The sequence below is a fragment of the Sturnus vulgaris genome, chromosome 14 (assembly GCF_052056855.1).
Source record: "Sturnus vulgaris isolate bStuVul1 chromosome 14, bStuVul1.hap1, whole genome shotgun sequence".
In the NCBI taxonomy this organism is placed as follows: Eukaryota; Metazoa; Chordata; class Aves; order Passeriformes; family Sturnidae; genus Sturnus; species Sturnus vulgaris.
The window spans coordinates 1,215,845-1,335,787 of NC_142256.1; the positions used below are offsets into that span (position 1 = coordinate 1,215,845).

Sequence of the window (119,943 nt, forward strand, 5' to 3'; positions counted from 1 at the left end):
GATCTGAAGGAAATGAGTGGGATTGGGCTTGTCTTTCCACACAGAGCAGGTGAAGCCCTGGGCTGAGCAGAGCTGGCTGGGGATGGCAGGGAAGGGGCTGGGCTGCTGCACTTGGAGCAGCTTCCACATTTGGCTGGGAGCATCTCTCTGTGCCTGTTGACATGCTAAAATAAATAGAGATGCCTTTTGATGTTGCTTTTGAATTGCTACTCTCTCTTCTTTCTTGTCCCCAGGGTATTTTATTGGACTTCATAATAAAGCTGGAGGGGGAGCAGAAGGGGGAAAGTTCTTTGAGTTTATTGTAAATGAGCAGAGTTTTATCATCCCTCTGCTTGCATTTTAGATTTACCCTGTAATCTTATTTACCAGCTGAATACCAAGTGCTGGAGTAATCAGTAGGTGATCAATAACCAAGAGGCTCCTTGAGCTGCAACCATTTAAAATCAATCTGTTCCCTTGCATGCAGGTATGGAAACTGTTTTTAGGGAGGAAAGGTGCTGCTGGGAGAGCCCAGCATGGTCCACTTTGTGCAGATTGAACCAAGGGTCTGACAAGCCCCAGTCCTCCCCGTATGAGCCACCAGCTTGGCCACGAACTGAATCCTCAGCACAAGCCATAGTTTGGGCCTGGGATGCAGTGAAACCTTCCCCAGTGGACATCCTCTTCAAGGCAGGCCTTGAAATAGGGCAGGGGGACCACAGCCAGCACGTCTCCTCCTATTCAGCCCAGTGTAAACAGAAGCTCCCAAAACACAGAGATGTGCTTCTGGGGAGGCAGGAGCAGTCATTAGATCCACAAGAAGTTTGGGCTGGTGTGCTGGGGTGCACATCAGCCCCTGTCTGCTGCTAATTAACACGACTGCCCTCCCTGGGATCACTAATCTTACTATTTCTTCTGCCCTCTCTTTTGCATTCAGCTTTGTCTTTGATTTACCTGAAGATGCTGGCAACCCTAGTGCACTTTTAATTAAAAATAAAGAAATATATCTGAGTTTTAAAAACCACTGCAGGGAGGACACAGAGAGGGCTTGCCATCTCTTTGTTACTCTATAGTCCAGACCTGGCAAAAATCAAGTGGCTAAATTCAGATGTTACCTCTTGTGTGCCCACCCTGAGCAAAGGGGCTGGGACATGGATACTTGCCCAAGCTGCCTGGCCACTGCCTCCCTCTTCCAGCTCCCACACTGGCTGGGAAAGTGCCTGCTGAGTCCCAGCCTGTTGCTGCCTCACTCTCCTCTTGCTGCCTCCTCCTTACTCAGCAGCAGCATCTCCCCCAGCCCATCCATCACCCCGGATTAGCCATTAGTACAGTCACCCATTCGCGGCCCGAAGCTCCGATGGATTGTGTTAGCATTCCAGCCACCACAATGAATGGCCTGACATCGACACCCTTTTGGATCACAGGGAGAAGCCAATCAATTATTTCACTCCCCTGCCTGCTGCCAGCACCCAGGCTGGAGCATGCTCTGATCCCTTAATGGCATTTTGAAACACCGTCAAGAGAATGGTGCATTTCATTTCACTCTGTGCATGGCCAGTGCCAGAATGGAGTTGTCATAAACCCCTCGGTGGGACAGGCTGTCCCCTGATGCTGCCTGGCTGTCCCTGCAACCCTCCTGCATCCTCCCAGGGATGCACAACCCAACTCCCCCACAGCCACCTCCTGCCATGGGAAGCACTGCAGGTAGTCCAGCCTCCCAGGCAGGCAGAGGAAAAGGGAGGAATTGTGTGCAAAGAGGAAAATACAGCCTTAATTGGAGTGCCCTGTCTCTCAATTCACCTAAAGCCATCAAGTTCCCAGCAGTAGCATGGCTCTTGCTCACTTCCCTTCTCTCATGTACAAATATAGCACAATTAGATGAGGTCTCTTTGCCCTCTCGTTGACATCTCGTCCTGTGTGGAGCAGGGTCAGGCAGCCAGCATGGCATGTGATGCTGGGCACAGCATCCCCTGAGCACACAGCTGCAGCCCCAAACACTGCTCCCTGAGCACAGCATCCCCTGTGCACACAGCTGCAGCCCCAAACACTGCTCCCTCCTGGGAAACAGGCAGACAGGGCTTCAGTCACCCCCAGCTCCAAGGAGACCCAACAAGGCTGGGCTTGGCAGAGGGGAAAGTGTCCTGGCTGCTGGATGTGGGTCACTCTGGACCAAAAGGATCCCATAGTACCATATCTTGTTTAAAGTTCTGTGTCCTCCAGTCTCCCCTGGCAGGTGTCCCAAAGCCACGATCAGTGGGGTGGGATGGGTGGGAAGGATGATTTCCCTCCCCCCTGGCCCAGTTTCTGCAGTGCTGCTGAGAGCTCAGCTCTTGCTGCTGGAGCCAGTGCTCGCTGAAGGAACTTTTTGCAGCAGTTTCTGTTCCTGGGGCTGTGTGTAAGGGGAAACAACAGGCTGGGGAATGCTGAGGCTGCTCCCAGTTCCCTTCAGCTTGCATTAAACCCAAGTTATTTCAGGACAAACAATCCCATCTCCTAATTTATGGCACTCATGTTCAGAAGTCTCAAGCCCACTGGGATCCAGAGCAGACACTTTGTCCCCTCACTGAGCTCTCATCCGCCGTGAAAGAGAAGCAGAGCTCATCTCACACAGTCAGGGGACTCTCAGCTGCTCTTTCCTCTGTGTGGTGGCTGTGTGAGCTTTAATGACTTTGTACACACTTAGAAGAATTTTTTGCTCTGTAACGATGATCAAAGTGAAGGAATTGGCAAAACTGAGCTCAACATCAAGGCAAGCAGTATGGGGCCTGATGTCCTCCTGGATAGCACACCCCAACCCAGCTGTAGCAGCAGGCTGGAGAGAGCATTCCAATCCTCCTGTGAGCAGCAGGATTGCAGGCTTTTCTCTGTGCAGGTGTGGAGAAGCAGCCTGAAAGGAAGATATCAGCTAAATATAAACTCTGATTTAAAAGATAAGTGATGCTAAGTGATTTCATTGTTTGGGAGCAAGGACCTCCAAACCATTCACTGGAAAGACTCAACCAGCCTCAACAGAGCCAGTAATTAAAGGTAACTCTAGCCCAAAGCAGTCACAGCACAAATAAAGCAAGGAATGAAGATTGCACTCCTGTGGTGAGCTGACCTTGGTTGGATGCCAGCTACCCACCAAGCTGCAGGAGAGGGAATGGGATGGGATGGGAGGAGAAAATAAGATTAAAAAACACACTCATGGGTCAAGATGAAGGCAGTTTAACAAGGCAAAGCACCAGCTGAACAACACAGCAGCCTCCAAAAGATCTGTGTGCCCATGGAGGTCATCCTCTGGCCATCTCAGCACCCATGGCAGGGCACTGCCCAGCTGCCACCAGCCTGCCTATTGGCACCCCATGGGGAGGGTGGTGATCCCCAGCCCCTTGACAGAGAGGGAGAACCATAATCTTAATCATGCTCAGCCTTATCAGGTCCTGGAGTGGGCTGCAGTATTTAAACGAGGTGAACAAAGAGATTTAAGAGGCAGCAGGAAGCCTCTTGAAGAAGAGGAAAGGAATCATCTACGGCAATGGAGGAAAGGAAAGGAAAGGAAAGGAAAGGAAAGGAAAGGAAAGGAAAGGAAAGGAAAGGAAAGGAAAAGGAAAGGAAAGGAAAGGAAAGGAAAGGAAAGGAAAGGAAAGGAAAGGAAAGGAAAGGAAAGGAAAGGAAAGGAAAGGAAAGGAAAGGAAAGGAAAGGAAAGGAAAGGAAAGGAAAGGAAAGGAAAGGAAAGGAAAGGAAAGGAAAGGAAAGGAAAGGAAAGGAAAGGAAAGGAAAGGAAAGGAAAGGAAAGGTCTGGCTCTGTAAGCCAGTTGGGCACTCACAGCTCAGGGGATGCTGTACATGTGCTCCATGTGCCAGGGTCCCAAGGCCTGACACAAGCAGAGCACATCCACCTGAGCTCCTTTCAAAGTTGATTTGCCACCCCATCCACTGGTCAGGAGTCCACACAGGTCCTGGGGCACTTTAGTGAGGAGGGCTGTCCCTTGAAACTCCTCAGAACATCCAATGCCATTTATTTGAGAGGCAGCTCTGCCATAGGAACACCTCCTGGGTTGCAGCAGGTACAAATCCCCAAGCATGTGGGACATCAGGACTCCCAAAACTGAGCTCTCCAGACCTCTGCCAGCCCTTTTCTGCAGAAGGTAGCAGCATTGGGCCAGGGAAACAGGCTGTAGCACCTTCCTGTGGAGGCATGCTGAGAGAATTGGGATTATTCAGCCTGAAGAACCTCTTCAACCCAGAGAATACCCTTCCAGTATCTAAAGGAGCTCCAAGAGAGCTGGAGAGGGACTTTAACAAGGAAAGGGGGAATGGCTTTAAACTGACAGAGGGCAGGTTCAGATTAGACATAAGAAAGAAATGGTTTACAATGACGGGGAGGCCCTGGCACAGGATGCCCAGAGGAGCTGTGGCTGCTCCATCCCTGGAAATGTTCAAGGACAGGGTGGATGGGGCTTGGAGCAACCTGGGATAGTGGAAGCTGTCCCTGCCCATGGCAGGGGGGTGGAATGAGGTGGTCTTTGAGATCCCTTCCAACCCAAACCATTCTATGATTTAATGCACTAGCCTCAAGCTTCCTTGAGCCTGTGGGGCTTTGGAACCCAATTCCTGTGCTCTCAGCCATGGTTTGCCTCCTCTCCCTTCTCTGCACTAAAGCTGTACCCTGACATCAGCAAAACTAAGTACCTGTCCAGGAGAGGAAAGCAAGATTGATTTGACTCCAAATGCTGCCAAATGTATAAAGCCAACACACTGGGAAACATAAGGCAGCAATTTCATCCTAGTTGCCTTCAGCAACAATGACATTAGGTGTTATTTGATACAAGAGAAGAGCCAATATTTCCAGACTGAAGGGCAATTATTTAAACCTGTGTATTTAGAGGATTTGGAAGCTGTTCAGAACAGGACCACTGGAAACAGCTTCCGACCCGGATTGTGTGGGCCCAACACTCTTCTTGATGGTTTTACCCTAGTGCAGACTTTGCATTTAAAGAAACTTGGGGCAAAGTTTCCAAAAAGCAATGTTATCCTGATTCTTCTCCACCATCCATAACCATCATCTGATCAGCACTAAAAGTCAAATGCCAAAAGTTTTTGCCAGCCCTGTATTTCCAGTTAGGAGCACAGGAAGAACCCTGCTCACCTCGCTGAGCACAAGCTTTGGAGCCCCAGCCTAATAATGTAAATGTCAGTGGCTGAACCTGCAGCCAGCTTTGTCTCTGGCACAGAAATGCATTTCCGGGGCTGTGAAATATTAAATGAGGTGTTAGAGTCAGAAGAACAAAATTACAAATCCAGAGGCTTCTTTCCAATGCCCACCCCGGGCTTGGCTCTGGCTGCCTGTGACGTAAACAGGGATGGATTTATGACAAACCCACCCCAGCAGGGACACCAGAGCTGGCAGGGGACAGGGGGTGGCTCCTGCACATCCACACCCATCAGCCCCCAGCAGGGCTGCTGCTGCACTGGCCCTGCCTGATGCCAGGGCCCTGGTGATGCTCAGAGCCCCCCTGGCTCCCTCCTGCTTCACACAGGAGGCTGTCAGCATCCAGAGCTCCCCACAGAGCCTGGGGCACAGCAGGGTAATGGATGAAGGCTTCTCAGTGCTAGGCTACTGCTTTCCCCACAAATCCACTCCATTTTGGCACAGGATTAGCCAGGAAGCCTCAGCAGGAGGCTGCCACGGGTGCTCATGAAAAGCCCCAGTCAGTGCCTTAGTGCCTCTGCTGGCACTGAAGCAACTTTGCAAACTGAGCTTCAAAACCTGAGATCTGCCAGAAGTGAAATAAAGAGACATCCCAGAGAGCAGGCAGGGAAACAGGGCAGGTACAGAAATGCTGAGATACTGCAGGCATGGAAATCCTGTTTAGCTGGAAAATGTAGAGTGCTGATGGGGTGCCCTCTCTCAAACTGGGATCATGCTGCAGGCTGGAGATGCAGAAAGGCACACATGGGTATGGAGAGAAAAGGCCTGACAGAGCCCTGGGTGTATTCCTGGAGAATGTAGGAATTAACACAGCAAAGAACCTGGGAAATTCAAACCACCAGTGCCACACAATGGGCTGAATGCATGCTGAGCAGCAAACAGAGCTCTGCAGCTACACCAGGGAGATGTGGCACCCAGGGCATTGGGAGCAGCCCTGAGGATCACTCAGCCTCTGAGGTTTTTTAGGAGCTATTTTCACAATTCTCTGCAGTTATTCTGTAGGATGTTTAGCCACCACTCTCCCCCAGAGAGACTCATCCTTTTCTCTTGCAAAATCTCTCCATTTTTTTGAGGGTGAATTCAGTCATGAATCACACATCCATCAAGAGGGCAGGATTCCTTGTACATCCATGCCAAATATTCCAGCCTCAAATAGCTCACCAAGAGGGTCTGACGGAAGCAGTGCTCACCAAAGATGGATGAGATTTGGTACCCTGTAAAGAAAAACACGTCTCCTTCAGAAGAGGAGGGATGTTTGCAAAGTGTGACTGAGAAATGACAGCCACAGCAGGTCCTGCCACCTTCAAACTCCACCACATCAGCCAGGATCAAAGTATCTCTCTTCTGTTAATGAGGCACATGGCAGATAAAGTCCCTGTTTGCAAAATGTATTTAAAGCACCACTGTGTGTACCACCTAATCCCCTTACATCTGTGATTAACCATGATCCATTGATTCTTCTGGCTGCTGGGGCAGAGCATTTTACCTGAAGCTGCCACAAAATTGCTATTTCCCACCCTGATTCTGACCTCTGCTTCCACTCCTGTGCCCCACTGGGTCAATAAAATCAATGCAATAAAACCATGCAGCACAGGGGAGTGTGAGGGAGAGGTGTGGTGGTGCAAAGAGACAAAAGGATGGATTCCGTGGCGTCACCAGTCACCAGGGATCGAGGAAATACTGTCCCAGCAACTTGAACCTCACAGGGATCCATCAAGTTTCCCATTAAGAAAAGGTCCATCTGATGCACAGCCCCAAAAACCCCACAACACCTCAGATGTCCCCACCTCAGAGATCCTTGCCTTGCACGCTGCTGTCTCTTGGAAGGGTGGTACCTGCAGCTGCAAATCTCAGGAACTGCTGCTCCAGAGCTTCAAGGGCAGCAGCTTTAAGGCAGGTGGAGGATTTCCAAAGCACAACACACACCTCAAGTACAAAGCCAGGGCTGTCTGTGGCAGTCAGAGCTCTGGGCTGCTGCTGAACAGAGGCATTACAGCCTGAGCTCTGCTCACAGGAGAAGAGCCTGTGGGTGAAAAGCTCCTTCTGAGATAGGCAGGGCCATTTCCAGTGCACCTGTCCCAACTCTAAACTAATACTGCAGGACTTAACATCAACCAGGGCAGCTCATATGGCTGCAGGGAGGGAAAGATTCGAGTACCCTTTTGAATAAGAGTGTACACCAGGAGTCAAGAGCTCTCGATGATGTTAAGAGTGAGGAAAACCCAATGATGGGTTGGATTAGATGATCTCCAGAGGTCCCTTCCTACCCTAACAATTCTGTGATTTGGCGATAGCGGCAGGATATTGGGATAGGGATCAGAAATAAATTCTAAGTAGTTTTTCGGTTTGCCTGGGTGAATTTACCACAAGAACTGGAGAACTTTACACTGCAGCCCCATCTCAGCCCCTCTGTGACTGTGAGCAGCCCTTAACAACTGTATCACTGACTATATATTGTCCCTATTACAGGCTCATGTTGTGTAACTGCTCCTTTTGATTTCTGCTAAGCATCTTTTAGGACTGATTCCTTCACTTATAAAACCCTTATAAATATTTTTGTCGCAAACTCTTTGCACAAAATTATTTCTGCATAAATAGTCCCTATTCTCTGTTTATAAATATTGTGCTTTACTGGAGAAAAGAATGTCCCTGCAGCTTTGACCCCTCTTCTTGGACTTGAGAACATTTCTGAACAGTGCCAGACTTTCCTCAGCCTAACTAGGTCTGAGTGAGTAAAACCAGTCCTTCCCTGTGTGCCCAGGTGCTGCATTGCGATGCTAGCCCAGAGAGAAAGCAAGCAGCTTAGACTGTACTGACAAAAGTCCTAATGGAATAATTAAGCTCAAATAATTCAATTAAAACTGCAATTGAATAATTGCATTTGGAGCATGGCTGTAATTGAGCAATATTTGTATTGTCCCAGCCATGAGGATAGGCACAGTCGCCTTTCAGCAGGCAGAAGGAGACAGATGGTGCTAATAAAGGGCAGAAAATGGATGTGAGGTCACCAGATTAAGTGTGCTTCCTTTTTTTGGCCAGAGAAGGAAGTCAAACTACTGTGATCCCGTTGCCTTTAAAAGCCTAAGTAACAGAAATAGAAGAGACTGCAGGATTGCAGGAGTCTGCTTTATCATTAATTACTTTTTATTGAAAGCTCCCAGCCCGCTTGGCATTGCATCAGCAAGAGGGCAGCTGTGTCCCTGCCCACAGAGCCCCTTATCTTAATCGAGTTCAGACAGCAGCAGCAAGTGCTGAGCTGAGACCTGGGGAGGAATGTCTGCTTCCATTGGCAACCTGAGAGCGCCAGGCCAGGAGGCAGCAGGCGAGATCTCAGTAAGATAAAGCAGAGACAGGAAAATAAACCGGCGATTTTGGGCTGCCTCGCTTGTGTCTGCATCCTGAGATTCCACAGAACAGAGCAGGGACGGGGCTCTGGGTCAGTGGAAGGGGTAAGGTAAATTACCACCCATGGCATCCCACCTGCACTGCAGCCCAGTTCTGAGGAATGACCAAAGTGGCTGCTCCACCATCCACTGACTCTTCTTTCCCTAAAAAGCAGAAGCAGCAATGCAGCAAGTGAAAAAGTCACTGCCTCCATTTACCTGCGAGTCCAGAGGCTTCAGGTGCTGCATGTGGATCTTTCCTTTGAGGCTCAGGCTGATGATCAGCCTTGGCATTTGGGCTTTCAAGGATTCGTCTCAGCCAAACACCAGCTGTAGCCCAAAGCTTGCCAATATTTGGAGATGGGGGGTGTCTTTCCTGGGAATTCAGCTTTATCTTGTAGCCTGAGGTGCTGGGAATGGAAAAGTTAACAGTTTGGTTAACCCCTTCCAGACTGAGAAGTCACTCAAGCATGATGTCTATCTCCTCCAGATACTCTGAGCTGGGCTCTTGGCAGCTCTGTTAGAGTACCACAAATCTGCCTCTCTTGTCCTTCCCCAGAGCAATTGCAGGGTTTTTTTGGTCTTGTTTTTCTTTTTATTTCCAACTCCCAGAACTTTCTAAGCAATTTAAACTTGTTTGGCAGATTTTATTTTTTTTAAGAAAGAGGCAGCTGATGCTAGTATGCTGTTTGCAGCTCCTCTCCCCTCCCACTCTCAGCAACATCTGAGCTTGGTGGTTAATTACTAAGAGACCTCTCCGCCTCTGTCAGTGTTAGCTGGAATGATGGGTTTACACCATGCATGTCAACAAGCATCAAGATGGAAAATAAACCTACTAATGCTCCCACTGTTGGGGAAACGAATGTGCTGATCCAGGCATCTCAATCCATGTAGGTGACAGGCACATTCTGCTCTGCAGCAGAGCTCTGATCACTGAGGGCCATGATGGATCCTCCTGTGTGCACTGCAGGACAGATCCATAGAAAACAGGCTTTGGTAACTCAGCTCCTTGCTCTCATTTGAGAGAGGTTGTTCACACATGCACAATTGCCTCTGCTTAACTTTTCCCAGGCAGGAAAAGCACAGGATCATCTCCATGTGGGAGAGGGCTGATAACAGCCCCAGTTTCTCTCCTCAGGAGGGCACTTGGCCATGGTCATCTCCATTCCCTCACTACCCCTTGGATTTGCAGCAAGAGGAAACAGGAGCAGGTCTGTTCCTTTGGGCACAGAGTCCTGCTGCAGACCTTGCTGTGGCACAGTAAGGCACAGAACTGAGCTGTGGCTCCTTTTCCTTGAAGGCACACGGCAAGGCGAGGGGACAAACACGTCCTTGTGACGGGAGAGCCGCATGATGGTGACGAGTCTGCTCTGACTCACAGCCCAGGAGATGCTGTGAGATTCCACCACGGCCTGCTCTGTCCACCTGCTCCGAGCACTGAGGCGGAGCTTTACCATTCTAGTCCATATTTGCTCTAGGGCCTCATTTTCCACCACGAGAGCAATCCCAAATCAAGGGGGAGAGTTGACCTTGCTCACTATAGCAGCTCGTCTTATGGTTAAGATCTTGCACACAAACTCATTCCCAGCTCTTTCAGTGTTTCTTCAGATGGGTTCAGGCTCTGTGTGCTTTGGTTTTATCAGGTGTTTGGCATCAGCCCCATCTCCAGTTCAGTCCCCTCCAGTGAGCACCAAAACATTCTGCTTCCAGGTAACAAATTCCATGGAAAAAATGCCACACTACCCAGGTGGTGTCTTTCCCACTTTGGTAGGGCATTTAAGAAATTTTCTCTTTCTTTTCTGATCCATATCAACTTTCTCCAGTTTCTGTCCTGTACCCTGTTCTATTACATATCTTTGTACCTAGAAATACTCTATAACAAACATGTATAGAAGCAATATTTAAGCTTATCCATGATTCTTCTGAGAACAATTTCAACAGAAAGGAATTTAGCTTGACAAATGCTGCCTAAGACCTGCCCTGATCATCCTTATGCTGTACTGCACAGCTTTCATTAACTTATGAATGAATTGCTGTTGTGTCTCATTGCTTCCTTCAGATGTTATTATGCCAGCTCCCAAGGACATAAGCAATTCTCTTGATTTAAGAAAGTAGGCTGAGATGCTGCTTGACTGTGGTTTGGGGAGGGGCAACAACATTGGAAAACACATTTTATTGAAGAAAACAAAAATATTAGTTCCAAATAGAAGCAGTGGTCCAATTTAAATAAACTCACTGAGCATAAACTTGGGAGCTTGTGATGCAAGAGAACAGAAATGGGGTTTTCTATTACTTCAGCCATTCTCTTAATTCAGCATCTGTATCACAGCAAGCAGTTAATCAACTTCAGCTCTCTTACCCAAGCACTGGTTCAAGACAACCTTGTAGAATCTTTCCAGATGGTGAAACCTTTCTCTTCATCTGAGGAATGCCCTACCCCTGGTTTGAAGCTAGCACCTAGCTCCAGAATAAGAACAATTCTAATGCCCTCATCCATCTATTTACCTACTGATCTTAGAGCAAAAGATTGTGCTATTTATTTTTGTTTATTTTTATGGGTGGGATTTTTTTTTCGTGTTTGTTTGTTTATTTTTTTTATAAATATGGGCTGCTCTAACTAGAGTAAAAGATGGAGGCAAGCATGCATATGCATGTAGGCCTAAAACTAGATGTGACATCCCCTGTTCCAGGTCAGGGCACAGCAATCTGTCACCCAGGCACTGCACACACTAACTCTGCTTACCCAGAAATAGATGCTGCAAGGACAACACAGAGGCTCAGGCTGTTGGGAGCTTTTGAGAGGGTTCATGAACTCCCAACACCAATTCCCCTTTCATCCACTATTGATAAAAGTAATTGCAATGGGCCACTTAGTCTGACCCCCAGAGTGAGACAAGGTTCCCAGCCCAATAAATCTCCATGAGCCAAGCACTCAGGCCCTCCTGGAAACCTCATAGCTATTCCAGGCACAGTCCCCTTCCCACAGCTTCTTTTGGCACAGGATTTTCAGTACTGGTCACATTCTAACAAAGGTATCTCAGCAGCCCTAAGCTCACGGTGTCTGTCTGCTCTGAACTTCCTTTTCAACACAGTGGTTTTAAAGAAGCTTTGATAATGTATTTCTTCTCCCACTTGTGCTTCTGCCCAGTTCACAGCACTGCCTCACTTCCTCACTTTCAGCATCTCCACACCCACCATTTAGTTTGCCTTAAACACAGCACTTGCTGCTCCCCACCATTTAACTCATCCTGGATGGAGTCCTCTGGGTTCCTTGGAATCAGCTCAGGTGAGAAAAGGTATAGCAGACTGTCCCAGGTGAAGTCGATCCCTCATCCTTCCTCTATACACCTGCCAGCTTGCCACAGTGTCCCCCAAGAGCAGCTTTGGGGATGTAACTGCAGGAATCTGGGTCAGGAGATCCCATCACCAGGGTTCCCAGTCACAGAAATCACCAGGGGTGATAAACTCTCCTTACCTGGGTCCCTGTGAAGGGTGGAACCCACCCAGAGCTCACAGTATCATTTAACTCAAGTATTGGTGCTTACGTTTGTACAGTTCCTAATCTGCCACTGTTGGGCAAATCTCTACCTTGCCTACATCACCTGATGAGTTAAAATCAGCTGTGTCCATCTCCATTCCTATCCTGTTCGTTTTTACACAGCTTTCCAACATGATGAGGCTTTTCCAGAAGAGGTGTGTGGCTCTTTTTCTCTCTGCTCAGCAGCTGCAGGAGACAGTCTGCCAAATAGAATCAGAGAATTGTTTCAGTAAATACAACATAGCACTCTTGGCAGTGTTTGCTGGGTTGTGATACCATCAAGTTAAAATGGCATGGTTAAAAAAAATATTGATCAGCATCAGAAGTGAATTTCCAGGCAGCTGGGATCCACAAAGGAAACACCCAATTAAAGAGAGATGGTCTCTAAGAACTGTAGGTGGACAGTATCTGCTATCATTCTGGCAACTTCCTATGATCTTCTCTTCAGAAAAGAGTGTGTGGAGGCTGAGAAAAAAGATGAAAGGGAGGCCTTGAGATGAGAAAGCTCCAAATGATCAAAGATTCCTATGGACTGAGAGAAGTACTCCAGAACCAAAGGCATTCCTGTGCTGCCTGTGTCACCGTTGTCCTGAAGTGGATTTCAAAAACATCTTTAAGCATTTATCTGGGATGTGGGGACACACATCAGGAAGCAGAGAGAAACTTTTCAGGCCTTGGGGAAGGCTAAAATTCTGAATGATTCTGACTTTTTCTGATGGTTCATTTCCTCAAACCAGATTCCACTGGGGACGTGTGGTACTGGCTACGTTTGAAGCAAGGGCTCAAGAGGCCTCTCAGTTTTGTCAACATTCCTCACACAGCCTGCAGCATCTGCTGCTTTTGTGCCATGGTCCTTCACTATAAGTGCCTTAGCACACTCCAGGTTCTGCCCATGGTGCTCGTGCTTGTGTCCCCTTCCCACCCACACAGCCCAGACACACACCAAGGAAGGACAAAGCTCTTCACCCAGCACTGATCTGAGTGAGGGGAAATGAATCACACACTTCACCCACATCAGACATATCCAACAAGGGTCACTTACATCACCTGCAACCTGCCAAGAGGCTCTGGTGAGAAATGTCCTAATGTGAGAATAATCAGGGGAGATAAAGCGCTTGGGAAAGGACAGAAGAAATCAGAGTCCACTGAAAAGAGCACAGAACAAACAATCGTGAGGGAAAGGGAAAAACAGGGATGCTGTTCACCATCCTCTGATGAATTCATCACAATCTGAAAGTGAATTCTGCCTGAAGGAGAAAACAGAATGAAGAGAGACACAAACAGAGCAAATAGAGACACCAAGAGACAAATCATCTCCTGTTTGTGAAGATCATAGAAGAAAAATAAACAGCTCCCAAGCATATTCCTCCTCTGGAGACAGGACCACAGGCAGACAACAATAACTGTCTGTGGTAGCAGTTCCTGAAGGGGATCCCAGAGAACAAGGAGGAATCCAGGCTGCAGGTGCTGCAGAGCAGAGGGTAAAATTCTACACCAGCACCAGCAGGTGGAAAAGGAGCTGCTCCAGCGTGAGGGAGACAGATCTGTCTGTACACGTAGATGCAGCTTAGTCATTTTAGATAAACTTTGTCTGGAGGGAAGGATATACTGATAAAGCAGTGTTTCACACAGGGCAAGAAGTACACAAAGTTTGGATACAAACTTGAAAATGAACAGCAGAAAAATGAAGTAGTCTTTTAAGACAAATAGAAGGGGTTTATGATATCAACAGCAGACCTGGAGGAAGATGAGAATGAGACCCTGCAGGTTTAAGGGAAAAATCTAAATTTAAGTTCTTGCACTGTCTCGGGTGTTTCTATGGAGCAACTCACCTGGGTTTTCTCTTCCTCAAGCTACAGAATGAGGCAAGTATCTTGGACCCAGGGCAGTAAGTAGACAAAGGGGATTATGAAGAGAGGTGAAATTCAGCGAGTGAGCTGGGCTCTGTACTTGTACATATATTTTAGTACACCACTATAGTTCTGAGAGAAGGCAGGAACAAGTCAAAATGGGGATGGTGGCTCTGCAGCCACAACTGGAGGACAGAATGTGTGAACAAGGTGAGATGAGAACCTGCAGTTTATCAGGATACTACTGCAAACAAGCCTCTATCTCAGTTCCAGATCTACAGTACCCTCAACTGCAATACATTTAATCAAGCTGCTTCTTATGGGATCCAAATAAAGCTTGATGATGCTTGATGGCTGGGTTGTTTAACTGGGCTCATAATTTTGATTAATTAAGATGCTTGCAGGTGCTGGAGTGGCACTTCAGCAACAGTGTTAATGTTCAGAGGCAAAGGGGGTTCCCCTCCTGGAGGATTTCTGCCAGTGCTACTTCAGCAAAGCAAAGCTGCCCTCAAGCCTATGAAAAAAAGTCAATTCTTGTAGCTGGCAGTAGCCTCCAGATTCCTGGGAATCGACCAGCTTCCTCTTGGGAGGATATACGGGAAAAATCCAAACCCCAAACCTCGAACTTTTGCCTAGGGCAGCCTCTGTGTCCTTGATAGGAGGAAAGTGAGAATGTAAGAGGCTCTCCAGGTGATGATGGTGCTTTCAGGCAGTGGATCCGACCAGCCCAGCAAACCGCCCACCCCCAGAGCAGTGTCCCTACTTTAGTGAAAAGGGCAGTAGAGCTTATCCTGAGTAGAACACACAAAGTCTGGTTGCTTATGAGTTTGTCCCCTGTGTTCCTCTGTCCTCATCTGTGATTTCAGCCTCCCTCTGCCAGGATATCACTCTTTTCCTACCCAGTGTCACCAGCCTGCCAGCTCCCCCTCATGGATGTCCTACAGGAGCCTGGAGGTGGATGCACAGGGTGAGTGGCCAGCAGGTACAAGAAATCACATTACAACCTCCCCCTTAAGCACTACAAATTTGTATTTCCCTTTTCTATTCAGCAGCTGGCTTTCTTACAGAACGTACTTACCTCAGATTTTTGTCTCCTGAATGCTGATAAAGTGCCCTCAGGTTAAAAAATATTTGGAGATAAATTACAATATGGATACCAGTTTGGCATATGCTCATTTCCATAAGAAACTAAAACATGGGAGAGAGGCACAGTGAGCCAGACTTATCACTGTTTTCAGTATCAAACACTGACATTAACAGAACTTGATGATTTAAGGCTTAGTAAATGACTAGTGCCAACTGTAAAAACAGTATAACCTTGTGGATAGAGCACTGGAGTATGGCTCAGAAGAGTTGTACCCTGCCATGAAGCTACTGAATTAATTTGGACAAATGTTATCTTCACATGCATATAAATACTGGTCAATCTTCCACTTTTCCTGTAATGTGTATAAGAAATGCAAAATTAAGCAGCATATTATCTAGGGACCACAAAGACAACCTTTTTCCAAGAAACAGCTTGTTTGGCAAGCACAGGAGGGGAAAAACTGAGTCAGGAGGAATGATGTCAGCCTTTTCTCATACATTTACATTGTCCTGCTCAACCACAGCTTTGGAATAAGAGACATTCAGATCTAATTTATGGAAACTTAAGCAGACCAGTTGGAGTAGCCCCTGAGTGTTATCAGCATATTTCATAGCTTGTGATGAATCATAACTGAAGTATCTGCTTTCCAGTGCATTAAGGCTAAAGCAGAAGTTGATTAGGATTATTCTGACCCAAGCAATGGTTCACTTTTCAGGGAAGTGGTTGAAATGCCCAGACATCAGCCTAATTTATCCTGGAGTTATAACAGTTTATTAAAAACATACTGTGACTACACCTTTAAACTCACTGTCAGTGTCTGTAATCCATCATGGAGTCTCCATCTTCTCATTACAGCTTGCCACAAATTTAGCTGCATGGGTACTGTCTGCAGCCTAGCTGGTCAATTATTTCCCTCTAGTTACACCCCAGAAGAATGCAGAACTCAAGCCATTTTGCTCTGAAAGTACTCACAGGCTTTTGGTTAAATGTACCATAAACATGCCAGGGCCTGCTTGTCCTCTCCACTTTGATCACTGAGGAAGTACCTTTGCTTCCTGCAGGACTAACAATGTTAAATGAATATATTTGCCCAGTAGCTACTGAGAAAACACCTTGGTTACCCATCTCTGTATCTTCAGATTGGACCTGAAGGCCAAAGAACAGATTTTGCAGTCCTTTGAGAGAAGCTTTGTTATGCAAAATTCCTCTTATCTCGACTTTTACGAAGTCTCTCAGAGCATAATATAGAGAAGGCAGACTCAGAGATAACTGGAACTGTTCCTTAGAACATATTACTTTATTAATCAAGAAAGATCAGAAAAATAGGTGGAGGGACAGCAGATGAATAGACAACACTGAGCCATAAATGGTCAAAAAAGTGTTCAAAAGAGCTGAGACATTCAGCAATCCAACTACAGCTGATTAACTTGTTCTGCCAGTGTAAAGGAGCCTCAGATGTGGATACGGATCCATGAAGAATTTTGATCTTCTCACCAAGAAATAGGCAAGAGAATATTCTGAACTGGCCCTAGTCCCAGCACTGGAGACCAAGCAAGGACAGTAGCACTTGCAAGTCTTGAAATGGTACCAAAGCACCAGACTCATTGTCCAGAGCCTCACCGTGCTACTTCTCAGCCATGACCACACAAAAGGCTTTCTCTGGCTCACAGAACTGAAATCTCCCACTTTCTGGTTCACAGGGTCTGGATCAGACTGAAGGAAGCAGAAAGTTAACCAGAGCAGTGTAAGAGCCAGACAGCATCAGCTGTTAGAACCTGTGGGTGCTGTGTTCCTCCTGACTCATTTCTCCAGAGACATTCCCCTGGACTGTTCAGGGGAAACAATCTACTATTTCACAAAAGTTTGGGTTTCCAAAAGACTTCAAACTAGAACATTTACTTTTGCAAACTTTCTCTATCTCTCTATCCATCAGAAAAGTTTATGAAATCAAACTTCCTTGATACTCTCAAGGTGACTTCCAAGATCTCCTCTTCAGAGAGAAAACGAGCTCTGCCCTCCTTGCTGTTCACAGGGTAGGGGAGGTGCAGCAGCAGCTTTCTGTAAAAGAGGACACAGTGAATGTCAATGTCTCAGATCAGGTGAGCAGTTGAGATGTCATTGCAAGTTACTCCTGCAATTCCTCAGTATGCCAGGGAATGTTATTCCAATAGCTATCCTTATTGGGATGGGTTGTGGAGTTCCTGCAATATCTTATGCACAGTAAGACTGGCCCTGAAATATTTCCATCATTTAAAAACAGCTTGGCTTAGAAGCAGCCCCAGGACCATAGAGTTGGAAGCAGTTGCTTTGAGTCCTCCTACCCATCCATGGGAGAACAAAGTTTTTCAGTATGTAGAACTTGACATCTTGATTGTTTCTTACTGAGAAGACTTGCACTTATATTTGTGAAAGCAGCACTGGTTCAGGCTGTACCCAGGCAACCATCAGATTTATGGTGAACTTTTTATTTGCTAGGCTTGTGACTAGAGACAGCTGGGTGCTGAGAAGATAATGGCAGATCTGAGTCACCAAAAATACAGAATTGCAAAAGGGAAAGGATGCAGAAGTTTTCCTACATCTGCAGCATTGCATTAAGTTACTTCTTTTACTGCCCATAGGTTCAGCAAGTCTTTAGCTGACCAATTATTCCTCCCAATTTTCCGGTTTCAAAACTAACATTTCCGAACCTTCTTCCACTCCTGTTGCATTCTTGGGTTAAAACCAAGCACAGGGTAACTGACTGCCTGGTTTTGGCAGAGAAAAGAGGCTTTTCTCTAGTTAGTCTACTGGGGACTTATTTAGGCCTTAATCCATGGCCTGCACCTCAAATTTATCTGCGGAAAGCTATTCATATACAGATCTTCCCACATCCCATTCAGTGCACCAAATCAGCCCAGAGAGGATTAAGGTTTCTCATAAAAGCAGTCTTTGTGAAGAAGGACTTTGAGCAAAACAGACATGGGAATTATCTGGAAATCTCAGGCAGGGGAATAGCACACTGAGAGATGAAGGAAGACTGAGAAATCCAAGAGTGTATCAGTCAATTTATTATCTTTGTGAGCTTGAAATAGCCCTATCAAAAAAATAAAAGGAAATATCTTTAGGAAGCCTTGTAACATTTCCATCTCTGCATCTGTTTTTGGATATGTCCATAATTAGACTTTCAGCTACTGAAAATTTATCTGAACTTTTAAAACCATCTTTGGTCATAGATATTTGTACAAATTAGTGCTCAGAAACACTAGACTAAGTCTTTCAAGACCTTGGGCAGCTTTGCCAGATGTTTTGAGCCCTTGAAGCCTTGTTGTTTAAGGAGCCAAAATCTGTCCTAAAGCTTTTTACAGGACAGTATCACAGATTCAAAACCAGCAGATTGTATACCTATGGATAGAGTATGGGTGGTTTTTTCTGTATTTATTTCTCATGAGCAATTAATAGCACAATCTTTAGCTTTGTTTTCCACACAGACTGAAGTTAAAAGCTTGGCTAGACCCCATTTCAAACAGGATATTAACTGTACTGCTATCAATTGTGCTACACTTACTTTTTGGGAGTTCGAAGGTCAAGAACCTTGTCCTGGATGTCTAACGTGATGTCTGAGTACTTTGTCTCTGGCAGCTTGATTTTAATCTGAAATGATGGGCAGAGGTAAAGCTGTGATTACATATGTTGCCCTAAAAGCCATAAAAGAGCTTATTTTCATGAATATTTCAATGCTAGTATGAAAGAGCAACGTTTTGAGTAGGTAATTTGTATCAGAGAAAATACAACAGTGATAATGACTGCTTTCAATAGCTTAGTGATATGTATTGATATCTTATTCTCTTCCAGATCCTGAGCTGCTAATGTGCTTGACAGGTGTTTGACATCCAGCAAAAGCCTCAGGCTTTGTGCATTGCAGGGACAGTTTGCTTCTGCTAGAAAGATAACACAGCAGTTCTACCTGTCCTGGAGCTCAGAAACCAAGAAGGCCTTTGATTATATAATGACAAGGCAGGATCTGATAGCTGGAACTTTAAAGGCTGTCAGCATTGTAGCATTCTGCTAGCCCACACACCTTGTAAAAAATGCAGGAAGATGAAAAAAATCTCCTTCCCAGCCCCTCTCCTCTCTAAATATGAAACTTCATTTTAGAGCTACATTTTATTCCCTTTAAGTTTATATGGGACATATGCTTTTGCAAAGATTCCCTTAAGCACACTTGGTGCTTGAGGAGATACACAAGTTCCTCAGGCTAGCAAATGTAAATGTCATCTACAAATGCTTGGAGAACCACGAGAAAATGCTACAGGAGGTCAAAGGCAGCAGTAGAGCTTGGTGTTTACATTATGTCCCTCAGAAAAATGGGGAGATGGAAAAGGGAAGGAGCACAGAGAAGGGGTCAGAGCTCAAGGCTCAGCTCAGCTCACCACTATATCTTCACAGCAGGCAGTGGAGGGATCTTTCCCTGTCATCCCAAAGAAGACATCCTCTGTTCCCACGTGCTGCTTGAATGAAATCTCATACCTGCCAAAGAGAAGTCATTGCCCAATAACACTGGAGCAGGGGCAGGAGACCAAAGGAGACTCTGGTTCTCAGAGGACTGTAAATCCTCCTCACGCTGTCTCTCCTCCTTTGCAGTCTCCCTTCAAGGCTCCAATCCATCTGCACTGGGTTTCTGTTCAGAGCCATGACCGAGATAGCTGGAACACAGATCACTGACTCCACTTTCCAAAGCACTCACCAGGCTGCCTCTGCTTCCCTAACCAGCCTTTGCAGGATCAGGAAATGCTTCCTAAGTGGATACGATGCTTATCAACCAGTCAAACACCACAAACTCTTGGGGAATGGATTGGAAAAGGGGGATGTCACAATTACATGTGTTCTATTCCATCCTTTAGCATATTCTTGCAACCTAAGCATAACACTCTAAAGACAGATTGTAGTTGTTTTGCATTCAGCCAACATTTATTTTCTTCTCCTTCACATCTACAAAATGTAGAATCACGTATTCCCTTGCTCTTGGTAATTAATGAATGAGGAAAGGAAAACTGAATTTGTATTTGTAACATATGCTAGTCCTACTAAGTTCAGCAAAATTACTGGAGTGGATCACTTGTCTAAGCTGTTAGAAAATCTTTCACATCTCCAGTGTGCATCTGCATATGTAATAATTCCTAAGTCAATGACAAATGTGTCTAATAGCTCTGGATGCACCTCTGTAGCCATCTGTTTTCCTTTTAGGAAATTTTCTTCGCTTCATTTGATGAACTATTAAAAAGACTTATACTGTCTCTTCATCTGTGCAACACAGGTCACAAATGCTTGAGGCTGGAAAAGCACTGCAGAGGGGAAGGGTCAGAAAAAAGCTTCTTTGTGCCCACAATACAAAGAGAGAGTGTTCTGCCTGACAGGTGACCATTTCAAGGACAACTGTGAGTGAGGGTGAATTCCAAATCATTTTCAGAAAGGCTGAGTCCCTGTTCAGGTGGGTCTCAGGTCCTGTGTTTAACTGGAAAATTGGACACCTCATGTCCTGACTTACATGCAGGAAAAAGTGAAGATTCTGGTGTACAATGTGCAGCTTCATGGGCTACAGTCCATATGCTCCAGCATTTAGCACTTCATGACACGGCATTGAAAAGATGATTAAAAATGCAAAAGCTGCTTTATGGACTGACCCTCTTGGCTTTCTGACCTCTACAAACTACAACTTACGTGCCAGATTTCAAGAATATTTTTGCTACTGTTTTTCTATTGGCAAGGGAAAAAGCTCTGATTTTAAGTTGTGCTTTGACAGACTAAGATTGAATGACAGCATTTAAGAGCTCAAAATTGCCTGCACACAGCTTTTCTTCCTGCAGTACTATTTGTCTCTAAAGAGCTTAAATCTTTGAAATGCAAATATACATTGGAGTACTTTATGAATTTATGAGTATGGAAAAATGGATGCATCTCAGTTGCAGTAGGAAAAAGCAGGTATTTCACCAAATAGCATATTTTAAAGTTAATAAATCGTTTTTCTGACCTACTTCCACTCCTAATCCCACTTTATACAAGTAACTGACACTGCACATAAACTTATGATGGGAAAAACCAATACAAAGTTTGTGTTCTGAGATCAGAAGATTTCAAGAGAGGGGTTAAAACCATTCCTCACATGCTGCTTTAGATGCAACACTGATATCTTTCCTTTCTTCTTGCATGACACAAGCTTTTCAGCTGGCTGTACGTGCTGTTTAACTCTCATCTCCATTAATCCTATGTAAAGCCCACACAGGCAGTTTCAGCTCTCTTACTCTGGCTTTTCTCTAGCCTCCCAGGTATCATCAAATTCAGATCCTTCTGGGACCTCCTCTGTATTCCAAATCGTTTTCTTGTTTTCAGATTTCACTTGAAAAGCACCTGTAAGTGAGGAGAAAAATCACACTGACACATGTTGAAATGTTTTTGTTCCTTAAGGCTTGCTAAAAGCTTAGAATATTTTTCAAGAATGAAAAAAAAAAGGAAAAAAAAAAAAGAAAAGCCATTTCTAAAGCCTAGAAAAGGATTTCTAGGCTTTAGAAAAATCTTTGCATTAAAAGCATTCTAGGTAATGATTACAGTCTTCTTCATCTCGCTATCTTATGAATGAGGATTTGCAGAGGGAGGATGTTTTTCTTTCACTTAAATCTCCTTTACCCAACCTCTATTTCCTGGAAATCCTCCTTTCTGGCATATAATATCTAGTACTTCAAATAGGTAAAGCGTTGAAGGATGAAATACTAATCTTCCACAAGCCCCCTGACATGAGATTTTCAGTGAGCAGAGTCATTCAGAAGAGGACCACCTCCTCACAAAGAAATTCAGTTCTTCCCATTAATTACTGGGCACAGTCCAGACAAGGTGCTTAAGATCCATGAAAGTTTATGGGCAGAATAGTATGATTTACATCTGTCCTGCATGGAAAAATATTATTTTAGTAAAGTGGTAATTGTGAAACTTGATGTTTTGTAGAGTCGAATCTCTGGTTATTGTTGGAATCCCAAGCAAAAATAATCTGTTGTATTTGTCACAGTTCCTTTCCTGCAAAATTCACCCTGGCCCTTGTTGGCCTTTCTTAGGGCTCTTAACTAAACTGCTCAAAAAAACTTAAAGTTACCTTTGCCAAGTCTTTACCAAAACTGTCTTCCTGTCTTCCCTGAGTACTTATATGGAGCTTTTGCTGCTCAGTTATGATCCCTGCAGCCCCTGACCAGGCTGTGCTCTGAACTGTTATCATCTCCACTGGAGGCTGCCCTGGCATTACCCTTTCTGCTTCTCTTTGCATGTTTTAGAGTTAAGCTTTCAGGAGAGGAATAATTTTACAGTGTAATTGTAAGAAATGTCATGCTATGTCCATCTCAAACGTCAGTGACCACTCTTTTATTGCAGTGGTGTCTTCCTACAGCTGTTACAGTCTGCTGACATGAGACTGAATGCCAAAACACACAAATACTCCTCCTTACTGGTGGTCTCTTTCTTTACTGGTCCAACACTCCCAGGAGTCATGGCACCAACAGAACAGCTTAGCTGCAAAGAAAGGCAAGAGGATCTCAAATCAATTTTTATAGAGCCAAGCTCGGTTACGACCATAAATGTCAGTAAATACAACACATTATCTAAGGTCAAGCAAATCCCTGATAGAATTGAGAAAACATTATCCCACAGTTTCCTGACTGAAGCACTGAACATTCTCTTTTCTTCATTCTCACACAGCAGAAAGTGACCTTGCACACTGGGTTTAAGCAGAAAGCCCAGAATACAGACAGATGTGCTTCATGAGTTTTGGTTTCCATGGCATTTTGGCAAAATTTCCATGCTTTGCCTGCCATGAAAATATTACAGGAAACTAAGGGTGCCACATGAAAGCCCCATCACAGCATTTGGATTCCTTTTTACAGCAGAGATCATGAGGCAACAACATTTTCCTCTAATTATGAATCAATTTAGTGCTAATGGGCCAATGTGAGGCATTTCTCTATGTATGAAGATTCCTTGGTTCAATAAAAGTGCCTCATATGCACAGAGCATTAAATTAAATCAAAATAAAAGTTTCAATTTACCCAGATTGACTCAGACTTAATTGACATCCCTCGTGGCAATTTTCCATTTCTGTCTCTGAAGTGTCATTTATTTTATTAATAAGATGTAAACAAATTATTTTTAAAATCAGGATGTTTACTGCAGAGATGTACAGCAATAATGCAGAGTTTAAAAGGCAGGCATTAAACAGCTGGAGGATAGTTAGGAGTTAGATAGATAGGATTGTGAAGGACCACATCTGTAACCCACTGAAAGAGAACTTCAAGGGATATGCACCTCTTTTATCCCAAATATTACTTGCATTGCCACTACTGGGGCTGGTCAGCTCTTTGTTGAGGAGTGATTTGGAGGAACACTCAGGCATTTGCCTTTTTTGTTATCTGTTTTTTTGTGTGTGTTGTTTTTTTCTTCTTTTTTTTTTTTTTTTTTTTTGTTTTGTTTTGTTTTGTTTTGTTTTTGGTGTGTGTTTTTTTTTGTTTTGTTTTGTTTTATTGTTGTTGGTTTTTTTTTCCTTATCCATGTCATAATATGATCTGTTCAAAGTCCTGAGAGACTTGGCAAAGTTCTGAGCCTTCACAGAGGCCTTCTATATTGTTGGCACCTGTGGGGCTCCTGGGACTATTTCTTCCCAGAACACAGGCAGGCCTAGATAAAAGCAGGTGTTGCATGTTGCAGAAAAAACACATGTTCTCCATACTCTGTGATTTTCATCTGCTCCTGAGAGAAACTGATATAGAAGAATACATTTGGATATTTCTCTTGTTATTCATTCAGATTATGCACCTTAGAATGATTGATCACCTTTCTCTATTTTTTGAACACCAAAATACTTCAGTGATCAATTATCTCTACAGTTTTTCAATGCCTGACATGTACAATTAACACACTCAGTTGTCTCTGGATGTTTTGGTCCTTACTCCAAAGTTAAGCAGCAAATTTTTCCCCTCATATCTGGTTGTAACTGCCTTCATCTCCAGCAGAGCTCAGGGAAAAGCAGGGGGAGGTCTGAAGCATCTAAAGCTCTTTCAACTCCCTATTCTTATTTCCTTCAGGCTGAAAAACTAAACCTCCCTCATATATTGTGCTCACAGTGTCTCCTTGTTTTCCTGGGGCATCTTGCTCATTCTCTCCCTCAAGAGCTTGTTACTCTGAAAGTATTCTCGAACCATTTCAGACAGTCCAAAACCTTCTAAGGTTTTCATTCTGTTTTTTACTCACTCTGGAGAAAAAGAGATTTGCTTCTCCTTGATTAACAAGATAAGGCTATGGTACAATCTGTAAAAGAAGCTGAAACTCTCAAGAAAGGCTCACCACATCATCATAATCATCATCATCCTCTTCTGGAGCATCACGCAGCAGTTTGGCAAGGCTCTGCAGAGAAGAGCCTGAGAACACGCTGTCCATGTCCATACCCACTCCTCACCTATGCATAAAAAACAAGTGACAGATGAAGCAGGAACCAAATGTGCTTGGAACAGTCTGCAAAGCACAATTTTCCTGCTGTGTGTTTGGGAAGGAAAAGTTTAGCCAAGTTCCTGTATGTGTGATGACAAAATATGTAAAATGAAACATAAAATCAAAGAATATGCTGAGTTGGACGGGACCCATCAGGATCGGAAAGCGCAGCTCCTGGCCGTGTGCAGGACAGCTCGAGTCTCACCATGTGCCTGGGAACGTTGTCCAAATGTTCTTTACACTCTGTCAGGCTGTGACCACTTCCCTGGAGATCCTGTTCCAGTGCCCGACCACCCTCTCGGGGAAGAGCCATTGCAGATATCCAACCTAAACGTCCCCTGAGAGAGCTCGGGCTGCTCCCTCGGGTCCTGCCATCCCGAGGGAATAACATCCAATCTTTTCCCTCTGTGCCCAGACTGCGGACCTTCTGCTCGGCTGCCTTTTGTTGAAAGGACAGCTCGAGCCTTACAAGCGCCTCGGGCAGAGCCGTGTCACGGTAACCTGGCAGAACTCTTCCAAGGTTCCCTGCCCACCCGCCAGCCTTCAGACCGGGCCAGCTCCAGACGCAGGTGAGGGCGAAGGGAACCGCAGTGACAAATCCTCGTCACCGCGTCCCCGCTGTCGGGCTGCTCCAACGCCGCAACCCGGCCCGGTATACCTTATCCCGCACCCCCGGCCCGGTGTCCCCTGTCCGGCACCCCCGGCCCGGTGTCTCCTGTCCCGCACCCCCGGACCGGTGTCCCCTGTCCCGCAGCCCCGGACCGGTGCCTCTTGTCCCGCAAGCCGGCCCGGTGTTCCGGTCTCGCACCGCTGTCCCGCACCTCGGCCCGTATCCCCTGTCCCGCTCCCCAGGACCGGTGTCCACGGTTCCGCATTCCTGTCCCGCACCCCTAGGCGGTGTCTCCTGTCCCGCAACCCGGCCCGGTGTCGGCCGTCCCGTACCCTGGTCCCACACTCCTGTCCCAAACCCGGGCCCGGTGTCCCCTATCCCGAACCCCTGTCCCGAACCCCGGCCCGGTGCCCCCGGTCCCGCACCCCGGCCCCGCAGCCGCGTCCTCCGTCCCCACAGCAACGCGAACACGCCCCGCCCCTCACGCCCCAGAGCCAATCGAAGCCGCGGAGCCGCGAGTGGCGGCCACGCTGACCAATGGGTGCCGAGGGCGGGAAGGCGCGCGGCGAGGCGGGGCGCGGTGACGCCATCGCGCCGCGCGCGGTCGCCGAGCCGCCGCCGCGCCTGCCGGAGCTCGGCCCGCGCCGCCGCCGCGCCATGAACCAGTTCAGCTTCGGGGCGGCCGCGCCCGGCGGCGCCTTCAACCTGGGCGCGCCCCGAGCCGCCGCCGCCACCACCGCGGCCACCAGCAGCTTCTCCTTCTCCGCGCCCGCGCCCGCCGCCGCCTCCAGCGGCTTCAGCTTCGGCAGCGCGGCGCCGGCGGCGGGCGGCAGCCAGCCCGCCGGGCTCTTCTCCTTCAGCAAGCCGGGCACGGCCGCACAGCCCTCCGGCTTCAGCTTCGGCTCGGCCAGCGCGGCCCCCGCGGCCCCGGCGGCCGCCGCCTTCCCGCTGGGGTGAGACCCGGGGCCGGCCGGGGGCGCGGGCAGCGGGAGAGAGCGAGGAGGGAGCGGGGGAGGCTCCTCTGGGTGCTGGGCGAGGGCTCGGGGGGATTCTGCAGCGAGCGAGCCTCCCTCTTGTCCTGGGGCTTCCCAGCGCCCTGCAGTGATCGCCTCGTTGGGCAAGTGCTCAGCGAGCCCTGGCACCTGTCCCGGCTGATGTTTTCATGGGGGAGCTCTTACACGTGCTGGGAAGGAGATGTTCCACGTTTCCGTCTCGAAATGGGGTGGAGACGCGTGTACAAGGAAATCCTAAAGCTCTGCTACCAGATATAAAACGTCTTGTTTTCTCTGACCCGAATCTGGAGTGCTATGAATGTTTTCTCGGCACTTTGAGAGTGATTTGTCGTTATGGAAAGGCTGCGAGTTCTGGAGTGGTTCTGCAGAACTGCTGCTGTCAAAATTTGCCAGATGGGAGCTGTGGGAAGGGAGCTCAAATGGGGACGAGCAGAAAAAAACCCAGCCTTGTGTAGAGGGAGTGAAAATGGTGAGCTGAGAGAAGGAGCAGCTTGATATATACTGCCATAAAATGTCCTGTGGTGGCCGAGTGGGTGGAGGTAATGAAGGGGGAGTCTGTAGAAAGAGCCCTAATGGGGGATGGCAGGTGACAGCAGCTGGATAGAGTCTGTCGTCAGAATTGGGACACGAGCCTGGCCAGGTGTGCATCTCTTTGAAAGGAGATTTCTGCTGTCAGCAGAAGGAAGGAGTGGTCATTGAGAAAGCCAACAGTGTACTTGAGCGGATGTGTGTCTCAAGCAGGTTGGCTTCTTTTCTTCTCTAGGGCAAACACCCCAAAAGTGAGCTTTGGAGCCAGCACTGCCACTTCAACTCCTGGAATCACGGGAGGCTTTTCTTTTGGTGCCCCTGCCGCAACCAGCACACCCTCGAGTCAGGCAGCAGCCCCGTCTGGCTTTACCTTTGGCTCTGCTGGCACCAGCACCACCAGCACGGCTCCGTCTGGGACGACAGGAGGCTTCACCTTCTCCAGTGGCACCACGACTCAGGCGGGAACAGCCGGCTTCGGCATCGGCACCGCGGCTCCGCAGGCGACGTCCGCAGGGCTGACCTTTGGCACGGCCCCTGCGGCTGCTGCCACCACCAGCACGGCCACCCTGGGAGCTGCCACCCCGGCAGCAGCGCCCTTCAGCCTTGGGGGACAGCCCACAGGTGGGGGCACAGGCTTGGGGGGGCAGCTGGAGGCTGGGAGCCTTTGGCATGGGAATATCAGAGGGTGGAGTGCAGCTCTGCAGCCTCTGGCCTCTGCTGGGGCAGAATGGAGCCAGGGGCTGGAGCCAGGGGTGTTTCTGATATTTCTGTCCAGGGTGTGCAGTGGTGAGGAGCAATTGCTCTTTAGCCTGTAGGAAGAAAGTCCATCTTTTCCTTTTGTTCCTGGTTCCAGGTCTAACCTTTGCGGCACTGCCTTCAACAGCAGCCACCAGTACAACCACGGCCACGCTGACCACGAGTACCAGCCAGGCACCCACCCTGTCCTTTGGAACCAAGCTTGGAGGTAGGAAGCTGTTCTAGAAAACAGTTCATCAAGGCTTTGTGAAATCTGCTGTCCTCCTGGCAATATTTGTGTATTGGAGGTAGACAAATATTTTATACTGGGGTGTGGGAATGGGCCAGAAGCGTTTGTTCCTGTCAGTTTGCTCTGGCAGTGGTGATCTATGACAGCTCCTAGAGCCACTGGACAGCGTGTCCTGTGTTTCTGATTGTGTCTCACATGATAGATTCTGTTCTGTGCTTGTTTGGGGAGCACAGTGGAAGGGAGGCACAATCTTAAAGGGCACATTGTGAAAGAGAGGGAGTGGAGGGAGAATAAGAGGAGAAGGAGGTTAAAAGGCTGACATCCCAAGACCCAGGTGTGGCTGGGCAGTTTGTGTCACCCTCCCACCAGGGTTGTTGTGCAGTGGGTGGGAGCTCAGCGTGCTCTGCTTGTACACATGGAGCTGTTTGTCTCTGCAGTCGCATCCACAGCTGCCACCACAGCCTCCACCACCAGCACCACCTCAGTGCTGGGCTCCACGGGGCCCTCTTTGTTTGCGTCTGTGGCCACTTCTTCAGCCTCCACCTCCACCACCACCACCACCACGGGCCTCTCACGTGAGTCTCTCAGGTCTCAAACCTCTCAGGCAGGTTTGCCCTTGGGGCAGTAAAGGAGCAGCCTGGCTGCTGCTGCTCCCTGTGGGTGCTGGAGCTGCTGCTCCTGCAGTGGGTGCAGGCTGGGCTCGGCTTCTCCAAGGGGCCCTGCATGTCATGGCTTAGGCAACCGGATAATGGTGTCTTCTCTTTACAGTTGGTGCCACTTCCACTGGTTCCACCGGGACAGCCCCTCTGGGGACACTTGGCTTTGGATTGAAAGTTCCTGGAACAACAGCTGCCACAACAAGCACAGCCACTGGTAGGAGTGAGATGCTGCAAGTCACTGAAGAGAAGGGAGCCTGAATTCAGTGCTCTGTAGAAGTGTAAAGGGCCATGTGAGAGTAGAGGCACAGCAGCTACGATTTGGAAAGCGCTGGAGTAACTGAAAACAGCAGAGTTTGTCTTTCTGTGATCCTTGTCCATCTCTTTGTGAAAACATGGAAGTTCTCTCATCTGCTGTAAAGGTGCAGGGGTGGAACTGGGTGTGCTGGTAGTTATTAGGTCTAATAGTAAAACATGAGGTTGTTGACAAGAGTGTGGACTAGGGATGTTTTCATTCTCTCCATGACAGATGTGGGATTTGCTGTTGCTCCCTTCAGAGGGTTCTGCTGCAGCTCCTAAAGCCATGTGCAGTGCACACTGGACCTGTTCTCTGTTTGTGAGCTACCAGGTGTGTCCTCTTCTGTTGCTTGACTTGAATCTCCTCCTGCAGGGACTACTTCTGCTTCTGGCTTTGCTTTGAATCTGAAGCCATTGACTACAACTGGTGCCATTGGAGCTGTCACCTCCACAGCTGCCATAACCACAACCACCACAACCAGGTGGGTGTTTTGTGACCATTGACCATTTCCTGCCTGGGGCAGGAGCAGCTGCAGTGCTCATGCTGGGATCTGGAGGAGGAAGGGGAAATGAGTGAGTGTTGTGCTGTTTCTCTTTCCTCACCTTGTGTCCTGTGCTGCCCCTCACTCCCTCTCAGTGCCCCCCCAGTGATGACTTATGCCCAGCTGGAGAGTTTGATAAACAAGTGGAGCCTGGAACTGGAAGACCAAGAGAAGCACTTCCTCCATCAAGCTACACAAGTTAATGCCTGGGATCGGATGCTGATAGAGAATGGAGAGAAGGTGAGCTGACCTCCAGTGGAACCTCCTTCTGCCTGCTCAGGTCCTTAAAGGCCTCAGTGATACAAGCCATCGAGTAGGACTTCCCACCTGTAAAAGAAAGAGATGGGAGCTCCACCTGGGTGCTTTTCACAGACTCTCTGTTTGTGAGCTTGGAAATGTGTTCTGTGACTTTGCTTTGTGATACCTTGTTTTCTTAGGGGGGATCATTCCAAGCTGAACCTCCCTTATTCCGTCTCTGGTCTCTAAATCTTTGTCACCACCTCTTGTTTCCAATGCAACTTGCATGGTGCTACTTTCTCCCTCCCTCCTCTCTTCTTTGGAGAGCTATTTCTTGGTTTTCAAGGTGTAATGAAATGTCTTCTGTTTCCAGATTACTTCATTACACAGAGAAGTAGAGAAGGTGAAGGTTGATCAGAAGAGGTAGGAGGCTGTGAACACTTGGAAAGATTTTGTTTCTTTTCTGCCTTTTCCTGCCTGGTTGTGTGACAGCTGTGCAATGTCTGCCCCATGAAAGGGAAGCAGTTGGCCTTTTCTCTTTGCAGACTGGATCAGGAACTGGACTTCATTCTGTCCCAGCAGAAGGAGCTGGAGGACTTGCTGACCCCTCTGGAGGAGTCTGTAAAGGAGCAGAGCGGGACCATCTACCTGCAGCACGCAGATGAGGAACGGGAGAGGACGTGAGGCACAAATCTGCTGGGGATGGGGGATGAGCACTGTGCTGTGCTCACAGCAGTCAGCAGGAGATAGACTGGCATGTGTGACAGGATTGAACAATGAGTGGCTGCTGTCACATATTTAATCCTCTTTTATGCGTGGCAGTTTAAATTTTACTCATAGTCCTCCACACCGTTGCTTGTCTGTCTCCATGTGTAGATCAAGGGAGACAGGGGTTGGCCCTTCATGTGGCTGATTGAGCCTCTCTGGGTGCTGTTCCCAGGTCTCTGTCAGCCTTTGCTCCAGATGTGGAAGCTCATTCTGATTGCCCATAGTTGGTGTGACTGCGAGCAGGTCTTCAAAGTTGTCCTCAAACATTCTGATCTTGGTTCCCGTGTGCTTTGCAGCTACAAACTGGCTGAAAACATCGATGCTCAGCTGAAGCGCATGGCACAAGATCTGAAGGACATCATTGATCACTTGAACACATCAGGAGGCCCAGCAGACACGAGTGACCCGGTAAATGCACGCTTTTATTTTATATTGCCAAAAAGGCAAAGAATATTGAAGTAGTTCTCAAGTCTTCATTTGTCCCCATGTGGATACTGTATTCATACTTTTTCTTTATACTATTTTTATATCCTCATAAAACAAAATCTGATTATCCAGCTCTTTCTAATGTCTATTTAATTGATTCTGATGCTCCCTGTGACTTTACTGAGAAGCTTTTTTTTCAAGTAAAAATTTCCCTTCAGTACTGCTGACTAACTTTTCCCACATTCATTTTCAATTTGGCCTCTTCAAGCCTAAGATGATAATTGTTCTGGTGGTTCCTAGGTCTAAATTAAAACAAGCCAAAGCCAGAGACATGCCATCTAAACTGTGCAGTTCTCTTGCTGTTAAGAAGGAAAGTAGCAGTGCAAGGAGAAATTTGCCTTTGACTCCTCTTGGTGTTCATGCAGTCTCACAACTAAATTGCACCTTCTCTCTCTGCTCAGCTTCAGCAGATCTGTAAAATTCTGAATGCACATATGGATTCCCTACAGTGGATTGACCAGAACTCAGGTGAGATTTATCTTGCAGACTTTTGGGAATGTGAACAGAAAGCAGGAGCTTGTGTGTGAGTGTTTGTTCATCTCTGAATTCCTGAAGATGCCTGAGCAATCTTCCTCCTCACCTTCAGTGGCACTGTCCCTTCTGGGCTTGAATTCTCCTGCTGTGCCTGATTAGAGGTTTCTGTTGAGCACTTACTCCTGGCAACTGCTGTTTTACCAGAAAAGCCCCGCTTGAAATAGATCAGTGCAAAGCAAATAACTTGAAAACCTTATTCTTTGTTCTGTCAAACTAATGTTAAATAGCTCAACTTCTAAATGAGTGTGGGGTTTGCCTGTAGTGCAGGAAAATTGGTGAGGGGAAGTGTGTTTGTTGAATTTTACCATTCTCACTCTGAAAACAGAAAACCCAGTTAAGTAACATGGAGCAGATCTGCAGGTGAGATAACTCTGGAGGAATAATGTGGGAATTTGACAGCCTCAATAGCTTGAGATCCAGTGCAGGGCATGAGGTGCACTCAGGAGTGAACACATGGTAATGGAGTGACTGTTTCTGGTTTGGGATTCACGTTTAACTCCGGCCATACTAAAATAAGACAAAAAAAAGAGGAACTTTTCTCTCGAGGAGTGTCTCCTGGTGAGAGATTATGGAATTCTGTGCCGTTTGGATGTTAACTGGTAGCAGCCACACGGGGGCACGGCAGAATAAAGCAGCTCTCAGCAGCCCCAGAGTGCACTGCCTGGCTACAGGCTACAGTGCTGTGAAATGCTCACACCTGGTGTAACTTCTTGTGTGAAAGCAGGCCTGCTGTTCTCTATGCCCACATAGAATTATTGGCTTAGGTCAGGGTCTAATTAGGGGTTTTCTTTCAGAACACTTATGCTAAGCTCCACATTCCAAACATGCCTTTTTCAGGAAAACTGGTACACCTCCTGTGCCACCTGAATTCTTTACAAAATGTGTGGAAAATAGCTATCTGTTTCCTTTAAATATTCCTAGAAAGGAAACCCATTTTTTCTTCTGCCATTCAATAATGAAGTTGTCTTATTGGCAGTGCTTTGGGTTGAGTTTTCCTCCTGCTTTGTCCACTGTCAAATCTGAGTGACTGTCAACAAGAAAATATTTTTCTTTTTGCAGGCAAAACTGTGCAAGGGTGTGTTCTGGAGTTACTGTGACACTAATGCCTGTTTCTCCCGCAGCTGTTCTGCAGAGAAAGGTGGAAGAGGTGACAAAGGTTTGTGAGAGTCGCCGCAAGGAGCAGGAGCGCAGCTTTCGGATCACCTTTGATTGAAACACTCCCACGGTCAAAGGATGAACATAAAACCTCCACAGAAAACAGAGGTGTGTGGGAGCTGAGGACTGAAACTCTTCTTTTCTTACAATAAAATGTGTTGTTTGTTCAAAGCCAGTCTTTGTGGTGTTGGACTGGATTTCACCTGCTCCCATCAAAAGCTGGATGAAGTTTGTGCAGGAAGTGTGTGCTCTTTGTGCTTTAGCTGTGCCTGCAGACTGGTGAGATAACAGAAATGCTGCTTTGGAGGGCTCTGCATGGTTTTGTATGGTTTTGGAAGGAGACTGCAAGGGTGGCTTCTGTGAGAAGCTGCCAGAAGCTTCCACCCTGTCCAGTAGAGCCAGTCCCTGGTGGCTCCAAAAGACAGACAAGTTGCTGGCCAGGGCTGGGCCAGTTAGATATGGTGGTAATGCCTCTATGAAACAGATTCAAGAAGAAAAAAACCAAATTTGTGGCTCAGTTGTAATTATGGTCAGAGAGGAGGGGAGTGAAAACATGTGAGAGGAACAACTCTGCCGACACCAAGGTCAGTGGAGAAGGAGGGAAGAGGTGTTCCAGGCACTGGTGCTGCAATTCCTCTGCAGCCTGTGGTGAGGACCATAGTGAAGAAGCTGTGCCCCTGCAGCCCATGGGGATGCAGAGATGCACCTGCAGCCCATGGAGGAGCCCCATGCCAGAGAGGAGGCTGTGAGCCAGTGGTGGAGATACCCTGCTCTCAGGCTGCAGCAGCCTGTCCTTGAAGGACTCTGTGGCAGAGTGACCCATACTGCAGCAGTTTGAGAGGGGCTGTTGCTTGAGAGATGGCCTCACATCAGGCAAGTTCACAAATGTCAGGAAAATTAATCCACAAACACCAGAGGTTTATGTCTCAAAAGGAGGCAGAGGAGTCCTTTTACTCTATTTGAATAAAGGGAGAGGCCATGGGGCATTCCCCTGGGATCTCTAAAATTTTTGGAGGATGCAGCCTCCTTTTATCCTATTTTCCCAGCTGCATTTCCTTCTCTCTTTTCCCATTGGCTGAGGTACCTGAGAGGCAGAGACTTCCTGGAACGCCTGATACCTAAGATTCCTCTCTAATGTATAACCTTCCCTTTTAATTTTTAATTCTTATAGAATTAATGGTTTTCCCCATTGGTTCTTTCATCTTTCAATATCCAGTTTCATTTATCAGCAAACCTGCAGCTTGTTTGTAAAGGCAACTATCTTTTTTTTTTTCATTCATCAATCAGTGGCATTCTTCCCATTGTTTCTTTCATCTCTCAGTGCTAGTCTTACCTACCAGCAGACCCACAGCTTGTAAGGACAAATCCGTCATTCCTCTCACAGAGAACTGTCTCCCGTGGGAAGGACCCCACGGTGCAGCAGGGAACGACTCCTCTCCCTGAGCATCGGGAAAAACACGGGTGATGAACTGACCAGACCATGAGCCCCATCCCCGTCCCCCTGCGCTGGCATGGGTGGGGGGGGGAAGATGTTTCTACAGGTTGATTTTACTTCCCATTATCCTGCTCTGCTTTAGTTAGTAATTAATTTATATTACTATATATAATTAAATTAAATTTATTAATTGTAATAGTTACATATATATTTATTTATTAAATTAATAATTATACCTTAATTTATACCTCTAAGTTGAGTCTGTTTTACCCGTGACGGCATTTGATGAGAGATCTCTTCCGGTCCTTATCTCAACCCACGAACCCCGCATTAAATTTTCTCTCGTCTGTTTATCTACAGAGGGGAGCGAGTGTCTTTGGGGGGATGCCGGGCATCCACTCCGGGCCAGCCCTCGCCAAGGCTCCGCCGAGCGCAGCCCGTCCGGGCTCCGCCGCTTCCCCCGGTACGCGCTGCTCCTTCCGGGGCGGGCCCGGGGCTTGGAGCGGCGGGGCCATGCGCCGGTGAGCGGGGGATCCGCGGGGCCCCGGGGTGCCCAGACTGCCCTCAGGGGCCCGGGCCCTCCGTCGGGCCCGGTGCCATCCTCGGCCCCCTTTGCGGAGCAGCCGGGAGCGCGGCCTCTCTCCGGGTCCGGGCACGGCCCGGCTCTGGCTCCGGGCACCGCCCCGGCCTGACTGCGGGCACGGCTCGGCTCAGGGCACAGCCCGGCTCTGGCTCCGAGCACGGCCCCGCTCCGGCTCCGGGCACGGCCCGACTCAAGGCACGACCGGCCTGGCTCTGGGCTTGGTGAATTTGGGGTCTGTCTGCTCCGGAGCAGTGACCCCAGAAAGGGAAGAGCGCTGTTGAAATTCATAGTTTCTCCTCAACGTCACGGTTTCATTTCTTTCTTCCCTGGCTCATTTGAAACTGCAAGTGTCTGTCTAGATGCTGATGCAACACGATTCCCATTAATAGAAATGATAGCATATGATTTTAAAATAAACACCTCCCCACCAATACAAAAATACTGAAAGATTCCTCAGGGTACTTTAATGTTCTCAAAGTAGTCCCAAATGTTTGCTTTTCTAGAAATATTAAAGGGAGTTTTGGTCACGTAGTTTTGGTTTCTTGTTCTTTGAATCCTCTAAACACAGTCCAAGATGTGGAGGAGCTATGTTTTGAGCAGTGTTTCCTCTGTTGCCTTACTGACCATTCCTGTGCTGTGGTTGTGTGCCCCAGGGTGAACAGCAGCCTGTCCAGTGATGAGCTTCTCCTGGAAGACTTGGAGACAGAAGGAGAGAGGCAGCTGAAAAGCCTCCTTCACCACCAGCTTGACACTACTGTCTCCATCGAGCAGTAAGTCCTGATCTGGCCCAGGAGTGGTTTGAGAGAAACCAGTGCCTTCCTCTCCTCATCAGTGCTGAGCTGTTTGTGCTGTTGTGTTGTTTTGGCTCACAGGTGCAAGTCAAAGCGGAGATGCTTTGCCCCTGCAGCTTTTTACAAACCTTTTGGGGAAGAGGCTGCAGGGGCTTTGACCCTGTCACAGTTCCAGGCCCTGCAGGAGAGTGACAAAGAAACCTCCTCTCTCCGGGAGCTGGGGCTCTCCGACTCAGAGATTCTGCTCTGGAAGAACCGGGCTTCAGCAAGGAAGGTGAGCATGCTGTGCTCTCATGTGAGTGTGGTCAGGTTCCTCTAATCCTCTGGCATGCTGGTAGAAAATTCCAGTTCTTGGTAAGTCATTGGTAAATAATGGCTGCTCCTTGTATCCCTTGCCATTAGTCTAATCCTACATTTGTAGCACAAGTCCTACATTTCTTCTGGCCTGTTTTCTTTGGTGGAATGGTCAGTGTTAAAATACATGGTGGAGACAGGAGTGGGTCCTTTGGTACACAGCAGGACATGAGTATATTCCTGCCTCTGCCTTGATCTTAAATAATTTCATCTGCTTACACCTGTGTATGAAGGATTTAAATGCTAGAAGAGAAGGAGAAAATACTTCAAAGCACTTCTTTCGAGTATCCTTATATATTCCTGGATCCCATTGCTGATTTGGGATGGCTGTTTGTAGGAAGTGTTCTCCTTAGGGGCCTGCAGGTGCTTCAGGGGCTCTGGGACAGCCGTGTGAAAATAGTGCAGAGCTGTCAGAGTGTGGTGGCAGTGCCTTGGCTCCTCCCTGGGTACTCTTCCAGCAGGTTTTTCCCCTTCCCCTACCGTCAACCTTTTTTTTTTTCCACGTTTCAGAGACAAGAGACTTTTGTTATCCTGTGTCAGGTACACTGGAGTGTCCTGCTCTTAATTTGCCAAACTAGAAAATGCAAAACAGGACTTGGGCTGATCCTTGGCTTCCCTCTGTCTCCTCTTCCTGAGCTGTAGCTGTGTGCAGGAGAGAGTTGTCTGTGGTAATCAGGGGTTTGCCTCTTTTCAGCTGAACTCATTACGTGCTTTGGTGTTTAAATGCAAATCCAGCCCTGGTGTGGCCTGCTTAAAGCTTGGTGTAGAGAGGGATGATGTTAATTTAAGAATGAAAATCAATGTCATCAGTTCCAGCTGTTATATTTAGTATGAAATTAATTCTGGGATGTTCAGGAAAAATGATTTGTATGGAAAACACTACTCTGACAGAAAAAAGTGGTGACATCAGGCTATGTCTTCTACAGGTTCTGAGAGAAGATGATTTAGGGAGAAAGCCCATATCAGGTAGTGATGTGCAACTTCAGAAATGGAGGCCCTGAGTGAAAGATTCCACCATGAGTGATGAATAATGTCAGCTGAGACAGAGAGAACTTCAGATTGCCTGGGGAGCTCTTGGCAAAGTCCTGAGTGCAGATTTATGTTATTTTCAGCTGCTAAGTGGCAGCTTTTTTGAAAACAAAGTACAACAAATGATTTCCGGGAATTGCTTTTCCATATAAACAGCCTTTTGTGCCTCAGGGAAGCTGTGAAATGGTGAATGGAAGAAGCTGTGCAGATATGGGGCAGAGGTACCATGGGAAACTTTGTTAGGTTGTGCTCAGTGCAGGGAGAAAGCCTGATGTCTTGCCTGAGGCAGAAGGATCTGCCACATTAATTCTCAAACTGAATTTGAGAACAGAAAATCCACCCACAGCCCCATAAAAGTGTGTTCTCTGTATTCTGATCGATGTGGATGGGGGAACAGAAATGCCCTTTCAGCAGCTGAGGTGTGTCTCTGTCCTTTGACAGCATGAGGTGGGCCGTACAGTGAGGTTTGTTTACCCAGAGATGCTCCCTTTTTATAGGTGAGCTGTGAGGGTGGTTTCAGGGTTTGCTGGGGTTTACTCCTCAGCATAAACATCCCCTCGGGTGCCAAGCAGCAGCTGGGGGTCCACTTTTCAGCAAATAAGGTTCTCAGGGTCACAGACTAAGAGCTTGGTGGAAGCTGGAGCTCGGGGATGCTGTAGTGTGGGGAAAAAATCGCCAGAGGATGGTTGTGCAGTCACTGAAGGTGGCTGTGGGAAATGGCTGTAGATGCCAGAGGCAGCAGGGACAGAGTGAGAGGGAAGCAGCACAGACAAGTCACGAGAAAGGAGCTGTTTCTCCACTTCCCTCAAGAGCTGAGCTTGCTGCATGGTTGTATGTGTCCTGCCCTTGCAGTAACAGGAACCTCTTGGTGCCCTGGGGGATGGTTCCTCATTGCACCCACTGCAGGGCTGGGCTGTGACATTTGACTCGCTCTGAGGAGGACGTCTGTGCCATTGCTGAGCCGTGCTGTGCCATTGTTGAGTCAAGGTGTGCCATTGCTGAGCCAAGCCGTGCCATTGCTAAGCCATACCCGTGCCATTGCTAAGCCATACCCGTGCCATTGCTAAGCCATACCCGTGCCATTGCTAAGCCATACCCGTGCCATTGCTAAGCCATACCCGTGCCATTGCTGAGCTGTGCTGTGCCATTGCTGAGCCGTGCTGTGCCATTGCTGAGCCGTGCTGTGCCATTGCTGAGCCGAGCTGTGCCATTGCCAAGCCAAACTCGTGCCATTGCTGAGCTGAGCTGTGCCATTTCTGAGCCCAGCTGTGCCATTGCTGAGCCGTGCTGTGCCATTGCTGAGCCGAGCCGTGCCATTGCCGAGCCAAACTCGTGCCATTGCTGAGCCAAGCTGTGCCATTGCTGAGCTAAGTCGTGCTGTTTTGTTTTGCAGGGCTCTGGGCTGGGGGCAGCCCCCGAGGCCACGCAGGAGCGGCTCGATGCCATCCAGGAGAAGCTGGAGGAGCGCCGGCGCATCCTGGCGCTGCCGCAGAGGTTTGCCGGCAGCAAGCAGCTGAGCCGGCGGGAGATGGAGATCGAGAACGCCCTTTTCCAGGGAACAGACAGACACTCCTTCCTCCGGGCCCTCTACCACGAAGGTCCGTGGGCTCTGGGCTTGTAATAGCAGTGGGCGTTTTGTACTGCTTTGGGCTTGGTTTGGGCTGTTTGGGCTTGGTTGTTTATTCAATTTTATTAGAAAGTACAGAGCGTTCAACAGCATTTTAGTTACTTGCTAGAAGCGAGGAAAATGGAGGAAGATTCAGCTGCTACAAGGTCTTTTAAACAGTCTAATAGAGAATTAACACATTATTTATATTTTTAACTGGATAACTAAATTTCTATGACCTTTAATGTGACACTGACTCGCTAATCAGAAACTACTACTTGAAACCTATGAAGGAGAAGGAAGATGAACACTGAAAAAGACACCACCTACAATCTTTTATATTGTTCCATACCTATTACTATGCTGTAAAAACCTTAAATTTAAAACTTTTTACTATGTGAAAGCACACACTTTTAACTACACACCTTTAAACTTTATTATTCATATTTAGAAGCTTTCTCCAAGGCTTTAGGTCAAAAACAGTGTTCTCCAGAGGGTCAGTGCCAGAAAGCACCGAAAACTCAAAAACCCCAGGTTTCTGGCATCCAACAAGGGCTCTTCTTGGCTCCAGCACACCGAGCCAGGCTGTGTGGGAGCCCGACACATTTCTGTCTGGCCTTCTGTCCCTGAAGATGTGGTTCTGCTTTGGTACTGTGTGGGAGGAGATATTTTCCTCTCTTACAGGAGCAGACAAACAGTTGGTTCTATGAAGGGTTTAATATAGAGGTTTTAAAGTTCATTTCTGGAGAGCGTGGATCTCCTTGATGTGTTGCATGTAGTGCAGAGCAGCTCGGGGTGTGGGAGAAGAGCCTGGGTGATGCTTTAGTAGTCTCTGAGTTACACAAAGTGTCTGTGTAGGACCGGAGATTGTTCCTTCTCTGAGGTAACTGCAGGGGGTGAAGGAAGCAAAGGCACAGAGCAGGTAAGAGGAGGAATGACTTGTTAAAGCCTCATCCCTGAAGTGGAGTTGGATCCAGTTGAAGGCTGGGCGATGCTGCTGTCACGTTTGTCCTCATTTCTATTAAAGAGAATTAAAAGAGATCATTGATCAGCCTGTGTCAGGGACCTTCTTTAAAACCAGGAGCTTAATCTGGTGTCCTTGAAAGCAAAATGTTTCTACTCCATGTAGTGATAGAGGAAGGCAGCGTGGCCCATCCTGGCCATACATGCAAGAGGAGGAAGGTGTGTTGAAGGAGTCACTAGAAAGTGCTGAAATGTGGCTGCACATAAGCAAGTGAGGGCATCTCTGAAGGAAAGAGCTCTGATGTAACATAGGTAGAGCTGCTATACTCAGCAGATTCATCCTGAGCTGGGGTACCAGCATTTGCTGGGTCTGCTCCTGTTCTAAACAACCTGCAGAGCCTAGGCACAGAGGCTGGGGTGAAACAGTTTCTCCTTTCTGTGTCTCTTCTTGCAGTCTGTGTGTTTTCCAGGTTATTGGTGATAGTTACCACATATTTCTGTTATGAATTAGATGACACTCAGAAGAGGGGAACAGATGAAAAGGACCCCATGGTTCATCTGGAGAGTGTTTACCAAGAGCTGCTGAGCAAGAAGTGCCCTGAAAAAGTCCAGTCTGCTACAAGTGACCCCTGCTTGTCCCCGACCCCACAGGGGGCTGTGACTGAGGAATCCTCACTTCCAGACCAGGAGGAGCAAGCAGAACAGGCAGCAAGTCCCAGTGTTTCTGCAACAAAGCCCCACCAGTCCCCTCCAAGGCCTGTGGTTATCAAAGAGCCAGTTGAGTTTGTCCCAGAAGAGGAGATCCTCAAGAACCGCCTCTCAGAGGAAGAACTCCGGAAAATACCCAGGTTCTCATCCTATCATCCAGGGGAGCCCAGCAAGGTAAGCTGAGATGAACCAGGATTTATCCTTGCTCAGCAGGATGCCCTGCAGCCCTGTCAGTAGGCAAAGGCTCCTCTTTGCTGTCGCCTTTAGGTTGCTTGGCTGATCCTCTGGGCCAAGGGGGACAGCAGCCTCCACTCTGGGGGGAAAAGGAACCTTGGGCTCTGAAGTCACCAGCCTGGCAAAGAGACGTACTTGTGAGCACAGCCTTCCTTGGCTCCAGCAGGTCACCTGTCAAGATGGGCTCTTCTGTTCAGGCCTGGCTGGGGCCTGCTGTCACCTTATTCAAAACTGTGCCTGGTAGCTGGAGATTGTTGTGTTTATAAATAAACTGAACTGTTTTATAATAAACTGAAACTGTCAGTGCTTGATGCAGGCAAGCAGGGTGATGCCTTGACTTCAGAGCTGCCTTTCTCTGTACACCCACCTATCCTCTAAATGCCATCATTAGCATGTGGGTGTGAGGGTTGAGCTAATTCACACCTTGAGCTGTACAGACTCAGGAAGGGTATCTTCGCATGACAAAGGCTCGCTGACCCTCTGTGTCTGTTACAGGTGCTATATTTGAAGAACCTGGGCCCCCGAGTGACAATGAAGGACCTGGTGTCCTTGTTTGCTCGGTTCCAGAACGAGGACAGCCCACTGATCCAGTTCCGCCTCCTGAGCGGCCGGATGAGGGATCAGGCCTTCATCACCTTCCCTGGTGAGTTGCTGCCTCGTGCCTCTCAGTTCTTCCCTAGCTCTCAAAGGAGTCACATCCTCCTGCAGGGCACTGCACTGCTGCCAAGCCTGCTTTCCAAGGAGAAGCAGAGGAATTCACTCCCTTCTCTTCCTTTTGTGCCATGGTCCTTTCCTGGGGTGGGAAGAGCATGTACCAGGGTAGAAGTGATGCGGGCTGTCACGTGCAGTGTTCATTCAGCTTGTCACGGGAGCTGGAGGGTCCCCTCACTGCACTAGAGCAGGCTGAGTGGCCATCAGATGGGAACACCTATAGGGACACGTGCTGGGTGCCCTGTGCCCACTGTGCCCTCTCGTTGCAGACACAGAGTCGGCCCAGAGCGCCCTGCAGCTGCTGAATGGGTACAAGCTGCAGGGGAAGCCCCTGGTGATCGCCTTCGGGAAAAGCAAGAAGCATTTGCCGGGGGCTGACTCCGCCATCCCCAGCTCCTCTGCTGCAGAGACCCCTCCTGCCACGTGAGGGATGAAGAACCAGCAGCCTTGTGGATTTCAGGGAGCTTGGGAAAGCTGTGGTTGAACGTGGGACAGTGAAGGAGTGTTGGGAGTCAACGTGCAGGTTCAGTGATCTCAGAGTGGGGGATGGAGAGCTGGGGACTGGGCTCTTCTTGAGATGGGCACTGCCTGTACACCGTTGGGGCAAGGAGGGAGAGAAGAGGCCAGATAAATAAACGCACTTATTGTGGTATTTCCTTAGTGTGTGCTTATTGATGTTTATAGTCCACATGTCTTCTAAAGCCAAGTGTGCTGCACTCTGCTGCTGTAGGACTGTGTCCACATTTCAGTCCTGGGAGCCTTCCACCTCTGCTGGATCCCCTGGAGACAGAGAGTGCCCTGAGCCCTCTAAAGCAGCATTTGTGTATCTCACCAGTCTGCAGGCAGAGCTAAAGCACAGAGACCACACTTCCCCCACAGACTTCGGGCAGTTTCTCAGCTTCTCCTGTCCAACACAACAAAAAGTGTTTTTGGAACAAACAACATATTTTATTCTAAGAAAAGAAACAAAGCCAGGTCATCATTTCAGACCTCAAACACTTGTGTTTTCTGTGGAGATTTTATGTTCATCTTTTCAATCAAAGGTGATCCGAAAGCTGCGCTCCTGCTCCTTGCGGCGACTCTCACAAACCTTTGTCACCTCTTCCACCTTTCTCTGCAGAACAGCTGCGGGAGAAACAGGCATTAGTGTCACAGTACCCCAGACCACAACCTTGCACAGTTTTGCTTGCAGGAGAAAGAAAAACAGAGAAGGGCTTTTTTGGTAAAACACCAGCAGTTGCTAGCTGTAACTTCTCATCAGAGGCCTCTAATCAGGCAGAAAAGGAGAATTCAAGCCCAGAAGGGACAGTGCCACTGAAGGTGAGGGGGAAGATTGCTCAGGCATCTTCAGGAATTCAGAGATGAACAAACACTCACACACAAGCTCCTGCTTTCTGTTCACATTCCCAAAAGTCTGCAAGATAAATCTCACCTGAGTTCTGGTCAATCCACTGTAGGGAATCCATATGTGCATTCAGAATTTTACAGATCTGCTGAAGCTGAGCAGAGAGAGAAGGTGCAATTTAGTTGTGAGACTGCATGAACACCAAGAGGAGTCAAAGGCAAATTTCTCCTTGCACAGCTTCCCTAAGGCAGCAGCCACTTTGCCAGGGAAGTGTGTGCAGCAATGCTGCTACTTTGCTTCTTAGCAGTAAGAGAACTGCACAGTTTAGATGGTATGTCTGTGGCTTTGGCTTATTTTAATTTAGACCTAGGAACCAGCAGAACATTGGTCAGCTTAGGCTTGATGTGGCAAAATTCAAAATGGATGTGGAAAAACTCAGACTGCAATATTAAAAGGAAATTTTTACTGAAAAAGAGTTTCTGAGTACAGTCATAAAGAGTGTCAAGATCAATTAAATAATAAGAAATAAAAATAAAAGCTTGCATTTACCGGGTCACTCGTGTCTGCTGGGCCTCTTGATGTGTTCAGGTGCTCAGTGATGTCCTTCAGATCTTGTGCCATGCGCTTCAGCTGAGCATCGATGTTTTCAGCCAGTTTGTAGCTGCAAAGCACACGGGAACCAAGATCAGAATGTTTGAGGACAACTTTGAAGACCTGCTCGCAGTCACACCAACTATGGGCAATCAGAATGAGCTTCCACATCTGCAGCTAAGGCGGGCAGAGTCCTGGGAACAGCACCCAGAGAGGCTCAATCAGCCACATGAAGGGCCAACCCCTGTCCCCCTTGATCTACAGACAAGCAAGAGAGTGGAGGACTTCCTGGAAGGCTCTGTGGGAAGTGAAGGAAGCAGCGAACCTGGATTCAAGATTCCTCACCTCTTGAGCCACACAAACACTGCCTTTAATTGCCCAGCAATGATGCATCACTAAAGGCTAACAAGTATTCTCGTGCCACACAGTTCACTCTGCTCTCACCACTTCTGTCAGTGAAGAAAAATTTTTGGAGATTATGCCAAAATTAGTAACCTCTTCCTAGACAGCTGATTACACTAACATCCAAAGAGCTTTTCATGCTGAATCAAGGGCTTCCACTCACTGTTCTAGTTTCTAATGAGTAAAATTTAAACTGCCACGCATAAAAGAGGATTAAATATGTGACAGCAGCCACTCATTGTTCAATCCTGTCACACATGCCAGTCTATCTCCTGCTGACTGCTGTGAGCACAGCACAGTGCTCATCCCCCATCCCCAGCAGATTTGTGCCTCACGTCCTCTCCCGTTCCTCATCTGCGTGCTGCAGGTAGATGGTCCCGCTCTGCTCCTTTACAGACTCCTCCAGAGGGGTCAGCAAGTCCTCCAGCTCCTTCTGCTGGGACAGAATGAAGTCCAGTTCCTGATCCAGTCTGCAAAGAGAAAAGGCCAACTGCTTCCCTTTCATGGGGCAGACATTGCACAGCTGTCACACAACCAGGCAGGAAAAGGCAGAAAAGAAACAAAATCTTTCCAAGTGTTCACAGCCTCCTACCTCTTCTGATCAACCTTCACCTTCTCTACTTCTCTGTGTAATGAAGTAATCTGGAAACAGAAGACATTTCATTACACCTTGAAAACCAAGAAATAGCTCTCCAAAGAAGAGAGGAGGGAGGGAGAAAGTAGCACCATGCAAGTTGCATTGGAAACAAGAGGTGGTGACAAAGATTTAGAGACCAGAGACGGAATAAGGGAGGTTCAGCTTGGAATGATCCCCCCTAAGAAAACAAGGTATCACAAAGCAAAGTCACAGAACACATTTCCAAGCTCACAAACAGAGAGTCTGTGAAAAGCACCCAGGTGGAGCTCCCATCTCTTTCTTTTACAGGTGGGAAGTCCTACTCGATGGCTTGTATCACTGAGGCCTTTAAGGACCTGAGCAGGCAGAAGGAGGTTCCACTGGAGGTCAGCTCACCTTCTCTCCATTCTCTATCAGCATCCGATCCCAGGCATTAACTTGTGTAGCTTGATGGAGGAAGTGCTTCTCTTGGTCTTCCAGTTCCAGGCTCCACTTGTTTATCAAACTCTCCAGCTGGGCATAAGTCATCACTGGGGGGGCACTGAGAGGGAGTGAGGGGCAGCACAGGACACAAGGTGAGGAAAGAGAAACAGCACAACACTCACTCATTTCCCCTTCCTCCTCCAGATCCCAGCATGAGCACTGCAGCTGCTCCTGCCCCAGGCAGGAAATGGTCAATGGTCACAAAACACCCACCTGGTTGTGGTGGTTGTGGTTATGGCAGCTGTGGAGGTGACAGCTCCAATGGCACCAGTTGTAGTCAATGGCTTCAGATTCAAAGCAAAGCCAGAAGCAGAAGTAGTCCCTGCAGGAGGAGATTCAAGTCAAGCAACAGAAGAGGACACACCTGGTAGCTCACAAACAGAGAACAGGTCCAGTGTGCACTGCACATGGCTTTAGGAGCTGCAGCAGAACCCTCTGAAGGGAGCAACAGCAAATCCCACATCTGTCATGGAGAGAATGAAAACATCCCTAGTCCACACTCTTGTCAACAACCTCATGTTTTACTATTAGACCTAATAACTACCAGCACACCCAGTTCCACCCCTGCACCTTTACAGCAGATGAGAGAACTTCCATGTTTTCACAAAGAGATGGACAAGGATCACAGAAAGACAAACTCTGCTGTTTTCAGTTACTCCAGCGCTTTCCAAATCGTAGCTGCTGTGCCTCTACTCTCACATGGCCCTTTACACTTCTACAGAGCACTGAATTCAGGCTCCCTTCTCTTCAGTGACTTGCAGCATCTCACTCCTACCAGTGGCTGTGCTTGTTGTGGCAGCTGTTGTTCCAGGAACTTTCAATCCAAAGCCAAGTGTCCCCAGAGGGGCTGTCCCGGTGGAACCAGTGGAAGTGGCACCAACTGTAAAGAGAAGACACCATTATCCGGTTGCCTAAGCCATGACATGCAGGGCCCCTTGGAGAAGCCGAGCCCAGCCTGCACCCACTGCAGGAGCAGCAGCTCCAGCACCCACAGGGAGCAGCAGCAGCCAGGCTGCTCCTTTACTGCCCCAAGGGCAAACCTGCCTGAGAGGTTTGAGACCTGAGAGACTCACGTGAGAGGCCCGTGGTGGTGGTGGTGGTGGAGGTGGAGGCTGAAGAAGTGGCCACAGACGCAAACAAAGAGGGCCCCGTGGAGCCCAGCACTGAGGTGGTGCTGGTGGTGGAGGCTGTGGTGGCAGCTGTGGATGCGACTGCAGAGACAAACAGCTCCATGTGTACAAGCAGAGCACGCTGAGCTCCCACCCACTGCACAACAACCCTGGTGGGAGGGTGACACAAACTGCCCAGCCACACCTGGGTCTTGGGATGTCAGCCTTTTAACCTCCTTCTCCTCTTATTCTCCCTCCACTCCCTCTCTTTCACAATGTGCCCTTTAAGATTGTGCCTCCCTTCCACTGTGCTCCCCAAACAAGCACAGAACAGAATCTATCATGTGAGACACAATCAGAAACACAGGACACGCTGTCCAGTGGCTCTAGGAGCTGTCATAGATCACCACTGCCAGAGCAAACTGACAGGAACAAACGCTTCTGGCCCATTCCCACACCCCAGTATAAAATATTTGTCTACCTCCAATACACAAATATTGCCAGGAGGACAGCAGATTTCACAAAGCCTTGATGAACTGTTTTCTAGAACAGCTTCCTACCTCCAAGCTTGGTTCCAAAGGACAGGGTGGGTGCCTGGCTGGTACTCGTGGTCAGCGTGGCCGTGGTTGTACTGGTGGCTGCTGTTGAAGGCAGTGCTGCAAAGGTTAGACCTGGAACCAGGAACAAAAGGAAAAGATGGACTTTCTTCCTACAGGCTAAAGAGCAATTGCTCCTCACCACTGCACACCCTGGACAGAAATATCAGAAACACCCCTGGCTCCAGCCCCTGGCTCCATTCTGCCCCAGCAGAGGCCAGAGGCTGCAGAGCTGCACTCCACCCTCTGATATTCCCATGCCAAAGGCTCCCAGCCTCCAGCTGCCCCCCCAAGCCTGTGCCCCCACCTGTGGGCTGTCCCCCAAGGCTGAAGGGCGCTGCTGCCGGGGTGGCAGCTCCCAGGGTGGCCGTGCTGGTGGTGGCAGCAGCCGCAGGGGCCGTGCCAAAGGTCAGCCCTGCGGACGTCGCCTGCGGAGCCGCGGTGCCGATGCCGAAGCCGGCTGTTCCCGCCTGAGTCGTGGTGCCACTGGAGAAGGTGAAGCCTCCTGTCGTCCCAGACGGAGCCGTGCTGGTGGTGCTGGTGCCAGCAGAGCCAAAGGTAAAGCCAGACGGGGCTGCTGCCTGACTCGAGGGTGTGCTGGTTGCGGCAGGGGCACCAAAAGAAAAGCCTCCCGTGATTCCAGGAGTTGAAGTGGCAGTGCTGGCTCCAAAGCTCACTTTTGGGGTGTTTGCCCTAGAGAAGAAAAGAAGCCAACCTGCTTGAGACACACATCCGCTCAAGTACACTGTTGGCTTTCTCAATGACCACTCCTTCCTTCTGCTGACAGCAGAAATCTCCTTTCAAAGAGATGCACACCTGGCCAGGCTCGTGTCCCAATTCTGACGACAGACTCTATCCAGCTGCTGTCACCTGCCATCCCCCATTAGGGCTCTTTCTACAGACTCCCCCTTCATTACCTCCACCCACTCGGCCACCACAGGACATTTTATGGCAGTATATATCAAGCTGCTCCTTCTCTCAGCTCACCATTTTCACTCCCTCTACACAAGGCTGGGTTTTTTTCTGCTCGTCCCCATTTGAGCTCCCTTCCCACAGCTCCCATCTGGCAAATTTTGACAGCAGCAGTTCTGCAGAACCACTCCAGAACTCGCAGCCTTTCCATAACGACAAATCACTCTCAAAGTGCCGAGAAAACATTCATAGCACTCCAGATTCGGGTCAGAGAAAACAAGACGTTTTATATCTGGTAGCAGAGCTTTAGGATTTCCTTGTACACGCGTCTCCACCCCATTTCGAGACGGAAACGTGGAACATCTCCTTCCCAGCACGTGTAAGAGCTCCCCCATGAAAACATCAGCCGGGACAGGTGCCAGGGCTCGCTGAGCACTTGCCCAACGAGGCGATCACTGCAGGGCGCTGGGAAGCCCCAGGACAAGAGGGAGGCTCGCTCGCTGCAGAATCCCCCCGAGCCCTCGCCCAGCACCCAGAGGAGCCTCCCCCGCTCCCTCCTCGCTCTCTCCCGCTGCCCGCGCCCCCGGCCGGCCCCGGGTCTCACCCCAGCGGGAAGGCGGCGGCCGCCGGGGCCGCGGGGGCCGCGCTGGCCGAGCCGAAGCTGAAGCCGGAGGGCTGTGCGGCCGTGCCCGGCTTGCTGAAGGAGAAGAGCCCGGCGGGCTGGCTGCCGCCCGCCGCCGGCGCCGCGCTGCCGAAGCTGAAGCCGCTGGAGGCGGCGGCGGGCGCGGGCGCGGAGAAGGAGAAGCTGCTGGTGGCCGCGGTGGTGGCGGCGGCGGCTCGGGGCGCGCCCAGGTTGAAGGCGCCGCCGGGCGCGGCCGCCCCGAAGCTGAACTGGTTCATGGCGCGGCGGCGGCGCGGGCCGAGCTCCGGCAGGCGCGGCGGCGGCTCGGCGACCGCGCGCGGCGCGATGGCGTCACCGCGCCCCGCCTCGCCGCGCGCCTTCCCGCCCTCGGCACCCATTGGTCAGCGTGGCCGCCACTCGCGGCTCCGCGGCTTCGATTGGCTCTGGGGCGTGAGGGGCGGGGCGTGTTCGCGTTGCTGTGGGGACGGAGGACGCGGCTGCGGGGCCGGGGTGCGGGACCGGGGGCACCGGGCCGGGGTTCGGGACAGGGGTTCGGGATAGGGGACACCGGGCCCGGGTTTGGGACAGGAGTGTGGGACCAGGGTACGGGACGGCCGACACCGGGCCGGGTTGCGGGACAGGAGACACCGCCTAGGGGTGCGGGACAGGAATGCGGAACCGTGGACACCGGTCCTGGGGAGCGGGACAGGGGATACGGGCCGAGGTGCGGGACAGCGGTGCGAGACCGGAACACCGGGCCGGCTTGCGGGACAAGAGGCACCGGTCCGGGGCTGCGGGACAGGGGACACCGGTCCGGGGGTGCGGGACAGGAGACACCGGGCCGGGGGTGCCGGACAGGGGACACCGGGCCGGGGGTGCAGGGTGAAGTAGCACCGGGCCAGGGGTGCCCCAGCGGCCACTTAGCCGAGGGTGCAGGATAAGGGATACGTCCTTGTCAATACAGGTCTCATTCAAACTGGCGATATTAAAATAGGAACTTTTTTTCCAGTGCCTACTTTCTTTGATCACTGCCTGACCTCTTTTTTCCTGTTTAATATAACAGCCTTTCATTCTAGAGGAATATGTCCATTTAAATTAGATCATTTCTGGAGAATTGTGTGGGTTTTAGTTAAATATGCTGATTGACTTACATTCCAATGGGAAAACTACTAATAGAAAAATAAATTTGTTGTCGAGAATTCCTGACTTGTTGCAGAACAAGAAGCTCTACTGCCTTACCAAAAATTTCAGCTCAAATGTTAAGTGGAAAGAACTGCTAAAGTTTGGCAGTTATCTGGATGTTACTGAAGAAAAATTCTTTTCTCTGATCAACAAATTCCTGGGTGCAACCAGTTCATATGGCTCGATGGCTGTTAACTGTTGAAATTCAGCATTCCATAAAGACAGATAAGATAGCCTTTATCAGTAAGTAGAAAGGAAATCAGCTGGCTCTGGAGGCCAAGAAGTAAGTTTTTATAACCTAGAAACTAGATAATAAAGGCACTTTTCAATAGAGAAGGAAGCAACGTCAAAATTGGCAGCATTATCTGAGGATGGAGACCTAAGAATGTGTTGGACAGTTCAGTGAAAACACCTGTGCAGTACTTGTGGCTGCCAGAAAAATGATAGTTACATTTCTGCTTTAAACCCCTACATGCTGGATTTTTACTTTGTGCTTCAGGACACCAAGAGAAATGTACAGTGGTGCCTAGACAGAGCTTCTCCTAACACTGCTTCCATGTAACTGCTGACTGTGCTGGTGCCTTCCCTTGGAATCAGCTGTTCCTGGTGGTCTGTGCTGCACACGAGGGTTACACTGCATTTCTCTGTGTACTTGTCTGGGTTTTCTCCACCTTCTCAAGTGCTCTTGGGTCAAAGATACCAGGTTCTGCAAGTAGAACCAGTGCTGAGGACTATGCTCAATTGAGGTTGGAGGTATCAACAAGGTCAAGTTGACCTGCATTCCATATCAAATAATTCCCGTGGAGATAAAAAAGACAGGTTATTGTCATAGGGACTAATTTCTGAGGGGAACAGAAGACTCAGTGTATGGACATTGGACTCAAGGACAGGATACACAGGAAAATTAGGGAGATACTATTCACCATTGCAGGGAGAAAATTAATGTGGCCAGAGCTTGATTAAAATTCAAGCTTGCCAGCACTGTAAAGGACAGCAGAAAGGATTTGTTAAAACATGTTAACAGCAAAAGGTGAATCAGAGATAACATCGATCCGCACTTGACGAGGTCAGACACCTCACAGATAGGGACATGGACAAAGCAGAGATGTTTAATGCCTTCTTCACCTCTGTCATTAACATCAGTGTTGGGCCCTGGGACCCCCGGAGCTCTGTGTTGGACTGTAATAAACTCGCAGCCAAAACTGAACTTGTTTGAGTTTTGCTGCTCCAGGTGGATGCACATAAATCTATAGGGTGCGATGGGGCTCATCCCAGGGTACTGGAAATGCTGGCCCTGTCATCTCAGGATCTCTCTCCATTATTTTTTAAGCCTTGGGGCCTGGAGGAGTCCCCGCAGACTGGAAGACGGCCAAAGTCCTTGTTTTCAAGACAGGCAAGAAGGAAGACCCTGGTAATTACAGCCCTGTCAGTCTCACTTCAATGCCTGGCAAAAGAGAGTTATTTTTCTGGGCATTATTGAAAAACACTTGAGAGACAACACAATCTTTTGGCTTCCAGCAAGGAGCAGATTTCTGGCTGAGAAAATTTCTCTGGATAAGTCTTTCATTCTTTTTAAGTTTCGAGATAGGGGGAGGAGGGATAGAGTTGAGTTTGTTTATATATGTATGTATGTGTGTTTGTGTTTCCAACAGCTCTGTTTCATGCTCCAGGAGCCCTTGGTGCCCGTGTCCCGGCAGAAGGAGGTGACCTGCTCCCACACGGTGGCACTGCTGGCCTGGCTGTGTCCCATACATGTCCCCACTGCCTGCCCAGGGAATGGTCCCGAGCTCAGCCCAGTGGACCTTGGCATCTCACAGAATCGGGGCCCTCTGCAGCTGGTTGGTGAATCAGACCGATCTAGGTTACCTTCTGCTCCTCCTTGTGGGATTTTGGGAAAGGGGAAAGGCCCTGGGTTACACCAGCACTGAAAACACCGAGTGGTGAGAATAGTCCTGCTCATCCCTCGCTGCTCAGGCAGTCATGGGGCCAAGCACCTCCTGTTGCTCCTGTTTTCCCTGCCTCAGCTTCCCCCCAGATCCCTCTTGTTTCTCCTCACTGCTGCCATGCTGAACCACCTTTTCCAAACATAAACTCTGCAGCACTTTCGAGTTCAATCAACACCTTTGCCCTCAAAGCCTGTTCATCTCTCCCAACACCCCTATAACTCCTCCACACTCTTTTTTCCTCCTATGCTTTTCTTTGTGCCCACATTCCTTTCCTCTTTGCCCAGTGCTGAATTTGAGAACACGGACTTGCAGGTGGAGTGGCCTTTCCTTTCCTGAATCAGTCTTTGGATTGTTCCATGTTATGAATGACGTTCTATTTGTCCAATTTACCAAACAACTGCTTTGTAACAATTATTTTCTATTGATTTGAGTACAATTTTGCTAACATAGCTACAATTTAGTTAGCACGAATCACATTTATCACATTCCATAAATGGGTCAGGTATCCAGGACTCTGTCAGGTTCAAGGCCTGGTTGTGTTTGTGGACAAACAGCTGTGGTCTTGCAGGCTCTTCTGTGGCTATGCTGGACTCTCCTTGTGGCTAACACCCTGCCTGGCTCAGGCTAGAGCACCGTGGTGCTGGGCTTGAGGATTTGAGCCCTGTGAGGCACTCAGGCATCCATCGGCCTGATCAGCCCACGCATCTGCTAAACTGGGTCCCTGCCTGTGAGCGTGACTGTCTGTTTGTTAAATAATGTAGCGACACGAGGTTCCTTGAACTCAATTTATCTTCCCGTGTAGCCATGGGAACAGCCGGCTGGGTGGTGACGCTGGGCTTGCTGTCACATCTGCTGCAAGGCTCTGGGTCAGCCTGGCTGAGCCCCGCTCCTTCCATTGCTGCTGTCCTGCCCAGCAGCTTCGCTTGTTTAGGCTTGTTTTCTTAGACTACTCTTTAGCCAGCAGCATGACTGTATCTTAAACCTGGGAAATGGCAAGGATGATGGGGAGTTTGGAGGAAGATAAGGGGTTTGGGAGCAGCCAGATGTGACAAAGGGGAGCGGTTGCACCCAAAAGAGGCTCCAAGTCCTTGTGCTGCCTGCAGTATATTGTTCATGGGAAGAAAATAAGGACAAGTGCAAGTAGTTCAGTATCATTCAAGCCTGTGCTTATTTCCAGTGCAGAAGCGTCTTGAATCAAACCTGATTTCCTCCTTTATACCATAAAATGACTGGCCCCTAGGAGCTGAGGAGAAGTCACCCTTACAGTCACACATTTGCTCCTGAAGTACATTGTCTCTCCCAGGTCGTGGGTATGGAGGAGAGGGTGTGTGAGTGGTCAGCACAGCATCACTCCTTTGACTCAAACACTTCATTTTACCTGGAAAAGCATGAGACCATGTGACAGAAACCAGTGCTTAGGTGATATCACCAAACGTGTGCCATGTGTGTTGCCTGAGAGTCAGAGTTGAGCAATACTGGGATGTGGATGTGGACAAAGTGCCCCATCCTGCATGGTGAGGATTGTGCCACGTCATTTTCCCCAGGACTGCACTTATACCTTACCACAGAAGGGACTTTCTCTGTTGCTATTGGAGGCAGAAAGAACAAGTCTATACAGCTGTGGGGTTTTTTTGTAGTCTGTAGGACTTATGTCTGTCTCTAGCATTCCTGATCTCCTGCTTGGTTGAATCCTGTTTCATCTCCAGCTCATCATTTAAGATTTCAGAGCTGTTTCTGTGACCTCTCTTGACATTTTCAGATTGTGCTGTTTACTGTGTTTTCAGGTCAGTGCTGCAGGTGGGAGCACGAGATCGAAGGTAGCTCCCTTATCTCCCTCCATTCATGGTTTGAAAGTAGCATTTCTTACCATCATTCATGGTTGGTGTTTTGCTTCTGACGTCTCTCCAGCTGGTCCTCAAACCACAGGCCTACACCCCAATCATATTCAATTTTCAATAGAGCTGTTGAGGATATTGAATCTGTACCAGGATATTGCAATGAGCCAAAGTTTTGCTTTAGCAGTGTTTGGGATGCTTGCACCAGTTTTTAGGGTTGCATGAAATACATTTTCTGAAGTACAAAATAACCAATGATCTTGGGAGCATCCATGCTTCTGACCATTCTGGGAAGTTTTATCCCAAAATCAAGTCATCCCTTGAAGCATCTACCCTGGGAGGGTGAAAAGACAGACCTTTATTTTCTTCTCCAAAGCTGCTTCTAAAGCAGGAAATGTCCACACCTCCTTCAGACTTGATCTCAATGTTCTTCGCTGCACATATGTGTAATCTTAGCTGCTGCTGCTCCTCCTCTTTGCATCTTTTTTTATTCCTTCCCATTTAAGTAGCTCTATGATCTGAACTTTATCCCTAACATACTTAACCTTATTTTTCAGAAGATTATTCACAGACATCCCTAGAGTTTTTCTTGGCATGTGTCAAGCCCTTGGGCTAAAACCTGTCTCCTGGTTTCTTCCTGCCACCCAGGGAAAGGAGAACAATTTTGAGTGATTGTCATGGTTTAACCCCAGCCAGCAACTCAGCCCCACGCAGCCACTCACTCCCTCCCTACCAGTGGGATGGGGGAGAGAACTGGAAAAGTAAAAGTGAGAAAACCCGTGGGTTGAGATAAAAACAGTTTAATAGCTAAAGCAAAAGTCATGTATGCAAGCAAAGCAAAACAAGGAATTCATCCACTGCCTCCCGTGGCAGGCAAGTGTTCCAGGAAGGCAGGGCTCCATGACATGTAACAATGGCTTGGGAAGACAAACTCAGAATGTCTTCCCTTCCTCCTTCTCCCCCAGCTTTATGTGCTGAGGGTGATGCCACATGGTCTGGGATATCCCTGGGGTCAGTTGGGATCAGCTGTCCTGGCTGTGCCCCACAAGCTCCTCTCAGGTGAGGGTGAGGAGCAGGAAAGGCCCTGGCTGTGTGTAATCCCTGCTCAGTGATAACTCAGACATCCCTGTGTGTTCAATGCTGTTTCCAGCACAAAACTAAACCCAGCCCCACAGCAGCTGCTGTGAAGGAAATTAAGTCTGCCCAGCCAAGCCCAGCACGATGAGGTACAGAAAACAGACACTCAGGCGTTAGTGAGAGGAATGGGCTTTGCTGAATGAGGAGGTGGTGAGCAAAGGCCAGCTTTGATGCAAGCATCCATCAGCGGAGATCCATGAGCCTACAGAAGCGTTCAGCAGCCTGTGAACGGTTAGCAGGCTTCATATTCTCACCTCTCTGTGTCTGACATCAGCAGCAAGATAAAAATATATGCTCCTTACAGCAATACATGGGTATTTTGGCATTTCTTGAGCTGATTTGTTTTCCCCAGTGTGAGGAAATAACACACAAAGTAGTTCTGTGATGGAGTGTTTCCTAAATGGATGTAGCTTGGCAAACTGCAGCTATTAATTTTCCTTAGATAAGCTGGTATCAGCGTAGCTGGGTTTGAAACCTGGCACTTCTCTTCTGCATCTTTCAAAGCTCTCTCAGGGATGCCTGTGCCAGGAGTTGCTGCCAGAGTAGTTTGGGGGGGATTAAGTTGTGTAGTGGAGATAAACACTTACTGTAGGTGAGGCGGTCAGAAAGGCATCTTCAGAGATAAGAATGTTTGGCAAAGCCTTCTCCTCCCAGAGCTCTCAGTGTCCCCTGTGCCAGCACCATGCTGTGCCCCATGAAGTCCTGGGGGGACTCAGCCTGTCCTCGCCTTGGTTCCAGCATTGCATGAGGGGTGTGGAGGAGCAAGCAGCGATGCAAGGAGTCAGGGAAGAGCAGTGTTGTGTTTCCCCTCAGGTCACACTGTTGAAGGCACTGTGGGTCTCTTTATCCCATCACTGAGCTGGGAGGTTTAGTCCTGCATTTCCTGGGCAGCCTCCCTCTGCTTTGCAAAGATCTTCCATGGGAAAGGGCAGCTGCACTCAGGGACAGCTGAGGGTAAACTTGTCTCGTTGCATAGGACTGGGCTGCCTTTACACTGTGCTACTTATTCCCTTTTATTCCCCATGAGGATTTTACTCAGTATTGAAATTACTGATTAGGTGCATCTGCCTGTGACCTGTGAGGTGAAACACCTCTTTCCAGGTGCAGAATCCCAAGGCAGAAATCAGCCCCTTGGGACACTGGTCACCCTAGCACAGCAGGGAGATGGGATTCCCTGAGATTGGGAAGACCCTTGCTTGTGAGCAGGCCCTGGGGTGTCAGCTATGGGGACAGGTCAGCCCAGGCAGCTGGAAATTTATCGTGTGTTAGCAGGATCCTGGCATCTCCCTGGGCTGGGCTATGGGGACTTGTTCTGGGAGCCGCTTCCAGGGGCTTTGCCTTGCAACAGGGCAACAGGGAGGTCCTTCCCATTGCCAAGGCTGTCCTGGATCTGAAGCCCTGAAGCCTGCTCTCCCTGCCTTGAAAACAAGGAGCTAATTGTTTTTCTCTCTGATATCTCTCCCCTGCCACCCCCCCCCCCCCCGCCCCGGGCAGCACGGAGGTGGAGCGAGCCTTGCCCCGGCCAGCAGCCAGGCCTGGGGTGAAACATCCTGCCAGTTCACAATCTGGAAACATTAAAGTAAGGGGTGTTTGGTAAGGGCAGAAGGCTGAGGAGGAGGCGTTCAGTCATGGGAGAGTCTGAGGCTGCCAGTGCTCTGTGACATGTGTTGGCTTCTGTGGCAGCTGGGGAAGAACCAGAGGCAAAGAGCAGAGCCCTCATTCCTGTAAAGGTGTACTGGAATAGTTCAAAGGGCAAGGGAGCATCACAGTGGATCCAAGGATAGCTGAGGTCTGCCCTTAGCTCTGTAATGCCTGCAGAATCTCTGGGCTTTTCTATGCCCTGGAAAATACTGAAGGCTGAAATTGTGCCTGCTGCCTCAAAAGGAAAGGGCCAAAACTTTGGGTAATGAAAATGCATCTGTTGGAGAAATCTTGGGAGCACCCGGCCAGGTAGAGGTGGTGCTGTGGGACTTTGCTCCAGTGACCTGAGAAACCTAGAGAGACAGCTTTTCTGGGAAAGCAGGTTCAAAGCAATCATGCTGCTTCTGACGTGAGTCTTGTTCTGCTTTCAGCCTTTTTTAGCAGGCTGGACATCCCAGAAATAGAGGGTGTTGTAAGTTCTGTGAAAAAAGACACCTGACTTGAGGAAAGATTACATTAGTTTGCCAGTGTGGGAAAAACTTAATCCAAAGCACGCCCTGAAATCCTGAGTAGCCATAAAAGGCACCCCCAGAGCTGGTGAATCTCCCCTGGTTTCCTCTTCTTATGGGGTTATTTGTTTCTTCCAGACTCATGGTGCTTAGCAGAGAGCCTGGAGGGGTTTGGCTGTTCTGGGGTCTGAGCATCTTCTAGGTATGAACCTTTGGTAGCAGCTGCCAAATTGTTGGTGCCCTCAAGCATGGAGAAGATAGGATGTCAGGGATTGCTCAGGATGACTCTCTAGACTTGCTAGGGTGGTTGTAGTTCTGTTTGTCCATGTAAAGGTGTTTGGGATCCTCTGGTCTTCCTCTCTTCTGTCCAGTGTTATGCTGTGGAACCATCACTTGGCAGTGGAGCTGTTTAGGGTGTAGGATAATTTATCTGCAATTCTCTAAACTAGTTCTCCAAAGCAGATTTTGGCAGATTTTGGAGATGGAGTATGTTTTCCCCAATATTTCTGTAAAATTTGTGGAAGAGCTTATGTTTGTACCACTATAAATCTGTCTTGCTCACTGAATTGGTATGGGTTCTACTACAAAGCCTTTTTTTGCTGCTACAGATTGCATATACATGAGGTTTGCTGAGATCACTAACCTGAAGCTCCTCCAGTAGAGATTAGACTCAAATTATTATGGAAGAGTCCAATTGTGATGTTAATGCAATGCCTGGAAGATCAAGCCTCCATGTCCTCTCCAGAGATATCAGGTTTTCTGAGATAAACACGTTTTATAACCCTCCTGATAGATTTCTGAGCTGTTGTTCAAACAGGAAGGTGCTTTCTAGCAATCTCTGGTGCACCCAAAGGTCTGTTCCCTGCAGTGTCATGGAGTTCATTTTGCCCTGTTTCCCTCATATCTTTCCTTCAAGACCAAAAGATCCTTTAAAGTGCCTTTAAACAGGTCTCTTCTGGGAGGCTGTGGAAAGCTGTGAGCTTGTGCCCCAGTTTTTCCCTGACAGAAGGTGTTTTCCAAAGAGGGGCTTGTTTCTCACCTCCATTGCAAGGTCTCCCACCAGGACCAGAAGAGCTAGGCACCAACAACCCGTATTGTCTGTCCTGACTCCAGACAGGGCCATGCCTAGGGCTCCAGGAGGGCAGGGAGCCTCTGGAGGTAAAACGTGAGTGCAATTGCCAGCTGAGCACCACAGATGCTCAGAGGTGAATCCATGAGGCTCAGGGACATGGCTGGGGCAGGGAATGCCTCTCCCATTCCTACCAGTGACTTGAGCTAGCCTGGGAGCCAGGATTTGGGGTGCCTGGGAGCAGCCCCTTTCAGTTGTGTGTCCTCTGCTGCTCCTGAAAAGGCTGCTGCAAAGCCATGGGCAATCTTCCATATCAACCCTGGCTTTCTGAGGGGCCAGGAGGCTCTGACACGGCGTGGGAGGCAGCTGGGAGTGAGCTGTGGCTGGGGAGAGGGTGGAGGAATGTGCTGGCCCTTTCCAAGTGCCTCAGCCCATGAGGAGTTTGGCCCGAATTTCCTTCCCCCTCCCATCTCTCCTATCTGAGCAATTCCTGGGGGCTGCAGGCAGAGATGGGCCCTCCCAGCACGTGGCCTGATACTCCCCAGAGAGCTTGCATGGATTATTTGCTGCTGCTTCAGGTCAGCTGTGCTAGGCAGAGATGAGAAGCAGGTTGGGAATGCCAGAAGGAGCTCTGCTTGCCTAGAGTGCTCCAGGGAAGTGAGAGGTGTGTGATCCTGGTGGGTCTCGGGCAAACCTGTGCCCTTTTTTACCTGGGCATCCCTGCCCAGTGCTCTGCTTGCACCTGGGGCAGGGCTTGGTGGATGAGGGCTGGATGCAGGGGCCTTGGAGATGGGCTGTGTTGTTCCCTCTTTGGAAGAAGAAGTCGTGACTTTTTGCATGTTTCTCGTGACCAGCTGATGAGGTTGCAGTCCCTGATCCCAGATTGGGGTGTACTGAGTGTTTATAGTGCCTCTATCACTTTTGAAGATAAGGGCACATTAGTATTTTATTGCCCTGTTCCTTCCATTGAGGCATCATCGAGAGCAAGAAGAGGAGAGGGAAAGGACTCATTTCCTTATGACAGGGGATTAGTCACTGCCCTCTAGTGAGGGTTGCAAGGCTCCCCATTCCATCACACTGGCCTGCAAGGCAAGGGCCTGAGATGGAGAGAGCTCTTCCCCACCCAGCCCTCTTCCCACCCCTGCTTTCCCCCTGGCTGCCCATCTTGTCCTGAACCTGACTGTGCTCCCCTGTGCCTTTCCTACAGGGAATCCTGGAGCAGCCTCAGCTTTTGCAACTGAGCTGGTGAGGGGCAAGAGGCCATCTGAGGGGCTGACTCTGTGCTGTGCTGGCTGGCTTGGCTCCATCCCTTCACTCATGTTTGCCATCAGCGTCTGGGCTCCTGTTCTCTCTGTCCCTAGGCTGGGCCACATCCAGGCTGCCCTCAAGAACCTGCTTTATCAATAATGAAGAACATGGCTATTGCATGATGCAGAGATAACCATTTCCACCACATCTGTGCACCCAGTGTCCTCCCCTCCCCTTTCCCATCCTCCTTCCCAAGTGGAAAATCTGTGTCAACCTGCCTTGCCCCGTAGCCAAGTTTCACATCTTTGGGTGCATTCATATTGAAAGCCAGGAAAACTGGAGGAGAGAAATGTTTCCCTCCCTGAACCCACCCACTGTTTAACGCAGGGGCTCCCCTGTGCAGGGCTGGTGGCCTGGGGCCCTGGGGAAAGGCTGGTCCCTGTTCCAGTGTGATGGGTGTTTCTGTACCCCAGCTCTGAGCTCTGCCTGCCTCTGCCTGTGCCAGCTGCCTTTCTCCTTCTGGGGGAAGCTTTCCTCCTGCTCCTTGAATTAAAGCATTAATAAGCCCAGCACTAATGAAGCTCTGAGCATTTCAAATGCCCCTTTGTTTAATTAGCACAGCCTCTGCCCGCAGACAGGGGTGGGAGGCGAGGGGCAAGCACCCAGTGCCCAGGAATTCCTCCTCTTTAAGGTGTGACCTTTTGTGCCGTTTTCTCTCCCACTCTCTCCACCAGCTGCTCAGAATAAAAAAACCAAAAACATTTATGGCTAAAGGACCCTCAAAACTTGCAGCATCTTCTGGGGGGCTGAAGCCAGCAGGTAAAGCCTCTTGCATGCCCCAGGGCACTCTTTTCCCCACGGCAGGAATAAATAACTCAGCGAGTGCAGGGTTGATGCTGTGCTTTGTGCTTCGACTGTGGAAATGGGGTCACTGGCCTTTGCCTTGAGATCCACCTTGGTTCCCTTCAGAGACGGTCACCTGAGGGTGGGTCCCCATATGGCTCCTTGCTCTCTGAGGAGGAGAGAAAGCGTGACCCAACGTTATCAGGAGTGTGTTAACCCCATAGCAAACATGATTTCACTGGTGCAAGGGTGATGGTGGTGACGTTTGAAGCAGAGAATATGGTCCCTTCCTCTCCATGACCTAATCTAAATTGCTTTATGAGGGGTCAGCAGGTAGATCGAGGCCTCCTGCTCCCTGGAGGACAAGGAGCCAGGGCAAGGTGGTCTCTGGGTGGCCCTGTGCTGTGGCACAGCAGAGCAGAGGTTCTCTCATGTGGGGCAGTGGTACATCAGAGGGATTTAAATGTTCTTGCTCCCTGGTGGGCTGTGGGGCTGGGTTGCCTGCACCTCGTCTCCTGCCATGCCCTGGCATGTGCCCAGCATCCCCCAGTGCCACCAGCAGCCTGTGTGGATGCCATACTGCTGCTCCTCTGCAGGGCTGCAGCCACGCAGCCTGACCTTCCACAGCCGTGGCTCCTGCCTGCCAATCCCTTGCAGCTTTCCAGTGTCTCACTGGTGGCATTTTTCTCCCAAAACAGACCCCTCAAGGACCTCAGGGCTCAGGACCTGCCTGTGAGGCCTCTCTGCAGCTCAGACTCCACCATAACCAGGAGCTGCCTCTGGTCCTTGGGACCATGTTTGCCCCACGGGTGCCAGTGCTCACTGGGATGAGGATGTGGGAATGCCAAGGCTCCCTCTCACCTGGGGACTTGGATATGCCACACACATCCTGATGAATCTCCCTGTGGGCACCCCAGTCTCATCACACCTGCACTCCTAGAAGCAAGAAGGGCTGGGGGAAACAGAGGGAAGGTGCTGCCTGCTGTTATCCCACAGGGAGCTCTGCTTGTCCCTGCTGGCACCCTGGCAGTAGTGGTCCGTGGCAACCTCCCAGCGTGGTGCCCAGGGACAAACTGTGCCAGGGAGTGGCCCTCCTCCCCCTGAGCAGAGCTCCCACCTGCCTGGGCTCCTATGTGACAAAGCCATCAGCTGTGGGGTGGGGGAGGCAGGCCAGACCAAGGGCCAGGGGCACCTTTCACATCTTGGCCCCCTCCACAGCCCCTCTGCTGGCCCTTCGGTGCCAGAGAAAACCCGGATACAGTCTGGCTAGAAAGACATATTTATTGCGACATTGGTTTGCAGCCAGCACTCAACCCCCCAGCGGCGACTCCAGACCCACACACATGCCCTTGACCCTGCTGTGATGCCTCCATGGCCAGCAGGCCGGCCCCTGGGGCCACAAGCCCACTCCCCTTTCCAGGTAGGTTTACTGGGGATGCAGGCTGGGGTCCCACCGTGCCAGGGGCAGCCTGCGAGCTGGCAGCATGGAGTAAAGAACAGAAGCCGGATTCAGGGTCCTTCATCAATGTAAGCCACCGCTGGGATCTCCAAGCAGTCACAAGGCTCTCAGAATCCCAGGGAGAGAGCGGGGTCAACCCCCCCGAGCACACGAGAGGGTTGAGCACGGGCGATGCCGCCGTGTCCTCTGCTCTTACCGCGTTCCCTTGGTGCAAGCCCGGACGCTCTGGGGAGCCGGGAGAGGTGCCAGCCTGCTTCCCACCTGCAGCCACTACACGTATCCTGTCAGGTTGTAGGAATTGACTTCACTCTTGTTCTTCTGCACCTGGCTGACAGAGTGCCGGGGGCTCTTGCTCGCCAGCAGCTGGGGCTGGTAGGCGCTGGAGTAGGTGGTCGTCGTGTCCCGGGCAGGGCAGGAGGAGCAGAGGATGAAGCCGCCGATGAGGGAGAGGAGAGAGGAGATGATGCCGAGGTAAAGAGCCTCCCCGAGCTCGAACTTCATGCTGTCGGGGAGCACGGGGTTGCGGAAATCCCGCAGCACCACGTGGATGTTCCACACCAGCGGGATGAAGCACAGCAGCCCCCCGAGGACGAAGGTCGCGCCGCCCGCCACCGCCACCCGGTCCTTGCCCGGCGAGCCCTGGCTGAAGACGGTGCACCTCATGCCCACCACAGAGAGCAGGCAGGCGAGCGAGGACACGGCGCAGGAGCTCACCATGAGGGCTTGTGCCGCCTGGATGTCGGCGGGCAGGTTGAGCAGGGAGCTGTAGATGTCGCACTGGGTGATGCCCGTGCTGTACGTGGCGCACTCCATCCACAGCCCCTTGGTGAAGCTGATGGCTGTCACGATGCTGGAGCCGATGTAGGAGCTGGTCTTCCAGCTGGGCAGCAGCGTGGCTGTCAGCGTGCCGATGTAGCCCAGGAAGGCCACGGTGTAGCCCAGCAGCTGGAGCCCCATGGACACCATGGTGAGGGCTGGCTGTCACCTCTGCCACCTACCCAGGGCTCGCAGCTTGTCGCCCAGGTCCCTCCCGTGTGCTCACGTTCCCATGGCCCTGCGAGAGGCTCCGCTCGCAGCGCTGCAGCTCCACCCCGCTCCCGGGGGTGCTGGTTTTGTGCGGGGTGGGAGCGCGGGGAGGTTACCTGCCAGAGTGGAAAGCAATCCCTCCCCGATTAACGATTGACCCAAGCCCGTGGAGGAGCGCCAAGTGCCCTTTCACCTCCGCTATCTCCCCAGCCAGGCTCCAGAGGCAGAGCAGCACTGCCCAGGAAGGACGCCAAAGCCCTCCCCTGCACTGACGCCGCCGGCAGGGATGGAGAGCCAGCTGCTGGTGAGGGGAAAGTGCCCACTGCCTTCCTCGAGGTCCCTGGTCTTCTGTGAGGCCTCGAGCTGAGGAAGCCAAAAAGCTATAGCTGCACCATCTTATTTGGGACCTGCTGGAGGTGACTTCTGGTGGTGAACCCAAAGCTCCCGCAGCTGAGGAAAGGGGATGGCACCTCGTCTCCATCTGCAAGGGGCTCACCCAAGGCATCTGCAGTCACCCACGACCAAGCTGCTGAGGCTCCTTTGGGACAATGGGACATGGCCACCTGAGACTGAACCATGGATATTAGCTTGTCTGTGCTGCTGGGGACAAGGATGGAGAGGGATGCACATGACAGTGACACCTGCATCCCCAGGAGAGCCTGGAGGCGCACAGAGGGCAGGATTATATCAGGGCTGGCATCTCCTTTGGGATGCTTCCTGGAAGCATGCCAGCTAAGCAGGGTGACCTGTCCTGTGGAGGGGTGAGTAGTTTGGGGTGCAGCTCATGCTGGGTCTTTGTGCCGGTGCCACCTCCCACCCACAGCCCTGTACACAGGCAGGGGAGGTTGGCAGAGGTGGTGGAGAGGGTTGGTTTGTTTTCCCTCAGCTTTGTTTAAAAATTCCTCCTTCTGTGATGCCTTGCGAAACCGGACTGAGCCCCGGCACCGTGGTCAGTGGCCTCCCTCACCCTGCGAACGCTCCTGGCTGAGCGTGCTGTCACCACCCAGGGCGTCCCCTCTGCTCCTTTCCCCCCCACTGCCACCTCAAATGCTTGGCACCAAGGTTTCCGAGCTTTCCGTCTCCCAAGACCTCCCACACCGTCTCAGTTGCTGGAAAAGAAACACCTGGGGTGCTCAGGGTGCTGGCAGAAAGGTGCAGGAGGGAGCTCTGTGGTACTTACGGAATGGCTGGAGATGCAGGGTGGGACCAGGGTGGCTGCAGCCGAGGGTCACCCAGGACTGGAGGCGGCTGCTCAAGGCAGGGTGAGCAGCCTGGGCCCCAGCCCAGGGGATCAGGGGCTGCAGTTGTTCAGCTACAGCTTTGCACAATCCACCTGCAAATCTCTGCCTGGATCAGAGGCTTATTGCAGATCAGAATTAAACCCTTTGGGTGTCGGGAAGGATTGGGGAGCTGGGATGCCTCGCTTTGCTTGCTGTCTATGAATTATTGGGGTAGGTTCACCTAATGGGTTCAGGTTTGAGGTTTGCTATCATCCTTCTGGAGAGCCTTAGTGGCTCCAGGTGACTGTGCCACCATCCATGTGTCCAGTCTGGGCTGTGCTGCCTGTATTGGGGTTCGAGGAACAGTGAAACACCAGCAGGTTGAGTTCCCCACTTCTCAGAGCCAGCCTGAGCTTTTGGTTTACTCTTCCTAACCCTGCTTTTCCTCCACGGGATTTGTTGTTCTAAGACTACAGGCCCAAATGAGGAGCAAATGGGAAGGTAATGAGAGCTGTGCTGGCCCCGTGCCCCCTCCTGCTCACCGGCTGCCACAGATGGAGAGGGGCAGGGAGGGCCTGGGGTGACAAATTGTGCTTGGAGCTGAGCAGGGTCCGGGCAGCGTTTGGACAGTAGTGTTTAGATGCTGATAGCAGAGCTACAGCAGGGACCATTTGCTATTTTCTTTCCTTGTCCCAAACTGAAACTCTCCCAGGAGCAAGAGGTGACTGCTCTGCTAGTGGCACTTTGAGTGCTTGGGCAGGAGCAGTGGGCAGGGATGAGATGAGTGACCCTGCTGGGGCCAGGGGGTGCATCAGCCTTGCACCCTCACATCGTGGAGTTTCTCTGTACCTCCTGGTGTGGGCCACATCTCAAAAATTCAAAGGAGAGGGCAGGAAGCACTGGTGAGTACGCACTCTCCCATCTGTGGAATGGGATCTGGCAGCTCCCTGCAGTGATGGGCCATGGATGCTTGAGCAAGACCCTTGATAGTGCCTGCAGTCCAGCCCTGCCACGAGTCTTCCCTCTCTGTCTGCTCTTGAGCCTCTCTGGAGTCATCAGCTGCCTCCTGGTGGCTCTGTGCTTGCCACCACTGTAGCCCATCACTGTTCTCATCATGCCCTTTTGTGCTGTCCCCATCATAAGCCCACCACGCTGTCCCTATGGCATGCCCAACAGGCAGTCCCATCCCATTGCACTGTCCCAAACCCATACCCATCATTCCGCCCGCCCCACCATTTCCCATCCCTTTCCCATCTCCCTGCGTGCCTTATGCAAATGGCTACAAAGAGCACTTAATCATCCTTGTTAATTGTCTCTACCCTCCCCTGTCCCCCCCCCGGGGATTTTCTCACAAATGGTGTCCAAATTTTCCCTTTTGTGTTTTGCTTTTCCACCAGAGATCGCAGCCCCTCCGCCCCCAGCCTCCCCACGGCCCTCTGTTTACACAACTGGGACAAATTTCACACCGCTGTCCCCACAGCCCCATCCCCTTGCTCCTCAGCCCCGAAGAATTTGTGAGTCACGGCCGAGGCAGAGCTATAAATGTGTCCCCACCAAGGGTCTGCAGTGTCAGAAGGGACAGCGTCTTCTGCCACCATGCAAGCTGCTGCCTGTTGCCTGAGTGCCCAGGGGCTCCGGGTGCCTGTGGCCAGTGCCTGCCCACCCCTGGGGCTGGAGCAGGGGGCAAGGTACTGGGTGCTGCGCAGGCTGGGGGGAGTGGGGCGAGCAGGGAGGTGGGAGGGGAAAGCTCCGGCTTGGGTTTGGGTGAAGGCTGCGGTGCTGGGGACACTTCTGATCCCAGCGATCATGGATGGGACAGAGGGTGCTGGCACCCGGGCAGGGCTGGGCGGGCGAGTGAGGCTGTGGGCGAGCAAGGAAAAGAGGAGCGGGCCAGGGTGAGCGGCTGTGGTGCTGAACCTGCTCTCTCTCCTAGAGCCCTTCCTCTCTGGAGACCGTGGCTGCCCCGAACCCAGGAGGGACCCGCGACGCGGCGGGAGGAGACGGACCCTGTGAGTTTGGCACACCCTGCTGTGTCTGTCCCCATGAGGTTGGGGTCTCTGCTGGCAGAACACTAGCCTCTCGCCCCAGAGAGTCACCCGGGAGTCCTTTGTCCCACGGCTGTGCCATGTGCACCTCCCCTGGAGCATCACCCCGCGTCCATGCAGTCCCCGGGGCAGGGCCAGGCTGAACCCCCCCGGGGGGACACGGCCACCACAGCCCCCCCAACGGGAGCCTGAAAGGGTCGCCTGTTCCCAGGCTGGGCGGGCATTCCTCAGGGGGTTAGTGGGATGCCTGGGCACCAGCTCTTGAGCACGGGGGAGAGATTACCCTGGCAAAAAGCCTGTCAGGAGGGTGTGGGGGTAGGTGCCAGCTTCCCTGCGGTGGCGTGAGTGCCTCAACTTGGCGGCAGGGGAGGGGGGAGCTGCTGGGTGTGTGGGGCGCCAGCACAGGGCATCCCCGGTGTCAGCACAGGGCACCCCGATGCCAGCACAGGGCATCCCCAGTGCCGGCACAGGGCATCTCGATGCCAGCACAGGGCATCCCAATGACAGCACAGGGCATCCCGGTGCCAGCCCGTGCGCCCTGCGGGGAGGGCAGCGGTAGCCCCGGTACCACCCAGCCGTGTCTCCCCAGGCTCGGGCAGCGGAGGGGGACGGCGGTCCCGGCAAAGCGCTGGCGTTCTTCCAGCACCCAGTCAGGTACGTGCCCTGGCACCGGGGCCCGGGCGGGCGCGGCGGGCACGGCGGGCAGGGCGCTCACCCCCGGCTCTCCCCACGCAGGCTCCTCTGGCCCAAGTCCAAGGCCTTTGACCACCTGTACAGCGTGGGGGAGAAACTGCTGGAGAACTTCCCGGTGCAGGCCACTCTCTTCTTTTATGAGGACTCGGGCAGCGAGGAGGAGGAGGAGGAAGAAGAAGAAGAAGAAGAAGAAGAAGAAGAAGAAGAAGAAGAAGAAGAGGAGGGGGATGATGAAGAGGAGGAGGCGACACGAGATGTGACCGCGGGACACCCGCGGTATGCTGGCAGCCCCGGACCTAGCAGGCCGGCGTGAGGCAACGGGCAGGGGAAGGCAGACAGCGTGGCGTGCGGCAGCGGGGCCAGACCCCCGCGAAGCTCCTACCAGCTCCCGGGGCCGTCCCCGGGCCGCGCCCGCGCTCCGCGGGACCACGGCGGGGCTCAGGACTACGAGTCCCAGCGGCCATCGCGGCACCAGCCGGCAGCCACAGCCCGCTCTGATTGGCTGGCCATCCACCCCGAGCTGGAAGGGGAGCGTGTGGCCCCGCCCACGCCCCGCAGCCCCATTACAAGAGGAAGGCGGCGCGCGCGGGCCGCGAACGGGTGCGATTGGCTGAGGGCCGGGAGGGGGCGTGTCGGGGGCGGGGCCTGCCCTCCCCTGCCCGTCGGCGGGAGGGAGCGGCTGCGGCGGGCGCGGGGCCGCCATGAGGTACCGGCGGGGACCGGGGTGCGGCTGCGGGGCCGGGGGGAGGGAAGCGGAGCCGTGGGACCGCGGCTGCGGGGCTGGAGCGGGAAGGAAGGGGCTGGTGCCGCGGAAGGGGGAGCCGGGAGCCCTGGGACTGGCGTGGCGTGTCTGGGCGCGCGGCGAACGGCAGAGCGGCGGAGATGAGGGGGATGTGTCGGTAGGGCGGAGGGTGGGGCTAGAAAGACCCCGCAGAGCCGGGGAGGTGGGCTGGGAGACCCCGCTATGGGGTGACAGGTGACATGGGTGTCTCTGTTGTAGGGTGACGGGAGAGCTAGAGGACCCCGCTATGGGGTGACAGGTGAGCTAGGGGACCCTGCCATGGGGTGACAGGTGAGCGAGGGGACTCCGCTATGGGGTGACAGGTGAGCCAAGGTACCCCGCATGGGGCGACAGGTGAGGAAGGGGACCCCACTGTGGGGTGACAGGTAGGCTGGGGGGCTCTGCCATGGGGTGGCAGGTGAGCTGGTAGTCCCTGTTTTGGGGTCACAGGTGAGCTGGGGGTCTCGTCTCTGGGGGTGACAGGATTGAGGGCTGTGCCGTGGAATGGCACTGAAAGCTGAGGAGGGACTGAAAAGCCACTGCACACCTGGGCAGGTGGGCTGGGGGTCCCTGCTGCAGGGTGACAGATGAACTGGGGGGTCCCTGCCGTGGGGCGCAGTGGGGATGATTTGGAGTTGGGTTTGGGCTGGGGGCTGCCAGGGCAGCGTGAGGACCAGCCCGGGAGCAGGGTGGGGTGTGAGGGCTGTTTTGGGAGGGCGAGGCTTCCTGCCCTGTCAAGCGTAGCCGGTGTAGCCTCTTCTCCTCGCCGTGGATCTTGGCACGGAAAACCCCCAATATTGCTGGGATCCAGCTGAGCCGCTGGCACCACGGCTACGTGATGCTGGCACAGTCAGCATCCTCCCTGCTGCCGTGGCGCGTCGCTGGGGGCTGTGGATCCCCCCGAGCCGTACCTGTGCCCCCCAAGCCTGTCGAGGAGGTGCCACCTCCCAGTGTAGACCCCCAGGTCCCCTCGGGGTCCTCGGGGGTCCGGCTCCACACTCACACCGTGTTTTCCCGGCACGATTTCCTCCTTTGGCATCAGTGACGGGAGCGGGGGCGGAGATGGGGGGAGCCTGGGGGAGACACAAATGTGCGACTGCAGCATCCTCCCTCCCATGGCTGCATCCCTCGCGCCTCCTCACGGTTGCCTTAGCAACCTCCTATCGATGGGGTATTTATAGAGGATGAGAAACCGGAGGGGGGGATCAGGAATGGGTGGGCGTCTGCTAGGTCAGCCTCCAGCTTCAGGCTTCTTTCAGCTTGCGTGGGGGCAGGAGGGATGCTGCTCCCCTTGGCGTCAGCGTGTGCAGTGCTCCAGCTTCTCCTGCTCGCTGGAGCCAGGAATTTGCATGTGGAAATAAAAATAAGCATCTGGGGCGTCTGCCCTTCTCACCGGCACTGCTCGTGCTTGGAGGCTTGTGTGCACCTCCCTGATTGTGGCACTGGGTGCATTGACAAAGATACATGGAAGAAAGTCAAAGAGTGTAAATTAAATTAAACAACATTAAATTTGTTGCCCGGTGTGTGATGTGAGAATATCCTTCTTTCTGTGTCTTTGTTCTTCTGTCCATCAGAGGGGGAGAATGCTTGTAACAACGAGGGTTTGTGTGGAAACTGTGGCGTGTTCTCTGTGGTGTGCTTTCTTCTATCCTGGGGCTTTGAGTCTCTTTGTAAAAACTGATGACAGCAGAAGTGGGTCAGATGGTCCCTGCTCAGAGCCTCTGGGGGAATTCATGGATCTCTCACGTCCCCCAGAAGGGCTCAGAGAAGCGGGATTGAGCTGTGGGGCACTGGAGGCAGCAGACCCCTCCCATGTACTTCTGGTGCTCTTCTGCTTTTCCTCACTCTTGCTTCAACTCCAGACTGAGGTTTGCAATCTGAGCTTCCCAGACTGCTGGGAAGAAGCTGCTTTCTCTCTCTGGACACAGCTCCAGGCTTGCATGCCCTCTTCCCACTTCATGATGTAGGAACCTTGGAAAGCACAGCAAACCTGATGTTGGCAGGGAGAGGTGCTCCATTTACTGGAAAGTGGCTATTGTGAGGTGTGCTGGTGTGCAGCATCAGCCCTTCTGTGTGCCTGCCTTTTATGTGAAAAGAGAGCTGTGTTTCCAGCCCTGTTGACCCTGTGCTGTCCATGACCTCACTCCAGCAGAGTAGATCCAAGTGCTTTTGGAATAACTAGATATCTAAAGTCTTTGGCCAGAGACCAGCATGTGGTTTAGTTCCTGCTGTTTCTAACCATGCTTGCTACTTCATCTGCAATAAATCCCTGTAGGAGCTGGGCAGTCCTGTCCTGTCTGTCTCCTGACGGAGTTGTGGCTTTGCCACAGCAAGTGTCAGACGCAGCAATAGTCAGCCCAGGGCAGTCTGATCCGCGGGGCATTAAGCACAGGGAGAAGACAAAGCATGGAAAACAAGCAGATATTCTCTGCTTATGCAGGGCTTTGTTTAACTTCTGTGGGGTTTTGTGTAGTTTAGTTTTGGTTTTGAAGCACAAAAGGTGCTTGTCCAGCTGGAGAGCTGTTGTCCTGGCTGTGCAGGCAGCTCTGTCATTCTTGCTGCTGCCCTTAGCTTGGCCCAACAACCAGATTGTGGGTAGGAGTTGCAGAAATGAGAACTGGCACGTCTGTGAAGTTGGTCTAAAATAAGATGATTGCTTCACCTGTATCCATCAATCTCTTGTGGAAGGGCTGCTCCTAGCAGATCATCTCATCTGCTGGTGAGAAATGGAGTCTATCCTTCATCCAGTTTTTCCATTCCTATTCCGCTGGTCTGCAAGGGCCCTGCTTCTTCCTGGGACCTGCCCCAGCACTCTGGGAGCTGAGGGTGCCCTGAGCCCCTCCAGCCCCTCCAGGCAGGTGAAGAGTGGGGAGGCAGCTGGAATCCTTGTCTCGCTGCAGGGGCACTGCTTGTCTGGGTGGGATCTGTCGTGGGTTCACCACTCAGCACCATGTCTTCTGCATGAATCTGATCCTGGGTGATGGAGGTATGGGCTTTGAAACTGGGCTGGAAATTTAAGCTGTCAGTGACTCTCCTGTTTTCTTCCCTGCAGGTAGGCAGGAGCCCCCCTTGGCCGAGTGAGGCAGCATGGCAAGTAAGTGCTCCCCAGGAGAGGTGGCGGTGATATTGGAGGACAGAAGGGGGATGTTTGACAGCTACCTCTCAAGAAAGAGGCGCTTGTGCATTTTGGGGGGTGTTATCCTCTGTGGGGAGCAGCTGCCATTGGCTGTTGGCCCCGGGTGAGGTCTGAGGTCTGGCCTGACTTGTGCTTCTCTCTCCCCTCTGCAAGGTGGGAGTCGAGAGGAGGTGCTGGAGGTCAGACCTCTCTGGGACTACCCGGAGGCTGCAGCATTTCTGTCTCTGTGTGGTGCTTGCTGTGCAGGACAGGCTTCCCCAGGGCTCTCTGGGCTGCCTGTCTGTGCTGATATCTCCTATCAACAGTGCTCCTCATGCCCATGACTGGCACCCTGCCAGTGCCCACTCTGGGGGCCACACTGCCCTGTGTGGCCAGTGGCACCAGGGGCTCTGTGTTCTGTGGAAGCTGCCGAGTTCAGCCCCACTCCGAGCTTGCTGTGGCACACCCAGAGCAGTGCTGGGCCAGCATTAAACATGGGCTGAGCCTACTGAGGCTGCAGAGGGGTGTGTGGTCTGTCCAGAGCTGGGCTCAAGCCTCCCTCCTCACTCTTCTGGGCAGCCTGCATGGAGGCTGTGTGCCCCGGTGTGATGGGAGCGTAAGGAGCATGGCTGTAGTGAAGGGGGAGATGGAGAGATCTGCCTGGGATCTCAGGATTTGCTTGGAGTGTCGCCAGAGCCAGCTGTGATGGTGGAGGCAGTAGCCACGCTAGGGAGGAGGAGGAGGACCCCAGGGATGACAGGTATGCCTTCTTTCATTATCTGTGCTGTGCTCGGGGCGGGAGGGAGCAGAGATCTTCAGGCAGTGTTTTTAAAAGGCTGCTTTAATCTTCAGTTAATGAGGAGGGTGCCCAGCTGGGTCCCTGCCTTCTTCCACTGCTGCCTTTTCTCCTTCCCAGAGCTCAGGTGCTGGCTCACCAGCATTTCCTGGTGGTGGAAGGTGTCCCCTGCCAAGCTGTCCCCTTCGTGGTGACCCTGATGTGCAGGAGGGGATGTGGTGGTGGGAAGGTTCTCCACCACAAGCGCCCTGCCATCCCTGGCTGTCCCTCTGCAGGTAGAGCCACAGTCCTTCCCCAGAGAAACAGCCCCAGGGTGTCCCCCCCGAGCAGGGCAGCTGAGACATGGGGTGGTGTCCACCAGGAGCCAGCAGCACCCCAGGAAACCCAGCAGGGATGAGGTGAACTCAGCTCTTGCTCCTGCTTCCCCTGCCTAAAGCTCTGATCTTTCCTGAGCACCAGTTCTCCAGCTGGTGTGGGGAGACTTGGAGAGGCACAGGGGAGGAGCATGGAGGCTGCTGGGCATTGGCAGGTCCCCTCAGCCCTGTGGTTGGGGGACAGGACCTGCTTGGCTGCCTGCTCTTCATGTCAGTGGGGGATCCAGTAGGGATGAGAGGCTCATTTCCTGAAGGCCAGTGGTTTTCCTGCTCTGGTCCTGAGCCACGTGGGAGCTCTTTGCACTTTCAGGAGGAGGGAGCAGTGACTCAGTTTCCCGTCTCCTGCCATTTCTATGTCCTTGAGGGAAATTGCATGTGGGGAAAAACACACACCTCTGTCACAGCATGCTTGCAGTTGGGACAGTGCTTGTGATACCTGCCTGCCTGTGTGTCTGTTTTTATTTCCTACCTTAGTGGCCAGCTCAGCATGGCAAAGCAGGGAAGGGGTCCAGTGACTGCTTTCTGCAGGGATGGAAAACCCTGACAGTGAGATCTGCAGCCAAGCTTGTTGCTCTAAGATGTGCTGAGGAAGTTGAAATCCGAGTCTCAGGCTCAAGTGCCAAGGAGGGGACAGTTTATACCATGGCCTGATCAAGGTGGGAGGCAAAGGAGGTGAGGCCAGACTTCTCCAGCAAAGTACGGGACATTTGCAGAATGAATGTTGTCTTTGTAAAATTTCATCTCCTTCTGGAAAGGCTCAAGACAAGGTCAGCCTCCCAGCCTGTTCCCTCTCCAGCCAGGATAGCTCTCCTCAGCTGTGAAAGCCAAGGAAAGCTGATCCCTGCCCTTCTGCGAGATGCCTTCTGTGCCTCTTGAAAATGCTTTTTCGGTTGTCCTTGTAAAAAAAAAATGGTTTGCATAATAAAGTCGATTCTGAAGGAAGATCTGTGACTCACATCATTCATGCTGCTCTTCATTCACACCTCAGTGGTTCAGCCCTCTGCAAACTCTCACAGAAGCAAGGCATTAATAAATCACAAGGGGAGAATGCACCTACGCAGCACAAAAGCAGCTCAGTGCCTCCAAGCCCAGGATGGTGTAGCAGTGTAGTAGTTGTTTCTTACACCATGATCCTGTTGATATTTCCAAATACTCTCACACATACGTTGCTATATTGTTTCAGCAGCAAGATACATGGAAGGTAAAGCAGAAGGAAACCTGCCTTTCTCCCTGGCAAAAGGCTCCAAAGGAAAGAAGTTGGTGGCTTTTCACTGACTGTTTTGCTTGTGGAGCCAGTATTTTGTTAGCACCAAGCTGGTCAGATGGGAGATTCTGTCCCCCTGCCTCCTTTGATGCTGCTGCTGTTTGAATGGGTTCACCTTGTTGATCCAGTGGAAGACTGAGCCTGAGGGTGAAGGAAGTAAATAGGTTCATATGGATCACCCAGCTGAACTGATTCATCTTCCCAAGGGAAGCAGCAGGATTTTGTGGCTTGGTGGGAAGAGCTGGAACCAGCCTACAGCTGAGTGTGTTGAACTGCCTCGTGGAAACACTCATTCGTGAAATGCGTGTTTGGATCCTGGAAGGATCATGTTTTGTGTAAAGTTTCTGCTCTCTAAACAACAGCTTCTTTGCCACCTGTGCTGCTGCAGGTCCTGGCAGGTGCTTGCCTCCTGCACCCCATGGAGGTGTCCCTCCTGCAGAATATGGGGGAGAGGCTTTGATGTTTCTTGCAGGCAGGAAGGTGCTGTTCCTGCTCTGTCTGGCTTCAGGACTGCATGTGCTGTGGGAAGACTTGAGGAGTCTTCCAGGCTTTAGGAGCAGAGGAAAGTTTGTGAGGCCTCTGCATCAAAACACAGTGGGGATGAGAATGTGATGCTGTGTGAGGAGAGGTTGCTCCAGCCCCTGATTCATAAACCCCTGTGCCGTCCCTGTGTTTGGGGAATGTTTGCCCTTGTTGTTCTGGGCCTGGGAAAAGACAGTGGTTTCTCTGGGGCCTGAGCAGAGTCTTTGATGCCACCTGAGCTTGCATGACCCCTGAGCAGCTGGCAGCAGGGACTGCAGCTTCCAGCAGGCTGTGGTGTTGAACTGTGTGCTCTGAGTCCCTCTCGGTGCTGGCCCTGTGTCCTGGCAGAGCTCTGTGTCCCAGCCCTGTGGAGTCTTGCTCTCCTGGTGGGATCTCTCTTGCCCTGCAGCAAAGGGGCAGAAAGATGAAATCCATCAGGGGCAGAAGGTTGGTAACAAATATTTTTGGAGCCTTTTGTCTCTTCCTCAGTTGCCCTAAGTGGCTGCAGCTGCCGCTTCTGATGTCTCTAGCACCTCAGTCCTGAGAGGAGGGCTCCTGGTGTCATATGTCTCTGGGCAGACCCTCAGAGTCCTGTGCCCTTTTGGCTGTCCTGCCTGCTGTCCTACCTGATTGTAGCCCTGTTTTTTTGGTGTTGGGGATGCATGCAGCATCAGGAAGCTGGGTGGGAAAGCTTGGCTGGGCAGAGGGCAGGTGTGGGGCTGTCCCTGCTCAGAATGTCTCTGCCTTGTGTGTTACAGTGTTCTTGGGGGCCAGGAATGCCCATTCGCTCCTGAAACGCTTTCCCAGAGCCAATGGCTTCCTGGAGGAGATCCGGCAGGGCACCATCGAGCGGGAGTGCATCGAGGAGGTCTGCAGCTACGAGGAGGTCAAGGAGGTGTTTGAGAACAAGGAGAAGACGGTGCGTGTGTCCTGCGCTGCTCCCCCGTGCATGTGGGAGGGCTCACACCTCCAGCTAGGCTGGAGACAGAAGGAAAGCACAGGGGGAATAGCCTCTCCTGTTTCTTTTGTTCTCTTCTGGCTGCAGGCAGCGTGTTGTGGCCTCACTTCCCAGCATGGCTTTCCTTTCCCAGGAAATGGCCTCACCTTGCTTTTGCCAGGACACCCTGCCCACAGCTGCAGGTTGAGCTAGCACTCCCAGGGCATGTGTGGCAAATCTGTGCTGTAGCCCATGATTCTCTAGGTGTGGAGTAAAGTTTTCCCAGCTTGGTGTGGGAGCTGTTGAGGGATGTTCCCAGGAAGTTCTGTGTTGGTTCCCACAGGTTGAAGGGGTGGGGGACATCCAAAATGCTGTGCCCCTTTTGTGGGGCTGGGGAGGGCAGTGATTATTGCTGGTGGTGGTTGGGGTCCTTCCCCCACCTGCAGCACGTGATGGTTGTTCCTCTGTTCCTGTTGCAGATGGAGTTTTGGAAAGGCTACACCAGCTCTGTGTACTCTGTCAAGGACCCCGGGCACAGCACGGAGCGCTCTGACGCTATGTACGTGGTGGTGCCCCTCTTGGGAGTGGCTCTTCTCATAGTCATCGCCCTCTTCATCATCTGGAGGTGCCAGCTGCAAAAGGCCACCCGCCACCGCCCTTCCTATGCCCAGAACCGTTACCTGGCCAGCCGGACGGGCCGCAGCCTCCCCAGGGTCATGGTGTACCGGGAGCGGTCGCAGAGCCAAGGGGAGACCCAGTACCAGCGGGAAGCCAGCAACAGGGGGGCTGGGGATGGCAGAGCCGGGGGCACCCCCCAACCAGACAGCACCCTCTGCCCACCTGAGCATTCTGTCTCCGTCCTCTCCAGACTGTCCAGTGCCACCCCCCCGCCTTCCTATGAGGAGGTGACGGGCCACCCGGAGAGCAGCAGTGGCGAGGAGACCAGCATCTCCTACAATGAGCCTCCGCCCAAGTACGAAGAGATCGTGGCCACGGCCCCTGCCGCGGTCAAATAGCGGGTCTGCCTCCCTCCTGCCTCTTCACACACTCACACTCACCCAGCCACCCTCCCTTCGCCGTGCCTGGGACCCCCTTCAGGTGTCCGTCAGGCCCCCATCTCACCTGTACAATCTGGTGCCATCACACAATAGCCTTACCCTCCTAACCAAAAATTGCTGTCCCCAGGTGGGGTGAGGCAGAGCTGTGGGATGGCTCTGGAGCCAGCCAGCCATCTCCTGCCCCTCACTCTCCACTCACATAAGTGCTGTAGCAGCCAGAGCAGAGCAGCAGTTTGTTCCTGGCTCAATGCAGGGGTCTCCCCATGGTGCATTTGATTTCCTCACTTCCCCCTCAAACAGACATAACATTTCCCATGATTAGAGCAGCCTTGCTGCTTCCCTGGGCTGCTGCTCAACCTCACTGGGCCCTGTTGTACTGCTCAGGGCTCTGATCAGGTGATGGAGATGCAGGATTTGTGTGGCAAATTTTTGTCCATCCCTGCAGTTGGTGGGGCCAGCTCTGTGGGGAGATGGTGCTTCCCCCAGGTGGATTTATTGCCAAGTGGGAGTGGGGAGCCCGGTCCACGCTGTGGTGCCTGTAGTGATATTTGCTGTGTGGAGATCAGGGAGGAGCAGTCAGGAAGGTGCTCTCTGATATCCTAGATCTCTTTAGAAAGGGAGAAAGGGCTCGTGGTGGTCTTGTACTTGAGGTAAGTGGCTTTGGAGTAGCAGAGCCTTTTCTTGGTGCTCTATGCTTTCCCCTTGTGGGTGCTGAGCAGCTGGAGGTCTGGTTGCTGCAGAGCTGGCCAAGGAGGTTGTCTCTGACCCCCAGCCAAATGTGGTCTCAGGGCTTTAAGTGATGGGGATTGAACACTCTCCTGGAGCGTGGCCTGGCTGGTGTCTGCCCCAGAGCTGAGAACCTGCAGACAGGCCAAACCTCTCCTCTCCCTACCCCAAACCTCTCTGCCCTGCCTGGCCCCTCTCTTTGGGGCTCTTTGTCCTCCAGAGCAGCTGAAGTGGAATGCAAGCCCCCACTCTCTTCCTGACCTCTCAGATGGGCTGAGTGTTTGGTGTCCAGGGCTGAGGCATGGAAGTCCTGCTGACAGAGGTGGGAGCCACAGGACCATGCCTCACAGTCAGGTGCAGGGCCAAGCCCTGCTCGGGTGGTTGTGTTGCCAGGGCAGGGCAGAGCCAGGTGTTTTGCTGTGGGATCAGTGTCCCCTTTCCCTGGGCAGCTGCCTGTAGGGTCCAGGCAACAGGACTGTCCTTTCCCAGTCAAGTTTGATGGATTAATTAATACAAGGGTTTTGCTCCAACCTCCCAGAAGCAGCCCAGAAACTCCCAGCACTGCCACCACCCGGTGTTCACCCTGCACCAGCCTCCACCAGCACCAAAAGGCTATTGTCCATCCATCAGTGGCCTGCATCCTGCCCGGCCCCAGTGATGCTCTCACAGCTGGTGCCCTCAGCCCAGATCTGAGGCTTGCCCGGCGTGGCTGCTCCTGGGGCAGGACATGCTGGCACCTCGTCTATCCCCTCCCCAGCCTTAGCAGGTTGGGGTTATGGGGAGACCTGACAGCGAGCATCAGAGCCCAGAGAACACTGGAGGGAGACACAAGGGTACTCTGCATCCTGTCTTTGATGCTCGGTCATTATCCCTGCAGTTTGTATTCTGTAAAACTTGGTATATTTCTGTGCAAAAAAAAAAAAAAAAAAAAAAAAAAGGTATTTATTAAAAAACCCTCACTGTCTGAGTGGCACAGGGTGGCTTTTTCCCACAAAGAGTGTTGTGGGGGACAGCGACACCAATAACCCCTGCCATGGCTGCAGGACCGTCCCCAGTGAGGATAGGAGTGTTTGGGAGTGAACTCCATAAATTCAACTGGAGCCTTGAACTTCACCTGGGCATGTGGTGCTTCTGAAAAATCTGAAGGGTGTCCTGCGAGCCCCGAGCTGCCAGCAGGTGAGATGCAGAAAGGTTTTCTGAGGGTCTTTGAGGGGATTGAGGTGCACAGGTTGTCCTGCTGTCCTCTGTGTGCTCCTAAACCCCTTAGATAATCCCCTTTAAATAGCAAGACTAGGGCAGCGGGGGATTTATTTTAAGTCCTTTCAAACCCAGATTTTACGGTCAGGTCTTGGACCCCGTCCCCATTCAGAAGTGTTTAAAACTGCCGTTAATCCCAAAGGGATCATTTTATCTCTGCGGAGGGGCAGAGATTAGCTCCGGCACAGGGCGGCCCGGGGGCTGCAGGATTTGCCCGCAAACATCCCGGGGATGGGGACACGGGGAAGGTCCTGGATTTGGTTCTGCACCTGGAGAGAGCAATCCCTGTGTTCCAGCAGGGCTGGGGACAGGAGGGCTTCCGGGGGAGTCACAACGCGTTAATTACTGGCTGCGGCTTTAAAAGAGGAGGGAGAGGCTGGACACCGGGACAAGGGCTGGACACCGGGAAAAAGGCTGGACACCGGGGGCAGGGCTGGACACCGAGAAAAGGGCTGGACACCGGGGGCAGGGCTGGACATCGGGACAAGGGCTGGACACCGTGGGGCAAGGCTAATTACCGGGGGGTCTGGGCTCATTACACAGGCGCCGGGCTGGTTACCGGGTGACCTGGCTCTTTACCAGAGGGCCGGGCTAATTATCGGGGGGCCGGGCTCATTACCGTGGGGCCGGGCTCATTACCAGGGGCCGGCCTAATTACCGGAGGGGCCGGGCTGACCCGCTGGCACCGCCCCGTCCCGGCAGCGGGCGCGGCTGTTTACAGGTCCGGCAAGTTGCGTGTGTCTGCGATAAAAAGTAAGTGTCCCTCCCCCGTCCTGCAGTGTCCCCTTGTCCGGAGCTCTGCGGGCCGCGGGGCAGGGCCGGGATGGCCCCACCGGGAGGGACCGGGACCCCCCTGTGCCTTCCCCGGCCGGGTCCCCTCCCGTGTGTCCCCCCAGCCCCCCGGGGATCAGCGCCCGGCGTGCCCGCAGCCATCCCGGGTGAGGAACCCCATCCCTCCCGGTGTCCCCTCTCTGCAGGGACAAGGCTCACCTCGAGCTGGGTGACGAACCCCTTCTCTCCCGATGTCCCCTCTCTGCTGGGACAAGGCACATCCCCATCCCGGGTGAGGAACTCCTTCCCTCCCGGTGTCCCCTCTCTGCTGGGACAAGGCACATCCCCGAGGCAGAGCTGGGAGCAAACTCATTCCTCCTGCCAGCTCCCTAACCCCCAGAGGTGAACGGGGTGTTGCTTTGGTTTAGGGTAAATTTGGGAGGAAATTTTTGAATGGGATATTTAAAGGAAATAGATTTATGTATTTATTTTTTTTAAATTGGTTTTGGGAAAATATTTTTTTTGGAGAGAAAAAATTGTTTATTTAATAGGTAAAGTATTTTTTAGTATAAAAATGAATAATATTAAACAGTAAATTTTTGTTGTTTTGAAGAGATGATAGATTTAGAAGAGTTTTTTTGCGGGTTGTAGTTTGGTTTATTTAGTTTTTAGTTTTTTGGTGTTGGGAAATACTGTGGTTTAGGTTAAGTTTGGTGGGTTATAGGTGTGAGTTTTGGGTGTTTTTTTTGTTTTTAGTTTAGAGTAGGTTTGAATAATTTTGAGGAAAAGGGAAGCATCATAGAATCACCCCAAGACAGGTGTGCTGGACCAGGCTGGTCTCCAGCCTGCCTTGTTTGAGGTGGCCTGGGCTGGAGAGGGACAGAGAGAGGGAGGTTGTGGAGTTTCCCCTCCCCAGGGCAGGTTTTCCTGGCTTGCAGGACTTAAACCTACTCGGCTTAGTGAGCCGGAAATTCCCCGTCACTGCAAATCCAAGGAGAAGTGCCAAAGCAGAGGCTGAGCCTCTCCAGTCGACTGGGGGTGCTTGGCAAGAGCTCCAGAAAGCCCTAAAGAAAGTTAAAGGAGGAAATCCAGCCACTTAAACATTTTGTTCTTATGACTTCTGACAGATGATTTTTTTATTCCCTTTCTTAATAGCTTAGTCTCAGAGCCTGCTTCTCACCCCCTCTCATCCCTCTGTTCTTTGGGAGCTGCAGTGGTTTCACAGGTGATTAGAAAATGAACAGATCTGCCCTCTCCAGATTTACTGCTATTAATGTATGCTAGTTTCCCAGAGAGCAGCCTGAGAATACAACACAGGGTGTTTGCTCCTCTGAAGCACCAAAAATGTGAAGGAGAAACCTGGTGCTCTCCATGGCTGTGTACCCTGGCTGGGGGTCTGCTGCAGGTTTCTCCTGTGGGACTGACAGATTTTGGGACCATCCCAGGAATTACTGTTCTGTTTCCGAGTAGGGGGTGCCTGCAAAAATCCATTTTCTTTGGGGTTTTGGGAGAGGCAGGAGTGTCTGTGTGTGAGAGACCCAAGGGCTGGGGCTGGGCAGGGTGGTGGGGTTGGTGTGGGGCTCCCACCGTGTCCCCAGCAGTGCCTCCAGGACAGACCCAATGCAGGGACAGCAAGGCAGTGTCTGCAAGGCTGGAAGCAGGGAATCTCTGCTGATGCTGAGATTTCTGTGTAATTAAAAGGTTTTTAATGGCAGGGGAGCAGGGAATCCACGAGGTGAACAATCACTGGAAGTGCTGGTTGTGGCAGGTGCAGAGCTGGTTCTGCCACCCTCCTGTACCCAGAGTGCCAAGGCCTGGCAGCTGCAGGGAAAAGGTCTGTGATCCTTCCCCAGGGATTTCCTTCTGCTCATGGGTGAAAAATCCTAAAGGGTTTTCCCTGGGTGAAATCCTAAAGGGTTGCAGGGAGCTGGGGAAAGTGAGGGGTCCAAAGTGCCCCAAGGAGCTGCAGTGAGGGGAGTGGTGGGCAGCCCTGGCTGCTGCTCACCCCTCTTAGGGTGGAGATTTTTTCCTAGAAGCAAAGAAGGGCCTTTTTGGGCATGGTGAGATCAAAAGGTGCCAGCAAGGAGGGTTCAGGGGTGCTGTGCATGCATGTTTGGAGTGCCTGGGCAGCACTGGGATTAGGCTGGGGTCTTCCAGCCTCAGAACCTCTTGCTTTTTGGGGTTTTCTCCTCAGCTGCAGCTTTTTGGGAAGGAATAAAGAGTGCACATGCTGGGAGGCAGGAAGGTGACTTTTGAGGCTTCTCTCCCAATGGTGTACATTGAATGCCCTCTGCTTGTGTGGCTCAGTGAAAGTCTTGGGACATTGTGGCCCCAAAACACTTCTTGAAACCTTGGGACTTGGCAAAAGGGAAACTGAGGCACGGGGCCGTTGTGTGTCCTGAGAGCTGCAAAGCCGCAGGTAGTGTCTGTGTCCCATGTCCTGGTCCTGCTGTCAGCTGCTCCCAGGAGCAGTGAGAGCTGGGGCTGTGTCCCCTCCTTGGTGCTGGTCCCCAACTGGGAGAAAGCTGAGCTGGGGGCTCTGCTCCAATCTGAGGAAGGGGATGTGTGATTTTTCCTTCCCCTCTGGGAGGGTGGTTCAGCATCTGGCAGCTCTGCTCAGGGCAAAGTCCATCCTTGGCTGGATGTGGGTCACCCAAGGAGTGTAGGATCATGGGGGAAATGGGGTATGGCCCTGGGGATACTGCAGTGAACGTGTGTGTGTGGAGAAAAATTGAGCACCAAAGCCTTTCCTGTGGTAACCTGGAAGCCCATCACCAAAAAGTGTGTTTTGCTTTTAGAATACCTCATTTTTTCCTCAAATATGTATATGAACACAAGAATGTGATCCCAGGCCCTCCAAAAAATGCTACTTCTTGATGGAAAATAATTTTTTTTCTCTGGTTTTTAGGCTACACTGAGCTGTGTACTGAGCCCTTTTCCTGCTATCAGTTGAGGCAGTGGGTGCTAAGCTCATACGTGGCTCCCAGGACACCTTGTCCTGCCAGGGCACTGTGGGACATCCCCTTCTCCCAGACAAATCCTGCAGTATCTGCCTTTTGGGTTGTTGCTGCCTGTATTTTAACTCTTATAGCACATAGTGTTGCCCCTGTACAGGTGCAAGAAGAGCTGTCCCTGTTGTCACTTTTGGAAGTGCTGCTCCTGTTGCCACTTTGCAGCTTTCTTCCCCTCTTTGTGAAACCCCCCCAGGACATCTGAGGACATCTGCAAGGATGTGGCCGCTTTGGGGACTGGACCTGAACCGGGTGCGCTGTGACCTGCTCTTCACAGAAGCCATCAACCAAAGGATGCAGGTTCCCAACAGGCTGAAGGTGGCAGAGAGCTGCAGCCCTGGGGACAGGAGGACAGGGACAGAGGATGTCCCTGCCTCCTTTCGGATGCACATCCCTGATAGGATTTCTCTGGCAGGTAGAGCCCTGGGTTGTCTTTTGGTGTGTGGCTGGGGGTTGGTGGGGCACTACAACATCCTAGCGAGTAGGACCCCTTTATAAACCCACCTTTCATTTGCTTTGCTGGAGGAGAGGATGGGGGCAGGTAATGCAGGCACTTTTCTTCAGGAATGTAGGGCAGGATGGTAGATGGCTCGGGAAGAGGTGGGCATAGGTCAGCAAAGAAGTCTGGGGGGGCTTAATTCCAACAGGTGAGGAGCAAAATGTGGAGCCATCTCCCTCCATGTCTCTTCCAGGTCCCTCTTGGCCTTTGGTAGGGTCCCTGCTTTGGGATGCAGGACATTTGGCCCTGTTTTACGAACAGCTCTGAAACCTGGTTGTCCTGAAGCAGTGGCTCTGCCTCTCTGGGCTGTCCAAAAATCCCAGGCATAGTGTTTGTTCATCTGGCACTAAACACAGGCTTGACTCTCCACATAGGGTGCATCTCTTTTCCCTCTCCTGAGGCCACTCAGGTTGGCTTAATTCTTCCCTCTCTCCTTTCTGTAGAGATATCAGACACCAGTTTGAGGCCAGTCGTGCTGACCCAGCCAAGGAAGGTCCCCTCTGTGGTGGTGCATGTGTCCCCAGACCCCTCTGGGGACGTCCCTTTGCTGCCCTCAGCCAGCAGAGCCAGCGCACAGCGACGCAAGCGATCGGTACTGTAGGGGCAGGGACGGGGGTGCCTGGGGTGGGGAATGGAAACCGTCCCAAATTTGGGGTTCCCCAGATGGCTGTTTATCGCTCCAAGCCAGGATTCATCTTCCAGGAGGCCCTAGGAGTGAGGGGATAGGGATGGAGGGATCTCTTTCTGACCCAGAACCAGTGCACACCTGTGTGCTGGGACCTGGATTCAGCCACAGCTCCTGCTGCATTTTGTGGGCAGGGGATCGGCTAAGGTAGGTGCAGTCCCACCACTGGCTGCTGCTGCTACTTTTGAAGTCCTTTTTCAACCTCTTTTTCTTCTTGATGAAGTATGAGGTAGAGTTGGTTCATCACAGCAGTGTAAAGGAATCTGGGGTCAGAGCCAAAAGCAGATTTTAACCCTTGTGTGAGACTCTGATTTCAAAGAGAGGTCCCAGGCATGGGCAGGCAAAGACTTGGTTTGGCTGCTGGAGCTGCTGTTCTGCCTCTTCAAGTGCTTAAACTCTCTGAAATTCGAGAGCTGATTCTGGATGGGTTAGGTTTAGGTTTTGATCTGGCTAGAGTTCAGATCAGCAGGCTTGTGCTGGGGACCCTCTGTCTGCTCTGAGCATTGTCCCCACCTGCACCAGCATCAGGTCACCAGCTTGGGGCTCCTGTAGTGCTCTCCCCACCACTGAGTGCTAGTGCACCCCTGGCCCCACAGCCCACACAGGGCACCAGGCTGGCCTCAGCTCTGTGCTAACGTGCTTGTGTTTGATTCCCACAGGGCCATCACAGCACCAGGTCACGGAGGGACAGGACCATGAGTGACTGTGCCCAGCTGGCCTTGCACAACCCAGGACAGCAGCACGAGGGGTGAGCATGGGTCCAGAGTCACCCAGGGCGGGTTGGGAGTAGCATCTCCTCTCACTGGGCTGTTGTGAATCTCTCTGATGTTGGTGTCCTGAGAGGGACATGGGGGATCCAAATCAGAGCAATGCAAGTCCTGCTCATCCATGAGAAGAACATGGCCTTTGGTGCCAGAGGTGTTTGTGCTGGGCAGCTTTGCAGGCAGCTGTGTTGCTCCCACTCTGGAGTCTCTGCAGTGGGGAAATTGTCTCTGAGCTAATCTTGGAGCAGGGACTACTGTCCCACTTAAGTCCAGAGCTGTTCTGGGTGGCAGGAGAGCAGCATGGCACACAGCCATGGTTAGCTTTGGAGGAATCGGGTGGCTGCCTCTGAGTCTGAGGGCTGCTGGAGAGGGTTCTCCCAGCTGATGCCATCGGGGTCTGGGTGCCAGGGGCATTGCCCAGAGTTGCCTGGAGCTGCTGAAGGGATGAGGGGCAGTGCCTAATGCCAGGCTGTACCCTGTTGTGTGAGACCAGGGGGTAACATGCGTGATTCTGTGTGCACCCAGGCCAGACTCGTGTCCCCTGCCTGCTCCCAGTGTCCCACTCCCCTTCCTCACAGAGGCAGGCAGGATCTACTCCATGCAGAACATCTTCCAGACCATGTACCTCCTGGGCCAGGTGCTCTTCCACCGTGTCCAGGACTCTCTGCGAGACCCAGCACAGTCCAGGTGACTTTGGCTTGTCCTGAGCCAGCTCTCTGTCACTCTGCCAGGCCTGGCCTGTGCCTTGCTGAGGCAGAAGCCAGGCAGGAGCTCTGTAAGCTGTGGGCCGCAGGGTGGTTCTGCATGGCTGCCTTGGACTTTCTTTCTCAGCTGTCCTGTGTGCCAGCTCTGGGTGCCAGGCCTTGGTGCACCTCACTAACCCAGCCAGGCTTGAGTCTGCTGCTCAGCTTAACACCAGTCCCCTGGGCAGGCCTGAGTGCTGCTGTGGCATTGCTGGGTCTTTGCTGCTAGGCAAGGACTGATTTTTCTGTATGCTTTCATAGCTTGTTGGAGAGGGATGTGTGAAGGGGATCAAAATCCAGAGCAGAAAGCCTGACCCAGGTGCTGTCCCTGACTCATCCTCTCCTGCAGGCTCCCATTACCTTTGGCTGTCTCTTGGTCACTCTTCATTAGCCTTTCCATGAGTTGGCTGCACTCTTGTGCCCCTGGCCGGGCTGTGGTGTCCCTTTGTGCTCCCTGGAGCAGGTGTGCAGTGGCCTCAATCCCTTCAGATGTGCTGGAGGAACCATCTCCACCACCCTTATCTATGCCACGTCGGTAAATTCTCTTCGTTCAAAGACATCCTTGCAGCCTTAAGGTGTCCCCACTGCTCTAAGGCTGCTGAGCACCTGGAGGAACATCTAAATACCTCTCATTCTCCTTGAGCAAAGCCTCCAGGCAGAAAGGGAGGAGAACCAGCATCCATCATCAGTGGCATGTCCTGCCTTCCCTCCCCAGCTGGCTGCTGCTTGCTGATGATCCAAAGTGATGTCTCTGCTCTTAAAGACTGTAGGCTGAGGCTGCCTTCAAACATCATTTTAATATCTTAATGACCAAGAGATTTGGTTAGTGGCTACAAAAGACCTTCTCCTTCCCCCCTTCAGCAGTGGAGGTCATTGAGGCCATGGTAGCCTGCAGAGCTGCTGTAATGCAGCAATGGGATGACTCTGGGGCTTCTCCCCAGGCCTTGATCTCCTTTTGAAACCAGCCACCCTCAAACACCTCTTCTTAGTAATTTATATCCCTTTAGATGCAGACATCCCTTCAATATGACAGCTTTGTACTCCTATGCAACAGTAAAATAAACAAAAAACCTGTGCTGACTTGTTTGTCCCGAAATTTTAGTCAAGTCTGGCCTCAGACAGACACTGGAATACCTGGCTGACAGTGACCTATTGAAGGGTATGAGCCACCAGAAGGCAATTTCTAGTCTCTGCTTTAAAGGGTGTTCACCTGTATCAACTGGGATTTTGACTCAAAAGCTGCAGGATGTGTCCTTTTTTCATGGTTATCTACTGGGGAAAATTGCATTTTCTTTCCGTTGTGACTGTCATTTTACACTGCAGCTACATTTTATGGAGGCATTATCTCACAAATGGAGTTTCAGAAAGGGATTCTGTGAATCTCCACATGCTCTTCTGGCTTGTCTTCAGCGAGATCAGCATCATGTTACAAACAGGGATAAATACCCTCTCCTCCCCAGGGTCTCCAAGGAGTGGGGTTAGGTGCTTGTTAAGCCCTATGGGATCAGTGAGTGCCTGTGTGAGTTATTGGTGTGCACAGGGGAGGTTTGGTTATATAATAGCTGATTTTGGGCTAGCCTGTGATGACAGGAATTGATATTTTTCTCACTGTGGATCTACTTTATTTTGTGACTCAGTGGTGTGGACCCTGCAGTGAGGCTGTGCCTCCAGGGACTGCTCTGGGGATCAGTGGCTGTGCTGCCTCTGTCATGCACCAGCTCATTCCAGTGGGGAGCCCTGTGTTTCCAGGGAGAGAAGAAAGTGATGAACATTGGGGTTGCTAGTTTATCTTTCAAATTGCAGGTAAAATTTGCTACGAGAGCAAATAGGGATAGTTCCTTCCAGCTGATGGCAGCTTCCTCACCTGCTGATGTAAATGTGATCACCCCTCCATTTCAGCATTGGTCCTGTGATGCCTGTTTACCTGACTGGCTCTAAAGATGTTTTATCCAGCCCTCAGTGATTTCCTGGGACTACAGAGAATGGGTGCTTAGTGGATATGTTTTCTCTCTGCTGCACCTCTAAAGAAATACAAGCATATGTTTGCACCTGTCTTGGCATGTGCTGTCTGTTTGTCCTGGCCACTTTGGGTGCATGCTGGAGGGGCAGCAATGTGCATGATGGGGGTTAGGAAGAGATGAGTGGATGCTGTGCAGGTGCTGTTTGCTCTCTCCTGGTGCAGCACAGCCTGGGACACACTCCCTGCATGGCTCAGCTCCCCGTGGCAGCGCTGCATTTGTGGGGGGTCAGCTGCACCCCACGAGCAGTGCTTACCCACCTGCATCTCTGCTTTCCTTTCCCAGCGCCCAGGAGCCCATCCCAGCTGCAGAGAGCGCCTTGGAGGAGGCTGGGGTGACAGAGGTGGCAGTGATGAGAAGGCAGGTGAGATGAGGGTGAAGGCTGAAAATGTTTTCTGGGGAAGCCACGGGGTGGGTGAGGAGGCTCCAGGGGGCAGGTGCTCAGTCCTGGTGGGCTGGTGCTGTCAAACTGGTCCTACCTTACAGGAGAGGACTTTCATGTGTGTTGATCCATCGAGCTCCTGCCCCAAGGGGCTAGGAGGACACAGCCAGGCCCCTCTGGAGGCAGTGAGAGGGGCTCAGATGCTCTCTGATGGGAAGAATCTTTTCCTGAAGCATCTGCTGCAGACCTGAGGTGCTGCTGCCACTCCTCCCACACGAAGGTAGCTGCTGCTTTAGAAAAGGAGGACCTGAAGGAGGCAGCAGCTCCCATCTTTCCATCCCATGCTGTCCCACGCTTCTGGGGTGCTGCCATGTAACAGTGGTGGTGTTTGCACCACGTAATTAATGGTTTGTCTGGAGTCTGTTCTGTCTTCACTCAGAACCAGGATTTAAAAAACACACGAAGGAAACAGATTTTCTCATGTTCGGGCTTGGTTGTTTATTAAATCTTATCTAAAGTACAGAAAGTTCAGCAACACTTCTAGCCACCAGCTAGCAGTGAGCAAAATGGAGAGAGATTCAGCTCCTACAAGGTCTCTTAAAGCTGAACATCCAATAGAGAAATAATACCTATATTATTTATACTTTTAACCCAATAACCAAATTCCAGTGACTCTCAGTGCAGCACTAACTGTCCAACCAGAAACTACTGCCTGAAACCATGAAGAAGAAGGCAGATGAGCATTGAAAGAGACACCACCCCAAATTCTCCATCTTGTCCCATACCTATTACTATATTACAAAAACCTCAAATTTAAAACCCTTCACCATGTGAAAGCACACACTTCTATTTAACTACACACCCATGATTTTAACTCCATCACTCAAATTTGGAAGCCTTCTGCAAGGCCTCAGGTCAAAAGCAGTGTTCTCCAGGGGGCAGAGCCAGAAAGCACAGAAAGCTCAAACTTCCCAGGTTTGTGGGATCCAACAGTGACAGTGCCCCCCTTCTTCCCTTGCAGCTGGTGAGGATCTCGGGGAGGCTGCGTGTGCTGGAGGAGCAGTGCCATGCCTGGAGGCAGAAGGAGGCCCTGCTGTACTCTCTGATGATCTCTGCTTGCCTCTTCAACACGTGGCTCTGGCTTAGAAGATGACAGCCCCTGGCCAATCCCCCCTGCTCACCCTGGCAGAGTGGGTGAGGGCAGGCAGAGGAGCATTTCTCATGTATTTGCCAGCAGTGAAACTCTTTTTTTCTTGACTAGGACTGCTTTTCACACTGTGGGCCCTCAGGAATCTGTTCCCTTCACACCTTGATGACAGTGAAGGTGTGAGAAGCTGCTGCCAAGACCTGAGGTCTCCCAATAACTTGGTGGCTGACACAGGAGGTGTCTGTTCTGTGCAGTTGCTCCCAGGCTGCCAGAGGAGATGCAAACCCGAGGTGTTGGGTGTTTGTGGACCTGGGATCCTGGGATCCTGTCATAGCCTGTGGTGGGCCCGGTCCCCTGGCCACATCCCACCTTGGAGGTCTCAACTCTGACCCCATAAAAGTTCTCAGCCGATTGCTGTGGTCAATTCCTCATCTTCTGTAGCGTGGCTGAGTGTTTCTAAACTTCTGCTGGGTTTTCTTTCCTTGTGCAGCAGCTCTTTGGTGGAGGTGGTACTGCCAGGTCTCCTGTGCCACAGCCCCTCCTGCAGGAATAGAGCTGGAGGGGCCAGGAGCTCCCATCCCTGCAGCCACAGCAGATTTGCAGATGTTCAGGTCCAAAGTGACTGTAAGAGCCTTGCTGACATCTGGGCTTATCCAGTGGCAGAGGGGGGAGTGGGGGAGTGTCTCTCCCAGGTCTTGCTGCCAAGCTGCAACTTCAGTAATGGTGCAAGAACATGGGTGAGGGAAATTCCTGACCCAGATGCTCTTTAGCCATAAACAAGCTCAGTTCAACAGCTTTTCTCCTTTTTTCCTTCTCTAGAGTTTAGTAACACTTGATTCTGAGGTGACTTTGAGATGTTTTTGGTGGCTCATCCAGCACATCTGCTGGAGTTGTGCATGCAGGCCCTGGGGGCAGGTTTTGGCAAGGCTTAACAGGACCTCTCTGTGTCACCTGTACCTAATTATAGCTGGATCTACATGTCATCCAGATGTCCCAACAGCTTATTTACAGACATCAGTGCTCGAGTGTTTTCTGTTTGACACCGCATCAAGCGTCCGTGACTGTAAATCTGGCAGCTGGACAGTGACTAATAAATAACTGTCCCAAAGTAATTGCAGGTCTGAACCTGTGGCTGATTGCTGAGCTGAGCAGAGCACTGGGATTTATTGCAGATGAGAGCCAGGCTGGTGTGGTGGGCTCGATGTGCTGTGCTGTGGCAGGGGTGTTGTGCAGGGTGGGTGACTCCTGGGGCTTGTGGCCCAGGGATGGGGTCGGGGTCACCAGAGGACCTTACACAACTGTTACGTATGAGAGGGTGTGAGTGGTGCCGGGAAATGATGTAAATTGTCTGGTTTCTCTCCTTTGAGAGGTGGTAATGTGTTTTGGAGGAAGCTTGTGTTTGGGGTTTATTTTAAGCTGTATTTAGGGTGAGAAGGGATGACTTTGGGAGGGGACACCACATTCAAAGTGTGGCTTGAGGGTGTTTGGAGGAGAGGTGGTCAAACTGGATGATTCTCATGGGCTAGTTACTGGCAGCTTGTAGAAGATATGACTTCTATGTAAGGCATAAATTCTGGTGTAAATCTGGAAACACTGATCACAAAATGCATATTTTAATAAACTCTGTGTGTTCTGGACATGTTTTTTTTTTTTTTTCTGTGGAGTCTGATCCTGATGTCCCAGCAAGTGGGAACAGGTAAGGTTTATTCCCTTGGCAGCAGGACTGTGACCTGCTCATGGGTGTCTCAGCCCCAGCTGCCCTGGCTGAGGGGGAATCTTGAGGAGAAGAGCTTCTGGTTAATGCTGTCCTTGTTGGAGTCTGATGCTTTTATTTCCTTTTTTCTCTTCCTTACCTCCTCCTCCTCACTGCTTTGTCCCAAGGCAGCACACGTGGCAGGGCTGAGTGTCCCCAAGGGCCACTGCCACAACGACTTGCACAGCAAATAAAGTGTTTTGTGCACGATGGTGCTCAAGGGAGCAGCTCCTGGAGTTCCCATGTTCCTTTTGGAACAGCTGCAGCTGCAGGCAGGGAGCAAAAAGAGAGTTGGAAGGGGGACACGTTGCTGCCAGATTGTTGCTGACAGGTGAGCTGTCACCTGGAGTCTGTGATGTGGGGACAAGAGCAGGGTGACATCCTGTGCTGCTGGGTGCTCACCCAGGAACCACAGCCCCTGCCAAATGAGAAATTCTGTTTCTTCCTTTGGACTCTCCCTGCTGCCTGGGTGCTCAGTGAGATCAGAAAAAGTGAAATTTAGGGCTTTGAAGGGGAAAGTAAAAGGTAAACCTTTGATAGCAAAGATGAAAGAGACTCCTGGTGCTGGTGCTTTCAGATCAGCCCTGCACAAGGTGCAGGACTCCATGTGCCCGTCAGGAATGGATCCAGCCTCAGCCACTGCAAATGGTTACACCCTGGAGGGAGAGGATAAAAACTGACCTCTTCCTTATTGCCTTGGGCATGCAGATTTTTTGGCATTAGAATGACTTTCTGAGCAAAATAGGAGGGCAGAAATTGGTGAAAGGTGCATTCCATGATCACCTTCAAACTCTGCAGCTCTCTCTGATGGGACTCCAGAGTAGCACTTCTGGTCCCCTGCTCTGCCAGCAGAAGAGGTAAGTGGATGTGAGGGTGTTAAAATGTCTCTACTTTTTCCAGTTTTCCATCCTACAGTAGCTGTGGCACAGCCTCTGAAGTAGGGAAATAATCACCATCTTTGCTTTTCCCTAGGGCAGGAGGCTGGGAGGGGAGTGGGAGCAGACCTTTGGTGCAATCCAGGTGCATCTCCTGGTGTGGCAGGACCTGAGCCCACCTGGGAGTGCTGGCTGTGCCTGTCCCTGGGTGCACAATGAGGACTCAGGGGTTACTGGGCACAGAGCTGCTCAGGATGGCTGTGATCTCCAGCTGGGCACTGTCCTGCAGTTCCTGGGGTCCCTCCAGCCCAGAGGAGGTGACGGGTGGGGGGAGAAGGGAACACGTGCGTAGGGAAATGGAGCATCCCCGAGCAACACATTTCCCTCCTCCCCTTTCATCCCCAGACACAAGGCTGGCTGCTGCCAGTGTCAGCTCCCCTGGAGGAGCTGCTCAGGGCATGGAGGGTGCTCAGGGGACGAGCAGGGCGGTGACAGACACAGGGCTGTGTGCACTGTCCCCGCTGCCACCGAGGGGCACCTCCACTTGTTCTGCCCTGGCTTGGTGTTCGAAAAGCTCCGGAGGAAGCCCGAGAAGCTCCCGGAGCAGGGATGCTCCCCAGCCAGCCCTGCCAGCCCGCCTGAGGCAGCAGCACAGCGCTCAAGGCTGCGGGGGACGCCGGGCTCGTAAGTGGACGCTGGTGGCTTCTCGGTGGTGGCAGCGGTGGCCCAGGGAGGTGTGGAAAGGAGGGACAGGCAGGGCAAGGCAGGAGTGGGGGAAATAAGGGAAGAAGGGGGGACGTAGGAAAGGGAGGAGTAGGCAAGGAAAGGAAAGGCAAGGGAGGGGTGGGGAGGCAAGGCAGGGGTAGAAAAGAAAAGGGAGGGTGGAAAAGGCAAGGCAAGGGAGGGTAAAAAAGACAAGGCAAGGCACAGGAAGGCCGGGCAAGGCAACCCAGGGCAAGGGAGGGTTAGTAAGGTCAAGGCAAGTCAAGGCAAGGCAAGAGAGGGGAAAGCAAGCATGGTAAAGGAGGAGTTGGACAGGGAAAGGCAAGGCAAGGGAGGGTAGAAAAGACAAGGCAGGGCACAGAAAGGCTAGGCAAGGCAACACGGAGCAAAGGAGGAGGAGTAGGCAAGGAAGGCAAGGGAGGGGAGGGGTAGGAAGGACAAGGCAAGAAAAGGCAAGGCAAGGAGGGGGAAAGCAAGCAAGGTAAAGGAGAGGTTGGACTGGGAAAGGCAAGGGAGGGCAGGGAAAAGGAGGAGTACACAATGGGAAGGGGAAGGGCAAGCAAGGCCAGGAACAGAAGGCAAGGAGAGTAGGAAAGGCAAAGGAGAGGTAGGCAAAACCAGGGAAGAGAAGGAAAATGAGGTGTTACTCTGGCAATGGATGAGGAGTCTGAACGATGAGGAGAGCATCTTTTATGGACCCAGGCAGTTGTGAGATCTCTGGGAGAGAACAAAGCACCCTTCAGGACTCCTCGTGGAGTCATGGGAATCATGGTGTAGCCCATGCCGTGGTATTTGACCCTCTCTTCCCATGCTGTGCTGGATTTCTGTGTTCAAATCACGTGATGTGTCCTGCACGTGTTTTCTTGTGGCTGTTTTGTGCTTTTTTGCAGGTCCCTGGGTGTGTGCCCGTGGTCTCCTCACACTGAAGATGCCAGTGGAGAGCAATGGTCTGCACAGTTCCCCAGCCAACCACCAGCCCTGCCCACCCCAGCCCCGGGGGGACACGGAGGGGACAGGGCTCAGCACCAGCAGGTCAGGCTGGTCCTGCTTTGGTTCAGGGGGCTGTGGCATGGGCAGGGCTGTGATGCCCAATCTCTGCTGCCAGCTTGCTGCAGTGTGCCTGGCTGTGGCAGTGCCATGGTGGCACAGTGTGGATGTGATCCCCCGTTTTCCCCACTGCAGGACCCGTTCAGCCCAGGATGACACCACCTCAGAGCTGCAGAGAGGAGCCAGCCTGGATGGGGAGCAGGGGGCTGACCACGCTTTCCGAGGCCAGGGAGCCTTGGCCAGGTACCTGTGTGTGCCACTGGCATGGGGTGAGCCTTCTGTGCCTGGCCTTGACACTGGGGCCTTCTGTGGGGCCAGGATCCCCTTCTGCTGTATGGAATTAATGGGATGCAGGGATGAGTGTTGGTGAATGCTGCTCTTTGTGCCTCAGTGTCCATGGAGAGGGTTTTGGTAGGGGATGGCTTCACCCACACTGGGCTCAGAGGCTCCTTTCCCTGCAGGCAGCCTCCCTCTGCCTCAGTCACTTACAGATTCCTCATACTCCTGTGGGAATGACAGCAGGACTGGGGTAGAATTGTGGAACTCTATCAGGGTGGTCTCTATTACTTGTATAATTTTGGTCCCACATCATCACTAAATGGGGTCAAAAAGAAATTGTAGTGCTTGAGAGGGAACTGCAAGAGTTTTCTTCTCAGTTGTAGCTCCCCTGATGGCTCTGAAGCTTTTGCTTTGTCCTTGCTCTGTTTCCAACTCCTGGCTCTGCCTCTCTCCCCTGTCCAGGATAGTCCGGCTGGTGCTGGTGCTCAGGGACTGGGCCAACAAGAGCCTGCACGAGGAGCAGCAGAGGCCAGACCCCTTCCTGGAGCGTTTTCAGGGCCCTGAGCTCCTGACAGTGCCTGCAGGTGCTGGTGATGAACTTGAGGATGAGGAGACTGAGAAGTTAAACAAAAAGTAGGGTCCTTTTCCTTGGCTGGGGTTCAGCTGTGCGTGGAGCTCAGGGGCTCCCCATGGGGATGGTGATGGGGATGGGAAGGAAAGAAGTGGGATGGAGTGGTGGGAAGGGTCCCTCCTGCCTTCTCCAGCCCCTGTTGTGGCAGCCAGCCTGGCAGGGCTGTTTTGCTGACACACGGGACCTGGTGGTCTGTCCCTATGGAAAAGACTTGGCCTGTCCCTCAGCAATGGGGTCTTCTCCCTCCTGGTCCATCCCTGGTGGGAAACACATCAGACCTCCTCAATTTCATACCAGTCCCACACTAGGGTTGTTTTTGGAGCCAGCCCTGGGTCTGTAATAAGATGCACCTGCAGCTTGTGCATAGGAGGGGCTGGACACAACCAAGGGATGCAGGACTCCACCCAGCAACCACTACATCCCACCCAGGAGCCACAAACCTGTGGGATTTGCCAGTCTCATTCATCATCTGCAGGATGAAGGGAGTGTTTGCTGTCTGTGCCCCTACAAAGAGCAGCTTTCTGAAAAGGCTCTTTCAAATCCAGCCCTTTCATCTCCTCAGCTCACACTCCTGGTGAGAAGCAATAACCTGGCTTTTCTTCTGCTGGCTAATTAGAGGGCAAAGCTCACAGACTACTCTGGACCCTACCATTATACATGGTAATTAAAACACCAAGAAATAATTGTTTTCTGTAGGAGAAAAATAATCTGAGCCTTGTATCTGGCACTTTACTAGTAATGGAAGAAAATCCTGTTCTGCCCTATGGGGTTAAGGAGAGCTTGTTCATGACTAGAAGGAGCTGAAGTGTTCTGTGGAAGGGCTGCCCAGTGCCAGTGGGTTCTGGGGATGCAGTGGGAACTTCTGGGGTTTTCCAGGTCCTCAGCTGCACAGGTATGAAGAGCCCCAAGTCTGGTAATCCCACATGTGAGCTGCTACTCATGGCTGTGACAGGCTCCACAGCTCCAAACCTGAGTGCAAAGCCTTTGGGAAGAGGCAGATGATTATTCCTTCTTCCTGGGTTAACTCAGAGCCCTGTTTTTCCCACCCTGATTCTGCTGTCATTGTAGTATCAGTGATTCTGGCCACCTGTCATGGCAGCACTGGTGATTTAAAGCTGAAATTACCAACATCATTAACAGCATTATTGATGTTATTAGTGGTTGTGGATGCTACAACTCTCTGGGCTGACTGCAGGTGAGTCAGAGCTTCCCCTGTGGCAGTGCTGGATGTCCTAGGGAGCAGAGTCCCTCTCTCAAAAAAAAAAAAAAAGTTCAAGTCACACTTTCTGGTTAAAGAATAAACCCTTTTAATGGGGAGGCTGGACCATTACTTGTCTGTGGGTGCACAGAGAGTGAACATGAGGGACTGGGGCTGGCTTTGTGCCAAGTGCCAGTCCCCACACTCCAGGCACTGCCTGCTCCAGGGAAAGGAGACATCCAGGCAGAGGTTCTGCCTTTGAAGCTGCCGGAAATGATGGGGCGGGCATGGGGAATCTGTTGGCAAGTGGGTTGTTTATTTTCCTATCACTGAGGGAGTTTTGCTTGTTCAAAAGCTGGGAGGGAAGGAAGGAAGGAAGGAGGGAGAGGGTGTTTTGCCCCACCAGGCTGCAGAAGCTGTAAACCTATCAGTCCAGCCACAGAGTTTCTCTTCCCCTGCTTCTCCAGTGAATCTGGCAACTGGAGCACACACTTCTTATCTCAAAGTCCCAGGACGAGCAGGATCAAACACTTGGGAGCAGTTCAAAGGCTGGAGGCCGGGCTGTGCAGACTGCAGGAGACACAGGAGGCAGCCCTGCCATGCCAGCTGCCCCCGGGGCCACTGCTCTGGGGCTTGGGTAGCCCCTCCTGGTGCTGCCACTCATCTGCAGCACACTTTCCTTCCTGCTCCAGTTAACCTTCAGATCTGCCTGGCACTGGTCCCTACCTCACCTGGGAGAGGCAATGTCATGTCACGTCACGAGAACTTTTCTGATCACGCTCTTCCATACATCTGTTCCTGGCTGTGCCACTGGGGTGCTGTGTCATATGGGCCACCTGCTTTGCCTTACCATCCCACAGTTTCTTCTTCTGCTGCATTCTCAGCTCAGTTTTAGGGATAAAGGAACTCAAATAGTGCTGGGATTCATTTTGATGTCAGACAGGCACACAAGCTGCAGCTCTGGTTGAGGCAGTGTGGTGTAAGGCATGGAGGATGTGATTCAGATTGTTCATTCCAATCCTGTTGCCCACATACACTGCCAGCTCTGACTTTTCTCTCTGCTTCCAGGAGGAAATGGCAGTTCTTCGTGGTAGACCCTGCAGGGGACTGGTATTACCACTGGCTGGCTGTGATTGCAGCTCCTGTCCTCTACAACTGGTGCTTGCTCATAGCCAGGTGAGCTGGGAGCTTGTGGGGTTCCTGCCTGCTCTGACCCTCCTGATCACCTGTTTGTTGTGGCTCAGCCAGGATCAGACTGATGCTGGTGGTGCTGGGGCTGGTGGGCACTGGAAGGAAAGAGACTCTCCATTATCACTGTGAATTCACAGTGGTGAATTGCAGCTGTCAGCTAGAAAGGGCCATGGTTTCAGGGTCATTTTGGAGGTGGTTTCAAGATGTTACTTACCTACATCAAGGGAGGGCAGATTTTTCAGAGCAGGGAGTTTTAATTCCTAGAAGAGGATTGCCCAGTGGCCAAACTCTGTTGCAGAGTTGGGTGCTTCAGGATCAGCTGTAATAATTAGAGAAGTTGTGGGGATTTGTGGTCTCACAGCCTGTTTGATGACCTTCCTCCAGGGCTTGCTTCACTAACCTGCAAAAGACCTATTTTGTGCTGTGGCTGGTGTTAGATTACATCTCAGATGCTCTGTATCTCGGGGACACAGTGATCCGCCTGCACACAGGTGAGCAGGAGCAGCATCCTGGCTTTCCTTTAATCCCTTAAAAGTGGAGATGAGCTGCAAGGGACAGGCCTAATCCACAGTTCCATTAGAAGGAGAGTTTTGCCTACCTTGGCGTTCACTAGTGCGAAGCAGTCTCCAGAGAAAGAATCTAATTAGAAGATCTGAGAAATAGAGCAAGTTTCAATATGAAAGATTAATCATCCCAGCTTTCAACTTCACCTTTGAATAATTGTACAAAATTACCTGCATTACTATTAGTATTCGGGCATAGTTGAAGGTCTGTATCTCTGATTTTGCATCAGTTCAGCTAATGAATTATCTGCATGGAAAAATGGTAGAATTTAATGTTCTCGGAAGGCAGCACTTGGCTGTACGTTTGCTGACAGAACTGCAATAATTCATGATCTGGAGGATGGAAACCTTTGTGCTCCTTTTTCTTCATGGCTAAAGACTAAATCCCTGAGTTATATCTTAGGGTGGCTTTTGCCAGATGAAGGCCTTGAGTGATAGCAAACTGAGCAGAGCAGGAACTGGTAATATTTGGGTGACCCTGTGTATTTATGCACACAAATCTATGGCATACCATAGATTATTGCTCAGGTGCTCACAACACCCTCAGAAAAGTCAAACCAAGATAATCCTGTAATTTGCTCCTCTTTAGGATTCTTGGAACAGGGCCTCCTGGTTAAGGACCCAAAGAAATTACGGGATAACTACATCCACATGCTCCAGTTCAAGCTGGATGTTCTCTCCACCCTGCCCACAGACCTGGCCTATTTTTTGGTGGGATTGCACTGCCCTGAGCTGCGTTTCAACAGGCTGCTGCGCTTCTCCCGCATGTTTGAGTTCTTCGACAGGACCGAGACCAGAACCAGCCACCCCAACATCTTCCGCATCTGCAACTTGGTTCTTTACATCCTGGTCATCATCCACTGGAATGCCTGCATTTACTATGCCATCTCCAAGGCCATAGGCTTCGGAGAGGACAGCTGGGTCTATCCCAATGTCACAGACCCTGAGTACGGGTATCTGACCCGGGAGTACGTCTACTGTCTTTACTGGTCCACGCTGACCCTGACCACCATCGGGGAGACCCCTCCCCCTGTGCGGGATGAAGAGTATCTCTTTGTGATCTTCGATTTCCTCATCGGCGTCCTCATCTTTGCCACCATCGTGGGCAACGTGGGGTCCATGATATCCAACATGAACGCCACCAGGGCGGAGTTCCAGGCCAAAATCGACGCCGTCAAACACTACATGCAGTTCCGCAAGGTGAGCAAGGACTTGGAAACCAAAGTCATCAAGTGGTTCGATTACCTGTGGACCAACAAGAAGGCAGTAGATGAACGGGAGGTCCTCAAGAACCTCCCTGATAAGTTAAGGGCAGAGATTGCCATCAACGTTCACCTGGAGACACTGAAGAAGGTGAGGATTTTCCAGAACTGCGAGGCAGGGCTGCTGGTGGAGCTGGTGCTGAAGCTTCGCCCCCAGGTGTTCAGCCCGGGGGATTACGTGTGCCGGAAAGGGGACATCGGGAAGGAGATGTACATCATCAAGGAGGGCAAGCTGGCCGTGGTGGCGGATGATGGGATGACACAGTATGCTTTGCTCACTGCAGGGGGCTGCTTTGGTGAGATCAGCATCCTCAACATCAAAGGGAGCAAAATGGGCAACAGGCGCACAGCCAACATCCTCAGCTTGGGCTACTCTGATCTCTTCTGCCTGTCAAAGGAAGATCTCATGGAAGCAGTCACAGAGTACCCTGATGCCAAAAGGATCTTGGAGGAGCGTGGCAGGGAGATCCTAATCAAGGAAGGGCTGCTGGATGAGTCAGCTGAAGAGGAAAGCACAGAAGGGAAGAGCATGGAGGAGAGGCTGGACAGGGTGTCCTTGAACCTGGACACACTGCACACCCGCTTTGGCCGGCTCCTGGCTGAGTACAATGATGCCCAGATGAAGCTCAAGCAGCGCATCAGTGCTCTGGAGTCCAAGATGAGGCAGGAGGAACTGGAGGATTTCTTCTCTGATAGCTCAGACAGTCTGTTTGAGGATGAGGAGAAAGTTTTACCTGGTGGGATGCAGTGAGAGGGAATAGAGTCAGCTGGATGATGTCTGACCTTGTGTTGAGGCAGTGTTTGCTGCTTCACAAGGCAGACCCTGTGGCTGCCTTGCCAGGGCCTTTTCTCAGGTCCTGCTGCTGGCACTGCCTGGATGGCAGCCCCTGAGGTGGCTCCAAATCAGGGGATTGTCCCAGCTCCTCCTCTGACCTGTGACTTTTTCATTGCCTTTTGGGTTCAGCCTTTATAACTCACTTCAGGTAATCAGTCCTCAGTGAGTGTCTGCAAGCACTGCCCAGTCTGCACCCAGAAACTCTTCACCCACAAGATCCCCAAACTCAGCCAAGACAGGGCAAACTGCGCCTCTGGCATCTGCAAACGGAGAGGCTTGTCTGGGTCACTGTCACTGTCCTGGTCACCACGCTGGCTGAGGCTGGGCACTGAGCTGGCAGGACCTGCAGCTGCTGCCTCCTGCCTGCCTCTCTCTGCAGTTGTTTGGTGCTGTCAGGGGGCACCTGGTGCAGGTAGTTTGGTGCCCTGAGCACTGCACCTTCCTGGGGACAGCGTTTCCAAGCTCTCCTACTGTGGAAGCAGCGTGATTCCTGTGCAATGCAGAGTGTAGTGCTGGCAGTGCTACGAGCAGGAGTCAGACAGAGAGTGTCTCTCCCCTCTATCTAATGACAGCCACATGTGCCAGGAGAGGTTTGACTGAAATGACATGTTTTTAAGGAACAAAGCCATGGTGGCAGCCAACTGTGCCCATATTTGCTTTGCTGTGGGTAGCTCAGAGAGAGCACAGAACACATTTATTTTCTTAGGCAGGGGGTTTTCTTGTACTCAGTGGGAGTTTTGGGGCTTTGCAGGCTGCAAAGGCCCCTGCCTTCTGGAGGAGAGATGAGTGGCAGAGCCACAGGGACACGTGTGAGAGTGGAAACGTGGCTCCACTGCGAGTGCCAGCAAAGCTCTGCTGGGCTGGGCTGCAGCCCTGGGGGCTCCATGGTGTGAGCAGCTTGATTGGGAGGGGGACAGTGCAGGAACAGCCCCCAAAACCCTGCAAGCAGCAGCAGCACCAGTGCAGCAGCAGTGCTGCCTCAGAGTGCAGGACAGGTGCTGGGACTGGAGGATGACACCTCATTTTTGGTTCTGGGCCTATGAGTCCACTGCACATGTGGGGTGCGCTTAGGGAATATTTTGGTGGAGAAGGGAATTCATGTTCTGGTTCAAACTGAGCCGAGAGTTTGGCTAAAATGATGGGAGGACACATGGGGAAATACCAACCCAGAAGGGTTCATAGTGGAAAACTGAGGGTATTTGTTCTTTCCTTCCCTCCAATCTAAAACTGCCTCTCTGCATTTCATATGAACATTTTCCATTTAAAAATAAGGGCCTTGCTTTTTGGGATTTTGGGGGTAGGAATGTTTACATTACCAAAATTAGAAGTTGGGGTAAGAATAAAAGTTTTTTTGTCATCTCTGAATTAAACTGTTGCTCTTGTAGGTTTGATGTTTTTTCCTTTTATTATCAAGATGCTCTTGGCTGAAGTCGATGTAATTGCAGGTCTGCTACTCCTTATAATGCCACGAGTTGCATCCCCCAGATTCCCCATTTTCTAGGAGTATCCATCATGGATTTGCAGCCAGCTTTTGCATCGCCCGTTCCCTCCCGCACCGCCCGTTCCCTCCCGCACCGCCCGTTCCCTCCCGCACCGCCCGTTCCCTCCCGCACCGCCCGTTCCCCGCTCCCCATCCCGGCGCTGCGGGGCGGCTGCGGATGCGACGGGCGGGCGGCAGAGGGCGCTGTGGCCCGCGGAACCGCAGCGCCCGTACAGCGCCCCCCGGGCTGGAGCGTCCGTGTGGGAAGGGAGGAGGGACACTCAGTGTGACATCCCTGTGATGGAGGGGGGACACTCAGTGTGACATCCCCGTGATGGAGGGGGGACATTCAGTGTGACATCCCCGCGAAAGAGGGGTGACACTCAGTGTGACATCCCTGTGATGGAGGGGGGACACTCAGTGTGACATCCCCGTGATGGAGGGGGGACATTCAGTGTGACATCCCCGCGAAAGAGGGGTGACACTCAGTGTGACATTCCTGTGATGGAGGGGGGACCCTCAGTGTGATATCCCCGTGAGGGAGGAGTGACACTCAGTGTGACATCCCCATGAGAGAGAGGGGGACCCTCAGTGTGACATCCCCGTGAAAGAGGGGGGACACTCAGTGTGCCATCCCCATGAGAGAGAGGGGGACCCTCAGTGCGACATCCTCCGGACTCCGTGCGGAACACTCTGCGTGACTCTCCTTGCGGGACCGCCTTTGCGGCCGGGACGCTCCATGCGGACGGGGGGACCGTCTATGCGGGTCCCTCCTTGCGAGCGGGTGGGACCCTGCATGCAGGACCCTCTGTGCGGGCTCGCAGCCCGTCGGGACGGAGAGCCAAGCCTTTGGCAACGCCACCACGAGTGTTTCCCGATGTCCCTTCCACCCCTCTCCGCTCCGCAGCTGCGCCCCGACCCGCGCTCAGCGCCGGGGGCTCTGCCTCATCCGTGCCCCTGCCCGGCAGCGCCTGCCCGGCTCGGGAGCTGCTGGAAGCTCAGGGAGGTCTGCCTTGCTCCCGGGGATGGGGAGAAAAACCAATCAAGCCCCCTCCTTCCCCCAGTTTTAATCCCAGATAATAATGCACTCGGGAAATTTTAAGCCTTCAGACAAATGACCCCAGGGGATGGCTTTGTGAATTCAGAGCAGATCCCGCTTGTTTCCTCAAGGCGGCAAGCCAGGAAATCATGGATTGATGAACCGCTTGACGGGCCTGCTAATGAAATTAGCAGCAGCTCCATGAATTTTTTCAGTGAGCAGGACAGGCAGATGTTGGCAGGAAGCACACACAATGGCACAGCTGCACTTGCGGGCTGCCTGAATTCCCGGCAGAGCGGACATGGGGCTCAGCAGATCCAGCCCTGGCTGCTGCCCATTTTACAGGTGGTTTCCCTAAGGCTCTCCTGGAGATGGGGAGCAGAGAGCTGCCAAAGACATCCAGGAGAAAAATCCTGCTGTAAGAGTCTGCTCAGCACCCTGCAGAGACGTGCCCATGTGTTACAATGCAATGAGCTGCCTTGTCCATGTCTTATTAATAATTTCCTTCTTTTAGGTTTCTCCAAAGACAGCTTCAGTTGTACAGGGGATCTTCTCAGCTGTGTGTTGTGGATGGGAAACGTCAAATATGGAGCAAATATATTGACTTTGGGAGAGGTCATGCCAGGGGATCATCACCAGGCAGTCACCCTCAGACCAGGGAAGCCCCCTGACAGCTGAAGCAGATGTTTTCTTCTATCAAAGGATGCATCTTCAGACCTGGCCTGCCTGTACCAGAGCCGGAAAAGGCCTGGGATGCTCAGGTGAATGGTACATGACTGTGCCATACTGGGTTTCCCTCCCCTGTGAGCATCGCTTCCAGGAACGAAATTATTGTCTCTGGCTGATACTCAGAAAAAGCTCTCATCGACCTCTGGGAAGTGCAAGTATCCATTTCACAGCTGGGGAAAATGGAGAGAGCCTGCCAGGACACAATGGTGATAACTGCTGCCTCCCAGCTGCCTGCTTCTTGTTTTTCTCTAGGTATTCACGAAGAGGCCATCGTGGTGGCAGAGAGTAAGCCCCAAAATAACCTCTGCTTATGCTGTGTGCAGCAGGGCTGCAGCACAGGAAACCATCTGGCTTTGCCCATTCTCCAGAGCTAAGTTAGGTCAGCAAGCTGCAAACAAGGTTGGTGTGAGTTTGGACCAGTGGATTTAGGGATTGCAGAGAGGGTCTGGCTCTGAGCCTGGGGTCTGGCATGAAGCCTGAAGCACAGCAGGCTCAACCTGGTGAGAAGATCTGTGTGCCAGGGGAATGGTGTGAAGTGCAGGGGCAAGCTCCAATCTTGCTCTGTTGTCCTGACCACTCTGTGTCTCTCCTCTGGGCTGGTTGGACCCAAATCTCTTGGAAATCAGGAGAGTTTGGAGGCAACTCCAAACCCTCCAGCATGGGCCCCTTTCAGAGCTCCTAGACAGCTTTTCTTACCCCAGCTCCTGCCTCCTCTGCACACAGGGGAACCAGGGCTGCTGCTGGGGCTGGTGCTGCTATCCCAGGAGTGAGGCACTGAATGCAGAGGGCTGCTGCAAGTGAGATTCCACCCGTTCTCAAGGGGCTGGCATGTGGAGGTGGTGTAGAAGGTCACCAGCCTCCCATGCAGCTGTTTCCTGGAGGAGGAAATATCTTGCTCAGGCTCCTTTGGATTCTGAAATTGAAGCACTGCCTGCTTCTCCTGCAGGTAGGAGTGAGGTTCCACAGGAAAGGCTCTGCACTCAGCTTGCTCTCCTGGCCCACGGGTGATGCTGGATGTGCTGCCCTTGGGAAATGCTGGAGAAGGCAGGAGCTGCTGCCAGAGCACTGCTGGTGCTGGGCAATCTGTGTTTTCTTTGCAGTCCCTGGTGAGTATTAGAGGATATTTTTGTGGTGTGGTCCTTAGCACGCAGCATGTCCCAGTTTTGTCCTGTTCAACCAAAGCCCTCTATCACCCCATCTTCATGTGGGGTCCCAGTGTGGTGTGAGGACTGTCACCATCCCCACGAGCACATCTCCCCGACATGAGCAGCAGAACCTAAGTGGATGAAGGCTGAACCCCTCTTGTACTGCAGGAGGCTGCAGACCTGCACACCATGCAGGTCCAGGTCAGCCTGGTGAGCTCCTGTGCTGACTGCTGGCTCACTCCCCTCCCTCTCTCCTGTTCAAAGTACCAGGGTGCTGCTTCCTTCTCGGGTAAACAAGCAGAAGTACCTGTTCCTGAATCCAAGCATGTGTTGCCATGACAGCAGCTCAGGGTGATGGGTGAGCAGGAGGTGAAGCCATCCCAACCATCTCCCTTGGAGGAATGAAATAGAAGATCCTGGCATGCTCTCCCAACAGCCCTTCTCTCCCTAACCCACTAGTCTGGGGCTTCTGAGGGTGAATGAGGGCTTCTCTGTCCCATCATGGGGCTCTCCCTGGTGCTCTCCTCTGCCCAGCCCTGCTTGTTCCTAAACGTTGCCTTTGGTCTTGGCCACATGTCACATTACATCTTCTGGACTGGAAAGTGGAGGGGAAATACAGGAGAGGATTTAGGTTTATCCTTCTTGGAGCCAGATAAAGTCTGTCACAGAGACTGAATCCCTCTGCCTACTTGCCTGGATGGATTATCTGCAGTTGTAGCAGGATCTTTGATCTCCTCCAGGGCTGTGATCCCCAGGTGTGGTGTGGGAAAGGGGCAGGGGTGCTGTGGAGTGACCACTGGCCCTCTCCGTGTCTGGCTGTGCTCTGGGAAGAACTACCTGGGTGCTTGGCAGGGCAGGATGGTCTGCAAAGGCTTGGGTGGAGCAGGCTGCTCGCTGGGCAGTGCAGGAGAGGGAGCAGAGCAGAAGAGCCTGAGCTGCACCTGCAGTCCCCACAGAGCTCAGAGGAAGCACTGATAACACCTCAGGCAGAGGATGGAGATCCCGCCGCGGTCCATGCCCACAATGTGGGCGATAACCTCACTGAGGAGGCTGCCAGGGCAGTTTTAAAAATGAGAAGTTACTTTGTCACTTCTCTGAGAAGCTTTTGGAGCATATTCAGAGCAGAAGTCCTTTCCTGCGGGTTTCTCTTTGCTTCTAAGTGCTCGGATGGGGAGGATGCACTTGGAGACTCTGCTCCCTTCGTACTCCAGGCCGTGGTGGAATCTGCTTGCTGTGTGAGGTCAGAGGGACAGGGAGCAAGCTTTCAGTCAGCAAATGATGGTAGCTATGCAATACAGAGGGATGGGGAGACGATGGGACGGGTAATGAAGAGCAAGAAGAGAATGACAATTTCTTACCTCCTGAGTTGCTGTGGATGCTTCTGAGTCTGTTCCTAGATCTGTCTCTGGCACAGCACTGTCTGGGTGCTCCTCACTTGGCTCATCTCTTGAGATGCAAAGTTTTTACCCTTCTGGGAAGTGAGGATTCAGCAGCCACCTTCCCCTCCAGACAGACCCACGCTGGCCAGGCTTAGGCAACCACAGCTCCTCTCTTGCCATGAGCATCTTCCTCTTCACAGAATTGTAGAATGGCCTGGGTTGACCTTCCAACCCTGCTGTTGTATACAGGGACACCTTCCCTTAGATCAGGTTGCTCAGAGCTCCATCCAGCCTGGACTTGAGCACTTCCAGGGATGGGGCATCCACAGCTTCTCTGGTGCCAGTGCCTCACCACCCTCACCGAAAAAAATTCTTGCTAATAGGTAATCTAAACCCACTCTCAGTTTGAATCCATTCCCATCAGCTGTCTGCTAAGAGATACCTGAGACCCTGGTGATGGCCCCCATCTTTCCCACCCCCATTCCCATGTGAGTGACAGACACTGACTTTGGTTTTGAAAACCATCTTGTGCACTGGTGTGCAGAGCAGGTGAGCTGGAAGTTGTCTGGATTTTCTGGCCCCAGGCACCCTATGAGTCCTGCACGTACCTGAGTCACAAATACAAACATCTCCTGTGTGTTGCTCTGCTCATGTTAAGGTCAGAGGGCTCTGCAAGCGCTGACCTTTGAGAGCCTCACTGCAGAAACACAGCCTGACTGTGTTTTCCCCCCATTTCTGGGTATTTGTCTGCCTGCTGTCAGCCAGCCTTAAAAATACACAGGGCAAATCAAACGAGGATTCGTGTGTAACGGAGGGAATGGGAATCTTGGAGATTTCTCTGGTAAAGAAAAGATCCAGTGTCTTAGGGATGGTGCCTTGGAGGAGAGGGTTGTTAGAGCACAGGAGTCTTCCACATGTAGGATACACTTGAGTGCAGCACTGCAGTCTTGCTGTCCCCTGTTCTCTTCCAGGCTCTTCATCCCTCCTTCCTCACCCTGACTTGGTCTGGGTAGTTCTGAATGCCACATGAATCGATAATTTTAATTAGCTGCCATTCCTCATTTCTGCTTTATTGCTTGGATAAGCAAATTAAAAGCGAGCATGCTGTGGTGAACTGTTACCTTGAGTGGGCTGTGAGCACAGGCTGTTTCTTGCCCGTCTAAGCCCTGAGATGCTGCCAGTCACTGGGACAGGGGGTCAGAGGAGTTGCAAGGGAGAGAGGAGATGGAGAAATGCCTGGCTTATTTGAGCTGCTGGGCGAAGCTGAACAAAGTCTCTACTTGAGATGAGGGACCTGGGGCTAAGCAGCTCTGCTCTGGTTGGCAAATCTCCTTTCTATCTTCATGGTGAGAAAACCCTCTGGACTGAGAAGGTAAAGTTGTCGTGGGCACACAGAGGGGCTGTGGCAGGGCTGAGCAGCCCCACACTGGGGCAGAATTCAGGGTCTGTCAGGCTGGTGCCAGTGTTCAGGATGGTACCTGTCACATTTGTCCCCAGAAGCAGCCTGGGAAGGCTGCAGGAGGTGAGGCAGGCAGGGATGGACCCTGCATCATAATGGTGTGGGGCTGAGCTCTTTCCTGTGGTCAGATATCCTGAACTCATCTCCCTGGGAGGCAGGGCAGGACAGAGATGTATTAGCCCAGCTGGAAGGTGTTATCTACCAAAAGCCAAATTCACTATCTTATGCCAAGCCCTAAATGTATGTTTGTCTAATTAAAAGTTTTAGCAGTATAACCAAAAATGCAATGAGCAGTTGTTGTTATTATTAGTCCGGTTAAAATGCTACTAACACTGACAGCCTATTGATTGTGCAATCAATACCTAACAAATGCCATCAGCAGTGCTGCAGTTAAAACTGCTCTGCTATCAGACCTGGGGTCCCCCAGGTGCCTTGGGGTCCAGAAGGGACAAGGAGCCATCACCCTCCTCAGCTCTTTTCCAGGAGCACTGTGTCATTCACCATGGGGGTTTCTTCTTCTTGGGATCCACTTGGGACAGGCTTTATGTATTTTTCAACAGGCTTCATGCTCATCTCACTCTTCACTGGTCTGCAAATTCATGTGGCATCTGACTTGAGTAAATCTGTTCCCTTGCACATCCACAGGACAGCTCCTGTCCCATGCTCCTGCTACTCCTGAGGGAGATTCTGTTCAGCTCACAAGTTTGCATTGCCATCCCTGAGATGTGGGGGCCACACATCATCTCTGCCCACATCTTCAAGACTCAGGCTCAAAATGCTGCCTCTGCAGCTTATTCTGGGGCCTTAGGGGGTTAATCCTTGCTCAAATTTTAAATCATTTATTTATATCATGATTTTGAACAACTGTTTGGCACTGAACTCCACAGTGAGACCATTGTCCCTCCTATGGGGTCTCTGGTCCCCAGGTCCAGGTCATGTCCTGAGGTTATCCCAGAGCCACCCTTCACACCCTCAGTGAAATAAATCTGTGAGCCCAGGCACACATGGCTTTCTTCCAGCACCCCAACAAAAGGAAGTGTAAATGATTACACTCAATGCTGTATGCTGACACAACTCTTCTTGGAGCTGGCACTGTCACATGCACGGTTTTTGGTCATCCAGCTGCAGTCCCTGCTCCGATTCTGCCCTCCAGAAGGACTGGCAGGAGCAGAACAAGTTTCTTGTGGAGTTTCTTCACCATTCTCAGGGCTGGAGGAAGATCCCACAGGGTCTGCAGCCAGCAGGTGACACAGAGACATGTCCTGCTCCATGTCCTGCTCCACACAAGGCTTTGCCATCTCCTGATGCTTTCCCCTGCCTGCTCACCTGGGACACGGAGAGTCTGATTCCTCTTCAAGCTGCTGTGATCTCTGTGTATCTCACCATTATCTAGATGTTCCTAAATTTGGGGTGGTTCTGTTCCCTCTTACGTAATGTCTGCTTTGAGCTTTCCTGCTGTGCCTACCTGCATTTCCCTGGCAGTAATGTGGATTGTAAGAGTTACTTCTCCTGTGCCAAGTTCTGCCTTGTGCTGGTGCTCCCTGGTTTCTGATAGTGTGCTAGCCTTGAAGGGAAAACTCCATTAGGGGAATTAAAAATGTTGAATATAAAACCTTGGATGTAGCTGGGAGGCAAAATGTGGTCTGACAGATCCTCTGGTTTGTCAGAGCCTCTGACTGATGGGCGCCAGTGGGCTGCTGTCTGTAAGAATGACCTTTAGGGAAAGACAAATTGAGACAAAATATCTCATGAAAAAAACAACCACACCAGCAGTTTATGGAAATCTTTCTACTGCAAAACAGTGGCAAAGGTTCCCTGTACGCTGGCCTTGGCTTGATTGCTTTCTGTCAGACACAGAGAGCATGTGCTTCCTGGGAGAGCTCAGACTGACAGACCTGTTTGCATGGAGGCTGTCACTGCTTCTCCCTTCTCCAGCCTCAGTCTTGGACCAGGAGGATGATGAGGCTCTGCTGCTGGCAGACCTCAGCCTGAGGTGTTTCCCACCTGCTCACCAGCACAGCTTGTGTTGTCTCCTAAGCCCAGAAAATTTCTCATCTGCCACCTCCAAACCCAGCTCTGGGCTGGGGAGTGCTCCAGTGACCCCCCAGCTGCTGAGGGAGCTCTGTGCATTGACCCACTGGACTCGTCCTCTGGCTCCAGCACAGGATGTTCTGCACTGCTCCTGCCATGGCAGCTCCTGACTTTGCTGTGCAGCAAATGAGTTGTATTGATGCTGCTAATGTTCTGTGTAAATTCAGAGGAATTACCAGATGAATACTTGATGAGGCTAATTAAAGCTGAGTAACTTCCCTTCCCTTCCCTTCCCTTCCCTTCCCTTCCCTTCCCTTCCCTTCCCTTCCCTTCCCTTCCCTTCCCTTCCCTTCCCTTCCCTTCCCTTCCCTTCCCTTCCCTTCCCTTCCCTTCCCTTCCCTTCCCTTCCCTTCCCTTCCCTTCCCTTCCCTTCCCTTCCCTTCCCTTCCCTTCCCTTCCCTTCCCCTGTCCTCCAAGACTGTCCCCATGTCCCCTGATGGTCACAAACCATCTGTGGCCCATGTTGGAGCAGCTTTTCAGCCAAATTTGCAAGGAGAAATCCCTGCAACCACAACGTGCTGGAGGGGGACGTGTCCGTGCCTCCTTCCTCTGTTCCCATTCCCATTTCAGCTTTTTCCTGGGCCCTGTTACAAAGCCACAGATTTCTGTGCTCCTGGTTCTGCAGGGGTGAGGCTACAGGTTGTTTCAGCTGCTGGCTGCTGCAGCAGTTGAGTCAGACAAGAGCTGGCACTTTTGGGGACTCCTGGAAGGAATGCCCCACCCTGTGGGAGCTGCATTTGTACAGGGAAGCTGGAAGTGACTTCTGGCAACATTTAACACAGCCTGAGCTCGGACAGTGTAACAGTGGTGGTGTTTTGCACCACTTAATTAGTGGTTTGTCTGGAGCCTGTTCTGTCTTCACTCATAGCCAGGATTAAAAAACACACGAAGGAAACGAATTTTCTCGTGTTCGGGCTTGGTTGTTTTATTAAATCTTATCACAAGTACAGAAAGTTCAGCAACACTTCTAGCCACCAGCTAGAAGCGAGCAAAATGGAGATGAATCCAGCTAGCTACAAGGTCTCTTAAAGCTAAACAGTCCAATAGAGAAATAATAACTATATATTTATACTTTTAATCCAACAACCAAATTTCTGTGACCTGCAGTGCAGCACTAACTGTCCAACCAGAAACTACTGCCTGAAACCATGAAGAAGGAGGAAGAACACAGAGAGACCACCCAAAATCCTCCATCTTGTTCCAGACCTATTAGTATATTCTAAAAATCCCAAATTCCAAACCCTTCACCATGTGAAAGCACACACTTCTATTTAACTACACACCCGTGATTTTAACTCCATCACTCAAATTTGGAAGCCTTCTCCAAGGTCTCAGGTCAAAAGCAGTGTTCTCCAGGGGGCAGGGCCAGAAAGCACAGAAAGCTCAAACATCCCAGGTTTGTGGGATCCAACAGGACTGCAGGAGAGGGAAGAGCTGCTGGGACCAGTTCACTGGAGGTGAGATGTGTCTGGGAAAGTGAGACTTGTGTCCTGAGGCTGTGGAGTTCTTCCACTCCAGCACATGGCAGCACTGGAGGTGCCAACAGGCTTAGAAAGGGAAAAGTGCAATAATGAGCTGTGTGCTGGCTGATGGGGGGGGGAGAGTCTGCACAGAGTGTGGCAGGGTCTGGCTCCTCTCATTAGTGCTGCTGCTGGAGCTGGGACAAGGAGTTATGCAAAGAGGGGCCTGGTGAGTGCCCATTGCTGTGCTGCTGAAGCCTGGCTGGAGCATCCCTGCAGGACAGGGATCGAGCCCGGGCACCATTACCCATCCTGGACTCATTTTTTTGTGCCTGGGAGCCAGTCAGATAGCGCCAAGTAAGGCTGTGGGGAAACTCCTGCTTGGGAAGTGCAAGCATGCACCTTCAAATGGCACCAGCTCGCAAAGAGCAGGGGAGTAATTTGAACTCTTGGTTTTGAAGCTCTGGTCTGTGGTTTTACACTGGAGTACCCAGAGCATCCCATCCCTTTTCCCTTTTCTTTCCAAGAACCCAACAGAACTTCATAAATAAGGATGTGCCCTTGCAGTCTCCCTGTTATTGTCCTTTTCCTGTAAAAACAATTTCCATTTGAATTGCTGGGACTACAACGTGGAGACAGTTTTTATTGGGGGCATGAATCTTCTTCATTCTCTGCCCGACACGAGTGGCTGTTTTCTCATCCCTCTCTTTTGTGGCTTTGTCAGAAGGACAAAAAACGGTTTTTGTATCAGTGTCTTTGCATGTTGCTTGCCCAAGGAGGGGCAATGTGGTGGTTCAGGCAGAGAAATGGAGAGAGCAGCTTTTCTTCCCCTCAGCTGCTTTGAGGCATGAGATTCAGCTCTGGGATTTCTGAGATTTCAACTGAGATTGCTACTGCACAAGGATTTTGTGACTCAGGACACTTTTGCAGTGCTGTGCCCTCATGGATAATATCCTACAGGTCAGTCTTCAGTGCAAACCCCTAAGCTTTTCTCGAATGATTGCCCTGAGGTGTGCCTGTTCCCACTGAGGGGGTGTCAGGTTTGGCAGTTCCCTTGGCCATGTTTTCATGGAGCTGCATGTTCCCCCTCAGCCTTTATCACTGCTCCACGTTGTACTCTTGGTGAGTTCAGGATTTGGGGATTCCCTGAGATTTTCTGAGACCTCAGTCTCATTCAGACTGAGGCATTGGTCTCTCAGCGGGTTTTCCAGGTGGTTCCACACTGTGTGTGTGTCCCTGCTCAGCTCTGCCTGGAGGGCAGGGTGGTTTATAGTTACAAGGCATTCTTAGGAAAGCTGAGTTTCCCTTTGTGAGGGTCTCAGCCCTGCACAGTCTGGGCATCCATCAGATTCAACCCTCTGAAAAGTGGCTGTCTGCTGAGCAGGGAGGGACTTTATTTCCCTGCTCTGAGACAGAAAATCCTTCTCCTTCACCTTGTTCTGCTTGCCACAGCATGGCACACGTTAAGGCTAATGAGTTAACCAGCCAGGGTAAGTGGTAGGGCTTTGTTCTTGGCCTCTCTTTCCCCAGTTCACCTTTCCAGACATGAAAGGTGAAAACAAAACCAGAGCAGCTCTGAGGGCACACCTTCATCCTCCCCCTTTTCTCAGTCTTTTTTTTCCGTCCATTCATCTGCCTTTCCTTGTTCCTTGCTCTGCCGTGATCCAGCAGTCAGTGCGGAGCACTGAGGCTGCTGACACTGATGCCCTTATCTCCAAGGGTATGGCTGGTGTTTGGGATTCAGAGGCAGCTTTAGGACAGAGTTCTGACTAATCTCCTCAGATAAGGTGTGTCACAGCAGGAGGGGCAGGGCAGAAGGTCTGACACCACAGCTCCTGTGCCCGGTTTATATTTAACTCCCTCTCAGGAGCAGTCGAGGGGATGTTCCAGCCCTGCCAAAGGGGGTTGCTTCTGGACAGAAATCAGCTCTGTCTGCCAGGCTGCTCATCTCCCAGCTGAGTGGGCACTGCAGGCTGCCCAGCAGTTCCCTGCATCATGTCCCTTCTCACCAGGGAAGGGAAATGTGGGAAAAAGGGGCTGAAATGAGCTGCACATTGTAAACCAGGACAGGTGTCCTGCAGTAAATCGAGTGACAGGCAGGAATAAGCACAAAAGAATGAGATGGATAGATAGGAATGAGGGATCAATAAACTGAGCCTAAAGATAGCAAGAGAGATGCACTGAGGGTTGTTGACAGAGAAATAGATGTTGGAGCCAGAAAGATCTTTGAATAAGAGAAACATCAGATGAGAGAAGGGTCATTTTAAGTGCACTTCACTGCTGGGCCAGGATCAGCCCATACAATAAGTTTTAATGCTTCTTTTTTCCTCTCCTTGTTTTAAACCCTCTGAGTAGTGGAATGGGAGCAGCTCCACTCATGCCATGGGTTCAGACCTCCATGGTAGAGTCAGTTCATTGCATGTTTTGGAATAATCCTTTCTCAGGCACCACCATAGCCAGGGAAAGGCTGCTTGGAGCAATTTCATGGAGCCAGGCTGCAAAACTGCTGCTCTTACAATCTCTTGTTCAAATCTATGTGCTCTGTATTCGTAGATTGGATTTAAATCAACTTAGCTGCAATTGGGACCAGCTTTTCTCTGGACCCTGCCACTGCCATCTATGAGGAGTGGCAGTTTTGGAAAAGGAAAAAAGTGTAAAACAAGCAGCACTGGGGTGTTGAGGTACAGTGTCCTGGAGGACCCAGCCTGCCAGAGGGAAGTTAATGGGAGGGGATTTTGGTGGAGTAACAACATCCAGGTGTTGATCCCTGGCAGCTTGACTTGTTGCATGGGCCTGGATTTGGTTTGTTCTTCATCAAACTGGGGACCAGTGAGTTTGTTACAGAGTCCCTGTGGTCTCCTGGGATACCTGTCCTTAGGGGACCCTGCTCCCCAGGTTCCCAGCACAGCTCTCTGCCTAAAAGCCTGCTGAGTTTGAGAAAGCCTCTGGAATTGCTTTACTTCTTAAGGAGCAATGAGCAAAAGAGTTTAGCAGCTTCACAGCAGCTGTTGATTTCCTCTTGTTTTATTAATTAGGCAAGCTACTCTCCATTTCCCTCCTTCTTTGCAGGCATTTGATTAAAACCTGTGAAGCCACTCAAGGCAGAGGAATTCACCCCTTGATGTACTCTGGTCCTGGGAGGCCCAGGCAGTGTGGGCATCTCCCTCTGGGGTCACTGTCCCTGCAGCCCTGCTGGCATCTCTGAAAAGCAGGATTTGGAGGGGTTTATCCTCCCTAAACCTGACCTGAGAACAGAGCGAGCCAGACACAAATCCAGAACCTGAGCAGAGTGATTTATCCGGGGATGGCTCGGATGCCACCCCCAGGAAGGTGTCTCTGCTCAGTATAAGAGCAGGGGATGGGAAGAGCTGCAAGGGGGAATGAGCCTGTGCTCCCTGGGAGCTGCCTCCCTCCCCTGCCACCTCCAGCTCATCACAGCACAGCTTCCCGAGGGAGGTGTCCATGCCCAGGGCACTTTGTTGGACAGCCTGGCAGTGATCAGCGTTCTGGAGCCATCTATCAGCTCCCATGAATATTTAATGGCCAAGGGTGAGCAGGGCTGGAGTGGTGTTTGCTGACAGGAGAGCTGGGGAGCTCTGCCACGGCCCTTAACGGTCCTGCATTAATTATGACAGGATAAATAATTCACAGAGCTAATAACAAAGGCTTGTTTTTAATGGTTATGGAAATCCCAGCTTGCTCCTAGAAGCAGGGGTGAGAAAGCAATGTCTGGCTCTGCTTCTGAGCCAGGAGGACAGCAGAGCACAGAGTGTGCTGAGGCTGATGTGCTGGTGACATTTTGGGGCAATTTGACATTTTGGGGGGATCTGTACCCCTTGCTGGCCCGTGCGCAACCCAGGGATATAAAGACTCTTCCCAGCACCTGCCAAATGTGTGTGCAAGGCCTGGGGGATGAGAGGATGAAGCATCAGCTTCTCCTGTGGGCCCAGGCACCTGTTTTTCCACAAACTGAGGAGCAGTTTGGCACTCAGCTTCTTCCCCCGTGCTCCTGAACACCCTGCTCAGGCTGGGACTGAACATCTGTTCCTCTTCTCCATAACCCTGCTCCTGCTTCCCCTCCCTTTTCCCACCTAGTGCCAAAGCTTGTCTAATCCTGCAGGAAGGGTGAGGACCCTGACCTCTGCAAGGCCACTGATCCTACAGGAATCCTTCTCTGGGAGAGGCAGCTCCTGCTTGGCCCCTGCCTGGATCTCCTCCTACCCTTCAGGCCATTCCTTTCTCCCTTACCTCTCCCCATAACTTGCTCTTTCATTTCCTCAGACATAAATATGGATGTTTTCGTGTGCCACTATTGTCCTTCAGCTTAAATAGCTTTCCCCCCTCTCCCTGGTGTTTGGCCTCCAGGTGTATTTATAGAGAAAAAAATCACATCACTGCCAGTTTGCTTTATCAAGGCTGAGCAAGCTCTGTTCTTCTACAATGCTTTTATACCATGTGTCCTCCATTCACCAGCTCACTCAGGTGCCCTTCTCTGCTCCTTTTGAACCCTTCTGAATGTTCAGATCCTTCTGATGAGTGATCCTGGGCAAATAATTTTACTTTTCCTGCTTTGCCTTCCCAAAGCCCCATCCTGTGGCATGGGGTGAGTTAGGTGCTGTAGGAGGTACAGAGGATTTCTCCTTCCCAGCCCAGTTCCTTGGTGTGGGCTCATTTCAGTATTCTGTGCATTTACATCTCAACAGAAACATGAACAGCAGAGATATGTGACCATCAGTCCTGTCCCAGACCAGTGCAGTCAGCTCAGAACAGCTGAGCAATCCAAATGAGCATCCAGAGTGGCTGGATGGTGCTAACTCACCCACACATCAGCAAACATGTCCTGAGAGGAGCCTAAAAACAGGGGGGAAAGTCATGACAAAAATGTTTTCCAGTGAAAACAACAGCAGCTGGGGGCTTGTGTTGAGGCTGAAGGGGTTTCCTGAGTGTCTAAGAAAACATTTAGACCCCATAGATATTTTTCTCCTCAGGTGTTCTGTCACACTCAGAGTGTATCAAAGCTTTCCTGGACTCATTGACTCAGATAATTTTCTTCCTTGGCCCTTCCCCATGGGTGAGCCCTTGCTGGGCAGTGCAAACAGCTGCTCCTAACCCCAAGCTCCTGAGCCTGAGCCCGGCATGTTGTGCTCCTCATTCCCCTCCCAGTGGGCTCCAAGCTGTCCCAGGCTGGCTGCTGGGCTGTACAGCTCCACCTGTTCCTGCTGGCCCCAGACCAGCTCCAAAGCCACCAGCATGAGGTGACAAATGAGACACTGGGATGGGTCATAAACCTGCCCTGCAGGCAGCTCTGCTGGCACCTTCCCTTCACCTCATTCTTCCTATTTCCAGGTCTCACTTTTGGCTGTTTTTGGTTCCTCCCACTCCCCACATGTTCCTGTTTTGGTCAACATCTCCCAGGGAGCACCAGCACTAAGCCCAGAGAGGGAAAACTACTTTAATCCCTTTGCCTTTCTCTTTCAAGACAGGTATCAAGTTTAGCCTGGGAGGATAAACCCAGTGTGTTTTAGCCCTTTTTTTTCCCATGTCTATGCATTGATTATCCTTTCTTCCTGCTCTTGCCTTGCAGACCCATCTACTGAGATGGCACAAGGAACAGAGTGCATCTAAAAATGGATAAATAAATATCCTCAGACTGTTCCCATCCAAGACAAGAGCCATTTCAGAAGAGCCCAGGACAGCCTTGAGCACTGACTCTGTTGACACAGGAGAATGCAGCAGATTTCACGTAGAAAGTGGCTGTTTCAAGAGAGGAGTGCAGCACAGCTCAGAAGTGCTTATGTTTGAGGAGTTGATGTTTACACAGGGGAATAGCACGCTCACCTTGCTGTTAGAGCACAAAACAAATGTTTGCCCAGGTAAGTGCAGATCCCAAGCTCAGGTTTCTCTCTGGGTGTGTAGCTGTGGAGCAGAGCACACACACAGGGAGGCACTGTCTGAGCGAGTGTTGCAGGTTAATTGTCCTGCTCTGGATGTCTGAGAGCAAACCAGCAGCTTGAGAGCTGCTCCCAGTCTCTCCCTGGGGCAGGGTGAGGGGCTGGGTCTGGCCAGCTGCATTCACAACCAAGGCTGGCTCATTTCTCATTTCTCAGCAATTAAAAACCATAGAGTGTACACAGGTGAAAAACTGCTTTTAATACTCTTAATTGACAAATTCTTCTTCCTTCTCTTATTCTTGTTCCAAGAGGACTTGGTGACGAAAAGCCCTGATGGATTTCCTCTCCATTCCTATTTAATCAAATGAACATATTTTCACCAAATTCCCATCTTATTTTCCCAAGCCTTTAGAGAAAGTTTTGGGTCCATCACCTGGATTTAAAAATCACTGTTGTTCTGTGGCAATGTGGCAGCTTGGTCTTCTTTGTTTTCAGCACTGGTGACGCATGGCCACAGGTGCTCTGGTAGTTAAAAAAGACACATCCCTGTCTTCCCTGCCTGCTCCTACCTATTTGTGTTCAGATGTTCTCACCATGGCAGAGAGCAGCTCTGGTGACTGAGGTCTTCTCCTGTGATACTGGGGGGAGAAAAGAGGAAGAGACTGGAAAGTGTGGTGGCTCCTGGTGGGCTGGTGGATGTGTGGAGTAAGGACAGGACCCACAGCAGAGGGGATGTGTCCTGGGGAGATGCTCCACTGCTGATGAAAGGGATCACGCTGGGAGTGCTGTGACAGGGTGGACAGATTCCCCACTGCATTACAGACTCTGTTTGAATTTCAGAGCAAGCATTTCTAGAGATCAGGTATGAGGAAATGAGGGTGGTGAGAACCTGTCACAGGGTGCCCAGAGAAGTTGTGGCTGCCCCAGCCCTGGAAGTATCCAGGGACGGGTTGAATGGGGCTTGGAGCAACCTGGGATAGTCAAAGGTGTCCCTGCCCATGGCAGGGGGATGGAATGAGATGATCTTTAAGGTCCCTTCCAACCCAAACCATTCTGTGATTCTATGATATGAGGCTGCCAACAGGAAAGGAATCAGCTCTTTTCTGTCATGGGAGATAACAGGAACAAAAGGTACCAAAGAGCTCCATGAGAACTGGATGGTGTCACAAGGCATCTCCCTGGTCCTAGATGTGGCATATGCTGAGTTCCTTTGGGAAGCAGCATCTTCCAGGGACTGAAAGCCTGGCTCCACTCTGCCAGAAGCCTCTCTCCTCCGTGGCAATGCCTGGGAGGCATGTGGGCAGCCAGGTCAGTGTGCGTGGGCTTTTGTTGCAGCACACATCGGTAGCTGTGGGGAGCAGCCTCTTGCTGAGGCTCTGAGGAGGGCTGCTGCTGTGCTTCCTGTGCTGGAGCCGTGGGCTGCTGAGGAGGAGGCGAACCAAAATATTTATACCAGAAAATGTGCACTTTTTTTTGAGCTGAAGCTTGGGCAGCATCCCAGCCCGTCCATATGGGCTTGTAGACATTGCTTACCTGATTTCTTTCTCTCTTGGGGACAGATGATGAGGCTGCTTGGTTGCAGAGGGGGAGGCAGGCAGCTCCCACGGCCTCCATCTGTGGGTATGGGGGCTGCAGGGGCTGCTCTTCCCATGCCCCCTGTGCCTCCCTGACCCTGGCTGGAGCCTTCCTTGCCATGGGAGGTGGCAGTGACCCATGTCCCCATGCTGGGGAGAGGCCCCTGGGTTTGCTCTGCTGCTGGCTGAGTTCACATTCCCCAAGCCCTCGCTGGGAAAGCTCAACCCATGGGCATATCTGCTGTTCTGTGAGCTGTGCAAGGACCTGAGGGCTGGGCTGGAGAGCTGGGCACGTGTGGAGAGCAGGCAGAGCAGTGTGTGTGTGCCCCCAGCACACTCTGAGCAATGGGACCCAGACACAGAGGAGCAGCTCTGAGCATGGGCAGAGGTTTTGTACACCTGATACAAAGGAGGGAAAGCATCTTCTCAGCACCTGGGATGCTGCTGTGGGGCCCTGTCCTCTCTCCCGTGGCTGGGACAAGGGGCACTGCAGCAGCTGGGCTGGAAATGTGGCGTTTTGGGAGAATGGGTGTGTGGTTCTGCTGGTGTCACCACTGAGCAGGGTCAGCCCTCACCTGAGCCCTTCAGTGCATCCTGCACTGCTGCAGCAGGCTGGCAGCACCCTGACCCTCCTTGGGCTTTGGGAGAGATGCTGGGCCTCTTTGCAGAGCCTCTGGTGTTATTTAACCTCCGTCCCTCCTCTCTGAGGTGTGGCTCAGCCCTGTCCAGCCCTGGAGGCACAGGCAGGGCTCAGTCCTCTGCCCACAGAGCGGCCACCAGCTTAGGGGGCTCATTTTGTGATTACACTCTGGGAATGTGGTGTTAAATCATCCAACCTGTCCACTGCAGATGGTCCCTCTCATCCTCTCTCTGACAAGATTTAGGATGGTCACACTTAACTGGCTCTCAGTATGGCTGTGCTCATAAATCCTTCTGTTATCCCCTTGCTGGTGGCTCCTGCTGTCCCCCACGCAGTGGCTGCTCTGGGCTCCAGCACTGGGTGATGTCCCCCTGCTCCCCTCATCCCTGCACATCCCTCTGCCCCCAGTTCATTTGCTATTCACTGTTGTGCCCTTGGTATCTCCTCCCTCCTATTTCTCCTGCAGCAGGGTCAAATCCCAGTGCTGGCTGGGCAGTTCCCCCTCCTGTAGCTCGTGTGGTTTCCATTGTTCCCCCACCTTCCTCCTGATGTCCAAAGCTGAGGAATTCCCTGGTCTCACAGCTCTCATCCTGCCAGGCAGGGCATAATTCAGCCCTTTGTCACGCCTTGGGCTTTTGAGTGACATCTGTTACTTTCTTTGAATTCCCAGCTCACTTTTGACAGGGTTTTGGCTCTGGCTGCCCAGTGGTATTGATCAGACTTTTTATGGAGTGAGTGTTCTTTCTGTCTTTAATTCTCATGCAAGACACATTTCTGTGGTACAAGAGGTATGCAATTAAAACAAACAGAGAAAGAAAGAAGGAAAGAAGGAAAGAAAGAAAGAAGGAAAGAAAGAAAGAAGGAAGGAAAGAAAGAAAGAAAGAAAGAAAGAAAGAAAGAAAGAAAGAAAGAAAGAAAGAAAGAAAGAAAGAAAGAAAGAAAGAAAGAAAGGAAAGAGAAAGAGAAAGAGAAAGAGAGCCTCCACATAAACATCCACATAAAACCAGACCTCCTGTCCTGCTCCTCTAATTGCCTGTGAGCAGAGACAGCAAATAAAAATTCTTCAAGGCTTCTTGTTTCATTTTTAAGTGCATGGCTTTTTGCAGACCTCTGGCCCAAAACACAAGCTGATAGAGGTTTTTTGGGGTATATAGAGAAGACCACAATGGTTTCATCATCCCTTGAGAGCATGGTAACCCCACTCCTTTCTGTTCTCTAGGAAGAGAGTAGTATGGATGGGAGTTTTACTGCCCCAGGCACTGGTTCTGTGCAAAGAATATTATGGGTTTGTGTAGGGGAAGACTGGTTTCAGCTCCTGGGCCTTGGGAATTAAAGGCAGCAGTAAAATGCCTGCAGCCCTTCCAAGAGCCTTCCATGTGCCCCTTCATCCATGAACTCACCAGAAAGAAGGTGTGAATGAGGCACTGGATGGGTAGAATTGAAAAACATCACTTTAGAAAACACCAGAAAATACCCAGAGCTTTGTGAAAGCATCCAGGGGTCGACTGGCACTGGCTGCTTCCTACAGACCACAGTGGGAGCTCAGGGGTCACTGTGGGAGGAGCTGAGGTGAAACAGCCACAAACCCAAGAGAATGGTTTCGAAGGGAGACCAGTGGGGAAATGCAGATTTCTATGATCAATACTTTGGGATACTGCCCTAGGAGCGAGACCAGCCCTGACAGAAAGTGTGGATGCCCAAAATGCAATTGAGGAGCAGCCTGTGAAGGCTTCTGAGCAGCAGATTTGGTGTCTCCAGGTGAGGAAATCGCAGGAGCTGCTGTGGGGCAGATGTCCCTCCCTTCATGGGAAAGAGTCTCACCCAGTGGGGCTCACAGCACTCCTGCCCAAATATTTGCATTTGGGGTATGGACACCTGCCAGCCAAATTTGAGTTGGCCTGAGCAGCTCTCTGTAGTGGCCAAGGAGCCTCAGGAGCTGGAGCTGGGCTGGCTCACCATCTGTCTGAGCTGGGGGCAGGGCTGTGCCAAAGGGAGCTGAATGTGGTGCCTGCACTGGGGCACTGGGGCTGTGTCACCCCCATCAGCAGGGACACCCCATCCTACCACCCACAGCACCCACAGAGAGGCAGCAGCCCCTGGCAGGGCTGCTGGCCCAGGCCATGGCTGGCTGGGCAGGGGCTGATGGGGATGCCAGGCTGGACACAGAGGAGTCCTGCATTCCCTGGGTGCCAGTTTGGAAGGGAAGTACTGATCCCAGGCCAGTTTTCCAGTCCATTTGGTTTCCCTGTGGCTTGATGGGGACATTAAATGGCAGGCATCATGTGCTGAGCTTGGGCATCTCATGCCTGTGTGGAGAGGCTGGTGATGAGCAGTTCTCAGGCATGGACACAGGGATAACCATTAGCAGATCTGACTGTGGCTGTAGAGAGGACAAATAGGGCCACTGTTCCCTGCAGGAGCTCGTGCTCCAGTCCTTCCCTAGCCCTGAGCTTGAGACAGAGGATTTGATTTGTGGATTGCAGCAGTCAGGGAATAAAATGCTTCTGCAGCCAGGCTGTGCCTTGCTGAGCTCCAGGTGGACCATCCCCTGTGGCTGCACATCCCCAGGGTGCTGGGGAGCATCCCAGGGACAGAAGAGTCTCTGCTCTGCCCCAATCCAGCCCCAGCATCTGTCTGCTTCCAGCAGCTGAACTTTAAATAAGGTGTGTTTTCCCCCTGCTCATTGACTAGTTTTCAAATAAGATCACCACAGGTCTTAAGCAGAGTTTCCTAAATTAATCTCCTGAACATAATCATCAGAGAAAGCCTTGTTTCTGCAAGGCTGTACCTTACACTCGTTAGGAGGTGAGTGGCAGCAGCTGTCACTGAATAATCGTTCTCATTAACTCAGCTTTGTACCTTTCCTTTGCCTGATGAAACCCTCTCTCCAAAACACAACCCTGAGGGCTGCTCAAAACCAAAGCAGACAAACAGGGAGAGACAGGGCCAGGGAGGCTGGAAACTCATCCACCTCCTCCTCCCATGGAGACAATTTAGAGGGAGAATGTGCCCCAGTTCCTGTTCCCTGCTGGGGCTGGGAGGAGGGACCGTGCCAGCTACACGAGCTCCTGGGGCATGGCTCAGCTCACCCTATTTCCCATTATTTCCCATCCCTTCATCCTTCCCCCTGCTCCAGCAGGGACTTCATTACTACTGCCCTGCACTGGCCTCGCTGCCAATCCCTGGTGAAAAACTGCCTGCATCACTTGGGGTTGCTTTCTTAAGAAAATTCTTGTAAATCTAATGCGAGCTTCATTTGCAGGGTATGCTGTTTTGTGGTGATTTTTGCAATCCCAGAACCCGAAACCACTGGAAGGGCACTGTCAGAGCCTGGTCCCAGCTGTGGGTCAGCAGGTCAGGGTTGTAGCCTTGTCTCTGATACTGCTTTCAGTGGTATAAATGATGTGGGATCCCTTCTGCAGACTGCAGAGACCGTGCTTAGAGATGCCACCACGTGAGCAACCATGACAAAATAACTTTAAGTCAAGGATTCCAGGCTCAGATCTCAAAGATATTTCCCAAATTCAGGTTTCAGCATACTCAATGTGGCACTGGGGTCTGTCAGGCATCTGGGACCTCTCTCTGCCCCTGTGCCTCCACTTCAGAACAGCCCATTTGCCTTCTGCCATCCTCAAACCCTGGGGTCCTCCAAGTCCAGCGTGCAAAGGAGGGAATTTCATTGATGCCTTAAAGAACCTAGAAATAAAACAACACACTTTCATGATAATATTGGTATAGGAGGTAATATAAAGGTTGGTCTTTATTGGAGGCCTCCAGGGGCAGATATGGAAAATGTCCACAAAATTCCCACCCCCCATGGGGTGAATACAATTTTATAGGTTTAGCAAATAAGCATAATTGACAAAAATCACCAATTAAGAGTACAAGAGGTGATACAATCCCGCCCCCTCAGTTCAAGCTCCTTCTAAATCCTCCCCCCTCAGATGGGACTAAACTTTGTTGATGAAATCCTGTCTCGAAGAGCTGTTTTTCATTGTTGGTTCCCTGAAAGAACCAAGATGGGATAGAGGCTCTGGAATGTGTTTTGTCTTCCTCCTTAGGAAAAAGACAGGAAGAAGTACTGGGAAAACTAGTCACAGATACAACAATAGGGTACAGAGCTGTAAATATATGTGTAAAAAATACAGAGAATATATAAAAGAAAAAAGCAAAAAATCATTTGGCATCAGCACGTGGTCTGCATCCATCTCTGCCTGCAAACAGAGAAATACTCAAAAAAGCAGATGCAGAGAGAGACCAGGGCAGGAAGGAGGAGTCCTTCCCCTGAGGAGGGCACCAGGGCTCCAGGCAGGGCAGGAAGGTGAGCAAGTGATGCAATGCCCAAGGATGAAGGAGATGTGGTCATAAGAGAGCGATGGAGAGAGCAGAGGGATGTGAGGTCAGCACTGGGACAGAAGCTGTGGGGTGCTTGTGGCTGTCCCTTGTTGGGGTGAGGGTGGTCCCCAACAATATTTTTGAGTTTGCTGATTTTCCTATTTTTACGGTAGGAGTGGTGAAAACAAATGAAGAGCAGGTACAATGACCATGACTTGATAAAATAAAGT

The 119,943-nt window shown here is 51.5% G+C and overlaps 8 protein-coding genes across 14 annotated transcripts; 5 read left to right on the forward strand and 3 right to left on the reverse strand.

Annotated features, from left to right (window-relative positions):
- Positions 1–16,298: 16,298 nt before the first annotated feature.
- DNAAF6 (dynein axonemal assembly factor 6) lies at positions 16,299–25,643 on the reverse strand. Of its 3 annotated transcripts, none has more exons than XM_088172937.1 (7): positions 25,566–25,643; positions 24,387–24,498; positions 22,499–22,562; positions 21,311–21,416; positions 19,442–19,538; positions 18,577–18,662; positions 16,299–17,090 (listed from the first exon to the last, which is right to left on the reverse strand). In XM_088172937.1, the coding sequence occupies exons 2-7, from the start codon at positions 24,483–24,485 to the stop codon at positions 16,955–16,957; spliced, it is 588 nt and encodes a 195-aa protein (XP_088029063.1). In that variant the 5' UTR covers positions 24,486–24,498; positions 25,566–25,643; the 3' UTR covers positions 16,299–16,954. The 3 variants fall into 3 exon arrangements, with proteins under 3 accessions (XP_088029063.1, XP_088029062.1, XP_014732563.1); XM_088172936.1 differs by lacking the exon at positions 25,566–25,643 and adding an exon at positions 25,473–25,547; XM_014877077.2 differs by lacking the exon at positions 25,566–25,643 and having other exon boundaries at positions 24,387–24,729.
- An 80-nt stretch (positions 25,644–25,723) lies between these two features.
- On the forward strand, positions 25,724–32,516 carry LOC106853757 (nuclear pore glycoprotein p62-like). Its single transcript, XM_088173328.1, has 12 exons — positions 25,724–26,093; positions 26,917–27,302; positions 27,535–27,645; positions 28,104–28,241; positions 28,435–28,539; positions 28,993–29,101; positions 29,257–29,401; positions 29,772–29,821; positions 29,944–30,078; positions 30,463–30,574; positions 31,054–31,120; positions 32,308–32,516. The coding sequence occupies exons 1-12, from the start codon at positions 25,798–25,800 to the stop codon at positions 32,397–32,399; spliced, it is 1,746 nt and encodes a 581-aa protein (XP_088029454.1). The 5' UTR covers positions 25,724–25,797; the 3' UTR covers positions 32,400–32,516.
- A 1,734-nt stretch (positions 32,517–34,250) lies between these two features.
- RBM41 (RNA binding motif protein 41) lies at positions 34,251–41,407 on the forward strand. Of its 2 annotated transcripts, none has more exons than XM_088173329.1 (7): positions 34,251–34,297; positions 35,013–35,129; positions 35,232–35,424; positions 37,927–38,131; positions 39,557–39,984; positions 40,540–40,687; positions 41,025–41,407. In XM_088173329.1, the coding sequence occupies exons 1-7, from the start codon at positions 34,290–34,292 to the stop codon at positions 41,180–41,182; spliced, it is 1,257 nt and encodes a 418-aa protein (XP_088029455.1). In that variant the 5' UTR covers positions 34,251–34,289; the 3' UTR covers positions 41,183–41,407. The 2 variants fall into 2 exon arrangements, with proteins under 2 accessions (XP_088029455.1, XP_014732697.1); XM_014877211.2 differs by having other exon boundaries at positions 39,614–39,984.
- Positions 41,408–41,681: 274 nt separating this feature from the next.
- Positions 41,682–47,781, reverse strand: LOC106853756 (nuclear pore glycoprotein p62). Its single transcript, XM_014877208.2, has 12 exons — positions 47,414–47,781; positions 46,205–46,590; positions 45,862–45,972; positions 45,266–45,403; positions 44,968–45,072; positions 44,406–44,514; positions 44,106–44,250; positions 43,686–43,735; positions 43,429–43,563; positions 42,650–42,761; positions 42,188–42,254; positions 41,682–41,880 (listed from the first exon to the last, which is right to left on the reverse strand). The coding sequence occupies exons 1-12, from the start codon at positions 47,707–47,709 to the stop codon at positions 41,789–41,791; spliced, it is 1,746 nt and encodes a 581-aa protein (XP_014732694.2). The 5' UTR covers positions 47,710–47,781; the 3' UTR covers positions 41,682–41,788.
- Positions 47,782–60,104: 12,323 nt separating this feature from the next.
- Positions 60,105–62,246, reverse strand: CLDN2 (claudin 2). The gene has a single exon (XM_014877241.2). It carries the CDS (start codon positions 61,264–61,266, stop codon positions 60,571–60,573), a length of 696 nt encoding a protein of 231 aa, XP_014732727.1. The 5' UTR covers positions 61,267–62,246; the 3' UTR covers positions 60,105–60,570.
- Positions 62,247–65,938: 3,692 nt separating this feature from the next.
- Positions 65,939–75,821, forward strand: PRRG3 (proline rich and Gla domain 3). 2 transcript variants are annotated; one of them, XM_088172941.1, is made up of 4 exons: positions 65,939–65,990; positions 69,118–69,159; positions 72,895–73,055; positions 73,553–75,821. In XM_088172941.1, the coding sequence occupies exons 2-4, from the start codon at positions 69,153–69,155 to the stop codon at positions 74,087–74,089; spliced, it is 705 nt and encodes a 234-aa protein (XP_088029067.1). In that variant the 5' UTR covers positions 65,939–65,990; positions 69,118–69,152; the 3' UTR covers positions 74,090–75,821. The 2 variants fall into 2 exon arrangements, with proteins under 2 accessions (XP_088029067.1, XP_088029068.1); XM_088172942.1 differs by lacking the exon at positions 65,939–65,990 and adding an exon at positions 66,209–66,324.
- Positions 75,822–75,970: 149 nt separating this feature from the next.
- Positions 75,971–87,771, forward strand: LOC106853759 (mitochondrial fission factor homolog A-like). 3 transcript variants are annotated; one of them, XM_088172940.1, is made up of 8 exons: positions 76,808–76,867; positions 78,601–78,719; positions 80,093–80,311; positions 80,839–80,987; positions 81,740–81,828; positions 82,370–82,531; positions 84,891–84,969; positions 86,009–87,771. In XM_088172940.1, the coding sequence occupies exons 3-8, from the start codon at positions 80,116–80,118 to the stop codon at positions 86,138–86,140; spliced, it is 807 nt and encodes a 268-aa protein (XP_088029066.1). In that variant the 5' UTR covers positions 76,808–76,867; positions 78,601–78,719; positions 80,093–80,115; the 3' UTR covers positions 86,141–87,771. The 3 variants fall into 3 exon arrangements, with proteins under 3 accessions (XP_014732698.1, XP_088029065.1, XP_088029066.1); XM_014877212.2 differs by lacking the exon at positions 78,601–78,719 and having other exon boundaries at positions 75,971–76,867; XM_088172939.1 differs by lacking the exon at positions 78,601–78,719 and having other exon boundaries at positions 76,784–76,867; positions 80,000–80,311.
- A 1,906-nt stretch (positions 87,772–89,677) lies between these two features.
- Positions 89,678–97,838, forward strand: CNGA2 (cyclic nucleotide gated channel subunit alpha 2). Its single transcript, XM_088172938.1, has 6 exons — positions 89,678–90,517; positions 90,668–90,775; positions 91,274–91,444; positions 93,709–93,816; positions 94,216–94,322; positions 94,984–97,838. The coding sequence occupies exons 1-6, from the start codon at positions 90,294–90,296 to the stop codon at positions 96,405–96,407; spliced, it is 2,142 nt and encodes a 713-aa protein (XP_088029064.1). The 5' UTR covers positions 89,678–90,293; the 3' UTR covers positions 96,408–97,838.
- Positions 97,839–119,943: the final 22,105 nt, after the last annotated feature.

Bases quoted from the DNA above. Each gene is read 5' to 3' on its own strand.
- LOC106853756 (XM_014877208.2), bottom strand. From the start codon at position 47,709: ATGAACCAGTTCAGCTTCGGGGCGGCCGCGCCCGGCGGCGCCTTCAAC. The intron at 44,515-44,967 runs GTAGGAGTGAGA...CTCCTCCTGCAG, and splicing joins CACAACAAGCACAGCCACTG to GGACTACTTCTGCTTCTGGC. The intron at 43,736-44,105 runs GTGAGCTGACCT...TTCTGTTTCCAG, and splicing joins TGATAGAGAATGGAGAGAAG to ATTACTTCATTACACAGAGA.
- PRRG3 (XM_088172941.1), top strand. The intron at 73,056-73,552 runs GTGCGTGTGTCC...TTCCTGTTGCAG, and splicing joins TTGAGAACAAGGAGAAGACG to ATGGAGTTTTGGAAAGGCTA.
- CLDN2 (XM_014877241.2), bottom strand. From the start codon at position 61,266: ATGGTGTCCATGGGGCTCCAGCTGCTGGGCTACACCGTGGCCTTCCTG.
- CNGA2 (XM_088172938.1), top strand. From the start codon at position 90,294: ATGCTGTGCTGGATTTCTGTGTTCAAATCACGTGATGTGTCCTGCACG. The intron at 90,518-90,667 runs GTCAGGCTGGTC...TCCCCACTGCAG, and splicing joins ACAGGGCTCAGCACCAGCAG to GACCCGTTCAGCCCAGGATG. The intron at 90,776-91,273 runs GTACCTGTGTGT...TCCCCTGTCCAG, and splicing joins GGCCAGGGAGCCTTGGCCAG to GATAGTCCGGCTGGTGCTGG.
- LOC106853757 (XM_088173328.1), top strand. From the start codon at position 25,798: ATGAACCAGTTCAGCTTCGGGGCGGCCGCGCCCGGCGGCGCCTTCAAC. The intron at 29,822-29,943 runs GTAGGAGGCTGT...TTCTCTTTGCAG, and splicing joins GTGAAGGTTGATCAGAAGAG to ACTGGATCAGGAACTGGACT. The intron at 30,575-31,053 runs GTAAATGCACGC...CTCTCTGCTCAG, and splicing joins CAGCAGACACGAGTGACCCG to CTTCAGCAGATCTGTAAAAT.
- LOC106853759 (XM_014877212.2), top strand. From the start codon at position 80,116: ATGTGGCCGCTTTGGGGACTGGACCTGAACCGGGTGCGCTGTGACCTG. The intron at 80,312-80,838 runs GTAGAGCCCTGG...TCCTTTCTGTAG, and splicing joins TGATAGGATTTCTCTGGCAG to AGATATCAGACACCAGTTTG. The intron at 84,970-86,008 runs GTGAGATGAGGG...CTTCCCTTGCAG, and splicing joins TGGCAGTGATGAGAAGGCAG to CTGGTGAGGATCTCGGGGAG.
- RBM41 (XM_088173329.1), top strand. The intron at 35,130-35,231 runs GTAAGTCCTGAT...TTTGGCTCACAG, and splicing joins ACTACTGTCTCCATCGAGCA to GTGCAAGTCAAAGCGGAGAT. The intron at 35,425-37,926 runs GTGAGCATGCTG...TTTGTTTTGCAG, and splicing joins ACCGGGCTTCAGCAAGGAAG to GGCTCTGGGCTGGGGGCAGC.
- DNAAF6 (XM_088172937.1), bottom strand. From the start codon at position 24,485: ATGGACATGGACAGCGTGTTCTCAGGCTCTTCTCTGCAGAGCCTTGCC. The intron at 19,539-21,310 runs GTAAGAGAGCTG...TCTCTTTGGCAG, and splicing joins GAGGCTAGAGAAAAGCCAGA to GTATGAGATTTCATTCAAGC. The intron at 17,091-18,576 runs GTAAGTGTAGCA...CCTCTTTTACAG, and splicing joins GACCTTCGAACTCCCAAAAA to AAAGCTGCTGCTGCACCTCC.